The sequence below is a fragment of the Simochromis diagramma genome, unplaced genomic scaffold, assembly GCF_900408965.1.
Source record: "Simochromis diagramma unplaced genomic scaffold, fSimDia1.1 OVJJ01000216.1, whole genome shotgun sequence".
Taxonomy (NCBI): domain Eukaryota; kingdom Metazoa; phylum Chordata; class Actinopteri; order Cichliformes; family Cichlidae; genus Simochromis; species Simochromis diagramma.
Genome location: NW_024386883.1, coordinates 12,985,505 through 13,108,832, shown reverse-complemented (window position 1 = coordinate 13,108,832; position 123,328 = coordinate 12,985,505). Strand labels below are relative to the sequence as shown.

The following is a 123,328-nucleotide window of genomic DNA, read 5'->3' as shown; positions in this document are numbered from 1 at the left end:
TAGTTTTAGTGCTTTTTTTTAAATATAACTTTTTCTTAGGTTGTAGTATTCTTGCAGTATTTTTGGGAACAGTACTATGACTATGTTTCAATTTACAGAATTATTAATATATTTTGAGGAGAGCACGATGGCGTCGTCATTAGCACTCTGCACTCCGCACACAGCAAGAATGTCCTGGGGTTTGGATCCACCATCTGGCCGTGGCCTGTCTGTGTGGAGTTTCTGTGTGTGTGGGTTCTCTCCGGGTACTCCGCCTTTCTCCCACAGTCCAAAGACATGCAGTTAGTGAGGTTAGGTTAACTGGTGGTTCTAATAGGTGTGAATGTGAGTGTGACTGGTTGTCTGTCTTTCTGTGTTAGCCCTAGAGACTGAAACGATATACTGTATATATCCACTTGATAAAGAAAATAACAGGACTGATAAGAGCATGTATTTTACTAAACACTGATACCTCAAACAGGAGTTATGACTTAGTTTTTTTTTTATCTGGATTTGAACAAACTGTTTCAAAGTCTTAAATAACTAATACTTGTCTACTTACTTTATTTCCTTTCCCCATGAACACACATCTGGCTAAAGTCCGGAATTCCCAGATGATTTCCCTCTTAGGGATCATTTTGGATTAATTTACTTACAGAGTACATTTCCATGGAGAGAATAGCAGCTTACAGAGCTTAGGAGAAATGTTATAACGGTCAGAAGTGATGTACATGATCACAAGTTGCAGGTATAACCTCAATGTCACAGCACACCCAGCCATACACAGAACACAAACACACACATCTCTACACAGTATATTTTGCATTTTGCAGCCTACATTAGCTTCATTCATATTCATTAAGAATTAAGGCAGTTCTGAAGGCGAAAGGGGCGTTCAAATCAATACTTGCAGAGTGTGCTTAATAAAGTGGCCATGAGTGTATATCCAGATAATTACACAGCTGTCTATTTGTCTATATATATAAAATTGATCAATTCGAGTAGAATAAAAAACAGAACATTAATGAATATGTTATTTCATCTGAAAGTGTATTTTAGGTCAATCCACTCATCATTGATAACACTAAAAACACATTTTTCCAAAGTAAACAAAAAACATCAAAATTTCAGTACAAGAAAAAACCTCATTGCATTTATGTGACAGCTGCTGTCGCTTAAAGATATTAACAGTTAAATGCAAAACAAAAGCAGAGCTAAAACATGAGACTTACTAAAGAAAAAACTTAGAACAAAACTTTAATGATTGTTTATGTTAACTACTTAAAATGGGCAGTTTAATTTTTTAAATTTGTATTATTATTTTTTTTACAAATTAAAATTTCAGTCTCACATCATTCCTACGGTTTATATTTTGACAGTATGGTTTTGCTTTACTTTTATTTTTTTATTTTATTTTTTTACATCTGAATTAATATTTATGTCAATTAAGGTTATTATAATTAACTAAAACTAAAAAAATAACACTAAAACCACGTATGAAAATAAAAAACACACACAAAGAAAACTGTTTAGTTAATGGAAAATAGTAATTAATTTGAAAAAGAAATTAGAAAAAAGGAAACAAAAACAACTGAAAGCACATCTTGTTATTATCAAAATAACTCAAATTAAATTAAAAAAATACTTTTTTAATTTAGTCTTTGGTCACTAACAGCACTAGGAGAGTTTGCGGTGAATGTTTAATAAGACTGGGATGTCTATTTTCTATTTAACTTCTTAAGTCTTAGGATCCTACAAAGAGCATCCGTACGATGATAAAGAAAACCTAAACTATTGAAAAACTGTTGTGATGAATAAGTACGAATCAGGTGGGCTTAACATCTTAGACCTTTCTACTTTAAATAACACTTTCAAAATTAATTGGGCTAAACATTTTCTTAAAAACCCTACCTCTATCTGGAACTTTATACCATATCATATTTTCTCTCGTTTTGGTGGCTTTAATTTTATTTTAAATTGTAATTACAATGTTGAGAAACTCCCTGTAAAGCTTTCATCCTTCCATAAGCAAGTCCTCTTAGCGTGGACCCTCATTTATAAACACAACTTCTCACCTCACAAATACCTTATCTGGAACAACAGAGATATTTTATATAAAAATAAATCACTTTTCCTAGAAACTTGGGTGCAAAATGGGATCCTATTGGTGGCTCAGCTGGTTAACAAAGAGGGACAACTACTTACTTACAACGACTTTATTGCACTATATAATTTTCCAATCAGTGTTCAGGAATTCTCAATGGTGCTTGGTGCCATACCCTCAGGGACTTTAATGTTATATAAAAACACTGACAGCTCAATATCTACTTCAGTCACGCTCCCTGATCCAGCTGAGTCACCAATAGGAAAAATCTGCTTTTCACAGGAACTTGGTAACAGCAATAAGAGAATACGTAGTTTATTCCAAGAAGATATCGTCTCTCTCCCATATATAATATCTTATTGGAACCGATATGTTCCAGATATCAAGTGGAAGACAGTCTGGATGATCCCCCATAAATATTTGATTGTAAATAAGGTGAAAGAAGTCTCATTTAAAATTCTACATAAATGTTATCCAGCCAGTCACTACATGGTAAAATTTAAAAGGGACATAAATACTAATTGTACTTTCTGTGGGGATCATCCAGAAACTGTGACACATCTTTTTTGGTACTGTTCTCTTACACAGAGATTCTGGAAGGAATTTAGCAGGTTTGTTATTGTCCATATTTTAAGGAAGTTTTCTTTACGATGGGAAAATGTTTTATTCTGTTTCTTTAAGTTCCCCAAGAAGTATGATAAATGTGTTTTATGATAAATTTGTTAATACTTTTAGCTAAATTTTTTATCCATAAATGTAAGTTTACTAACAAAACACCATATTTCTGTCATTTTTTTAAGGATGTGGAAATGTACATACAATCATTATCAGACTCCACCAACAAAAAGGCTCTCAAAACAATATATGTATGTGAATTGTTGCGTGTATTCTTATAATTGTTACTTTTTTCTTTTACCCCTGGCTTTTTGTGTTCATGTTCTGTTGTTTTGTATACTTCATCTGTTCGTATGTTGTATACTCATTGTTTGTTAAATAAAGTTTAAAAAAAAAACTACTGTCTTCTTCTTTCTTTAGCAGCTCCTTTTTAGTGGATCGTCTTCCTCCTGGTATGCTCCCATCCTAGGACAATAGCTGAAACCGAACAAATAAAATAAAATAAAATAAAATAAAAACACAATTTAATAACTCTGTGACACAAACTGTGGTTTAAATTGGGAAGAGGAACGTTAAAGCTAATGCTGCACTGACTCGGACATTTTAGTACAAGGAACCGGAAATGATAGGGGAAAAGAGTCCGGGGTTGTTTTCATTCCCCTGGTTTTCAACATGAAGGAAGCAAACATGGCTCGTCCCGTCAGTGTGGGGGATCTACTACAAGCGGAGCTCTTAGAGGACGCTGCTTACCGGGAAGAGGGGCTGTGTGTGGTCGGTATTTTCGGTAAAAGCAACATGCAGCCCGGCGCGCTGAAGGAATCTCTGATCAACACACTGGCGGACAAACACCTTTTCTTGATGTTCGGCGGACCGGAGGACGGCGGCACGCCTAGCAGCCACATCCAGGCTTTTTACGACCAGGAGAACCGGGTGCTGTACCTCCTGCTCTCCTCCGTCTGCGACAGCCGACAGCTGCTGCGAGCCTGCCTGTCTCTGGACACCGGGAACGGACACTCGGACGCCCACGACTTCTGGAAGGGCCTGGAGCGGCAGCACTGCCTCCACCTGCTCTACATGTTCTCCGTGTGTCACGTCCTGTTGCTCGTCCACCCCAACCAGACCTTCGACGTGACCTACGACCGGCTCTTCCGAGCTCTGGACGCTCTGCGGCAGAAGGTTCTGCCTCTGATCCGGGCTGCCATCAAAGACTCCCCGGTATCTAAAGAGTGGAAGCTGAACTGCCGGCCCTGCCCTCCACGGCTCCTCTTCGTCTTCCAGATGAACGTCACTCTGAAGGTCTGCTCTCTAACAAGTCCTTATTCGCTCTCATTCATATATGCACTTTATATTAAAACTGAAATATTGATATATATTTTAATATAGTTACAGTGCTGTGAAAAAGTCTTTTCCCCTTTCCTGATTTCTTTGGGGGTGGTTTTGGCATATTTGTCACACTTACATGCTTCAGATCATTTAAAAAATGAACATTAGATAAAGATAACCCGAGTTGACACAAAATGCCGTTTTAAAGTTATGATTTCATTTATAAGGGGGAAAAAGTTATCCAAACCTACATAGGCCTTGTGTGATAAAGGAATTGCTCCCTAAACCTAATAACTAATGTGCAAACCTTTGCAGCAAGAACTGCAATCAAGCATTTATGATAACTGGCAATGAGTCTTTAATTGTTTTCATTGTTCAGCAGTGTTTTTCTCCTTTGAAGCCCTCCATGAATGCTATTTTTGCCCAGTCTCTTTCCTACTGTTGAATCATTAACTCTGACCTTAACTGAGGTAAGTGAGGCCTTCAGTTCTTTAGTTGTTGTTCTGGGTTCTTTTGGGACCTGCTGGAAAATTCATTGATGTGTTCTTGGATTCATTTTGGTAGATTCAACACGCCTGGGAAGTCCACCCAGGAGTCCCAAAGCCTTAACTCTTTTCAGACAGATAGCCGTCAATGACTTTGTTTCTCAGCTGTTTCTTTAGATTTTGGCATAACATGTTGCTTTTTGAGATCTTTTAGCCTGCTTATTTTTTTGTCAGACAGGTTCTGGTCTGGCAGTAATTCAGCCTGAGTGTGGCTGAAAATGTGGCTAATTGCAGTTAATTAATGAGTCAACAAGGGACAATTACTTTTCCCTTAATAACTGAAATCATGATTTAAGAACTGCATTTTGTCTTTACTTGAGTTATCTAATGACCAATTATAAAACCATTTGTTTGATCTGAAACATTTCAGTGTGACAAACATGCAAAAAACAGAAAATCAGGTCAATATGTTTTGATGGCACTGTTTTATTTTTTCTTTTAACACAGAATCTGGACTTTAAGTAAAATAATGACAGTTCAGTCCATAGGAAATTTTGTGAAAAATATTTCAGAAACTGTCAAATCTTTCTTTAATAAATGGTCACGCCATATAAGAACTCAGGGTAGCCATATGAATACAAATGATGTTGTCTTTGTTTGTTATTCTAAAGGTTTCTGCAAACGGCTTAGAGTCAAATCCTGACAAACCAAAGAAGCACTCCCCCAGGCGAAGGCTTCAACACGCCTTGGAAGACCAGATTTATCGCATCTTCCGTAAAAGCCGAGTTCTCACCAACCAGAGTAGCAACTGCTTGTTCACGGTGCCCGCCAACCAAGCATTTGTGTACGTGATCCCAGCACTAGATGAGGACCCCTTAGGTGCATTACTCGGTCAGCTGCGGTCCAACTGCATGTTGTCTGAGCAGGACTCCTCCGTGCCCGTGTCGGGGCCGAGGCGCTATCAGCAGATGCGGCATTCAGCTCGGCACCCCAGCAGCAGCAGAGACTCAGGCAGCATATCGATAGGCAGTCAGCTGGTGGACTGCAGCTTAAAGGAATTCCTCTGGCAGCATGTCGACCTGGTGCTCACCAAAAAAGGTTTCGATGACAGCGTCGGCCGCAACCCGCAGCCTTCGCACTTTGAGCTGCCGACCTACACCAAATGGGTCCAGGTCGCCTCCAGACTCCACCAAGTCCTCATCAAAAACACAGATGAAGAAATGGCTGAGCTAGCCACAAAAGTGCAAAGCCAGGTGAAGGTTTTGGAGGGTTTTCTTGACGCTGACACAAAGTTCTCTGAGAACAGGTGCCAAAAAGCGCTGCCTCTGGCTCACAGCGCCTACCAGTCCAACCTCCCCCATAACTACACCACCACGGTCCATAAAAACCAGTTGGCTCACGCTCTGCGGGTGTACAGCCAGCACGCTCGAGGAGTGGCTTTCCAACGCTACGCTTTGCAGCTTCACGAGGACTGCTACAACTTTTGGAGCAACGGACACCAGCTGTGTGAGGAGCGAAGTCTGACTGACCAGCACTGTGTTCACAAGTTCCACCTGCTGCCTCAGCCAGGTGAGCGCATCATCTTCCTCTGCACAAGTTTGAGGAGGGCCCCTTTAATGCAATTTTTTTCATTGACTATTTCACATAATTGTCGTAGCTCTAACACTGAAATAAAATAAAAGCCAAAAGTGTGAAATCTGACACTTAATTCCACAGGAGAGAAGCCTGACATGGATCACAACCCACCAATCATGAATCACAACAGTAGGGGGCGCTCCACCAGCTCCTGTAACTGTGGACGGAAGCAAGCTCCCCGTGAGGATCCTTTTGACATCCAGGCAGCAAATTACGACTTCTACCAGGTCAGGATTTACTCCACATGGGTCCTGCTGAGGACCACAGAGGGGCACAGGCTCTCTGCTCTGTCAGTGTTTCTACATACAGCTGTGAAAGACTCAGTCAGACACAAAATTTTGAGGGAAATGTCTCACTCTGTAGCTGATAACAGCTCCATTATCAGCTCAGGTAGTACACTGTGCGCTTTTAGAGATTTTCTTATTGAAAATTGTCAAAAATGCCTGTAAGAGCCACGAGAGTGAAGCAAAAACAGAAATGTCATCCGGTTGCAGATTTATGGTTCTTCGCTACGAGATTATCCCTCCACATTGTTCAGTTTTCTCGTGTCATTATAAAAACACTGTGTTTTTAAATTGTATATCTAAAACACAACATCTAATCACTCACAAGTATTTGCTTGTTAACTGTCTTTTTCCTGAGTAGATGCTGGAGGAGAAATGCTGTGGGAAGCTGGAGAGGATTGAGTTACCAGTGTTCCAGCCCAGCACTCCTGACCCGGCCCCGGCAAACCAGGCTCAGAGAAACCCTTGTGAGGCTTCAGGATCGGGTGATGCAGAGAGGTTGAAGGAGCCCAGCACTGCCCAGAGCCACACGCCTGGAGACACCAGCCTTAGCCTCGCTCTTAGTCTAGGCCAGTCTACAGACAGCCTGGGGCCCTACGGGGACGGAGACGGAGCCGAAACACAAGTCCAGCAAAAGAGGCCGAGCCTTGTTGACCGGCAGCCTTCCACTGTGGAGTACCTTCCTGGAATGATGCACTCTGGCTGCCCTAAAGGTCTCCTCCCTAAATTCTCCAGCTGGTCACTGGTGAAACTTGGTCCAGCAAAGTTGTATAACTGCCACACGGGCCTGGAGCAGCCAGGTTTCCTCCCTGGCTCCTCATTCCTCTTGCCGTGGGACTTGGTGATTCGCTCCCGATCGGAGGAAGATACAGGACTAACGGAGCCTTTGGACGGAGGCACGTCCTCGTGGCCAGTGCCCAACAAGACCCTTGTGGGAAAGCGAGGCAGCACCGGTGGGCTCGGTAGGAGTCGCAGGAGGGAAGACATGGCTCGCATCTTCGTGGGGTTCGAGTATGAAGACGGCAGGGGGAGACGCTTCATCAGCTGCGGGCCTGATAAAGTAGTGAAGGTGCTGGGGCCGGGGGGTGCTAAAGATCCTGCCACCAGGGTGCTAAACACCGACATGCCGCTGCACATCCCTTCTCCCTCCCAGGGCCGTGGCCTGAAGCCCCACTTCGCCCAGTTGACTCGCCTTTTTGTTGTAGTGCCTGACGCCCCGCTGGAGGTTACCCTCAACCCACAGGTAAGCAGCAGGAGGAGACTCCAAGTCATCTCCAAACAGGGGTGCACCTGATGATGATTTAATGGACTCTTATCTACTGTTTATTTTCTCAGATGCTTTTCAGCGATGTAAACAAAAACTCTTTTAAAAAGGGGGATTCATTTTCTGTCTGTTTTCAGTGAGTCAGCTAATTCTTTCAGCAATATGTCCATGATCACTATGTCTGGGACTCTGTAAAAGCTAAAGTTACAGTTCAACGCTAAACTTTTAATCTTTTTTTTCCCCGCCTGGAAAAGGTTGGAGTGTGCAATCTAAGTCGGGGACAAATTGCCACGAAAAGTGGAGGAGTTTAGGTGTCTCAGGGTCTTATTCCCAAATGAGTGAAGCATTAGATTGACAGACGGATTGGAGCTCTGCCGGTCCATTGTAGTCTAGAGAGAGCTGAGTGTAACCTATAGTTGCGAGCGCTGGGTAGAGACAGAAAAAATGAGGTCGCAGATACATACAAGGGGTGGAAATGAGTTTCCTTTGAAGGGTGACTGGGGTTTCCCTTAAAGACCCAAACCAAGCAAGAACCTATTGCACTGTTCAGTTCATTGTTCAACAACAGGAATGTATCACAAAATGTGCAAAGAAAAGGTTAAGATATCTGCAGAATGTCACTATTTAGGCAGGTATGAAAACTAAAATGAGCATGTCACAGTTTTAACAAAGACAAACCTTCAAACTTGGCTGTAGTTGCAGATTCTGTTGCCCTTTAACACATATATGGTGCATATATATAACAAAGAGGAGTGAAGTCTGCCAAATGATTAATAAAGGCAACTCAAGCTGCTCTGCATCATACACTAAATTGCCTCATCCATCCATCCTGCTCTTATCTGAGGTCAGGCTGCAGGTCATTCCAGGCGTCCTCAGCTGTACTTTCCACTTTTTCTTCTGGGTGATCCTAGGCTTTCCCAGCCAAGATCTTAGTAAGTTCTGGGTCTGCATCAGGGTTTCCTCCCAGTTAGGAGGCATCCTAAGCAGATGCCTAAACCACCTCAGCTGATTTCTTTTGACACAGCTCTACTCCAAGCCCAGACACTCAAGTGAATAAACAACTTTACTCTTTTGGTCACTACATGCCTCATTCTTGACCAAAAAAGCAGTAAAATTTCCCATCTCTCCATTGCTGCCTCCTGTTTGCTTCTCCACTACCCCAGTATCCACCTGTAACCTGTCAAAGTGACAATCTTGAAGCCTAGATTTTCAGTTGTGTGGCTAAATTATTAGGGTTCAGCACTGAATAACATCGTCCTTTGTCCTCTGCTGTGATTTCAGGTACAGCCAGGCCCTCCTCCCTGTCCGATCTTCCACCCAGAGCAGACTGAAATATCGTTGCCATCTGATGGCCTTTGGGTGCTGCGGTTTCCTTATTCCTACGCCACAGAACGTGGTCCCTGTTACCCCCCCAAAGAGAACCAGCCCCTCAACAACTACAAGGTGCTGCGAGGCATCCTGAAAGCCACCACCGCCACCTCTCCACAACAATAACCCTTAAGGTTTTATTCAAGACTCCACCTTCGCAAACCCTCCCAGTTTCTGTACATTCTGTATATTTGCAGACACTGCAAATATTTCCTTTTTTGTTGACATCTTTTACTCTGGATTTCAATGAAATGACATGTGGACGTGCATGGTCTCCACAGATAAGCATTTGCACACATGCTCTGGTGTATGTGAGACCGTATTAGCTACTCTCTAAACCATGTTTAGTGTCAAATCCATTCATGCAATACTGTGTTGCATTTACCTCTCCCAGTGCAGACGCAAATGCTGGTGTGGTCGAATGTTTCCTCACCAAAACCACAGAGAAAGTTTGTGTTGAAGTGGGCTATTTCCCAAGTGTGAAAAATAATTTGATCTGTCTGAGACCACTGGTTCTCAGACTGTGAGGCACATTTAAGCACAGAAAAAAAAGCCTTTAAATTAAGACTTGGATTATTTTATATTTTTATCAGTAAATAAAAATTGCAAAATGTGATTTAAAATAACTTATTTTCACTTTTTTTTTTGCTCCCCAGAAGACAGATCAATGTTGCAGTGACATTAATCTTCACATTTCAAGCTTGAGCACAATAATAGCACCAGGAAAAACTTCCTTCAAAGTTAACATGAGGGGGCGTGGATCCTGTGGTAGCTGTTTGCAGCTAAGCTAAGCTAAATTTCCAGTACCAGCACCCCTGCACATTCACGCTGGCAGGCTTTAATAATGATGTAAATTTTCCTGTCACTTGTCAAACAGTGAAGCTCTCATTAGAGCAGAGACTAGAGTCGACTGTGTACGTCTGAACTTGTGTTTCTTTTGTTTCAGTTTGTAAAGATATCACAACACACACTATTGCTCACAAAGATTTAATACACTCGAACTAAACCGAAAGACGTTTTTTGTTTTTTTCTGTGTAAATAAAAGCGACTCGGACATTCTGTTTCATGTTATTGGAGGTGATTTTTTTTCCTCAGTGTTGTAGATGTCAAGAAAGCAAGTGCAAAAAAAATACTCAGTTACACTTCGAGAAGTATTAATTTCCTCTTTTGATGTCAAAACAGAACTTCTTGAGTCACCTGTAACTTCTTTACAATTCACCAGGAAAAATAGGTGAAAACATTCTAAAGGAATTACATTAAATAAGGTAAAACAGAATCTGTCTAAATTCTAAGATTGAACGTCAGTGTTTGTAATGACCACATTTATTCTTCAACACAGCCTGAACTTTCTTAGGGAAGCTTTCCTGTAATTCCTTTAAGCAGTCTTCAGGAATAGTTCTCCAGGCTTCTTGAAGGACATTCAAAGCTCTTCTTTGAATTTTGGCTGCCTTTTGTTGGCTTCTCCAGCCCCCCTGGCGACCCTGAAAAGGATAAGCAGAAGAGAATAAATGGATGAACGGATTCATCACTCCATCAGAGCTGTTGCTGCTGATTTTCAGTCCAGCTCTTGTGTAAATTCGCATAGCTCAGACTGTCCGTGTTTCCCTTTCTTAAGAATGGCTTCTTGACAGCCACCCTTCCACTGAGACCATTTCTGATGAGGCTTCAGTGAACAGATGATGGATCAGCTAAAGGGCCAGGTGCATCTCTCAGGTCCTGTGTGAGGTCTTTGTTGGATTCTTTTCCCTGTTTCAAAAGAACACGACTTTCAGACACTGTTCATTTTAAGCTTGCCACTTCTTTTTTTGGTCCTCCACTTTTCCCATTTCTTCAAATTCTTTAAGGACACAGTGCACACATGCCGAGATATGGAGCATTTTAACACTTTCCCTCATAAAAATGACATTTGACAACCTCTCTGAACCCTTAATGAGTTTTGACATCTCAGTATTATGACAAAGGGAAGTGCATTAGATCACAACATTAGAATAGTTTCTGGGTTTTTACAAGGTTAGCTGCATAGGCAGAGACCACCCTCACTAACTTCTGATACTTCATTTTGTTTTATAAGCAGGTCTGAAATATAACAGAAACCTGACAGAAAGCTCAGAAAGGAGCTTCAAAGATGACTCCTAGCTGGCTTTCAAGGGGTAAAGAGTATTAAATTGATGAGAAAGGCTGTCTCCACGGAAGCAAAATATAAAGAAATTAGACTTTTGCACACTACTGATATGATAGATCATGTTAGGAATACCACTAAGACTAACATCTTTAGAAGAGAAGCTTAATTTTCCTGGTAGGTTGTGTTTGGTTTCATTAATAGCAGTACACTTTACGTCCACTAGGTGGAGCTGGATTCTTTGGGACATATTTTCACTTAACTGTAGGTTCCCACACTCATAAAAAAAAAAGCGACTTGGACAATTTATGTGCTTCATCTTACAGAAGAATTTAGGACGTCAAATCCATAATTTTCTTCGATATACGTTTCTTTATACTTTTAACTATGTTTTTTTTCACACAGTTCAAACTTTACAAAAAGAAAACACGATGTGCTTATAAAACAGAGAGAGCGCACTAGTATAATCAGACCACTCGGCTTCACAAAAATCAGTGCATAGTTTGTGTCCTTCAACACATTTTATATGTTTGTGAGTTGGTAGTTGTCAGAATACCTTTTAAATGTTTCAAGTGGTTTAATTTAAATCACTCCCAGACACTCGGACAAAAGTACAAAAACAGGTTTGTTAATTAGTAATTTTCTTTTTTCTTTTCCCAGTAATCATCACACAACCTCTGAAAATGATCTCATGGCCCTTTAGGGCATCATGCTGTAGTCTGGTGGACACAGAAGTAGCAGTAAAAAAAAAGCTTCTTAAAGACAGTTTTACATGTGTTTCTGACTGTTTCTGACAATATTTCTGAACTTAAACTTCACAGAAAGAATGCAGGTGCATGCAGATGACAGGTTAAAAACAGTAGTTTTCTTTGTGTGTGGGAATCTCATCTGCATTTGAACACACTCTGATTCTCAGATTTTCTCTTGGATAACAGAGAACCAGGAAGTTAATGGGCGATCTAGCTCACACACATAACCTTCAGGAATGTGCGCACTAACAGGGAGGTTAATAATAAAGCCAAAGACGCTGATTCAAGGTCATAAAGACTCAAGGGAACACTCAAATCTGACCACTTCAGTTCAGTTAAATTTTACATTCACTGACACATTAACAGATTTTTACATTTCAAGTGACTCTTAAATTTTTTTGCTACTTTTAAGAGTACCTTTTAAACTCATCTCACTGATAACACATCAATTGAAACTAAACACAATTTTACTTTTTCTCTCTTTAACCGACACCTAACAACCTTTCAGGACTTTCTCTGACCTTCTGCTGTCTCACTTTTTAACTCACACTTCACCTGCTTGAATTTTGATTGGCTATTAGGTCATAACAAAGTCAGTCACCTGAACTTTTCTTTTGATGCAGAGTCAGGCCTGTGAGTATTTTGCTTTTGATTCATGTCATGCCTAAACAGCAGAAGTCTGGTTTCCTTTAGCTCAGTTAACCAGACTAGTGATGTGGTCCCTCAATCCTAAAACTTAAAGAAGCATCCACAGTTTTTCTGATGTCTTCTCCTTTGAGAACAGTTGGTCGAATTTAGTGGAAGTGAAGAATATTTCCAAAACATTTTGATCCATCAAAACAAGACTTAGTACGTGGAGCACATAGACTGTATATAAAAGATAGAAGTGTACGTGGCAGTGCCTTGAAACTGCATTCTTTCTGATGGCCAGCAGGGGGCAACTCCTCTGCTGACAAAAGGGCATCAAGTTGTATCCAAGTCTATAGGTTCCTTTGACTCCCTCACTCTGTGACCTCATTAAACTCAAATGCGATGAGTTTATGATCTCAATCATTAGTTTCAGGTCCTTATTGAGTACAGTATGATGGTTTTTTAGTAAATTATTATGAAAACGTCATCATTTACTACAAAAACGCTCAGCTTGAATGCTTTACTGTGCTTTATCAGTGCGTGACGTGACAGATGCCATCTTTTGTATACAGTCTATGGCATGAAGTCTGGCTCCCATTTATTGAGAAATATAAAATAAATAGATAAATAACTGACCATGAGGATGTGCTACAATGAATAAAATTCCACTATGGCATACTAATTGAAGCTATCGCAGTATGTTTACCTTTAAAAGGATTTAAATTTCTTGAGGGTCAAAAACATTTTTTATACAGATTTTTTATAAATTGTATGAAAACGATTTTTGCATCCACATGTTGACATTTCAGATTATGGTTTCAATTTTGAGTCTTTTTTTTTCAGAACTTTAAGTTGAATATCAGTTGTATGTATGTCAGACATTTGATGAGGAATTGCAGCTAGATGCTGAGACATTCAACATTTACTTTCCATAACCACTGACAGTGTGAGGTGTTCTGCAGTAAACTGGACAAACCAACTTAACTGACTCCGAGGCATCAGCATTGCACTTTTTAAAAGTGTGTTTTCTAAAATGTCTTTCATGCTTGATTATAAATTAAAAGTCAGTGCTGTAGTGCAGACATTAGCTCTGCTGCTTTGAATGTACTGTTATTAAAATGTGCAGCAGACACCTGACGATGAGTCACTGAAATGACTTTTATGGAAAACACAAAAAAGCCATTGTATCTGCCAAATCATTAACTAACATTACTGTTGCTGTACTTTTATTATGAGTATTATACTGTAGGAGTAACAAGCTGGAGATCTTTTACAGTCTATAGAAATTCACTTACTATTTGATTCTGTCTCAAATGGCCACCAGTGGAACTGCAGTCTAAGTCTAAAATATATAAGTTTTTATATATTTATATATAAATTTGTGAAGGGAAAAAAGTTAAAACTCATTTTTTTAATGTTAGAAAATGTCCACAAGGGGGCACTGATCCATCCCAGGCTGACATGTTTAAAGGTTTACTGACTCAACAGGTGCAAACATTTGTAACAGTTGGATTTGTTTTTGTGTTGCACTACAAAGGATGCGGCATTGGGTTAATAAAGTGACAACAATGTACAACAGTTTTCGCTTTGACGACAGTATTACTTATTTGACAGCTACTTATTATTAATTGTTTGCAGTATTTTGACATGAAGCTTTCTGCACTGTTTTAACACAAGCTGATTTGGTGTCAAATTTCCTTAGCACTATTTATTTTCAGTTACAGCCTGAGGGCTGGATTTAGACAGACCACCTTTTATTCGTTTTAACTGAAAATGTCCTTCAGAGAAGTTCTGCGAGCAGTAAATCTGGGCATGTGTGTAAAGCAACAACATACATAAAAGCAGCAAAACAAACTTGAATGTTGTCCTTACCTGCGGACAGGTAGAGGAGGCGGACGAGGGGGAAAGGAAAAGCCAGCCCACATTCAGATCACAGTTAACAGCCAAGCTTTGTCTCCCATTTCTGTTCTACCACTGAAAACCACTGTGCCAAAGTTCAGATCTCACAGGTGGGCACAATAGGCGAAAGAAGACACTGAACTACACGTTCTCGGGCAGCTTCATCTTGCAGATTGTGTCAGAGACAAGTGAAAAGCAAATATCTGGGACTATTCAACAAGGCAAGACAAAAGGATGTGAGTAAAATACAGATTTATGAAGTAATTAATGATTATTTAAAGTTATGGCAGGTGCTCTCTGGCTTCTGTAATGGTTTACTACCAAGTTAACTTTCAACCTTGTCTAGCAGTACTCTGTAATAGCAGCATATTATTATGCATCATGTGGGGTTTTAAAAATATATGTGTATTCCATTCATTAAATGATTATTTTGTCACATTGTTGGCTTGTACTCTACTGTGAATACAAATTATGCTTAACTTTGAAAGAGCATACCAGGGTTTTTACATGCTTTGCCTTATGAGACTAACTGAGTCGTCCATTAATTAATGTAAAACTGTATATTTTTGAGGAACTGGAGTGTTTTTGTTATATTCTCCTATATTTCACAGCTACTCTTTCATTTTTACACTTGTCATGAGACTGTTTTAAATATCTAACACTTCCTTAATTATTAATTATGTAATTTTCCCATTGAGACTGACCTCTATTCAGACTAGCTTTCAGCTTTAAAGTAGTTAAATTAAAACCTGTCTTCACAATCTGTTTACCTTTGACTCTTAATACAACATCCATTGATAGATCTACTTCATTTATGACTTGATTAGGTTCGTCTGCTATTGTTACGTGACTTTTTCCACTTCAGTCGGCTATTCTTTTCCCTAATTTATACTTATATAGATAAAAAAAGATCTTTTAGGATAAGGGTTTCAAACAATAGGACCAATCTGGCCCATTTGATGGCATTAAAACTGTGAAGGAGGGAGTAGTCTTTTGACTTTTAACTATATTTTTATAGTTTTACAGCTTTCGCTTCTGATAAAGATCATCCCCATGGCCATCCATATTGCACCAAATAAATTATATAATAGATGAAATAACAGAACACTTCCTTTTTTCTTCTTTCTTGAATTACTACAGTAAAAAAAAAAAAAACAGCACTGTGAATTAACAAAAACGTTGTGTTATTATTACTACATTCTGGACAAAAACTATGATATACTACTGACATTGCACTTCTTTTCCTTACATTAATATACTATCTCAGGGATTAGTTGTGCAGTTAAACATCTTTACACTGATACAGAGTCGCCTGGTCCAGGCGACTCTGTATCAAAGTGGGCTGTATGTGGCTCACAATGAAAAAAGTTATCTTTACATTTTCTTCAGAATTAAAAAAAACTAGATGTGATCAATGATCCAAGTCAGTTCTTTGCCTGCAAATTATTTTTTAAGAATAAGCAAATGACTATAATTCTGTGCCTGATTCTTTTTGCCTAGAATTAGGGCTGATAACAGCTTCTTATTTGAATGCTAAATAGATAGTTAGCCTAGCGGAGAAACAGTTACCTATCTCTATCTAAACGTAAAAAAACAAACAAGAAAAACATATTAAAATCAACACATAAGATGCTTATACAATCTGGAACATGAACTATCTATGCTATATTTGCTTAGACTTGGGTAAAAAGCTGTGAGTTTCATATCTATATGCGACACATAGCCATAGCTTAGCTTAGCTGGGATTCAGGAAACTGAAAAAAGCTATCTGGTTACTATTTTACTGTTAAAAAAGTCATTTTGATTATTAAATTAAAAATAAAAAGATAAAAGGTGATGAATTACTTAAAAGTTACATATATCTAATTATCTTATTTCTGAGTAAGTTCAAATTTTAAGTTCATAAATAGAAATTTAAAGATGCGTAACTTGTATCTGAAATTTTTAATGTAATAAGTTTCTAATCCAAACTTTTTTGGATAAAAGCTTGAAATAAATGGCTTCACCTTTAGCGGTTAATTATTTACATTTCATATTTGTGTTATTTTACTATAACTCCAAACATAGGCTTGCAGATCAATTTTATTTTATCTGCAGTAAAGTTAGGGTGTTAAGTAGCATGAAATTAAAATTAAAGTACCTCAATTATACTTACAAGTACTTTACCAAATGCACTTTCTGGCTGTACCACAACTAGATAGTACTGAATGTGTTCCCTAACTATATCAACAGACCACAGTGAAGGGATAATTTCTTTTGGAGTTTTATGTTAGTTGATACTTAAAATATTAAATGTTTAAATCATAAATGGATATTTGTTCTTTAATCAGTTCCAGTCAAAACCTGGTGACCTGCACAGAAAGAACACTGTGTTATTTTTAGCGAAACTTAGAAGTACCGACAGAGGCCATAAACTCATTAAGAAAGTGTTTGCTAAGGCCATAAAACAACCAGAAGATAGAACCGTTCTATCATAGACTTCAATACAAGCAGACTTTACATTGGCCTCGCTTTTCAGACCTGGAAGCTATGTCAACCTTTTATATACTGTCAGTGATAACACAATTTGTAAAGTATAGCTCATAAAAAAGTATATACATAAAATCTCAAAAGCTTTACAGTTGCTTTGATAACAACTCTGTACACCTTATTATCAAGTTCTAACACGTAAGCGACCATCAGATCGCTATGATGCTCCCTCTAAATCTAAATAAAACTGAACTAAAAAATTATTTCAGTTGGGTTTTGCTCCGTTCGAATTTCCTTGCGCATACTGCTGCAGCCAGTGCATCTCACAAGGCACAACTTTTTACTTTGAAGGAAAACATTCTCTATTTCCAGTTTTACTACTGCTCAACATCTTTTTGCAGACAAGTCGGTGTCTTACGTGCTAATTATGGGTAACTGTGGCAATCTCCTCGCAAACAAAGGAGTATTGAATACCCCTTCAGGATTTTACAGCAACCACTCTCTAGCTTGTCAGAGAACACACTTTTGCCTAGCAACCAGGTTGCCAGAGCATCACTGAAAGGTCCAAAGGCTTGCCTGAATGGAGCACTAATGGTGACTACCAGAATACTCTAGCAACCACTTGCTAGCTGGTTAAGGAATACACATTTTTCCCTTGTGAATGGTAGATGTTAGATGGTTGCCAACTGGTCTTTAGGGTTTTGTAACTGGGGAGTAAGACTCACCTGTTAACTCAAAGCTGTTCTAGGTGCCACTTTCATGAGGCAGATTAGGGCAAGAGGTCAAGACAACCTGGCTACTTTAACAAACCTTCAGGGTTTTTTTTCCACATTACAGAAAATAGTATAAATAAGTAAAAGCCCTTGAATTGGTTGCCATCTCCACTGATTTGACTGGTGCTACAGCTCAAAGTGAGATATTAATTAATATCTTTTATCTCTTTTGCCAGACCTTCAATTGGCAATGCCAAACTAAAACCTCAGACGTGACCTTCAGTTTGAATTGACCCAGAGCATCATGGCTAAAGGGAATAAAGATTTCCAGCGAAGGATTGTGTCCAAGGATGGGCACAACATGGTAAGGATCGATAACGTGGAGGGCATGGTCAAGCTGTACCTGCACGACATTTGGACGACTGTGGTGGACATGAAATGGCGCTACAAACTCACCTTATTTGCCTCCACCTTTGTCATGACCTGGTTCATCTTTGGGGTCATCTTTTACTTCATTGGAATGGGCAACGGAGACTTTGAGCCAGATTTAAATTCTACCCACACTCCATGCCTGATGAACGTGGAAACGCTCACTGGAGCCTTCCTCTTCTCTCTAGAGTCTCAGACCACCATTGGTTATGGTTTTCGTTACATCTCTGAAGAATGCCCTCTGGCCATCTTTACTCTGGTGGCTCAGCTTGTCATCACTGGACTGGCTGAGATCTTCGTTACCGGTGCCTTTCTGGCCAAACTAGCTAGACCCAAGAAGCGAGCAGAGACCATCAAGTTCAGCCAGGTGGCGGTGATCTGCAAGCACCAAGGAAAGCTGTGTCTGATGGTGAGGGTGGCCAACATGAGGAAGAGCCTCCTGATCCAGTGCCAGCTAACAGGAAAGCTCCTTCAACCCTACGCGACTGAGGAGGGCGAGAAGACGCAAGTCCATCAGAGCTCTGTTGATTTCAACATGGACTCCGGTGGCGAGTGCCCCTTCCTTATCCTCCCTCTCACCTTCTATCACGTCCTAGACCAGCACAGCCCGCTGGCAGGGCTGACGGCAGAAAACCTGAAAACGCGTAGGTTTGAGTTGCTCATCACCCTCAATGCCACCATGGAGTCGACAGCAGCCACGTGTCAGAGACGTACCTCCTACATCCCTGACGAGATCCTGTGGGGTTATGAGTTCAAACCGGTGCTGTATAGCACCCCCAGTGGACGCTTTGTGGCAGACTTCAACTTTTTTGACAAGGTGCAAAAGAGCAGTGATCCAGCCTTCCACAGCGACAGTTCAGAAAAGCTGAAACTCGAGAGGGAATTCAGGGAGGAATAGAGGATCTTAATAATTACTGTTAATTGACCTGAGGCTCAGCCACTGTGTTAATGTCCCTTACAGCTATGACCTTTGATTTAAACACGTAAAACGTTTATTTTGAATCATATAAAAGTGATTTTTTTAACAGTGCTTCAAACTGTAAAGTACAGTTTTAAGAAGACTAGAAACCTGACATGTGTTCACTGTAAAATTCTGTTTATTCGTTTAATCATTACGATGGATTTTTGTATCAATATTCAAGTTAAATTAATTAAATGTACCAGAATGAAGGGCTAACAGCCCTGTATGATTCTTTCATTTGGGTTTTAATAATGGGAGCAGAGATGGGCAGTAACGCGTTACAAGTAACTGTAATCCGATTACTTTTTCAAGTAACGAGTAAAGTAAGGGATTACTATTGCAAAAAAGGTAATTAGATTACTGTTACTTTCCCGTAAGCACGCTGCGTTACTGCGTTACTAAAACCGTGATTCTTTTGTGAGTGTCTCATGACAATGACGTAAGCGAGTGCGACGTTCGTGGCAACAGCTGTGTGCAGATCAAGAATGGATAATATAACGAGTGCGGGAGAGAGTATGAGCGTGCAGCGTTTAAAGCGTGGAAGTACTGACCTTACTTTGAGTTTGATTCCGTAAAAAGTGACAAAAACATTAGTGTCCGCTGTTCACTGCGTGGGAATAAAACTTCTTTTTACAGCAAAAAAACCCCTTAACTTCCGAGCAAGCACCGAGTACGCTACCACGTAATGGGAAATTCACAGAGAAACTCGCGGATTCTTCCACTGACCTCTGCAGCACACCTGCACCAGGGCAAACCTCCGCCTACCCCTACTCCTGCTATACAGGTGAAAATAGAGCAACTGGACTGCTAGTCTTTGATTTTACTTATTTTCTGCTGTGTTTTACTTGCATCTATTTGAAAGACTGAGTGTAAACACAAAAACCTATTTTATTTTATGTGCAGGATATAGGTTTAAATGTTAAACAAATTTCTTCCAGTCAGAGAATGTTGCATATAATTTAATGTTTGCTTGATGCATAAAGTTAAAAGATTAAAACTAATAAAACAAATTTTAAAAAGAGAATTGCTTTCCATTTGATTACATTTCATATGATGGATTAGGCAGAAAGTAGAATTGGGCTGAAAGATCTATCACTTTATCACCTATTCAAGTTGTAAATCATGTTTTTAAAAAGTAACTAAGTAACTAATTACTTTTGAAAATAAGTAATCTGTAAAGTAATGGGATTACTTTTGGGCGAAGTAATAAGTAATTAGTAACTGATTACTTTTTTCAAGTAACTTGAACAACACTGAATGGGTCTCTTTATAAATGCTTTTGAAGACCTTTTTAGAATGAATAGAATGTTAAGTTATACACCGATAAAGTAAGAGTTTAGTATTTAAAGACATGTTTTGGAGAATTATTTTATTATTAAGATTTAGATGAAGTAACTGATATTTCTTTCTGAGCTGTACTTAAATATGAAGCTAGAATAAGCCACTGCTTAGCTTAGTTGAGATGGAAAAAACAGTGCTCAAGTAGTCCTGTCAAAATATTTCTCTAAACATCACTACTAACACTTTACAGCTTGCTTTCTAATCGCTCCCAAAAAGCGAGGTGTAAAGATGTAAAATATCCCAGATTGTTCACTTGTGATTAAAACATTTCCTGCAGAGCCCCCTAAAGATCATGGTAAGAGTTTTCACTTGCAGGACTAGTGATGACACACAAACAGCTCATAGTGTTTGCGCATTTCATCTGAACAACAGTAGATCCGAACAAATTTTTTAGTGGAAAACCACAAAGCCTCTCATATGATAAGCTTTTTACGTAACCATCAATCGATAATTGCTTGTTTCAAGTTTTATTTTTAAAATTGTTGTTACACATAACAGATGTTTTTAAAATTCAGAAGACATTTACAACTCTGTTTAGAAATTTTGCAAGCATTGAGAAATAGTTCCACAAAACAGTAGTTACTGAATATAACTCGTGTTCTATGAATGTAGGCCCTCCTAACAGGCTTTCAGCACTGGGCTGATCAGACCTTCCTGTGAGACCAGATACAATGAAAGTGACTGAGCTGGATATTAGTGCCACAATTTAGACTGATCCACTCATTCTAAGCATACCAGGCAAAGATACATAGAATAAAGCAGAGATTTTCAAAGTGTGGTCCTAGTGACCTGTGAAGGTACTACATGTAGCCGTGCAAGAAATTAAAAAAAATAATAAAAAATTAAACCAATATGATACCAAAGAAAAATTTACTTTTATATTCAGGGCAGGGTGACCCCCAGATTTTCTGATTTTCAAATGGCTCAAATAAAGGGATGTAAGTGAGTGTGAATCTGGCTTGTAGTATAAAAATGGGTTGAGTGGTGTATCAATACTAGTCCGTTTACCACAGTAAATGTGCCTGCTTTGGTACAAATCTTTGAATCCTACTGCTGTGCACCATCTCTCTCGCTGACACCTGCTGCAGAATTGTATTTATATCATTATGGTGACACATCAGTTTAAGTTATTATTGGCTCGAAAACATAAATATGGGCTCTACAGTGTATCTGGCACTATAGTGCCACATGTATTTAAACACAGCAGTAGGTGAAGAAGAATTAGTCCTAAATGCTTCATGTAACGTTGCAGTTTCCATAATATCTGCAGGGTTTCGATTTTGTGGCCGTCAATACATAACTGGATTAGACAAACACCACCAAAATAAATTTCAAAGAAAACTTGCTGTGATCTTTAGTCGGCGCTATGATTTCTTCTTTAAATAAGGAGTTCCTCTGCAGCTTGAGTAATATTTCACCTGCCAGAGGATATTTCTACATATGTTTGAATCATCAGAAAAATGTTAAAGCTTATTACGCATTTACAGTTGTTAGTGTATTCGTATGACTAATGTTGATTGTGTTATTCTTGGAAAAAAAAACAAATGTTACCTTTAGTTGTTGTGTTTTAGACATAAATATCATTATGGTATTATAATAATAAATCAGGGATTGTGATACAGGGGTATGTTATGTAAAAAGTAATAAAAAATAATCCCTTTTGTTAGTGTGTTTCTTTTTAGTTAAAAACAAAGTGTTGTGTTTAAATCATCCACTGCTTTCACCTCCCCCCAGCCCCTGTCCTCCCCCATGGTGGAATGGTGGAAAGTATATTTACTCATTCAGTATACACAACAGTTAATTTGACTAGTTGTTATATACAAGTAGTTATATATAATGAATGCAGAAAATGTTTGTTTTTTTGTTTTTTTAGCATCAGGGCATCTGTATAATAGTAAATGAATGTGGGTGTTCTCTATAAAAAAAATACTTGCAAGAAAATTTGCATAGCGACAACTTCTTCACTGTAAAGAAAGTAGCACTGTAACTGAAAGATGAAGGGCTAAAGCCTTTCAAAGGACGAATGAGGCTCAGCCTGCACACAGTTGTCTTTAGCTGTCAGCCTTGTGTTGTGGCAACACTGTGGAGCAGCCATTGAAGTTGAGATGGCTGGTGGCGTTTGTGTCTGGTCCAAACAATACGGTCCAAAGTAACTAATATTTACTGTAAGAGACAAAGCAGTAACACGTCAGCAGAATTTTTCTTTCAGCTTGAAAAGCATTAAAGCTGCACTCAAGATGTCAAATAATGTGAGAACCACCGGTGAGATATTCTGGAGGTAACTCACAACCCCTGATGCAACATCCCTTCACATGAAATAAATGTTGAAGCCTGTGTTTGCAATGCAGTATACACATACAGTGATGTGAGCTGATTTGAAATGAAAGTTGAAAATATAATGAGCCACACACTAAAAGACAAAAGCCCCTGTTAAAGGATTTTATTTGCTGTGACATCTTGTGTGATGTTTTCTGCCTAAAATCTGAGATGTTACAAGTATCCAGTTCCAGCTCCAGTAAGCAAAGAGGGACTTTATTTTCATTTTAATTAAAATTAAGGGTTTATTCACTTTTATTTTCTTAAAGAAAAGCAGTTTTTTGCCACGAGGTCTAGTTCCTGCCTTTTCTTCTTTTTCTTAACCTTTTTGCTTTTAGTTTTCCCAGGACTCACTTGAGAGATTATATCTTTCACCTTGCAGTGCTCCACAGGATAAGCCGGAGGAAGTGACTGGGTAGAGGAAAGTCTGTGCTTCTCTGCTTAGGCTGCTGCCCTTGCAACCTGGCCCCAGATAAGCGCAAGAAGATGGATGTTTGTGGTATAAAAGGGGATTTATATAAAACAAATAAAACGTGTAACCTCATTCAGAATTACATAACTTTGAGATTTGAGAGATATTAAATTTTCAATAACGGACTTTAATTGTTTGGTTTGTACAGCATATTGACAATATCCGCACAATAACACCTGTTACAAGTGCATCAAATCAAAAAACAAGGGACAACCTCATATATCTCATTCTGAACAATTGAACTCTAAACGTAAAGATAAGATTTTTATGTATTTGTTTTGTGTAAAGTAGCCCAATGTAGCCATCTAGTGGTAAAATCTAAAAGTGACTTTAAAATTTCCAAAATAAGAAGCAACAAAAAGGTAAACACTGGTAAACACCAATTTACATAAAAAAATACATAAATAAATGCACAAATTTAGCATATCTAGTGCAGTTTCTGCTGGATTAAAGCAAATGTGTCCAGGTCTACAAATATTCAACATATATGTTGGTGATTGGCTAACACACAAAACCATGAAAGTAATTTATCTCAATATTAGTCTGAAGTGATGTCACTTTAAGACATCCCGATATGCTCCAGTACCAGTTGGTGGGTCACCTCCACTGTACTGTTCTACGCAGTAAGCTGCAAAAACAGACCTGAGCACACAAAACCAAAATCTTTTTTTCTCTCCAGGCACCAGCAAAGCTATGAAGACAGTGTTTTTGTTTCATGGAGAGTGCTCCATAGAGTTTAACGTTGTTTTCAAGTTTGTTTGTTTTTTACCCTTTTGTAAATTATTTCTCTCCCTTTAGATTGTTTCGGTTTTTACTTTGAATCATTTGGACCGGAAATCCACATCGTCTTTCGCGTTGTCGCTTTATTGTGAAGGATCGGACCGACCGGATACGGTGTTGTTGTTAGTCCAAAACAGAACATGAACTCGGCTAACAGATGTGAAAATTAGCGCTTTTAGTGTGTTTGTTTTGATTAGTAAGGTGGAGGCCGGAGAGGAGGTAGCATTTTTTTAACTGACTGTGTGCCGTGTAATGATCAGAAATGAGCGTCACGTTGGATATAAGGCTGAAAAGAGCAAACAAAGTTTATCTAGAAGGGGTAAGTTGCCACAGCTAGCTAGCACCAGCAGCTTCTGCAACCTCGTCAGCTAACGTTAATAATACAGTATTTTTCTTTATTTATGAATAATGTAGCTATGTAACTGCTACTAAACCAATGTACTGTAACAACCCGAGCTAGTTATTTAGCTACCAGTCGCCGGGCGTCACATGATCGGGCACCTGACTGTCGGTGTGACGGCGAAATGTGTCTGTTGTGAGGTTCACCGCAGAAATCCTCACAGATTGATCAGATATATACACATAACATCGTAGTTTGTGATGGAAAATATAAGTGAAACCTCAAGTAGAGACTAATGCATGTACATTTTTAGAAGCCAAAAGTAACTGGACATTTGACTGCCAAGCAGTTCCAGCCATGATGGAGATAGAGTTATGGTATGGGTATGATCATGTGACTGCTGATAGAAGCAGGAGGATGAACTGTGAAGTGTTTATGGTTGTGTTCTCCATCAGATTCGGCAAAATGTTGCTAAACTGATCTTAGTTTGACCAATTGTTTTTGAGCCTTTGATAATGTGGGACTGTGTATATTAAAAAAACTGATAGACTGCAGCTCATCCGTGTTGCTTGGTGTGCAGGAAACAGTGGCTGGTGTCATCCTGCTGGTTTGTAAGGAGGCACTGCAGCATCATGGCATCTCTCTGAGCATGGAGGGAGTCGTGAATCTGCAGCTGAGTTCCAAGAGTGTCGGTGTCTTTGAGGCTTTCTACAACTCTGTCAAGGTGAACGTCTAAGATATTGTTTTAAAATCACTTTGAGTGGAGATAAAGACTAGTAAAAGGGTCATTTCCTTTACCATTTGACAAAGAAGTTTCACCAGCATAAATATGAGACAGAAGTATTAAAAAAAAAACAAGAAAAAAGTAAATAAAATCATCATAAATTAATCATCCAGAAGTTTTATTTACCTGAGCTGAACTTTCAAACAAAACAAGACTATTATAAGCATCAGTCAGGCCTTTTGTTTTGAAATATTGTATTAAGTAAACATTGAATTAATTCAAAATATGATTAACAGACTCTTAATAAGCGACATAAACTGTTTAACCCATTGTTTTACTGTTTGAGTCCTTACTTTTCATCAAACAGTGTTTATCTGTCATTGATTTTGTGTTATATTTTACCTACAGGATACAAGTTTCACTTTATACGTTTATAATCATTGAACTCCTGGTTTAAAATGTTTGACTGCTAGGTCAGACTAACTGCTAGTCAATTGTTCCTAATAATAATCACATTGAAACATGTTGCAGCCCATCCAGCTGATCAGCAGTAACATTGAAGTGGCCAAGGCTGGAAAAATCCCTGGAGGAAAGACTGAGATTCCCTTTGAGTTCCCTCTGCACACCAAAGGCAACAAAGTGCTGTACGAGACCTACCACGGAGTCTTTGTCAACATTCAAGTGAGTGTGAAGAACATGGTGTATGTCAGGGTTTTCTGTTGCTTTCAGGGCAGCAGTGCAGTTTGTTTGGTCCAGACAAAAGAAAGAAGAACATACGTTTTTATAGCTCTGGACCTTCGAAACAGACATTTAACTCAGTGACTGGACAGTTGGAGGGAAAATATCATGCATCATCGTCAGCTTTACAAAGATTCACATGGGTAAAAAAAGTTTTGTCCCTTTAATGAACCTCACCAGATTCAGTTCAAAGAATGGACAGACTCCTACATATCTTTAAGACATCACGCTGCCATGCTTCTTTTAAATAAACCTTGTAAAGAGTATAATGTCGTGGCATCCTGGCTTTAAACCTTTCTGTTCACTCCTCAGTACACCCTCCGCTGTGACATGAAGCGCTCCCTGCTGGCCAAAGATTTGAGCAGGAGCTGCGAATTCATCGTGCACTGCCAGGTGAGTGAAATACACCTGGTTATTGTTATCTGATCTGCTGTGTGTGAATAAGCTTACAGCAAACCTTTTCCATTTTACCCTGTTTCCATCACTGATAGGTAATAAAACATATCAGGTCAAATATGGTAAATAAATTATTTAATCACACTTTTATGGATCAGAATTACCTTTGAATATTTAATCATAAATATTTGATTGTCATTTCTAACTTTTTTTAATCATAATAAACTTTCATTGGCTCACCTGCAGCGCTCTCTCGGTGCACCAGGGGGCAGTAGTCCATGCTTTGGGAATCACTGTATTAACGGGACTTTTTTTTAGGACTATACTGAGTCATTTAAAAGCAGCTGGATGATGATATTTTGTTTCTATAAAATTGACATATTGGTAGCCACAAAAGAAACGACATTTATACCAACAATTAGTTTCTCTCATTTTTGTGCCACTCACTTGTTGTTACAGACTTATTTACTTTAGAAAAAGCTAATTTAACCTTTTTAATGCTCACCAATGCTCTGTAGCTCCTGTAAAATCTGTGCTCAGGTTGTCTTTTTTTTTGTTTTGTTTGTTTTGTTTGTTTTAAGGAAGAAAGTATCTGCATCTAAAAAAAAGACTTCTCTGTTTCCTCACCTCCTGATTTTGTTGAAAAGTTATCTTTTCTTCAGCTTTGTTAAACTGTGTCACATCATTTTCTGTTTGACTTCCAGCCTCAGAAATCTAAAGTCATCCCCACACCGGTGAACTTCACCATCACTCCGGACACTCTGCAGAGCCGCGAGGTCAGAAAACGTGTTAAATCTCTTCATTTTTATTTATTTATTTATTTTTTGCTTGATTTCTTAAAGTTTAAAGCTCTTCTCGATGGATGAACTTGCTTTGTGTTTTCAGAAAAATTCACTTCCCAAGTTTCTCATCCGAGGACATTTAGATGCCACCAACTGCGTGATCAGCCTGCCGCTTACTGGAGAGGTGGTGGTGGAAAACTCGGACGTCCCCATAAAGAGTATCGAACTGCAGCTGGTACGGGTGGAGACCTGCGGTAAGTGCACGCTGTGAGGCAATCAGTCTAACTTTCATTGGGCAAGGCCCAAGGTTTTATGAGCATCTGCTGTGATCAGGCTGCGCTGAGGGTTACGCCAGAGACGCCACAGAGATCCAGAACATCCAGATAGCTGAAGGTGACGTCTGCCACAGCCTCGCCATCCCCATCTATATGATCTTCCCCAGACTGTTCACCTGCCCCACGCTGGAGACAACAAACTTCAAAGTCGGTCAGTAAAATCCATTCCTGTGATTCTCACACAATTTACTCCAAGGCTCATTTTAGTTTTTTATTTACTAGACTTACTGGTTAACAAGCCTGTGGCTCTTATTTTGAAAGTTCAGCAGACTAATTTTATTATAGTTTAGCATTTTTAACCACAAGTTCTTACTTTGAACGTTTAAATCTTTTCAGATCTAGAGAGTGTTTGCTCATGTTATTTACAATGATGACATTAAAACAATATAAAACACTCATCACAAAGAGACACACTATATTGCCAAAGTTATTCATTTGTCTGCCTTCACATTAATATGAACTTGAGTGATGTCCCATTCTTCATTTAGGGGGTTTAATATGATGATCATTAAGAGGTCCTTTCACTTGAACTAAAGGGGCCGAACTCCTGAAAAACAGCCCTGCATAATAATCCCCCCTCCACCGAACTTTACACTTGGCACAGTGCAGTGATACCAGTTTTCATGGCAACTGCCAAATTCAGTCTGATCCATCAGATTGCCAGATAGAGAAGCGCTATTCATTTCTCCAGAGAGCTGGTCTCCACCTCTTTACACCGCCCCTCAGTCCAGCGGTGCAAATCCCTCCACTTTGTTATAATCCCACTAACAGTTGAACCTCACTGTGGGGTGTTTTATGTTCTTGTTTTTGCTGTTTTATTGTATACACTGATAACCAGTTTCCACAGCGTTCTGATTTTGTATACTATCTTTTTCTGCCACTGGAAAAACATTTTTTCCCCCATCTAGAAGTCTCTTGATAAAACAGAATTTCAGGGCATTTTGACTTCTGCTTCCATGTTCAGACAGGATCACGACCATGTCAGTCTCCATCTGCAGCAGGTGGAGCTAAACAAGGACTATGGCCTGCATTCTAAAATCATAGTTAATCTGCAGGATGAGATTTATTGGACTGGACTGGCATTTGTACAGTGCTTTAGACTACAAGTCACACTTTATTCATGTCCACAACCAATTTGGAATCACCAGTTAACCCAGGTAGCACTGAGGGATTCAAACTCCAGACTGAAAGGCTCTAGCTGGGTTTCAAACAGTCAACCACCTTTCTGTGTGTTGACAGTGCTACCCACTGTTCTACTGTGGCATCTGTGTTCAGGTAGTTGGCATATAAAATGAACAGGAGGCTTCTTTTTCAGTGAACATTGGGGTGAATATTATACAGAGGCCTCTGTCATTAAGTGTTTCTGCCCCTCAAATGATGATCAGGTAGGTGAGACATTAGTGTTATTGTTGGCTGTTCTGCAGGACGCAGTTGTAAACAAATATCAGATCTAAAGGAAAAAGTCCTCACTGCTGCCAGGAGTTAGGACGTTATGTGCTACTGTGGAGAACTCAATGAAACCCCAACTTAAATTTGACTTGCTCTTGATAAAACAAAAACTTCTCTGTGCAGTGCGATCATGAGTGTTTCTTTCCTTCAGAGTTTGAAGTCAACGTTGTCGTCGTGCTCCATGATGATCACCTGATCACAGAGAACTTTCCTCTGAAGCTGTGCAGACTCTGAACTTATCATTTCTGAGAGAAGCTCAGAGACCTTCACACTTCTCATCCTGCAACAAACTCGTCTGCCTGAACAGCTGAACAGATTCTTCAACATGCAACTGAAGCTGGAGCAATTATTCAAACCTTCAGAGACCTCCTTAATAATACATCATGTTAATGTGACCAAACTCTTTTCTTTTTAAAGTTTTATTTCAGTTTAATAAATTTCTCTTTTGAAACTATTTCATATTTCCTAGTTGTTTTTTTTAAGAATGTGCAGCATCACAGGGACTGTTCTTTCAGGACCTGGTGGTTTAGAAGTCCAGCTGACATCCAGTCAGCTGCAGCTCTGTGGGTCTAGTCCTGAAAACCTCAGAGCTGCAGCAGAAGTCATCTGAGAGTACAGCTTGATTAAATGAGTCAGTCAGAATGCAAGTGGGTTTTATAACTTTAATTGTTTTTTTTCCAGTACAGCTAGTGTTTCAGCTCTGATGTCAGAGCATCTCTGAGTCCAAACCAACACTTTCCTCTTATTTTATTTCCAGAAGTCACATAAGAAAGACATAACCAGCATTTGGTTAGCACAGCTTTGCACGAAGATAAAAATAAAGAAATTTAAAAAAGAAAAATCCCAAACATTCACCCTGGTAGCTGCTCTGAAGCTCACAGATGAAGACTTATTTAATCAAGTCTGAAAGCGGCACATTGTGGATTTACCGGGACTTCCTCATTCACCAGCTGCAGGAGTCTCAGCAGCTGTCCACAAAATCTAAAATAACCCTTCTTGTTTTATGGCAAATTTAGCCACCATAAAATAATCCCAAGCAAAAAACACAGAACAGTTATTTCTTTCAATTACATGAAACCTTTCATTTAAAAAAAAGAAAAGTCAAAAGCCTTTTTAGATTTTAATGCAATAAGAAAAGCAAAAAGATAAAAGCGTACACATGAGTAGTGAGAGGAAGCGAGGTTAAGACTTCATGGAGCTGGACGTCTCCGGCCAGTCAGCATGGGGAAATCTTCTGGCAGCAGGGCGTGAGTCCTGCAGGTTGGACAGGTGCTCTGCTCCTTCAGCCACGATCTGATGCACTGAACACAGAAAACAGCGCTTTAAAGCCTGAAACTAGACCAGACGCCACACCTGGATGCTTTTCACTAAAAATCCAGTGTGTAGTGTTAACGCTTTCTTCCATTTCCTAGGCCTTTTTATAAAAACAAAACCAAGCTTAGCTCGTATTACACTGTGCAGCCACAATATTACAACCAATTGATGAAGTGAAAATCATGCAGTTCACATGATTTAGCAGCAGCCCTCTTTCTTTGTGGGTTAATATCCCAGCGCCTGTGCAGAACATGGTTACACCATCCTCTAGTTGCCTTCTTTTCCTTGACCGCAGTGGAAAATGATGTGGAGGAAAATTCCTCAGGGCTAGGAAAAGAAGCACAGTGCTTCTCCACTCAAGACACAAGACTCCTCAATACTTCAGAAGTTGTTGACAACAACTTTCATAGGCCACATGAGAGAGAAAATATTAGTTAATAACCAACGTCTGGATTTTAAATAAACAAGAATAAACAGACTATAAAGAAAAAGGACATGTTGCTTATCCAGCTTGTAACCCTGCCTCTATTCAAGCTTAATTAATGATAACACCAATGTTGGCAGTACTACAAAGGATGTAACTAATGCCGACTAACTCATGACAGAAATTCACTTTAACAGGTTTTTATATGTAAATAAGCTTTTAACACAAGGAAATAACTTGATAAGAAGATGCATTATGCTCATAGTTAACCTTTGGGTTTGACGTCCTGTAGCCAGCAGTGTGTCCTCTGCTAAAGGAGGCAATAAAGGAAGCACTGAGGTACCCTACCTTTTTCTAAACACCAAGGAAAATAGCTCCTGTTGTGGCTGCCACACAGATACTGTGCTACAAATCTCTCCAAGCAAAACTCAACTATTTATCTGCTGCCATATTTTGCACCTTGCTTGTTCCACACCTTAGACCCAACATTTTACCGTGAGTCTCTGGTATCGCTGCTCACCTCATTATGGAAGCTGTGTCTGCACTCCAGCACGCAGGTGTCATCCGGGCTCATTTCGTCATGACAGATGATGCAGGGATCCTCCATGTTCAGCTGCAATCGACATGCACAGTCAGGCCCTGCTAAACGCTCACCCAACCCTATCAGTGCTGCACATACCAGGCTGTATTAATTAGCAAATGAAACTAGTTCTCAATAAATGCACTCCTTTTGTTTGATGTTTGCTCAAAGGAATCGATTTTTTTAAAGTAAATTCAAAGATTTACTGGTCACTAGAAATGAGTTAACAACTCTGATCAAGGCTTACAACAGCACTGCAAGTCGACAGCAGGAAAACAACACTAACAGTGAAATGATGAAAATGTGCAGCTTCAAACTTGAGTCAAACTTGAACACCAGTACTAAATGATGATTTTTGGACTCACAGCGTTGGAACTTCTGACTCTCTGTTGTCCGATTGGCTGCCACACCGGTGCTGGGTTTATCAACGGAGGGGTAGCACACTGAGCTGGACTCCCACGACCCAGAACGCTGGATCTGGTCGAGTTAAACCTCTCCTGAGAGGAAGAAATGAAGTCAAATAGTCAAGAAAATACTTTCTGCAAGCCTCCGCAAATCCTGGTATCAGTCACCTGAGACGGGACCTGTGTGATAAAGTAGACTGCAATATGCTTTTTACTGGTTAGTTTTAAAAAGCGTGAACAGGCCACCCTCTTCTGGCTGAGAACCATGACCTCAGAGCTGAAGGTGGTAATTCTCATTCCTGATGCATCACACTCGATTATGTAACCATAATGACTGAACTTATTCTATTATTCAGCTCTCCTTCTCTTGTGTTGTTCCTTCATTTGCCAGAAGCCGTTATCCTTACTCACATTGGTCAGAACAGTCCAACAATTTTGAGATGCTAGTCTTTCTATCAGGGCATCATGATGGTCCAAATATACCATTGGTTTAGACAACAGATCAGTCCATAATTGGACAGATATGGTGTAGTCTGAACCCAGTATTTGCATCATCTCCCAATTTGAGCTTCGACCAGGAACCTCACTGCAAACCCTTAAAACCACTTTAAGAATGTGTCTACCTGATGGTCCAGGATCAGTTGGGTCACACCTCCGACTACATCCTGTAAAGACATGCTGCTAAAACTTCCACCGCTGGATGAACGCAGCTCCTGAACAAACTTCATCAACTCCGACCTGAGCACACAAACACAGTTAATACATTTTATTAAGTGGGTTTGAACACTATGGTCTAAATGTGAGTCTGCAGCAGGAGGATGACACTTTTCTTTTTAAACAGCTGCTCCAGTGTTACCTTGTATAGTCAGGGAACATGGTGGACAACGTCTCCATGGCTTTGCCGAACACTGTGTTTGGCTGCTGTCCTGGCTCCGATGTCCTGATTGGATGTTTGTGCTGAGAGGGCGGGGCCGGTGCCTCAGCCGCAGGGGGAGCAGAGTGGTGGATGGGTGGAGGAGTGCCGCGTGAGGCCTGAGCTGAAGACTGAAGAGTAAACTCTTTGGCTGTTGCAGAAAGCTGCAACATCCACACAGAAGAGTAGGAAGAGTTAGAAATGTAATGTTACAAGTGAGCTAACAGAGAGATCCTGATCAGGACGTTCAGCCCTTTATCCAGTTCACCATCTGACTGTTAGCTGAATGTGTAATAAATATGAAGTAAATAAATGCCGTCTCATTCAGTGCAAAGGAAGCAAACTATTTTTGACTTCTATTTGATGCACAAAAGCTAAAGAGAATTTATAATAAATGAAGAATAAATCAACATAATACACATACAGCTGCAAAGCTGCTCATGTGATCAGCCCAAGTTATTGATATAAATAAAGCTCAGCTGAGTGTGTAATTTTATTTTTAAAATATATATCCTAGAGAGAAAGCTCTGAGTGCTGTGAGTAAACTAACTTTTTGTACTGGTTTTACTGGAGCAGCTGCAGGTTCAGGATGGCTGTCGACCGCATGCATCTCAGTGACTCGCCTGCCGGTGTTCACCTGATCCATCTGATCCTGGTACTGCCGCTGTGGACCGCGTGGAGACAAAATGTCACAACATCCATGCAGAGCCTCTCATAAACATGCAGACGGTCAAATGATATCAGATTATGTATATCTTAAAGGCAGACTGACTGTGCGTGGTTTTATTTTATCAGGCTGTTCTGGAGTGTGATAAGGTGTGGGATGTCATACAGTGATCTCTCCACACAGGTAAAATATAAGCTGCTGCGTTAAATTCAGTCCACCCATAGAGGTGATGGGCAGGACTGAAGACCTCTCAAGCAATGACAGCTAAACATTTGATGGAGACATTTTTCTAAATGACTGTATGAGGCCTGAGTTTACTATCGCAGTTATATGCAAAATCTTTGTCGAGTCCTGCTGCTTATGAAGCTGCCCGATCTCACACCTGCGCCACAAACATACGTCTGATCTGAAGGGTTCTTGTACCTCAGCAGTGGAGATTCTCTTTTCCACTTCTTTGATCTGGTCTCTGCAGCTGTTTCTCGCTGCTTCCAGGTCTTGATTTGGGAATCTGCAAAAAAGTCAGATATCACACATAAGCCTGAAAACATCTGAGCTATATCCGGTCCATTCCAACATCAACACCGGCCACTGGGAATATTCACATTCCCAAAGCACCAAGACCTTAATAAGATTCAGCTCACCGAGGCAGAGCCAACCGCTCTCCACTGGCTCAGTAAAATGACAGTGTAGGAGTGCATACCAGGCCGGCATGCAGTCTGGTCTTATGGCACCAGACATAGCCCTACCTCACTCCAGTGCTTTAAAGACAATCCATTTAGTTTGAACAGGAACAAATTCCCATCCTTTTTAACTCACATCACTGCTGCGAAAAGCTTCATAAAGAAATTTTAAAAAGTAATTTTCATCTGGTGCATGCAAAAAATAAAAGAGTGCTGCAGACTTAATTTATTTTTGCAAACACTGGACCTTTAAACACAATATAGTATAGTCCCTTTAGTCCCTATAGTATAGTCCCTATACAGACATATAGTCCCTTTTGTTACTTTACTTAATTACATGCATTGTTTGACTGAGCAGATTTTACTCAGTGTCTTGCTACAGATTACTTTTGGTACTTTAAAAACAGCAAAAGCACTTCAACGTTTCGAGGCCAACTCAGGCTGTTGTGAGGCATTAGTTCCGTTTCTTAAATGACTTGGCTGACGTGTACTCTTTCCTGCTCTTACCTGTGTAGTGCTTCATCCAGTTTGTTCAGCAAAGCCTTGGCGTCTGCCAGCTCTTTGTAGAGGCCGTGCAAGCTCTGATCCCGACTGCTCTCCATTAGCGAAAGCTGGTGAAGTAACACAAGCGGAGGATGGGTCGTCATTATTTCAAGTCAGTTTTTGAGTCAACAACGTGCCCCCAAAAAAACCTCTACCAGCAATAAATAATACATTAAAATAAACATTTCTTGTTGCTAAAAGAGAGCTGTGAGGGACTTGAAAAACATCAACATATGTAGTCAGAAATAAGATGTATCAAATAGGGGTGCAACGATATTCGTATCGATATTGAACCGTTCGATACAGTGCTTTCGGTTCGGTACGCATATGTATCGAACAATACAACATTTGTAATTTATTTTATCAATTTTCCTTCTGACGATGCTGTCTGTGTTGAGCGCTCAGTGAATCTGTGTTCGACTACTCCGCCTAGGCTGCACTGTCGAGCGCAGATCCACTGAGCGCTCAACACAGACAGCATAGTCAGAAGGAAGAGCGCAGGGCAAGCTAGCGAGACAGAAGTTAAGCTCTACTTGCAACAGGCAAATTGAACCTCATTCAGATCTGGCGTTTGGAATTATTTTGGTTTTCATGTGACGTATGACCCTGAAGGTAAGCGAGTCATGGACTAAAGTAAAACAGTATGTTGGATGTGCCATGCAATGCTCAATTACATTGGTGTGAACTAGTGTGTTAGCGCAGTTAGCTCGTTAACGTGTTTGCCGTCTAGCCCCATGCACGGAGCTATCGGCGGTAGCTCGTTAATCCTAGTGCAAAGACAAGTGGAAGCAGACAAAAAAAAGCAAGCATGCTACTAACTTTAGCCGAGTCATTTAGACAGCTGTTAGCACATGATTCTCCTTATGCTGCTGAGAATATAGCTCAGAAGAAGCGGATAGTATAGCTTTTATTTTGGAAAGAGCCATTTCTCTGTAATAAACTCTCTTTTTCCAAAGATGAGTGATTCCTCAATCAGATACAGGGCTTGCAATATCGCTAGCCCGACGTCCCGGAGCTAGCGATTTTTTTCAGTCGGGCTACCAAAATCTATCTCTTCCCTGCCCGTCGGGCTATTGTAGGAAAAATATATGTCAATGCTTTTGCATTCTTTCAGAAATGTAGCTGGGTAATTATGTCATTGGCATCGGTGAGCCACTGTCAATATGTGACATATTGAAGTCGCGTTTGAATTTGCGCTTGTTTTTTTGCTTTCACTTTGCAATCGTGCGAACTGTGTATAGAGAGCGACAGCACTGATCTGTGAGTGATGATAATTTGTGCACCAATTCCTCTGACATCGTCTTATTAATCGTTAGCTTACTATGCAAACATGACAAGTGAAATCTCCCGCAGCAAGCTTAAACATGTGAGAGGTTGATCGCGCAGAGAATCGCTGAGCTTATGTGAGTGAGCGTGTAAAAGCATTTCAGTTCTGCTGAGCCAAATAAGACAGGTCAGGATGAAGAAGTGACAGCCAAAGAAAAGCTTACCACAAAACGGAGAAGTTATGACAAATCAGACTATAAGGCAAAAAGAAAGTGCAGCTTTATGGTTTCATGGACAAAAGAATTTCTGTGGCTGCAATATGACGAGCTAAATAACCAGGGCTGCACATAAGTGGTCCGCAGGTGCGCATTCGCTGTCAAAATAAAAAACACGCACAAGGGTTAGGGTTAAATTTAAAAACTGTACTTTTGAGTTAAAATATATATTTATAATTTTAATAAATGACAAATTAAAAATGCATGAACATTTTTTTGTATCGAAAAAATATCGAACCGTGACACCAAAGTATCGAACCGAACCGAACCGTGAATTTTGTGTATCGTTGCACCCCTAGTATCAAAGTGTAGGCAATACCAGAGCTGTGTGAGACCTCCTGGTGGCCGAGCTAATCAAGGCTTTACATCGTTTGATCTCATCCTCCAGACTCATCTTTTCAGCTGCTAACTGATTACTGGAGGGAAAAAAAGGTGAGAGAGAATCTTAAAAAAAAGAAGAAAAAGAAACTTTCACTTTAAGTTTCATTGTCCTGTCTTACCTCAGCTCTAAGAAATCATTCAGCTTGGCTTCATAGCTGGTTTTCTTCTCCTGGATGCTTTGGGCAAGTCTACAAATAAAAAGACCACAAAATTGAGGAAATTTAGAGATTAATGTAAGAGCAGCCACGACACAGAGAATGATTTAAGATAAGATTTAAAGTCTTACCTCCCTTGTTGCTCCAACAGCTCTTCTATCTCCTGCTTTAGGGACCTCAGTGCTTCCTGATTGGCTTTCTTCTCCTTCTGGTCCTTCTTCACCTCATCCTCTAGCTTCTGCTGGAACAGCGTCAGCTCCTTATTGGTTACCTTGATGAGAGAGAAATTATTAATTAAAATACAGACACGTTAAGTTTCAGCTAATGGCATTTGTAAATGTCAAATGTATTGAAATTACTTGAATATTGGCTGTGATCTTCTGCACTTCCTCCTGTAGTAAAACGACGTCTTCTCTCTCGCCTACATTTACTTTGTCATTTGTCATTTTCTTGATCTGCTGCTCCAGCGACCTGTTGCTCTTCTCTTGCTTGTTGATGTCACCCTGGAGAAAATATGAACAGTAAACGACAACTTACTGTAAATACTGAAGTAACACTGGTAAATCTTCATATTTTACATTGAATCCATGCAAGTACAGTGACTTAGTCTCTCTCAGTGCGAGACTGGAACAGATGTTAAGCACTTATAATTTGTGCAGTAGATAAGACTACTACTACTATTATTATTAATTACATTTACTCACAGTATAATTATTTCTTTGTTTTCTGTAACAACTGTCTTGTTTTCTAGTGTACTTACCTTTAAATATTTGTATATTATTATTTATAAATATACCTCAAAATTACATTTAATTACAAGGGATTTACGCTCTTAGTCGCAGGCCATATTGTAAAGTGTTACTGAATATTTTAAGCTTCAGTAAATAAAACTCCACTAACAAAATACTTGCTATGAATCACATTGTTGGAGGCTTTCCTTTTATGGGAAAAACTGTGACTGACCTGGGATTTCTCAAAGCCCTCATGAAGCTCCGTATTCACCGCTACACTCCTCATGGCCTCCTGGCATGTCTGAGGCCACAGCAAACACAGCATTTCAGACAGACACATAGCAGTGTGTATTTATGTACATATTCCACTTAGTTAATTAAAAGAAACAAATGTGTTGGTGTTGACCTGCACTGCTGCATGGCTTGCATGGCTCAAAAAGATCTCATTGGTTGTCACCGATGTCCCCAAAGTTGCATTAGTTTCCCAAAATCCACGGTTAAACTCAGAGGGATCAAGATACAGATCCTCGTACCCATTGGGTGAAAAGTTATTGTCTGGCTCCTGATCATCACCGTTACTCCAAGGAAAGTAGGACCCAATCACTGGCTGGTATATGGGCTGAAAACCAGATGCATAAGGATTTGGGAGCACTGTATAGCCTTCAGTCTGTGCAGATGAATAGTCATGCATATAGCTTGTGAAACTAGTTTCATCGCCTGTATACAAAACAGGAGATTCAGAGTTATCGTCCAGATCAGCTATTTCGTCCAGATCGTCCAGGCTGGCTCCACGTTCAGCCTGCTGCAGGGACACGGCATGCTTCGCCAGGCCAATACACCTCCCGATCTTTATGAAGCGAAGGGAGTCCAGGAGAAACGGCTCGAAGCCCCCAGCTGCTTCGATCTTTCGCTTAGCCTCAGAAGGGAAATTTTCAAGTTCACCCACCAGCAGAGGGTCTTCAGCTACCAGGGGACCATGTTCGTCCAAGATCTGAGCAAAGTAGCTGCAGGGGGACAGACAGTCCAAATATTACTCGCACTTACATATGCTCACATAAGAAAGCATAAATGTAACCTCTTTAATGTGTTTGCACTTACTCATACAAACTCTCTTTTGTTGAGTCAGGGTTGTTGTCCAAAATATGTTTATAGTGACTTCTGTGTCTCCTGCTGTCATACTGATCCTCGAATTCCGCCACTTGGTCTCGAAGGTGGCTCGGAACAGTGAACGAATCGAGCGTGTCAAGGAATGATCTGTAGACAGAAAGCTTGATTGTTACCAACAAGTTTCAGCTAAAACATAGTCTCTGCATGTCCATGAAGACAAAGGAACTTACAAAGAATCATCTTCAAAAAACTCTTGGTCCCACTCATCCCTTGGATTAACACTTCTCATCCCAGACAAAACAATAACACCCTGAGAGGAAAACAAGGAAGAAACATTTTAGTGTGACGCCGCATAAATTAATTCCTCTTACATGCAACAACTAATATTGCAACCTCTGACCTTTGGCTCTTTCTGTTTCTTTTTCCGGCCTCGACTCTTAGCTTTGATAGGAGAATTCTGAAGGAAGAACAAGTGTGATGAGCATAAAACTAAAGCTCCAGTTTGGTGTTGTCTACTCCATGTTTGTTACTGAGAAAAATCAGTTCACTTTAAAAGGAATAGTTTGACATTTGAGGAAATTACTTGTGTGGACAAACCAAGTTGAAGGTTTCAGCCAAGACTTCCAATAAAGTGCTGTATTTACCTCTTTAAATGCAGCATTTACCTATGACCAGGTAAATACTTAATTGTACTACTACAAATGTGCTCCCAATTCAATTCAATTTTATTTATACAAAGCCGAATGATAACAACAGCCGCCTCGAGGCACTTTATATTGTAAGATAAAGACCCTACAATAACAGTGAGAAAACCCCAAAAATGAGCAACCACTTGGCAATAGAGAAAAGGAAAAACTCCCTTTTAATAGGAAGAAACCTCTGGCAGAATCACGCTCAGGGAGGGGCAGCCATCTGCCATGTACAACTGGAGGTAAGGGAAAGGAGACGGGACAAAAGGAACGTTGTGGCAGCCATTACTCAACCGTGCCTCCAATTGAGTGTGTGTGATAGTTAGAAAGTACTCAAAGGTTTATAAAAGAAAAAGTTTATATTAATGTGTGCATGAATGGGTAGATGAGGCTTATGGCGAAAAGTCCTTGTGTGCTCATTTTGAGAATCCACAACTAATCCCTGCTCTAAATCATCTATGGTGATAGTACTAAGTAAAGACCTCCTTAATATCGGTCACACACACACACACACACACACACACACACACACACACACACACGCTATAAGCACGGGAGTCCCATCTGCTGTTTAAACCTTCAGTTTGGGAGGGGTAGCCAATCAGAATAAATCTGGTTCAAAGGGGAGGAGCTCAAATGTACTGTTTTAGGCAGAGGATAAACAGGCCTTTTGTCCCATTTACCCTCCCCTCAACTCCAACCGGTCATGGCAAATGTTTGCCCCTCCCTGAGCCTGGTACTGCCAGAGGTTTCTTCCTGCTAAAAAGGAGCTTTTCCTTCCCACTCTCACCAAGTGCTTGTTCAAAACACCCTAAAATATAGTTTTAGTACTTTCCTCACCACCAGTGTATTTCTGAAAACGTCAAACTAATCCTTTAACTTTATAGACCTCCAGCCAGATATATTTTAGATTTCCAAAAACCTTACATTTTGACTTTCATCTGACTTTTTTAAGACCGAACAATGCCCATCTGAAAAACAAACAAAATAAAATCATGAGGTAAAATGAAGGCTCTCCCAATCAAAAGTTAGTCGAGCTCAAAATACTCACCCAACATATCAAAATATTCATCCAGAATAGTGTGGCAGGAGACATACTCATCCCTATGCTCGTCCATAGTCCAGATAAAGAGCCTCATGTCATGTGGCGGGGCCTGTTTAAGGTATTCAGTCACAGTTAAGCCAATGCTTGAAAATAACTCCGGGCTCGTGCCCAACTTCTCTATAATCATATCCTGCAAAGGTCCAAATTTTAGCAGAAGAGACAAGTCCAGTTGCTCCAAGCGTCCTGCGTAGCGTTCAATGAAGCTCTGGGCAGCATTCAGACCTGCAGAAGAAACAGTAATCCATTTAACAGTATGAATACCTTAAAAAGCCACTTGTAATGCAACAGAAACTCTTCTGACACGTATTTCAGAGTATCAGATTAAGTGGATAAACACCAACCTCCATCATTGAGCCGGTGCGCCCAATTGCTGAGTTTGGGATTTATGTTCACACAGCTACTGAGCTCCTGGATAAATACACGAGCCCAAACCCGGTTGTTCCTCTCCAGCAGCAGCTCAGCAACTTGTCCTAAAGTCTCTAGCTGCTCCTGCTGCCAGTTCAGCATCCTTCCAGCTAGCTGGTTCCCCCTAGCAAAGTCCAGCTCCAACCAGGGTTTCAGACTGCTGAAGAGAACAGAAATATGGAGGCCTTTCTCCCCCCTCAGAAGCTCCACATTCTGGTTGATCTGCAGAAGAACTCGATCTCTGTACACTAACCAGACTGAAACAAGGGAAACAGACAAAAGGTGAATCAACAAGTGTTTGGGTTGAGAAAAGTCAAAATGTTAAATTCTAACTAAAGGAAACCTTTTTAACAAAATTTTAACAAAGCTACAGGAGGCACCTTTCTGCTGACTCGGAGCTGCCGAGTCTTGCTGCTGTTGCAGAATCTGCTTATCCTCCTTATCCTGAAAAGACACTTTATGCTGCTTCCTCCTTAGCTTGTGCTCCTCCTTTGATTTTAACTTCTTCAGACTGAAAAACAGCAAAAAGTAGTACAGATTTTCAGAAAGCAGCTGCATGTGAATGTGAATCATAAAACTACGGTCATGGTTCGATCCCCACGTTCTGCTTGTTGAAGTATTCTAGGAGAGAGAATCAACTCTGAATAGTCCCTGATGCATTCACTGGAATTTCATTGTGTGTGTGAGAACATCAGGCCAAGTGTTAAACACAAAATAATAAAAATACTGGCGACGGCCAGTGTTCACTGAGACTCAAACCTGTCCAAGATTTTTTTAGTAGACACACCTAACTTGTAACTCCTACAACTGAATCACACTTTGTAGCTGAGCCGTTTGAAATAGAAGAGCTCTGCAGATACTGTGACGCAAATTTTAAGAATGTCAGAAAAAAAAAATCAGCACACCGGTCTCACACGTGACTGAACGAGCATCTTTGGCAGTCATTGCAATTTGGGTGTTTAAAAGCCCTTACTGGTCAGGGAAATCTTTGAGCTTGGCTTTAAGTGAACTGCCTGTACACACAGGACAGGCATGCAGATGAGTCAGCTGCTTGTAGGTGTGAGACGGACACACTGTCACTTTATAAATTCAAGAGGGAGTTACCGGGTCCCTGCTACAGCCAAAACAGCTGCTGACACTAAAGTATAAGCAAGAGTGTGAAATAACCAGAACATCTAGCTGGTAATTATTAGCTAGTAGCTACATAGTTGTTAATTTTTTCTTAAGTTCACAAACATCCAGAATGAACTCTGTAACTTCAGCCTCACCTTGTACATTTCTGATTCACCTTTGGCTTCTTCACAGTCTGCGGTTTGGGGACTGCAGCTTCAAACTGAAAAGACAGAAGAACTCAAGTCAACAACAACTCTGTGACTCATGACCAGAGTTTCTACGCCACCCCCTCAAAGAGCTTTCGCCTCTCACCTTACACTTCACCACGCCCGTCGGACAAAAGATTGTTATACTACAGATCTGACCGATGCAGTCTGGAGTCAAACAAGCTTCTTGCAGCAAATCCTGCAACACAAAAACAAGTAGGTTTGTTCACAGCTGGAAATTGTAGCTTCATGATAACAAGAAAGCAACAGAATACACAGAAGGATGATGTAACAAGGTCTAAATTCACCTTTTCACTCTTTTCTGAGAAGGCTGACGCTTTCAGGGTCTTCCAACATGTGACGTGATATTCAACTGTGCAGTCCTCACAGCAGCATATCCGAATGAAGCCCTTCATAAAGTAGAAAAAAACATTATGGTTTCTATCTTTTCTATCTTTCTTTCTTTCTTTTTTTAAACTGTGAAAAATTGACTGGATGCTGTTTACTTTAAAATCTGGGTCAGTAAAGTAGATTTCAGCTTTCACTGGGCAAAGACATTTGTCAAGGCGACAAATGGCATCAGGAAGGGGAGGAAACTTGCACAACTCTATAGCATCTTCCAGAATTTCCTAAAACGAAAGAAAACATGAGCAATGCTTGATTCACATCACACATTTGTTAAAATATAAAGCACCTGAGACTCACCTTGAAACAGTCTGGCTGTGTTTCTTTGACAATCTCTTTTGTTAAAGGCCAGGTGAGTTTACCAGGTGTTATTTGATTCTTGACCATCTGCAGGGAATCTAAAAACTGCTCCAGAGCTACTGCAAACCTGCCAGAAGCAGAAGAATCCACACATTGTACAGTTTGAAAATCCAAAAGTCAGAATCAGTGGCAAAACTGCTGTTAACTGATGTTAGTTGTGTACCTGTTCTCCCTGAGATATAACTTGCCAAAGGCGTAGTAAACTAGACACTGAAACGTCCTCTCGTCGTATGATTTGATCTTCTCCAGCAGTTTTTCTGCTCCTGTCAGTTCCTACATATGAACGACAACCACATATGAAGTGAATGCAACAAAGTCCACCTTGTTCCACTTTGCTACTGAAAATATTTCCTGCCTTAACTGCTTTATCTATCAATCAGAACTTCTTTTTGCAACAAGGATGTACGGTGACTTAGCTGTAGTCCCTGGTGCAGAGTGGTGCTTCTGCCAAAAAATAAAATTTGACCACTTTGCTTAAAACTTACCTCCGGCCGGCCGATCTGTATCAGGGCTGACGCATGGCCAAACAGTAACAACAGCTCATCTATTGTTGAAAGTCCAAGTTCCTGAGAAGAAGAAGAAGAAGAAGAAGAAGAAGAAAGGACATTAATCATTCTGTTGAAACTGTAAATCATCTAAAAGGATTAAGATTAAAACCTTTACTTAGTGCTTCAAAAGTAATTGTTTGTACAGCTTAGGGGAGCAGAAACTTAGTTTCTTCCTCACAAGAAGAGTTGAATAATCTCACAGGTTCCTATTGGGTTTTTCCTTCTTCTTAAATTGTTTATAATGAAAAGTGAGAGGAAGCATGGTAGAAGAGGAAGGAAGTGACTCGCCAGAATAGGCTCCCTGCTCTAAATCAGCAATTAACCACAGTGAACAACTCACTGGGGCAAGATCTAAGAACCTCGACCTTATTTCAAACAGAAACTTTTCATTTTTAATCCCAATTTTAAATAAAAAAAATAAATAAAATAAGATAAACATTTATTATCCTCAATTTACATCTTAGGACAGATCTTTTAATTTTTCTGACTTTTACAAAGACAAAAATATTTCTCAAAGTTTTCTGCAAGATTTTATTTACTGCCATCCTTTTTTTCTTTTTTAAAATCTTGCACTTTGACGGACTTTGGTCTGTATGTGCGTATGAAGAGTGCTATGTACATAAAGACAAATAATCCAGTTAAGTTTTGTTTCAGTGTTATGTCATCATCTCTAGAAAGGATCAGTGTAGTGTGAGAAATGTGGAAAAAACGAAAATTTGTACGCAACACTGCAAATCTGCAGACAAACTAAAACTATTGACACATTTTTTTTGTATTTGGAGTTCATTGGGATTCATACTTTAGCCTTTAGCATACTTTAGTTTAGCCACAGTAAGAACTAATATTACCTTGGTTGTTACAGTTTCCAGTAAGGTCAGCGCCCTGCTGAAGGCCTGCTCTGCGTTGCGGGTACGGAGGTCAGCCATTGCAGTGTGAGCATCTTCCACCAGAGATCTGAACTCTTTCAATCTGTCGGCTTTACCGTCAACCACTACCTGGCTCTGAACAGAGGACGGCCACTTTATGTAACGGTACTGCTGATGACTTTGAAGCAGTGCTAAATGTGAGAAACTTACCTGTTTTCCAGGATGACTAGTTTTGCTCTTTGATTTCTTCTTTGCTGTGGCGTTGGACTCTCCCTTTTCACTCTTTGAAAGCGGCTCACTTCAGAACACAAAAGTTTTAAATTATGCTTAAACATTTCCCCTGCTGAAGTTGTTTTTCTGTGCTTGACAGTACTGTCCAATGGAGCCAAAGGTTGTGGTAGAAAAGTGAGACAGTTTTTATGGGTTATTAATAGTAGTGTTTTCACCAACCTTTTAGATGGTTTAAGGTCTTTACTGTTGCTGTTCTTCTGTGGAGTCCTTTCAGTTTTTCCTTGGGAGAGAATATCAGACTTTAAAGTGGACCTTTTCTGCTTTTTCCAAATTTCCTATCTTACACACACAAACTCTTACAAAGTTCATATTAAACATACAAAATTCTAACTAAGGCCATCAGTGTTTATACAGGTAATCTCTGTGAGTCCCAGAGCTCAGTGCCTCAGACTGCTTTAAACTGACAGGGACAGAAAGGGAGTCAACAAGTTTGTTTCAGCCAGAATATGGACCGAGTGGCTGCAGCAAGGCCCAGTTTATGTTAAATAAGGAATATATTCAATTGTTACTCAAGTAAAGCCTAATCTGATTTCTGATCCTCCTAAGAGGAAGCAAAGTTTCACCTTGATTTACTCATGTGAATGCAGTTATGTTTGAGCAGCTGAGTAACAGCAACAAGAAGAGATATAACTATATTCCAGATATCAAAACATTTATAAAAGTGACCAAACGGTCCTGTAACTTTCTTCACTTTTCTCCAAGTTTTTTTTTTAAGCCAAGTTGAGCCAGCTGCCCTCGAACACCATCAAAAAGGCCTCAATTTCTGATTGTGAGTGCTGTCAGGAGTTAATCAACAGTCTGTCAGAATCACAGCTGATGGGTTTCACTGATTTGAACAACAAATATCTGAATTCACAGCAACTCAAATTTGATTCTATTCATGTCATCAACTGCAAATAAGCCTAAATTTGTATCACTTCATGGTCATCATACATATTCATGTCATGTGGCAATTTAGCAATAAACTTCAAAATAAGCCTCAGAGCCTCAAAGGGTTAGTTTTCCATACTGGAAAGTGCAACTATATGATGAAAGATAAAAACCAAACGGATGAAAACACACTCACTTGTCTGCTTGTCCATGTTTACTACCTGTTAACACACAAATAAAATATCAACTCTAAAATTAAGCAACAAAACATGAGTCATACTTTTAAAATGTGATAAAACTAAAGCTGCAAATTTTCATCATCTGAATGTTCTTTTAAAACCACCACAATTAAAATTTAAATCGATACCAAAGAACATCTATAGCTGAAGATCATGAGACCATAGTTATCAATACATATACATTTACAAATATGCATAAAAAGGAATTAATAATCAATCGCAGAATTAAAAAAAAAAAAAGAAAGAAACAGAACACTGAAATAAGAAACTGAAACAAAAACCGAAATCAAAGTCAACTTAAATGTAAACGCTTAAAACAAAAACTTAATTGAAAGAAAAAAAACAAACAAACATTACAAATACTGTTACTCATTTTCTTTCTTGCCACTTCCATTTTTCTTTCACATATAAAGCTCTTCTGTATTAAAAATATCAATATTTTGACATTTCCCCTTTTATCTTAGACAAACAGACTGAAAACTAAAGTTTATGATTACAAAATACAAAAAAGAACCTGAATTAAGGTTTTGTTCAGCATTTTTGATTGAAAACTGGATTATCAGAATTACTATTAATCGTTTATCAATTAAACCACTCTATTAAAGATTTAATTCACTTAATATTTCGACAAAAATACTTAAAAATCTTATCCTTACCTAACAAACTAATTTATTATTCTGCTTTACTGACAACCTCAAATGATGCGTTACAAACCTTTGGGGACGTGCTGGCAGCTGGATGACTCTTATGAGATGGTGTCACGAGGCCGAGTCTTAAACTGTGAAGAAAAAATAAAACTGCATGAAATAAGAATTTTACTAGCAGTTATTACCAAATGCACAAAGCACATACATACCTTTGACCTTGCTCTAGTGGTCCAGCTGAAATCAGAGAACAGAAATATCAGTTTGAATTTGGAGGGATATGACAGATCATTTTTTCACTAAAACCAATAACAGGATCTTAATTGGAAGGTAAAAAGTGGAAACATTCAACAACAAAACAAAAAAAGAAATAACCCTTTACCATTAGCCACTGTAAGAAGACAGGGTTTTTAAGTTTACCTGAGACATATCCTCGAGGTGGGCCTGGATGAGCCATTGGATGTGTCGTTGTGTATTTGCAGAACTGCATTTCCAGATCTTTGACTCCCTCGTGGTCATCTTTACAGAGCATCTGGGCCAACTTATTTGCTTTGATTGCCATTTCATAGTGTCCCAAGGAGAACAAGGCCTCACAGTAACGGTAGTGACCCTGTACAAAAACAAGAAAGATGATTTCTTCATCACAGCAGCTGTTTGCTCACACAGTTCACATAATAATGCTCAGTGTTGCTGTTCAGATAAGGTACTGTACACTAAAGCCAAACACAAAGCATGGTGGGTGGCAGTATAATGCTCTAGGGCTGTTTTGCTGGTACATTGCACAAAGTGGATGGAATAATGAAGACGGATGACTACTTCTAAATTCTTCCACTTCACCTCAAATCAGCAGCTAGATGTTTGAAACTTGGACACAGCTGGGTGTTCCAGCAGGACAGTGTTTTGGAATGGATAAAGCAGGCTAACATTAAGCTTCTGGGAATGGCCTTCCCAAAGCCTCAACCTCATCTCCATTGAAAATGTTTGGACTATTCTTAAAAGCTGGTACTGTGCCAGGAAACCAACCAATCTAAATGAACTCTACCAAGAGAGGTGGTCAAATACCCAGCCAGAATTATACTATGCACTTGTTGATGGCTACTAAAGGCATCTGGTCACGGTGCAACTTGCAAAAACAAAACTAATCCAAAGAAAAGTAATCAAAATCTGTTGTGACACAGACTTCAGTCTACTCTAATAACAGAAACTCAACAGAAATGAAAGCAACAGTGGAGCAGAAATTCATTTTACCGAATATGAACTTAGAACATTACAAACAAAGATTATAATTAAGACAAATACCTTTGCCCACACAGGTTTAATCAGAGTGGCACGTTTTCCATCGCCGACCGCTTTTCTGAAAAGTAAAAATAAAAAGTTTGGATCGAAAGATCCACGAGCTTGTGACTTGCTCTGCTTCGCAAAAACAATCTGCAGTAAAACACGCCTCAGAATGGGTGTGGCGTAGTTTTACAACAATCACAGGTGCAAAGTGAAAGCATTTATGACAAGTTATTTTCAGTAAGTTTCGGGCACAACTTCAACTTATCCAGGTACACAGAGAAGAGGATCAAATGTGGAGAGGTTAAAGCTCCAGCAACGCTGGTTTTACATACAACAACTTGTTTTTAAAAAATCTGATGAATGTGTTTCTGCGTGTGGTTGTTATGCGTAAGTGCTTCCAATACTTTTTGCAGTATCAGATAAGGGTAATAATGTCCTCATGTGTATTTGAACTAGACGGATGGCAAAGCTTTTAGAACATGTCTGTTTTTTTATTCGCTGAGAATAAATAGAAAGTCCACTTATTCTTTGGTTTAGGTCACTTCTGTCTTGGTTGAAGACAAAAGTGACTTCCTACACAAAGAAAGCTGGTATTAAAACATCTGTCAGCCTAACAGCTTTTTAAAAAGGCCAGTTTCAGTTAAATATTGACTTTAGATCAAGATTAATTAAATCAATAGGTTAACAGCACTGTGTTGACATATTTGGTGTTAAATTCACTATTTTATTCCATAGACAGACACTAGGGGTTGGCGATAGAGCCTCACAACCATGAGATGATATTTAAAAAAAAAAAAAAAAATTGTAATTATATTTATGGCAACATAGAGAGAAAAAAAAACAAAAACCCTGAACAACATTTTGATCCATTACTGCACACAGAAAAAAACAATATTTATTAATGAAGAAGCATTGAAAGGCATTTCCATCCTTTTTCAATGAGCTAACGTCTCTGATGACACACCCTAATTCAAATTGTGTACAAGAAACAATGGTAGTGACTTTGAGCACAACTCAAATATAAACACCGAAGTAACCTAGGTCGTGTTTCCATGGGACATTTTAATTTAAAGCGTTTACTACCTTAACAACAACAATTAAATTAACTTTACCTTGTAACTCCTCTGAAGCCTCCACAGTAGGGTTACATAAGAGAATTGAAACTGATGAATATTGTCTACCTAGGATGTTGTGGTTGCGTAAACAGTTTCCTGTCATGTGGAACGATGACACCAGCCAATGCTCCAGCCAATGCTCAACCCAGTCATTTGTTTACTTTGGTCTTACATCATCAGCTGCTAGCATCTCCTCCTCACCTGCCATCACAGCCTAGTTCTGCCTCAAGTGGTGAAACACTCGAGGCATTGCTAAATCATTCTATCCTAAAATTACAGTTTGATATCACTTAAAACTATAACGCTGTTATGGGAGATGACAGAGGCCTGATCTAAACCAGACATTTATGTGTTTATATCTATGATAGCCACTAATATGGTTCAGAGAATTTAAAAGAATAGGGTGCCAAGTAGGCTAGAAAGTACACAAAGACACAAAGATCAGCAGGAAACGTACAATGCTTAACAAACCTATTAGGCCACTCACCATAAAAATAAGAGCACAAAATATATTAGAAATGAACCAAATTCATATTTTTATACCCAAATTTGAGCCGGAGTGCTGGATATCTCTGAGAAGTCAGAAATTAATCAAGCAAAACATTCAACCACTGAAATTATTTTTCTGTTAAGAAAAAGGCAAAAAAAAAAGGCAAAAAAAAAAAAAAAAAGGTGTTTTAATATCCTCTCAGCTGTTTTGTAAAACAGAAAATTAAAAAAAACGATTAACAAAAATTATGTTTTAGCATTAATAATAAGATTTTGACTAACGAGACTGCGCACACTTGTTGATTAACTACTACAGAAATATAAAAATTCCCAATGCTGTTAATTTAGGGCAGCTGTGAGTTAAAATTTACAACCTTACATTGGGTGGTGGTATAATCAATTTATTAAGCATTGCTTTTTCTGCTTTTTATCAAACAGAACGGTGGCAAGTGCTCCAGAATGAGTGGTACTTACAGATATTTCTTACACCTGATAAAGGATAGGGCTCGGTTTCCATAAAGTTTGTGATTGTCAGGGCTGGGAAGAGAAATAAATTCATTTCAACTACAAAAAGGCACAACTTTACTTTTTAGTGGACAGATATGTAGAACATGTTTTTTGACATATTTCCATGGATTAAATACACTCAGTGACAAGCAACATATTTAGGCTGTATTAAGAAATGTACAGCCACAGTCACATGGGCTTAATGGCCGGCCAACAACACCCTGGCAACCAGTGGTTGCCGGGGGGGGGGGGGGGGGCATTCCCAAACTGGTTGGACAGTGGCTACTGGAGGTCAGAAGGTAAAAATTAGTGTCAACAGCCAGCATTCAGTAACCATTCACCAACCAGTCAAGGTGAATATACATTTTTCCCTAGAAGTCGGTGGTTACTGAACAGTCTCTTGGCATATGTGACCGACACCTTATCCATCTCACTATGATGGTGCTGCAGTGTATCACAGTTGTCATAAGGTAAAGGCATGGCACTAAAATGTAATGTCAGAGAAGTATTACTTACTAATATTCGATGGCTTTAGAATAATACTTCACCGCTTCTTCATAGTGCTGTTTCTCAAAGTGCTCGTTTCCTTTCTTCTTCATCTCTTCACTTTTCTGGGGGAGGAATATATTTATTTCCACTGGCAGTAGAGAAATGCATTCAAACACAGGAAGGAAATTTTTTTTTTTTTTTTTAAACAGCATTAAATCCATTGAGGAAGCACTTTAAAGTTATTGAGCGTCTGAGGTTGTTTTCAAGCATGTTACAGCAAGTAGACTGCCTGCTGGCTCTACTATGAAGCAAGATTTGTGGCTGAGCAAGGTCACATGAGGACACGCATGCAGCACATTGGTATCCTGTATGAAATAAGTTCGACATAACCAGGCTTCTTTTCTGTTAGCTGACTGTTAGCTTGACATAAGTTTAAATCCCAGTCAGAGGTAATGGATATCCATTTCTATATTAACCAAGTTTCAGTTTCAGATTACCTTTAATTCAGTGTCAGCTTATTTTTAAGCTTTTTGATTTTTGTCCCCAATCTAAATTACTTGATGTTTTACTTGCTATGCCACAATATGATCAACATTCATTGTGTTTAAAGTTATAAACTTGGAATAATTATGTGCCTTTATGTCCATGTTCGAACATGGATACGTATCTTTAATGTGTAGCTTTTATTCAAACTGTGAAGCACTCTGATACTTTTCAAAACACCATAAAGATGGAGTTAGAAACCTTGTTAAACTATTACTACTACCACTAAATTTTTTAAACAGTAACTCACTGATGACTGTAAAAATTTAACAACGTCAGAAATCTGCTCAGTAGCAGCAGCTAAACAGGCCCAAAAGAAGTGGGGCAGGGAGAGAGGGTAGAAGTGACCTGGGAATTTATAGTCTGACCATCAATAGGTTTTAATCTGGGTTTCAAGTCATTTTTCGCATTGTGGTCTTTGGTTCTCCTTTTGTTGGTTTGCAAAAAAATATCCTTGATATTCCAAACCTGTCACCTCTCCTGGTAAACACTGTCAAAGTATCAGAAGCCCCTTTATCATTACTACCTAATCAGCTCAACTCTACTCGTTCTTGGTCATTATAGCAACGCAACCGAAAATCCCACGACGTCATCTGTATGAGATACAAGTAGCAATGGAGGATGTCGAATCGATGGTATAAATACTGCTCACTTTCTGGCTTTTTGTCACACTCTGGGTCCAAGGTGTTGGTTTTTGTGCAGCCATGTCTCTCATGGCCGGGTTTCAAAAGCTCTCATGACTCATTTAGTGACGTTATTGATTGCCCAGACAGTGGCTTGCAGACTGTTGACATCACATTTCCAGATTGAGCCATCTTCCTTGGAACTTCGGCGCAAGAAGGTACTTAAAGTATTTGGTACCAAGTACTACCACTTAATGGAAAACCCTAAAAAGCGAGTCCAGTTGAGCTGAGCAGGCACCAGTGGGGAAAAAAAAAAAAAAAGACTATGAGAAACAGTGTGGTGGCTCTTACCTCAACATGAAAGTCCAACGGTGGAGCCATCAGCTCCTTCATCCTCCTATCTTGGCTGCTTCCCAGATCCTGAATAAGCCTGGCATCTGAACAAAAGACAAGTCTCAGCTTTTAAAACACCACCACCGAAGTCAAAGAAAATTATCAACAAACCAGTTCACTGTTTAGAAAAGGGGAAAAAAAAAAAACTATGAATATCACAGACTCAACACATAAAGATACCCACAGGAATTACTAGAGCTGAGCACTCAAAAGCAGATACTGTGTCTTACACTCTGTGAAGATGAAGTGGAGAGCTGTGAAGCAGGTGTGCCCAGAGTTGAGCTCAGTCATTTGCTTTTGTATATCAGGTTCTCCTGTTCGCAGCAACCAGCGAAACGCATCATCCAAGACCTCCGCACTGCGCTGGTTTCAAACAAAGTCAACACACCATCACACATAAGCACTGTTTGTACAGCTGCATTACATTTGTACCCATTTTGGACAAAATAACAGAAAACACACTGCACATGCACACAGGTAATCAGGTGAGACCCTGCTACCAAAAATAAATTTTTGGTGAATAACTCTGACTTTTGACATTCACGTGTCAGAAATCAAATGAAAAACTGGTCACTTTTTAGAGCTCTTTCATTTATATATTTTTAAAATCACCTGACAAACTTCCAAAATCAATAATTACAATAATTTTTTCCAAACTTACCAAGTTAAGCCTGTTGCTAAGTAGAACAATATGTTTTGAATCATTCCTTTTTACCTGGGAGAGAGAACAAACAAGCACCTGTTAGAAAGAAAATGAGACTTACAGACTTATCTTATCTGTGTCTGACTGACATATTTAACTTACAAATCCTCTCTCCAAGGCCCTGAAGATCGTTTCTACTATTTCTATTCTTCTTATGTGCTTTAGATTTATATCGTTGTTTTCACTGAAAAGAGACCATTACACATTCTATTAACAGTTTAAACACTGATGATGAAGAGGTATTAACTGCAGGTAATTATAACTGTGCTTACTTTGCACTGATTAGACCTATTTCAATAGCCCAGCGAACAGTACCGCACTCATCACGCTGCAGCAGAATGGGAAGCCAGAAGGAACAAATTTTCATCCTCTGCACTGCTTCTCTTTTTTTGTCAACAGGGATATCATACCATCGATTAAAAATGTCCTCTGGAAAAAAAAAAAAAAAAAACACATGGAGAAAACAATGCAAGGTGTTAAGCGACAGCAAACAGAAGATGGCACATTAGAGGATGATTATTCTATTATTCTTAAAAGAGGGAAATAAAACATTAAAAAAATGTTTTTAGTGATTATTACTATTTTTGAACAACTAAACTCAACAAAAATAATTACTTCACTGTTAAATCCAGTCACAACTAATGCATATATAAGAGGAGTTTGTAACCAAACTAAAACTCACTCTACAAAAGAAGTGAGAAAAAAAAAGAACTCAGAAAAGTACATGTAACAAAATATATCTACAGTAATTGTCTAGGTCACAACATAGGACTACAGTGATTGAACTTAATATATTATTAAAGCTTCCTCTATCATTCTCATTGTTACATCTGTACTGGAGACACTGCTTTATACAGTCAGATCCACAAATCTTTGGACAAAAACTTTGTCATTTTGCCTCTGAGCACCATCGCTGTGGATCAAGCAATTAAGATGTGACAAAAGTATTGCATTACTTTTTTATATACAGGACCTGATTATCACAGGCTCAAAATTACTTGAACAAACTTCTGAATATGTGTTGTTTTCAATACTTCTGTAAAATTCCTTTGCAGTCTGTGACTGCCTGAAGAAGATTGTTTTCTGGCACTCTGTGGCTTCGGAAACTGAAAAGCTCCTCTGTTGAGCTGAGATCAGGTGACTGACTTGGCCAGTATAGAATATCCAATTTATTTTCCTTGAGAGGCTCTTGGGTTGCTTTTGCACTATGTTCTCGGTCATTAGCCATTTGCACTGTGAAGCACTTCCAATAAATTTTACAACATTTCTCTGAATCTGACCTAAAAGTACAGCCCTGTACTGCTACTTCTATCAGCTATCACATCATCGCACACACTAGTGACTCATTTCCACTGGCAGTCACATGTGGTCATAGCATAACATTGTGTCCATAATGTTTGATAGACAATGTGGTATGCTTCAGATCAAAAGCTGTTTCTCTTCTTTTGTGTACTCTCCAATTTTCCCATCGTTTTGGTACAGGCTCATCCTGCTTTCTACTATCTAAAGACAGAATTGAAGACTACGACACCAGCAGTGTTTTAAACATGCAGGGCGAGGACTCAATGGGGCGCTACATGATGCAAAGTTGAGGCATCTCGCCCTCAGTTTGAGTCATCCACCCACATCAGTCAGACAGCTGTCCTGATAGCATCTCCTATCTTATCCTAGATAAATAAACTGGTGCAAATTGTAACAGCTGCATTGGGGTATATAATTTCCGGGTATATCACATCACTCCTCTATCTGAGAAAACATTATTTCTATAGGCCTCCAAATCTTTCTATGAAAAACTGAGGTGGTCAGGTGGGATGAATTTGCTTTATTCTACAGTAATTCATCAAAGGAAGATTCCTACAAATGCATATAAGGGTCAGTGTCAAATCACCTGTGTTCATTCTTTTCAGTGACAAAACTAACCGTCTCTCTTTAGTAAACAGCACCCTTTTAACACCAAAGAGGCTATGTGCAGCTGCAGACCAAAGATGTGACCCTTGCTCTAAGATTAGTGCAATATGCAAGTGAGTCTAAAAATGTAAGTGCATGTTTTTACTTACGCAAGTAAAAACATGAACTTTATTCATTAGCAATGCTATTATACATTTGAGTTATTGCATAAGGTGTCATTTAAAAGGGTTGCTCAACATTAAATGTAATAAATTACTGATTGTATATGACAGCGGTCCCCAACCCCCGGGCCTCGGACCGGTACCGGTCCGTGAGTCGTTTGGTACCGGGCCGCGAGAGTTGAGGCTCAGTTGTGAAATGTGTGGTTTTCAGGGTTTTTATCGGTTTTCAGCGTTATTTTGTAAATGGTAAATGGCCTGTATTTGTATAGCGCTTTTACTAGTCCCCACTAAGGACCCCAAAGCGCTTTACACACCCAGTCATCCACCCAGTCACACACACATTCACACACTGGTGGAGGCAAGCTACAGTTGTAGCCACAGCTGCCCTGGGGCAGACTGACAGAAGCGAGGCTGCCATATCGCGCCATCGGTCCTTCTGGCCAACACCAGTAGGCGGTAGGTGAAGTGTCTTGCCCAAGGACACAACGACCGAGACTGTCCGAGCCGGGGCTCGAACCAGCAACCTTCCAATTACAAGGCGAACTCCCAACTCTTGAGCCACGATTTTGTTATCGTTTTTATCGTTAACTCTGTTTTCCTGGGTCTTTTCACGTGTGTTATGAATAAATCTTCTTTTTTTTCGGTACTGGTACTAGTTTTATTTTGTTGTATTTATCCGCGACACCTTAAAGGCCGGTCCGTGAAAATATTGTCAGGCATAAACCGGTCTGTGGCGCAAAAAAGGTTGGGGACCGCTGGTATATGACATGAAAGAACACAGTCATTATCAGATTATTATGATGACCCAGTATGTAACGTTAATTCTAGAACACCAATTTGCAGTTCTGAAACATTACCACTAACGTCACGTATAATTTACTTGATAAAACACACTTCCCATAAAAGTATATTAAATTACAACAATACATGACAAAAAAAGTACTCATTTCCCCATGTACATTGTCATAAAAAGAAAAAAAACAATGAAAATCATGTGGGTGAAAAAAATAAATCACCCAACATTAGTATTATAGGGTTAATTCCTTATAACTGTTTGGGCAGCTTCTTACCTGATGGACGAAAGGTGATGACCATATCTTCCATTTTCTGAGTGACCAAAAGGGGGAAAATGTTAATCAGTGACATAAAGGAAAGAAAAATAAAATAAGTAAATCATTTTATTAAAAGATTTTTAACTCACCAAAGGTGCTCTGGTGCTGCCCAAGACACCATTATCAGAATCAGAGTCTGAATCTGACATTTTGTTCAGCTCTGTAAAAACATTCACATCAACCACCAAAGCCAATTTTACAGTTCATGCTAAAAAGATGTAAATACATTTCTGCCGATGATTTGAATTTACTTCAGTGAATGCAAATCAACAAGCAGAAGCTTCTGTCTATATTACAGTGAAACTACAACACAACTGACCATACAAGAGAAAATTTAGTTCAATTTAATGAAGCTTGGCTCCACCTCTCTGCAATAAAATGTTCAAACTATTTAGATATTATGTGAAAAAAAAAAGCTCTTAAAAAAAAAAATCAAAAAAAATCTATCACACCATAACCTGCAATCTCACTGAATGTCAGCTGCCTTTTGTTCTGTTCTCTGTTAAGATAATCCCACGCTGTCTCAATGTGGTTCGGGCTCTGGGAAGGCCAAACTGGCAGACTGATAGAAAACCACAAAGTGAAAAACTATCCAGGTATATTTTTACAGCACTGGCAGTGTGTTTGGGATCATTGTCATACTGAAAAATAAAGCCGTTGCCAATCAGATGTTTTCCAAGACTTTCAGATATTCTTCATCCGCTATAGATATTTTTTTTTAGGCTTGCCACTTCTTATTCCACTACTTAAGTTGTCTCAAATTTTTGGTGGTTGGTTTTTGGTGGTTCCATCATGCTGCGGGGCTGTGTGGCCAGTGCAGGGACTGGGAATCTTGTCAAAGTTGAGGGACACATGGATTCCCCTCAGTATCAGCAGATTCTGGAGACCAATGTCCAGGAATCAGTGACAAAGCTAAAGCTGCGCCGGGGCTGGATCTTTCAACAAGACAACAACCCGAAACACTGCTTAAAATCCACTTAGGCATTCATGCAGAACAAGTACAACGTTCTGGAGTGCCCATCTCAGTCCCCAGACCTGAATATTATTGAAAATCTGTGGTGTGAGTTAAAGAGAGCTGTCCATGCTGGGAAGCAAACCTGAATGAACTAGAGATGTTTTGTAAAGAGGAATGGTCCAAAATACCTTCAACCACAAGACTCTCACCTACAGGAAGCGTTTAGAGGCTGTAATTTCTGCAAAAGGCGGCTCTACTAAATATTGATTTCATAAATTTTTTTGTGGTGCCCAAATTTATGCACCTGCCTGATTGTTTAAACAATCATTGCGCACTTTCTGTAAATCCAATAAACTTCATTTCACTTCTCAAATATCACTGTGGTCAGGTACAAGAACTGGACTGAATATGAGTGAAAAAATAATCCAAAGGAAAACCTGGAAAACTACTACTCAAGACAACTCGAAAAAATAAAAAAGTCTGGTTACCTGCAAAATATAAATGAATGAGCGGACTTTTTGACAATATTGTACTGTCTCTGTCGCCATCCCTGGCTGAGTTTGCCCTTTTGTTTGCTCAATAAGGTTTTAAACACCACACCCACACATACAATTGACAGTGTTATCTTGGGCCCAGCCCAGATACGCCCAGACTTCCTCGTGCAGTCTCCTCTCAAGGATTCATTTTTTTACACAAATTGGGAATATACTGAGCACCAAAATGCAGTTTCCACAACATCCAGTGACCGGGTGTGGTGAACCAGTCTTCCAACATAGTAAGGCCATTACGCAGAGAGCGGGCATGTAAGACACCTGAAAATCATGAGGTGATGCCCAATATATATGCAGGCAACCCCAGGTACAGTCTGAGTTATTACTAGAAATGCTTGAAGCTCATGGTCCCCCGACCTAAAACAAAAAAGATGGAGGACTGTCCTACTAGTTGAAACCTAATCTCACAGGAATTTGCCCCAATAACAATGTTAGCACTGTAGCATATGAGCTAACCTACGTAGTGGCTTACAGAGCCATGTTAAACGGCTGGTAGCGGAAATATAACACAATGCAGTAAGTGTAAGCAACATTAGCTTTAGCTTACACATACTTTCTAACAACGTGGCATACGTTAATGACTGTACAACAACGTTTCGACACTTTTTCTCCTACTTTGTTTTAGCGCGACGCCTCACAGCCTCAGCCAGCCTCGTAGTGTAGCTGGGTGTTGTTTTTTTACTGGGGGGGGGGGATAAAATATTATGGACAAATAACAAACAGCAGAAATTCAAACACGTACCTTATGATAACTGCTGTATGGATGCTTCACAGTAACCCTCGTTGCTCCTGTTCATGCTAGTGTACGGAAATGAAGGCGCGGTTAACACACGCATGCGTCAAAGTAGGCGGATCCCGCGAATGAATTGCATAAATTTCCTGCAACAAACATTTTTGTTATTTCAGGGTTTGTTTGGTTTTTTTTCCTGATTTGGTGAAAGAGCTTACGAAATTAAATATAATTATTTTAAAAATATTTTTTTGCAATAAAATACCTGTTAGGGAAATTAGCATTAGCTGAATCATAGCGTCTTACAAGCAAAACCGGTCATGATATTATAATAATATTATGAATACTATTCTTACATAAACTAAACTAAAATGTGCACTTTTTTTTGTCTAGAAGGAGAGAAAAATCATTTTACCCGTTTAGCTGCGTTAACTACTATTCACTGTTGAATAGCGCCTCCTGCTGCATCCGGAGCTGAACTACAACTGTACAATTGGAGTGGTGATGCCCCTCCACAGATGTACGCGCTGTTATTAATTTATATTTTTAGGTAAACAAATTACGTTAAAAATAAAGTAACTCAGTAAATGATAATGAAATTTCACACTATCTTTTTCAGTTTTATTTGCGTTTATTATTCTTAATTGTTAAGTTTTGTTTTTAGTTCAGTTTCATTTCAGGTAGTCTCCAGTGGGAAACTGCTCATTGAAGTTCAGTTTTAATTCTAATTAAATGTTAAGTTTCAGTTTAATTTTCTCGTATACAATGTTACGTTTTGTTTAGGTTAGTCTCAGTTTCATTTATTACAATGTGTGCTATATTTTTTATTGTCTTCTCTTTGGATTACACTATCTACTAGTATCTAATAGTTTTGCTTTTGTGGTACAACTTGTCATGTTTACTCAATCCAGCAATAGAGCTGAATTAAAATTGCATTTCCATAGTTTTTATGATTAAGAATTTTATGAATTTTATGTTCAAAGTATTTTACATAGTTTGTGTTTGCATTATTGTGAAAAATAATCAATACCATTTAAGAACTGTCACTAGTTCTTTTTTGCAAATGTGAGGTTTTTTATTAGGGTCTGTTCAAATTTGAAATGACATTTGACATTTGATGACGGTTTGAAGAAAACACTTTCATTTGTTTCCTAAATTATGTGAAAAATTTCATACTGTTCATGCGAAATTTGTATTGAAAGGGTCTTATATATGTGGTAACTGACCCAGTTTAATACACTGGTAGAAAATAGGAAACACAATTGTGCTTTTCTGGCTGTAACAATGTTGTGTTAGTTTTTGTGGCTGACTAATCAGATATTTGTTTTTGTATAATTTGTCCTCAGTTCGAAGTCATCTCTCTGCCTTAGCAGGCTCTGAAAAACTCCGTCAGCATACAGGAAAAAATTTCCGTTGCTCTCCAGGTCCTGCACGTTGATTATTCGAGTCACCAGAGCTTCTTGTATGGCTGGAGACTCACAGGGGTGATGCTGCACACTGTGACTCACGTTTCTCGAGGGCTCGATGACTAACAGTCCAAGCATGCTGCCTTCCTCCGTCCTGCTGTATCTGGATGAAGTGTAGAGGGTGTCTCCTGTCATCGTGGTGTCATTGCTTCCATTTAGGACATTAAATCCAAAGTCTCCACCTGATTCATCAGTTTTACAGCCTCTGTTAATTCCTGCAGTTGAACTGGGTGTGGCAGATTTATTACTTGGACCAACCTGGCTACCATTAACAAGGAAGCTGTTGGAGCATGTCATATTGGTTATAGTAGATGTGTTAGCATGTTTAGGTCTGTTGGCAGCACTGGTTCTTGGTTTTTGTGGACCAGGAGCTGGAGTCTCCTGGATGTTTGCGCGTAGGTAGGCTGTATAGCCCCGAACCAGGTGACCTAACCCCGTCTTATAAGAAATGCGCATTGATTCAACTGATCCTAATGGCACAGACTGCAGACGGGCCTGTGGGAAGAGGAAAGTGCTTTAAAATCAACTCAATACCTCCCACTCAAAGCTCTCTGTAGCTTTGGTTTTGTGCCATCATCTAAAGGGAGAGAAAGAACCTGCAATATGGGATGTAAACACTTACCTACATACGAAGCAGATTTTACAATGTAGAGGCGTACCGATGCACTACAGTAAACACATACTATCATAACCTGAGCCGGACGTGTTTTCATCTATCTGTTCTGACCTGGTGGATTCTCATGTGCAGGTGAATTGCAGCTCCTGTCAGCCACTGCTGCATCGACGCTGAACTCATTCTCTTCCTTGTGGTCATCCTCTCATAATGGTCGAGAAGCTCAAATTTCAGCCAGTTATCGTAGAGCTCTGTGGTCTCAGCCATCTGATCCTGGTTGTTGGCGATGCCTGGGATAAGGGTGAGGAAGCTGTGGATAATCCAGCCGATTCTCGATGAGCTGCTGATGCCAAAAATCCTCTTAAGCCGGGACGGTTGAGTTAACGAGGGACCCTCTGTTGATCCTTGTGCTCGGACCTGTTTGGAATATGAAGCACAGTTTATAACACAAACTGTCACGCTGGCCCAAACACGGACAGAAAATGAGGTAGTATTTGTGTCAATAGAGTACTTCAGACATTAAAGAAAGACACCTCATAACTCCAAACACAGAGAGCCAGAAAGAGGGAAAATGGGAAAAAACACAAGGCTTTTTTATTTCATGAATTTGTGACTCCTTGGGTACGTTCCAGTAGTCCATTTTGCTTAGAGAGGTTTCTAACAGAGTGAAATGACACCAAAGTATCTGCATGGCAGTCATCATTTGAGCAAAGAGTGATACACATTCTCCAAATGCTTAGGAAAGGAGCTTCCATAGAGGATACAACTCTATCCACAATCACTCTCTTCATTTTTATTACTGACACGGGATTGCCTGATCAAATCTCTTAAAACAACTGGCGCTTCCCCTTTTCCCCTGTGTGCTCAGGGTAAGAGGTAAGAAACTAGATGTAGGGACAGTTTTTAGGAAGGAAGAAATTCAAGTAAAATGAATAGCTACTTTGATCATGAGCCATTTCTAAAGTGTAGCCTGCAATGGTCACATATTGCACTACTGTCCAACTAAGATGTCCTAACCCAAAATAAAATGTTTTTCATTTTATGTATTTATTTATTTATGGTGGGCAAAACAAAACTGAAAATGTTAAACTATAATCCTAAAAACAAAACCTAAAATTTTGACTTAATAACTCAAAATTTCATTTCACTTTCTTGTTTTCGAGTCAGAAGTTCCATTTAGGAAGTCAACATTTGTAATTATGTATGACATAAAAAAATATATGAATAAAATAAAGTTTTGTGGTGGAAACAGGCTTCTATAATTGTACAAACAGTGAAATGAGAAAGGATGATATACCAAAGAGACAGAAGGATGTAAAAGGTATAATATTGGGGGTAGTGTAGGAAGTAAAAAGGCAACAAAACCACATGAAGATTGGACCTTCAAACTAAAACAGGATGTAAAGTGAAAGTGGGAACACAGATACAGCAAAGAGGGGGGAAAGTGATGATAATAAAAAATAATCTCACACTAACATTAGACAAAATGCAACAGTTTTACATACCTGTTGAGCAACCTGATCAAAAAACATGGACAGAGCCAGAGCAACAACCCCCACTCCTCCACAGGTTACCCTGCTGCCCCCCAGCTTCGCCGTCAGGTTGAGGTTGAACGTGCTCTGCTGCTCCATGCTCATGCTCCGCTGTAAGAAGTTGTACTGATGCTGCAACGCTGCTGACGAATCCAGCGACAGGAAGGTGGTGAGAACAGGATCCAAGGAGATATCAGGGATGATACTGGCATCTTGAGCCACCGAGAAGAGCTCCTGGACGGTGGCTCGAGAAGGAAGACACAAACTGCGGCCCGTCAGGATCATGGCTGAATCTGTCTGTGTGTGCTCAGTGTTATCAGTGTTTCTAACCCACTGTGTGTTTATCTGACCCAGTCCGAAGGATGTTATCAGCACGGCCAGTCCTATAAAAGAACTCATGAGCAAAAACACTAATGAGCGAACCATTTGCTCAAATAAAACAAGGTTTTTACACACATAGCTGCACAAAAAGCTTGTTTTTTATGTTGGTGCAAAGCTGTTTGAGTCAAACAGTGACTCTCTTGTGTGCTTTTTAATTTCCTGTCTCTAAATGTGCAGAAGTAGGAGTGGAACAGCAGAAGCAGGTGGTTTGGTGCTCATTTTAGCATCAAACTATTTATATTTCTAAAAAGAAAGCAGTTTCTGTGCCCTTAAAGAGAAGCGTAACAGTGGGTTGGTTTCACTTCCCTTCATCCTTGAAGATTTTGAGTCTGGTTCCTTTTATCTACATACACACAGTATACTGTATCTCATTTCTTAACATTTTGCTTCCTTCAAAAAAAAAACAACAACTTTGTTCACATTTCTTTAGTTGAATCTACAAGAAATTCCAAAGATTTGACATTTGACAGGGATAAATTGTATTTTTGGACTAGCAAGATGATTCCACAAGATCTGTTAGCTCATATCCTACCATGGTGTGCACTGTGTCCATAAAAACACTTGTGGAACCTGGACAAATGAGGAACAGAAGAAGACATGGCAGCAGTAGAGGAGTAGAGTAATATTTTTTAAATGCCTGTCAGGGCATCCCCACCGAAAGTGGGGGCCTAGGTAACCCTCTACCATCCTTTCATGTGTCAATCAATCATACCCTTCACTCTCATTGGTAGTCTCTTCAGTCACTTGCCTCAAGGCAGAGGAAAATTTATCTTTTTCTGTAGACAAAGAATAGTTGATTGTTTTTATGTTGGAATCAATGTGGTTAAAGCATATAAGCCAATAATTTCATTTTGTTATGACATCATCCTGCTGTTCTTTATACCAATATCTCATTAATATTCTTTAATAGATTAGATTACTTAAGTGGATGCCATGCCATGTTTATCTCACTGTTGGAGTCTGATAAAGCTTTATTTTTCTGTCCATCTGGTCTTGTTTTAGCTTCAGATTGGGTCTCTTTTTCCTCTTTTTCAAGACAAATATTTTTAAATTCCTTGTACCTGACTGCTTTGTTTGAAAGTGCTGAAAATGATAAAATGCCTGAGAGCTTTGATAAACTTAAATCTAGCCTTCCAGAAGTCAGAAGTGCCAGGTTTATTTAAAGGTCAATAAATAAACGTAATCAAAATCTGAGCTCTTTTGTAATTAGATCGACATTTAGACACAAACACTGATCATTAACCTCGATGTCAATAAACAAGGTTCACTGGGATGAATTTACTGTGCTGCCCTTCGGCAAAGTCTGAGGCTCAAATAAAAGACCATACCAAAGACCACCAAGCTCATTTTTCAGTCCTAGGTTGGTTAATATTTAGCTAACAGCACTTCTTGGCTGGGCCTAGGAAAGTGACATCAGACTCTTGCCCATTTGTTTAAGCTCCTCAAGCTTCTGTTTATATTTTTCATATACAGAATGAACAGCATACTTTCTCTATACAGTCCGTACATTAAATTTCTCTTCAGTCTTTCCGTTTATAATATTCAAAGTCTTGAGTTTAAAGTTTTTATGGTACTCTGTGCAGTCCAGGACCCAAATGCAGGACTCCAAAGTAAACAAGATAAACAAAAAAACAAACCTTTATTAAAGATCAAAGGTAAAAGTCCCAAATACACTTCTCCAGGGCAAAAGCATGACTGTTGAGTAGTGACACACAGGAACAACAAGCAGGGTAAAGTAAGACACTGGCAAGGGGGAATTGAGGGCTATTAATAATCACAGAAAACACTTAAGGTTAATCCAGACGGAAGATGAAGCACAGCTGGAGAACAACGAACAGGTGAAACTAATCAAAGACAATGAGACATTAGAAATAAAATTGAGGACAAAGTGGAAGAGAGATCGTCTGTTATCTCACTTCCCATACCAAAATAAAATGGGAAGTGAGATAACAGAGGAACAGTATAAGAGCTTTGCATTGAAATGCTGTGGTTTTCTCCAAATATGGTGCTGTACATTATGGCCAAACATCTTCACTTGTTTGGCCAAGAAACCCCACGACGTCCAAGAAGTCGTGCGGTTTGCTCAGATGTTATGATGTACTTTTTCGAGAGAAGAAGCTTTCTTCCAGACAAATTATACATAACAGTTCCACAAACATGCAGGTGTAAATTACAATGAACATGTAAGGACGAGAGAGTCAATGGGTGCGCGAAAAGTGAGAGAGTCGAAACTGCATATTGTGTATGATCTCAGCCTGTTCATCAATATGACAACAATAACCCATCCTTTAAAATAAGTCCTCCATCTGAAACGGAAGGCACTCTAACCACAATCCTTGGTTAGGAGAGTCTTGTACGTTTCTACTTCCGGTCTGGGTAGTTAAAATGCTTGCGAATAAATGAGATCGCGTAGCTGCCGGACTTCCGTGTTGTCTGCGTGATGACGTAGTCGTCCGGACCCTCACGGTCTGGTCAGCATACCGGGCACAAACGCATCGGAGGCGGAGGTCTGTTTCCAGCTCCTGGACGGTGAAATCACAAACAGGTGAGTACCTGATCGGCACAGCGGGCACACGGCGTGTTCAAAAAGTAACAAAACAAGTAATATTTTTATTTAGCTGCCTTCTTTTCCTGCGACGGCCGTTAAAACACAGCTGGACTGGCTGCTCGATGACCTCCAGACTCCAGAAAAATTGAAAGGGAAACCTGATTGAAAGCTTTAAGGACTTGAAGGAGGGCTGAAACTTGTTTTGTGTGTATTTGCGACGGTCTGATCTTGGCTAAATCGACCACCCGTGAGAGATTTGGGTGATACAAAAATACAGGGTAGCGAAACATTTTCATAAGGAGGGTCATTCTTCACTGTTTGAACTGCTCGGGAGCTTTAAGTCTGCCCTGAAGCTGTAGCTGGAACGTAATAACGGTTTAACAAACCGTCTTTTGGAAGCTGGAACAAAGAAGCAGCTGGGGGGTGTCGGGAGTTGCAAGAGCGTTCATGGCCCTCTTATGGTTGTAATGGACAGGGCAGCGCCCAGGATCAGGGCAGTGGGGGGCCCACAGCAAATCAAAATGCTTGATCAGGAGAAAAACAGATGCGGAAACCGCTGCAGCCCTGTGTCCTGCAGAAGAGTTTAAACATTGTTTTGTCTTGAATAAGAAGTGGATGATCTGATATCGTCGCGTTGGTGTTGATCCTGGAACAACATAGTAAATGTTGTTCCAGGATCAACATTGCAAGTGACTAATCACATTGTTGTGACGTTATTCTTTGGCGCGCCAAGCCATTCGTGCATTTATGAAATTCCAGTGTTGCAAGGACAATATCAATTCTGCTTAGCGTTTATTAAAGGGTTAGGGTCAGGGTCCGTTGATCAGCGGACAGAGGCGGTTTCTCGCAGCTTAAGTAATTTATTAAGAATAAATTAGAGTTTTTAGAGACTCTCGGGTCTCAGCATCAGATAAAGATTGGAGGAGCTGTAGGTTCATTGGGGATCATGTCTTCTGGGCCTGTCCAATAATCCGGGGATATTGGCAGTTGTTACTATGTTCCTATGGTGTTTGTACTTCCTCAGAGCGCTATAGGATAACTGTGAACTGGAGGAAAACATCACCACCAACAATAATCCAGTGGCTGCTTAGACTAATATAGATAATTGAGTACATGACATCATAGGTAACAGTAATTCTGATGTATTTGAATGCTTGCTCAGAGGCCTCGAACACTGCATTTTTCATTAGTTTTAATTTTTATTATTAAAATGTTTGCTTTTACATCTTCTTAGTTTCAGCTAGGTTCTGTGTGAGTTCACGTGTTTCACTTTAGTTTTAATTTAGTTTGTAGTAGTTTCTGTATTTGCATCATCTGCTAAAAGAAAAAACAAACAAACCAAAGAATGATTTCTTATGCAGAAATAATTCAGGAAACACAGCGATCCCATTATCATTTATTACTGCTGTTCATGCAACATTTATAGAATAATTATGAAGTAAATTGAACAAAGTGAGAACTGAAACAAATAAAATTGCTGTAATATGTGCAATATTCTCATTCTCATGTTTTCAGACTGATGTAATTCAATCAGATGTAATAATACTGGTTAAATTATTAAATTCCACTTCCACTTAGTGCTGTTTGGCCTGCTGTGCCATTTGACTTAACTGACAGTAATGAAGAAAAGCTAACCTATGAAGACGAGTTTTTAGCAAGTTTAAGATTCCTGATAGAACCTGATAGGCTGAGAAAGGCTGTTCCAAAGTTTATGTGCTACAACCTTAAAAGTGTGATTGCCTTGCGTGAGCACCGCCTAGTTTAGTAGATAATGTCAAAAAAGCAACAGAACAAAAGGCAGTTGGTTTAAAAAAAAAAAAGAATGAATAGATATTCCACTACAATAGATTCCTACATAGCAAACAAAACAGCCTGCTTTGATGAGTGTTTTTCCACTTTGCTGCATATTGTCATTTGCAGCCATCTTTTGCCTGCAGTGTCGTGTTCCCTGCATTTTGGGAGCTCATGATTCTTACTGATTCTGAGAACCTCTCATTAGAGCCTTGCATTTTAGGTTCACCTTTGGAGTGGGTCGTCTGTATATCTATGCTTTAGGTCAGTGTTTCCCAACCTTTTGGAGCCACAGAACATATTTCACATTAGAAAATACACACGGCACACCACCAAACAATAATATCACAAAAAGCATATTGATCATTCCCCCCCCTGCACATCAGGTATAGCGGAATTGACTCGGTTTGTCCCCAGTATACCTTTTTGTTTTCGTTTGACCGCTACTCATGCAAGGGCCTTCATCTGGGTCGGAATTTCTCCAGGACCCAGGTCAGATTGACTACTTTTTCTTTTCAAATATTTATCTATTGCTATTACACGCTGTGCTGTCTCACTCACAGCATGACTATTATGTAATTTCTTCTTCATCTTCTTCAGTTGTGCTTCTCTCTAGTCGAAGACAGTGTAATTGTTCTGCCCATTACTCACGCCGGTCGCTTAGAGCACTAATCAGGTGGAAACAGCACACCTGATCATTTCTCATGGCACACCTATGTGCTGCAGCACAGTGGTTGGGAAGCACTGCTCCAGGTAGTACTTAATTCACTGCTTGTAGAGTTGTTGCTTTAATTTAGTTACTTGTATCTAGAAGTTTAAATGTGTTTTTTTTTTTTTTTTTTTCTGATCTGCTCTTTGGGCTGTTTATGGTTTGAGCTACGCTGTATTCTTACATCTGTTTAGACTCTGTTAGCTTTAGTTACCTGTGACTGAGGGTCGTATTCAGCTAGTTCCCATTTTGTGTTTTCATTCACTTCCTCCTTCTCTCGTCTGTTTGTCTTTTGACTTTAGGCGTTCCCCTGCCTTCCTCTTTCTTCGTTCAAGTCAAGTTAATCTTATTTCAGTTTTATTCTCAGTTTTCCTTTGTTGTGTCGTCTGTGTAGCTTTTTGTATTTCTAGTGATTTCTGGCTTTCCTCCTTGTGTATTCTCACATTTTGTTCTTTATAATTCTCTATTCTTTCGCTGCATTAGATGCTGACTAAGTTTGTTTTTCACCTGCTGCTCTTGGAGCTGTAAAACTATGAATAGGACATGCAAATCTTCATACTGGGGAGCAGGTAACTCTTAGATCATAGTTAGAGGTAATAAACAAGTGAAACTGGCTTTGTGTTCTACAGCGTCACAGACCAAAGTTTCTTTTGAACAATGCCATGAATTAAAGGCAGGTTAGGGTTTATCTGCTGTCAGGATCGCAGGTCCTAAAAGTGAAACTCAATTTTAGACTGATTCCCATCAAGGTGACATGCAGAATATTTACTTTAATTATTCTGATACATTCTGAACGTTTTACTATACAAACTCAGGCACCAACGCCAACCCCATTATGGTTGCCTGCTGCTTAGTGCGAATATACATTGACTATCTAAACAACAAGCAGAAATGTGTACATGCTGACATTTGACACATTGATAGTCACTCAGATCCATCATGGAAGTTGTTACAGTGGTAAATGTGGTATGTGTCCCTTTAGTCACACCTCTTGAGTAGCTAATCCCCACTTAAAGTCTCGGTTATAGAAAATCTTTTCAAAGCACGGTCTGAAACCACACTGCAGTGAAAAAATAATTAGCATTCATCCAAGTCAAGGCTTTTATTCTCTGTATCATGAATAATAATACTGTTAGATAGACGAGTTTGAGACACAGATTGCAGGTCATGCTGGCTGTTAGAAGAGCTGCAGGTTTAAGGCACTCTGCCATAGGGTTCAGGTCCATCTTTTATATACAGTCTATGGTTAATTGCATAAGCAAATACTAATCAAACAGAAAATAAAAAATAATGCTTAGAAGTTATTGTATATGGGTAAAAATAGAAACTGTAAACTATCAAAAATTCACCAGAGGGTGCTAAAATAACTTTTCATCCTTTGATTTCTCTCAACTTTCCTGTGATGGACTAAGATACAGGAAAAGGTGGAAGAAATCATGGATGCTGGGAAGTAAGGAGAGGAGAAAGACAAAGTGAAACTGAGTTACGAAGAGTCTGTATTAAGACTGTTTTTATTTTAGTCTGTGTCTGAGTGTTACGGAAGAACTCGATAATTAGAGCGTTGCATTTTTATTGCAGAGTTTTATTAGTGTAGCGCTGCTGGACTGGCATGTTATTCCTGCCTTAACTGTGTGTGTAAACTGTTTAATAATCTGAGCTGCATAAGCAGGCAGCAGCGGGGAGATGGGTCTGACCAGCAGCGCATACAAACACACTAATAAATCAGATGATGAATTTTTCATCCCGTGTCGTCCAGCATTATGAGTCAGCGGACGGAGCGACGGGGGATACACGTGGACCAATCAGACCTGCTGTGCAAAAAAGGATGCGGTTACTATGGCAACGCAGCCTGGCAGGGCCTGTGCTCAAAGTGCTGGAGGGAGGAGTACCAGCGGGTACGGCAGAAACAGATCCAGGATGACTGGGCACTGGCAGAAAAGTAAGACCTTTAGCAGTCCTCAAACATCTCCAGAGGAAAGCAAAGTGTGAGAGAGGCTAAAAGCAAAAACACAGAACATTGTGCTAAATAGCTCCATTAATGAATGAACCACTTTATAAATCACCAGGTGCATTCATTTGAAAAGAAACAGACATGCTCATTGCAAGCTTATTGTTTCCCCTCTAATCAACTTTGCTTGGTTCCAGGCTGCAACGAGAGGAGGAGGCAGCGTATGCCAGCAGTCACAGCGTGCAGACTCAGTCCACAATGCCCCCGCAGCCCGGACATGCCTCGCTGGGTCCCTTCTCCAAGTTTGAGGAGAAGAAAACCAATGAAAAGACTCGGAAAGTGACCACCGTCAAGAAGTTCTTCAGCCCTTCGTCACGAACTGCTTCTAAAAAAGGTATCACATTCATTAACATCAATGTGTGTGCACTTGGGGTGCTTTGTGAGTGTTTTGTTGATCAACTCGCAGCTGCATGCTTTAGCCTGAAATAGTCAGGGGTTGGGATTAGGTGTATATTGGTGTTAGTGTCTTACCACGTCCATGCCAATAATAAGCAACTGCAGGAGGTTGTAAAAAATTTTTAAGGTGCAAGGTTGTGGTGATCACAGCTCTGCAAATGAGGATGGTTACTGATGATAAGTCATCAGTGGTGGTTTAATATACAGCTGGAGGTCCCAAGAGAAATGAAGACTTCGGGAAGCACATGCTGACTTTAGAAAGTGGTTTCTGTCCTAAGAACAACATCTATATTCTTCCCCTGTCATCAGAGCACCCAGCTGCTTGCCACATTAAAAAATGGCTTAGTTTGCATAAAGCTTAGTTTGCTTTGGCTGCCAAAGCTGAGGAGAATTGCTGTTTTTCTCAGTCCATTCAGTTAAAAGAACCTGAAAGTAATATTTAAATGTTTATAGCTTTCCTTTGTTTTTAAATCTTAAGGTAGAAACAGATGTTGTTGTTCTAGGGGTATCATGCAGTTGTTGGTCAGAGGATAACAACAACTGAAGTTCAAACCAGGCATCAGAAGGATGAAGAAAGGTGATTTAAAAGATTTTAAACGTGGGATGGTTGTTGGTACTAGATGAGCCAGTTTTTCAGACCCTGCTGATCTGCTGGAAGCATCTCTAGGGTTTAACAAATATAGTTTGAAAAGGAGAAAATCCTGCAGGAAGTCAGAGGAGAATGGCCAGAGTGCTTTGAGCTGATAAGAAGGCAACAGTCACTCAAATAGTTATTGTAGAAGAGAATCTCTGAGCTCACAGCATGTGGAGCCTTGAAGCAGATAGGCAGCAGCAGCAGAAGACCACCCTGACTGCCATTTCTCTCAGCTAAGAACGGGAAGCTGAGGCTACAAATCACATAGGTTAACCAAAATTTTAAAAAATAGTAGATTGGAAAAATGTTATCTGGTCTGTGAGTCTTGATTTCTGCTGTAGCGTGTGGTAAGCTCAGAATTTAGTGTAAACAACATGAAAGCATGAACCAGCCAGCCCTGTATCAGTGGTTCAGGATGTGTCCGGTGTCCGGGATATGTTCTTGGCACACATTTGGACTCCTTAGTACCAACTGTGCATCATCTAAAGCCCACAGCCTAGCTGAGTATTGTTGCCAATTACTTCCATCCATTCACAGTCTAATCTGTTTAAGTTAAGTTGTACTTAATACAGTGTTCAGTGAATGGACATTACAAGTGTCCTGAGTTCCTCTGATGGTGTAAGGGGGGGCACTCCTTCATCCACACTTGATGTTGCACAGCATTTATAATAACTTGTGACAAATGACAAAAACATTTTTTGGTGTTTTGCTGTGAAATTTAAAAATTTTGCTCTGAAGAGGTAATTCTTGCAATTATTTAGTGGCATGACAGCTGTGTAGGGAGTTATGTGTCCTATGATGAGAGTAAGTAATACATGTTTATCTGAAGTACCTACACATATACACCTATTGGGGGGAGAATTATTTTTTTTATTTTAAACGTGATTTTTTTTTTTTCCTAACTAGAAACCCAAGAAGGTAAAACCAGTCCGTCCATCAGCCGCCACGCAAGCTTCGATACGGACCAAGTGTCCAAAGACTTTGTGGACTTCCTGAAAAACCTCCAGAAGCCCGGCCGGGAGATCCACAAGCAGTGCCGAGTCTTCCTCGTGAACATGTCAAGCAAGAAGGTGCGACGTACTCTGACGCTCAGTGACTTAATGACACCAGTCGTTTACTTTTGAATGTTTCCATGACTTTCCACGCGAAGAACCTTCTAAGGTCTTTTGTCAACAGGACCTGGGTGCCGATGAGCTGTCAGAGTGCGTTCAAGATTTCTACCAGAATTTGGCCGACCGCCTGATGACTCACTTTAAAGGTAGGATTGCAGAAGTTGCAACTTTACCTCAAGTATTTATAACAATCATTAAGACGTTCTCAACGCAAATAGTCTGAGAAGCCACTAGATGGCAGCACAAGCAGTATTTTATATGCTCTATTGTGCCTTTGTTCACCAGGCTCCTCTGAGTCTGTGGAGCAGGTGATGGACCAAGTGGAAAAGTACATCATGACTCGTCTGTACAAGAGCGTTTTCTGTCCAGAAACCACTGATGACGAGAGGAAGGACTTGGCCACACAGAACAGGATAAGGTGGTTCTTCCTGGACTGAACAACTCAGCACAGCCTGATGTTTTTAGAATATAATATTTTATGTCACATTGTCATTTTTGTGGATTTTCCTGGCTTTGGCATTAGATTTTGTGCAAACATGGGGTTTTTATGTGTAAGCTGTGTGTGTGCCTGGTGAATAGAAAGCCTCAGTGCACAGCGCTCGCCTTTAATCTTCATCCGCCTGTGAAAACTTCAGTCTGAATGCTTTCTGAGTCTGTGCAGTTGATTACACAATAGCCATTTTTAGCTGTGTTTTTCTTACATTTGGAAGCACAGTGGCAGCTGCTGGCTGCACGTGTCTGATGTGTTTGTCACCCTGGAGCGAAGTGACTGTAACAAATGTGTATGGTTACATCATATGCAGACACACAAAATACAAAAAATAAGGGTGTCAGGCTTACGTGAATGAACACAATCTTTGTATGCCTTTTTTTCCCCTCTGATTCTGATTCTCTGTGTTGCAGGGCTTTGCACTGGGTGACCATCCAGATGCTGTGTGTGTCCATGGATGAAGAAATCCCGGAAGTCTCTGAGAATGTGGTGAAAGCGATAACAGGTCAGCGAGCGCTCAGACGCGCTGTTTGATTGCGCTTGATCCTAGCGGTGCTGTCGTTTTGCAGTTTTGTCGTGAACTTCACAGAGACCAAAATCTGAGTTAAAAAAAGAGTGAATGTTTTACCCCATCAGATAAATGATTGCTCATGAGTATCACTGCCGTCCTCACTTGTTTCTGCCACACACAATGTGTCCACATTAAAACAGTTTCGGGGAGTTAAAAATCCAAGTAAAATTGTACAAAAAATGGTTACAAACCACAGAGTCACTGGGTGCTGGAAGTCAAGTGGGCATCTGTCACCCGCCTGGTACATGCTGTTGGAAACCTAGAAATGACTCCCAACCCTTTAAAGACAGTGGCCTACCCCAGAAAGATAATATACCCCGCCATTCTGCAGAAAAATATTGAGGAACAGCTCGAGAAACACAATGAAGAGCTTCCAAGCTCCCAGAATTGCAATCCATCCATCTCCAGAAGCGAAATGTATAAATCCACCTGAATATGGGCCATCTCTCCTGTAGGGATCCGTTGCAGTCAAAGGCAAAGGCCTTGGCAGTCTGAAACCCTGCTACTGAAAGTGATTGAAAATGTGAATTAGAACCCCAAACTAAAAACTGCAGTTCTTCTGATGGCCACTTGAGGCTGGCTCCAAAAGTGGCTCTGTCCTCATAGACTCCCATGTTAAAATCTTAAAAGTTAACAGCATTAAAAACCATATTTACAGCCACCTACAAAACATGGCTTTGACCTCTGTGAATTATGCCTTTTTATAACATGTTTATAACTTCACACACAGATGTGCCAGCAGTCCATGAGGGTTCACCTTCACTGCTTAGACTCACTTAAATTTAGTTTGACTCATTTACTCCATTTATGAGTCTTTTATTAAAATTGTAGGTGATGCAGCATGGGAAAAGGTGCAGACTGAGAAATCCTGACTGTGCACATCTTTACATCAATGTCTGCAAATATTTATCAAAATTAGGGGCAGGGATAGCTGAGTAGGTAGAGTGGTTTGAAGGTCGGGGGTTAAAATCCACTGAATGGCTATCCTGAGGTACCCCTGAGCAAGGTACCGTCCCTACACACTGCTCCCTCGGTGCTGGATTGGCTGCCCACTGCTTCACTAGAGTGAATGGGTTAAATGCAGAGAGTAATTTCTATACAGGGATAAATAAAGTATACATTATATTACAGAATTATGTCAGAAAATGTAGTTTATTGAACATTTTAACCATTTCTGTTGTTTAAACTCCAAATAAACAACATTTTGTCCCGCTCAGTGCATCCACACACACCTAAAAAGGCGATGGGGTCAGTGAAACTTGCCCCCTTTAATGACGCTGGCAACCTTTCCATCTTGGGCCTGAGGCAATAATGCTGTGTGCATTGCAGTTGATTGGCTGTTCTTGTAAACCTAGTGAGTTTTTATCTGAAGTTTAATCATTTACTAAAGTTCAATAATCCAAAGAACAGAGACAGTTTCACACAGTTAAGTTAAGCCTATCAGCCACTGCCTATCTACGGGGTCCTATCCCAACGGATATGAGCCACAGGACACCTCCTGATGGTTTTTGTAGCCCAGAGGGGACATAGGCTGTTTCAGGCAGGTGTTCTTAATATTGTGGAAAAAGAGTGTATATCTGCTCTTTGTTCTATGTTCTCCTTTGAGAAATAAGCAGCCTTTTGTCTGCCTTTGAAGAGGTTTTTCTTGTCTTTGTAGTCTTTAAAACTGAGCTGTATGGCTTTCAAACAGTCGCTCCATCCATCCTTCATGTGTAGAAATGAGCTAAACTTGCTAATGGATTCGATCTGGCAGCGCCGTGCGACGTCTGGTGCTGCAGATGGTGAAGACAGACGCTCTGCTGTGAATATATAATGTTCTTTAAGTGCCAGGATGGAAATAAGTCATTTGTAAATCATCCTTATATATATTTTACCTCCAGAGCAGAACAAATAAGTTTTACTTAATAAACGTATGACCTGATTAGCTCTTTGTTTCAGCCTTCATGAGCGAATCTTGGTCTGTTCCAGATATCATTGAGATGGATTCGAAGAGGGTTCCTCGGGACAAACTGGCCTGCATCACACACTGCAGTAAACACATCTTCAGCGCTATTAGGATCACCAAGAACGAGCCGGCGTCCGCCGACGACTTTCTCCCCGCGCTCATTTACATCGTGTTGAAGGCTAATCCTCCACGACTTCAGTCCAACATCCAGTACATCACCCGATTCTGCAACCCCAGCAGGCTGATGACCGGAGAGGATGGATACTACTTCACCAACCTGGTCTGTTTTTCTTTCTTCTTGTCCTACTTCAAAGGCTGTTCGAGCTGGTGACCTGGGGTCCAATGAGGGTAGTTTAACATGTCTGTAATAGTGTTTCTCCTGCCTCACCAACAGATTTTGAGGGGTGATTGTTCATGAGAGCACAATGACATCATGCACGAGAAAGGCAATGAGTCTGAGCTGCTTTACTTGAAAGAATTCAGTGCATCGAGTAAATAAACCCAAACTAACAAAAAATGCACAGAGAAAAAAAAAGTGTAGTTGTAGTGTCGGTAATTTCCTTCCAGGATTCATTATAAGGAATCGATTTGTGTTGTTTTACCTAAGAAGTGTGTTTGCTTCAGGTGGCAGAAAAGCCGATTTAATGTGTTTTTGTATACTTAAGCTAAATTGGCAAACATTATGCAGGAACATTTTTTGGTCAAAGCTTCTAAACTGTGACAAATTTCTGCTTCTTCCTGTTGGATTTTATTGTGAACAGATTAATTATTTATTTGTAGTTTTTACTTGAGTCTCTGAAAGTTAAATTTGGAGGATTCTGAGAGATTTTACAGTAAAAATTGATAAATCCAGATAATGAAAAGTGAAATAAGTTTTGTGTTATAACTGTAAAATCAGAGTAAAGATTTCAGTGGTTATTTAGCAGCCAACACATGTTAACAAACATCAATACACCAAACCTGCTAATTTACATAACATAAGACCACTGTTCAAGATGTGCCTTAAATGCTGGGAATGTGGAGCGCCTCTTTATTGTCTTTGCTGAGCTATTCGTGCACTTAGTTCCCTTTACTGACGGCACAGTTTGTCCAAATGTAATTAAACCCCTTAATGAATAATATCCAAATATATGTGGGAGTATGGAGTATTTAATGAGTGTTATGTCATAGACAAATACATTTTTCAGATTTGAAGGGCTTAAACGTCTCTGTCTGCTTTTTTTTCTTTTAAAGAAACAAGCATTATATAAGGTTATTTCTTATCTGCCAGTTTTAGAGGCACTGATTGGTGCAATCGCATGGCCTTCAGACAGAGCCACACAAGGTCTTCCTCACTAAGCTAAGCAGAACAAGATACACACTCAAAGGCCACTTTATTAGTTATACTTTGCTAGGATCCCATTCTTGCATCTTCACGGCATAGTAGGAACAATCCAAGTGTTACAGCAGAAACCGAGATTCATCAGACCAGGCAACATTTTTCCAATCTTCTGTTGTCCAATTTTGGTGATCCTGTGTGAATTGTAGCCTCAGTTTTCTATTCTTAGCCGATAGGAGCGACACCCGGTGTGGTCTTCTGCTGCAGTAGCCCATCTGCTTCAAGGTGTGATGTGCTGTAAATTTAAAGATGCTCTTCTGCACATCTTGGTTGTAATGAGTAGTTATTTATGTTATTGTTGCCTTCCTAACAGCTCAAAGGAGTTTGGTCATTCTCCTCTGACCTCTGGCTTCCTCATTTTCTCCCAGAGAACTGACCGCTTCCTTTGGCTGTGTGGGGAAAATCCCAGCAGATAATCTGTTACTGAAATATTCGGGCAAACGACCATGCCACGTTCAGTTTCTCTTATGTCATGTTTTGTCCTTATTATGATGCTTGGCAGGTCGACTACATGCCTAAATGCACTGAGTTGATACCATGTGATTGGCCGATTAGATATTTGCATTAACGAGTGGTTGAACAGGTGTATCTGATATAGTAGCCGGTGAGTATATTTCCGAGTTGGTTTAATTGTCACGTGTGCTTATACCTGCATCCTAACAGGCTTTAAATGAGGCCTGCAGAGACGTTTATGTGACTCTTTAGAGAAGCATAATTGTCACGTCATGCACTCTTGTTTCCCAAAATGTTGGACTAACCCTTGTAACATAAGGCCATCTGGCTCTCTGTGACTCAGTTTGACGTGCTGTCAGAAAATCATCCATGATTTCAGTTGGTTTTCTTTCTTTTTTTAAATTAATTAATTAATTTTTATTTTTTAGTGCTGTGCAGCTGCCTTCATCGAGAAGTTGGACGCTCAGTCTCTCAATCTTTCCCCGGAGGAGTTTGAGCGTTACATGTCGGGCCAAGCCTCGCCAAGATGCAGCAGCGCAGAGGGCGAGTGGCCCCACACCGGTCCAGGAGCTGGCGTGGCTGCCACCAACCCTGTCCTGGCCCAGCTCAACCACAATCTGGAGCAGCTGTCGACCATCAGCAGCCGGCAGGAGAAGGTGATGGAGGCCGCTCAGAGCCTCCAGGCTGACCTGCTCTCCTGGACCGAGAGCGTCCAGCGGGAGGTGAACGACATCCTGGAAAAATATCCGCTGACCTGCACAGTTTCTGCCATTGATGCCAACAACATAGACAACGACAACCTGCCGCCGCCGCTGACCCCCCAGGTGTTCGCAGGGTAGTAAAGTCAGTAAAGGGAGAAGAAGCATTTCGCATGCCATGAAGGTACTTTACTTTGAAAATGGGAGTTTCCCAGTAGCCTCTGCACCTTAAATTTAAAGTGAAGTCATTTCAGTCAGAAAAAGGAAGAGAGAGGGGTGAGCTACAGGGAGAAGCTGCTTTTATTTGATTATTATTATTATTATTATAACTGTAACTATAAAAACACACTCCACGTACAATTGTTAACAAGGGATGCACGAGCTATGGAACATTTCTTTTTGTATAAGTTTGTTGTATTTTGGGGCATTTTACATGGAAGTTTATGCTGACAGTCTCCATTTATGAGACTGCCTCATGTGGCTATTTATGGAACTGCAGGAACTGTATTTGGCAGCTCAGTTTTGGCTTTTAGCCGTAGAGGTTTCTGCAGTTATGTTGCACAGTTCACTTTTATTCAACACCAAATGGACAAAACAAAAAAAAACAAAACAAAGAAAAATCAAATAAATTTGAAACAAAACTTAGTAGGTTCAACAAAAAAGGTGTGGTCAATGGTCATTTTAGAAGAAAATAGGAACTTTATTAGGAAAAAAACCTTGTAAAGTGGTGAGAAAAAACAGGCAAGTTTGCATTAAAAAGTTATGAGGAAAAAAATGGCTAATTTCTCAGAAATAAATGGTCAAATTACAAGGAAAAAATAGCAAATTTGCTGTAAAAATGTTTATGAAAAATAACAGGTAATTATGTAACCAAAAACAAACAAATTTATGAGAAAGAAATGGCAAAAATATAGCACGTGTTAAACTCACCAGCTGCTGTTACAGGCAGATGATGCTAACAGGCTGGAGAAGAGAATACTCGTGTTAGTACTAAATGATGATATGAAATAAACGTACCTAAATTTACGTAACAATTAAAATAGATTTTAAGTCCGCAAATACAACAACCAGCTTCAGATGACAATCACTTATTGTCAGCTGTGATTTCGATTTTGCTCTTATTAATGACAAAATAAGCTCCTAAATGATAAGCTTGTTTGCCCACATTTCTTTACATGTTCACTCTTTATTTCACTAAAAAGCGATCCCGCAAAAGAAATAAATTAAAAAGCAGACTACTGCAGTTAAACCTGTGTGTGTGCGTGTGCGTGCAATTACGGTTTCCCTGTAACACCTTCAGCTGCCATTGTTATCTGCCACAGTCTTGAATTTTTGTTGCCGTGGAAGTTTAAACATCTGCAGGCCTGCAGATCGATGTTTTAGTCTGAGGACAGTTTCACGTTTGTCATTTTGTAGAGAAAAGAAATTCAGGTCTTACACATTTCTAACACAGAACCGCTTACAATTATCCTGCAAGCATGAATTTACCCTGAATACACACTTCAGGTTTTGTGTAATTTATGTTTCAATATTGTACTGTGTGGGGTTTTTTTTTATTTGTTTTTAAAGATTTACAGTGTTTGTCTGGCTTTCTGCACCACATACCGGCCTCAGTAACAAACCATTGCAAAAATACGCATGTTACATGTTAAAAATACTATTACTAATGTATTTTAGATATAAATTTTTTTTAAATCTCATTTTGTGTACTGTATATTGTTAAAACAGTCCAGTGTCTGCCACTTTAAACCACTCCTGGTCCTGTTTCTGTGTTTATTTATTGACCAAGGATCTTTTAAGTACTGTCAAATCCAATAACATTGCTAGTCGCTGAAATAAAAGCAAAGGGATCGTATAAAAGCCTATAAAATGTGTGATTACTGTAAATTTACTCCGCTGCAAAAAGCATCTCCATTTGCCACGTGTGGCTTGTTTAATCCTCAGTAGCAACTGCTTGATCTTGAAAAGGTTTTTGCTGTACATTTCTTTTTCTCTGTGCCACAGAGCTCTAATATCAGAGCGACATGTTCAGGCAGTAGCAGCAGCGCCAAATGTGTATTAATCCACAGCTGAAACTAGTCCCATGCGATTTCACTATTCACTCTAAGCTACAGTTCCCAGCTATTTCATATAAATTTTATATGTTTGTGATTTAAAAAAAAAAAAAAGATTTATGCCTTAAGATGTAACTGAAATATTTTGAGTGTGTATGAAAAATAATGAAATCTGTTGAATTGAAATTGAAAAACAATGTGTGATGAGCCAGACTTGTGAAGTAAATCTGCTACTTTAACTTTAACTAATACTTAACTAAAGTTTTAAGTAAATTAAAGTGAAATCTTCAGATGAATCACATATGAAAAAATTAACAGTTAATAAATATTGGAGTGATGGATGATGTTATTTTGTTGTTTTTATTTTTTGTTTTGTTTTTCTGAGTGGAATAAAGAAAACAAAAACAAATGTTTTGGTCTTGTTCCTTATTCCAGGGTTGTCTAACATATGAGGAAATTTTGACTTTTAATGTTATTTGTTGTAAATAATAGGACATAAAAACAGTGCTGAAATTGTTAATGAATTCTGAGCCAGAGCTTTAAATCATTGTTAGTTTTACAGCCACCATACTGACAAAGACCTCACCGATGGCGTGTACACAAAAATGTTAAAAGCATTAACCCTGTCAAGACTGAACCATTAAGTGATTACAAAAAGTAATCATTTAATGGTTAAATCTGGAGTGTTTATTGAACAATTTGGCAATTTAAAAACAAAAGAAACATCAATTTAAAATTGTATCATTTTGGCCAAATCCAGCTATTTTTGTGCAGTTTCAGATTTATCAGCAATTTCCTTTACAGAGGTCTCATGTATCAGAGATCAGGGTTTAAGTTTTTGTTCCTAGTATTAGCAATGCATAAAATAACAATGCTGGTTATTTAGTTTTTCCAGTGGAGCTGAACACAGTTCTGCTCAATAGTAATTTTATCTCTTCATATTTCTTCATGGGTGCAGCCCTCCACAACAGTCTCTGTTTCTGTGGCCTCTGCTAGATGAACCGTTAAACGCCAGAAAATTCACACAGTAAAAAAACAAATAAAATTCTCTTTTAATTATGGGTCATACTGCAGGTAACGAGCTGCCAGTGTCAGTATGTGTGGTTAAAAAAACAGGCTGTCCATCATCAGGTAAAGGGAAAAACTTTACACACTAAAAAGGTTATTAGGAAAAAAAACAACAATGATTTTAACACACTTCACCAGACTTCATCTGGTCTGTGAACAGGAGCAGAAATACACTGTACACCTCCTTATCTGCTCCTTAATGCAAATATCTAATCAGCCAATCACACGGCAGCAACTCAGTGCTTTTTTGTAGTCGTGGTGAGAATTAGACCTGCAGTAAACAGAAACTAAACGGTTAATTTAACCATGAAATATGAACCTAAAATCTGAATTCAAAGTAAAATTACATTTCTCATTATTTTTACTTTAATATTCCAAAATCAAAAGCATTTACCTAAATTACCTAAATGTACATCTACAAATTATTTCACCGTCTCGGGACAGTCGAATCTTATGTTTTGTTGCCAGTTTGTGGTCAAAGTCAGCTTTTCCACATGTGCAAGTGAACAGATGTATGTCAAAAGAGGGAAAAGTTTTAGAACACCTTCCAGTGATGTTTACCTTCTCTCTCCTTCGCTGCAGAGAAAATGTTCAGTAGGGTTTAAATCTGGAGCCTGAAGTGGACACTTTATTTAAGACTGAGGCTGATAAAAGCTTTGGTTGCACCTCGGTGTGGCTGGGGGGTGGGTGTCACTGTCTTGTTGCAGGATGAAGGTCCTGCCAAAATAATCTTTACACTTCTAAACAACACCTGCTGCTCCCCCCTGCTGTCATCTGTTCCTCTGTCAGTGAGAATGAATTATCCGAGTCTGTCGAGGATGACGGTTTTTGCTGCTGTGTGCTTCGCTGAGGAGCGGGAATGATTTGAGTCAAGGGCACTTTGTGGTTTTCTTCACACTGTTGGCTTTCCCCGACTTTGGCAAAGGTTGCATTTATGCTCTGATCTGTCTCATAACTTTGCTTCAAGGCCAATTTTGGGTGCACAACACAAACTTTTTCATTATAAAATCTCCACGTCAATGTCACACTTGTTTTGTGGTTATTCTTCAAAGCTTGGAGGATACAGTTTATTTTGAAGTCCATCACTAGTTTCTTTTCTGTTTTCTGAGCTTGATGTCAATCCTTTACTTTTTGTTTCCTCTTCTTACAGATAAGTTGTTTTTCTTTCATGTTCAGCTCTTTGGTCTTCGTGCAGCCTTCTGGCTCCAACTGATGCAAGATGAAAAGATGTGAAATAATGAAATGAAGGCTGGACGCCCACTGCTCTCACCTGCTGTGAAGAACTGATTCAAAAGGAAACACCTGGGCAGCGAGTTACACCTGCCACTGTGTTGCTTGCTAACTTTTGCACAAAAGACTCCAGCCTCTACTTTTGCCAGTTTGATCTCAGATTTAAAAGCCTGAAAGTACTAAAATCAACTAATTTTGATGTACTGTTTACACACTTTTGAAGTGCTGTGACGGGGACATTCATATTTCATCTTCTGTCAAGTTACAAACTAACAAAGATTAACCAAGTAAATAAATGAAGATAATCGTTACTTATGTTGATACCTCACTTTTGTTTGTGCTAAGCATTAGATTATCATAGTAAATTAATAAGAGCTTTATTTTTTGGAAACATATTTATGAGATAAAAAGGACACATGTTACAATGATGCAGGCTTTGGTTGTGGGTTAACAAACTCACACCGAAACTTGTCCACCTATGTGGGTGTGCAAAAAAAGCAGTCTGTGGACTGATGCGCTACATTGATGGACATTGGCTACTTGCGATGTCAACCAGTGGTTTGTGGAAGACTTCACCATTTTGTTTGTAACCATCTGCGTTTTGGGAGGACAGAGTCACAAATGTGACGTGGATCTGATTGGCGAGGACCCATGTTTGCTTTTTATATGGTAGTCTATAAAGTTGCTGCTTGATTTTAATTCATAAGAAACAAAAACATTTTATGAGTTACAGTGGTCCCTGTTATTGGAGTTACGTTCTAAAAATAACCCGCGATAGGTGAAATTTGTAGCCAGCTTTATTTTTTACAATTATTATAGATGTTTTAAGGCTGTAAAAACCCCCCACTGCACACTTTATACACTTTTCTCAGACAGGCATGAATATTTTCATACTTTTCTCTCTTGTTTAAACACTCTCAAAGTTCAACCCTTCGTAGAAAAGTAAGTCCAGTATTATAGAATTAAACCAAAGATCAAACCCTGTTTTCAGGTCCAGAACATGCGAATAGAGCAACATTAATGAATCAATGGTACGGAAGTAGAGGAAGCAAGAAGAATGAGTTGAGTAAAGTTTGACTTATCCTTATGGTCCGAAAAATACGGTAACTTCTACCTTCCTTTAGCATATCCAGAAGTCCAACTTTTTTGTGCGATGGGTAGCATCTTCCTCTGCCTTTTGGGTGCCACCGGAAGTGCCTTTAACGGTGCAAAACGTTTCATCGACATTGTTGTGTTTGTTGAGGGGGGGACTTACAAACATACAGTACAGCACTTCAGAGTCACACTGCTAGCGATCGAAGATTTATATAAATTTGACAAGCTGAACGCATTCTGTACCGTACAGGAGACACTGCATGGAGGAGATTGGACAATGGGCTACAGCCATTCAGGACGCAGAACACGATGCGCTGTGGAAAAAAAAAAGAAATCAAGCAAAATTGCACAATAAAAATCAGCAAGGCGCGTTATCCGGTCGTTAAGTCTGACGTCACTAGCCGTGTCTGGACCTAAACTCCGCTGCACGTCCATATATCAAACGATCACTATGGCATTACTGAGAGTTGAAAAACTGTCTAAAGTCTTTCATCTTTAATAAAATGATCAGCGTTCTGCTCTACCAGGTGTAACAATTGAGTTTAACATCCAGGCATCCATGAAAACGGAATTTATGACATTTAACGGAGTTAGAAGTTAGCAGGGAGTTAGCTCGCTAGCTTCTATCTAAATACAATATAGCATGTCCTGACTGCGGGGTTTTGGAAACAAATTAAAACGTACAGCTCTGTTATCACTTCCAGCATAAATGAAGACAGAAAACTAAACAGCAGTGACGTTTGTACAGTAGGGTTACTGAACTTGGGCTAGCTGGTATATAATGATGTGCTACGTGACCGCTAGCGACACAGCTATGTTAGCATAATATAAACAAGCTAACTTTTTTTTCCACTCGATAAAAGTTAACGTGAGTGTTCTCGGTGGTCAGGAACAAATATAATCACATGGCAGGATGCTGTAAAAGGACCAAACTTCAGCCAGGAGAACAACTGAGATAATCCATCCACAATACGAGGTTAGTCATTCATATACTGCTGCATGGGCTGGGCTGTAGTTACATCCTAAGGTTTTAAAAACTGAGCTTAAATAAATAATTAGTGGTAATAAAAGCCGAGGGAGGTCAACAGTGATCACTGACTGTTTTAGGAGCTTTTTGAGATCAAATAGAAGAAAATACATAACATTAAACATGTTATCAACACAAAAGCCATATTAAACGCAGACTACTTTAGGCCCGGAAGTAGGATTCGTGGCGTCATCACTGAACAACCGGATAGCGAGGGACCACTGTATGCAATTTTAAGTGCAAATTTCAGAATTCGTAAACTAATAGGAAAAGCAGACAAAAAACAAAAAGGTGTCCTGAAAGTACGTCAGTAGATTCTGGATTTGAGTAAAAGTGTTACAAAAACCACATCTCACCAAGTTCATAATAAGCAACTTACTGTTTATTTATTGATACTTTTAGGTGACAGGTGAGTTATTTCTGGAGACTCAAACAGTCACTAACCTTCATCAGAAGACTCCAGTGTGCAAAAGTGACAAAATGCAGTTTTTAAAGGGCCATTGTCTGAAGTCAGTTAGCTGTAAACAGCAAGTCATGGCTTCGTGTCGTACTACTTTAAACAAACACTTATCATTGGGGAAGAATCTTTCATTGGTTTAAACTAGAGTTTGCATCCATTGAACTGTATGTGTTCCTTATAACAATAATAATAATAATAATAATAATAATAATAATAATATCATCATACAGTATATACAGAATACAAGATAAATCAACTGCAGTTAATGTTTATACATGCTTATATATTCCTGAAAAACAAATAATGAAAGCTTTATACATACAGTAAGGCAGAGAATATATACAGAACTAACCTAAAGGAAGTAGTATCAAACATGTGTCAAATACTGCAACAAAACAAAGAATTTAAAACATTTTGTAATATATACAAAAATACTTAGCAAATGCCCCTAGGAATATCTTAATAGAAAAAATAATAGGAATCTTGTCAGGAGGACATCACATTATATTTGAAACATGCACTTGCCGCAGGGGTTTTTCACTCCAGCGGTGGGCCACATGTCTACGTGTTTTCTCGTTTTTGGGGTAAATGTAAATCACTGAGAAAAAAGCAGTTTGTGGTGCAGGGGTACTTGGTCTACTGTGCTCATTGGTCCTCAATGGGTGGCCTTCCTCGGCGGGAGACCAACAGTACAGTCCATTAATCTCGTTTCGACTTCACGCTTGCCTCTTGCCACGCTCGCTACACTTTGGACTCACTCTCTAAATTGGCAATGTCCCCGTTCCTCTCGGTCTTCTCACTCTTCCCCTGCTCGTCCAGGTTGGTTTTGGTCTCCTGACCCTCCTGTTCAGACTCTGGCAGCCCCTGCTGGCTCAGCTTGCTAGCCAGCGACCAAGTTAGGGGCAAGCGGGCGCGGTTGGCCATATCAGCGAGCTCTTTGGCACTGCAGGTGGGTGTGTCAGTTTCGTAGATGTCGTGGAAGCTGTTGTAGTCCACCTCGTAGAAGCCATCCTCCAGCGTCAGGACGGGCGTGAAGCGGTAGCCCCACTTGATCTCACTGCTGACGTAGGAGCTCCTTGCCTGGCAGGTCATACCTGGAGAGACAAAACAAAGAAAACCATTAGAAACTGTGGGACTCGTGTAGTCTTAGCAATCTTTAGCCAAAATGGGAGTCCTAGTCTATTGCAGTAATTTATCTTTGGCTGTAAGGCTCCAAAGAGCAGCAACAGACACAGAAAATCTAGCATTAAACGCATGGGTGGAGGTGGGTTGCAAAGCAGCTTGCAGAGGCAGCATCAACTTTATGTACGCTAAAGCAGCTTAAATAGCACACCCCATCAGAGAACTTTCAGTACGAGGTATAGAGCGTATGGACTGGTGTCATTGTCCTTTTGTACGACCCAATTTCTGCCAATTTTTAGCTGTTGGACAGGTTGTTCTAGAATATTTAGAATACAGACGCAGTGACCTTAATCATCCCTCCACCACCATGCTTCATATTTGGTTTGAGTGTTTGTGCTGACATGTGGTGTCATCTGTCCAAAGGGCTGTTCAGTTGCGGTTTTGCAAACCTAAGCTGTACTGCCATGTTCTTTTAGAGAGAAGAGGGTTCCTCCTGGTAACCCATCCAAACCAGCTATTTGTTGTTCAGTTTTTCCCAGTCGTACTGTCACGAACTTTAACACTGAACGTGCTGACTGAGACCTGTAGAGTCCAAGATGGAGCTCTTGGGATTTTTGCAGTTTCTCTGAGCACTGCATCGTCTGACCTTGGGTGAATCTGCTGGTATGGTCACTCCTGAAAAGATCTGGATGTTCCACACCAGTAAACTGCCAGAACACTTGGTCTTATAGAGGTTAACCAAGTAGATTTATATATATATGTTTTTTTTGTTGTTGTTTTGTTTTACAGTTTTACAAATTGGCACCATTTAGTTTGCTGTAACAGCAACTATCACAAATAACTGGATTATTTAGACAGATTTAAAAAATGTGACAGTTCTCAGGCAACGTCGGCAGCTATAAGGGGCATCTTTTTTCTATAAACACTCAGCAGATTTATGGCAGGTTATTTGCGATAAACAGCAGGAATAATGATATCCTCGGAAAGTGTAAATTACTCAGGGAAAAGGTGTGATTTTTTTCCCTTCCCTCCCTCTGTCCTCTGTCATCACTCCCAGGGTCCCGTGGGGGTCTTCACAGCTCAGAAGCAATAGTAGATTTATCCTGAAGCCTCCCTGAGGCTCCTGTCATCACCCTGCGTCACCATCCCCATCTGCCAGATGCTGCTCACACATTTTATCTTCCACAAACAACCCATTTGCTTCCCTTTGAATTGCTGCGATCAAGTGCATTTTAAGTGCTATAATTCCCTCTGCATTACAACTACAGTAACTAACTTTCTGTTATTTTCAAAGCTCCTGTCCCTTTCACCTTACTTTTGCACCTATCTTTGAAAAATCGAAGCAAGAAGTGACAGCATATTCCAGTTTCCCGCTTTGTTGGGCAGAAGAATGATTTCTGAAAAATGGGCATTGGTGGCGTTTATTTTCTCCTGCTTGAGCTGTGCTAACGATGGTACTAGCAGGTAGAGTTGGATTTAAATGAGGCTTATCCCTCAACGTTCCCCTGGATGTACAGGCGTGTTGTTGTAATCTTTACAGCATCGTTACTGCAGGTGATTTAAACACACTTCCTCCATGGTTAGTTAACTGTAACCAGGAGTGGGTCCTAATCACTTTCCAGCAGCGTTTACTTGTGTTTTCATATTCATCAGTGAGCTCTTTGGCTCAGCTGTCTGCAGGAAACAGAGTCCTCAGTGTGCCTCCAGCAGCTGTTTCAAAACACGTCACGCAACGATTATGTAATTGGTTCTTTTTGTTTCATTGAGTCTGAGTGAGACAAATGATCGAACACCAGTTCAGAATTCAGGCATTTCAGCAACCATCTCATCTAACATGATGATGTGAAAATCGAGTGATTTTTGGGATGGTGACGCAAATCGTTGGTATCTCCCTCACGTCTCCTGCTGCCCATCCAGATGTTTTGGTCATCCTGCTCTCGGCTGTGCAGCTGTGCTCTGCACAGGCCCTCATCTTTTTAAATCTAACTCTAACGCTTTACATCTGTCTTTATATACATCTCTGTTAGCGTTTCCTCATCCCGGGGACCTTCTTTAAGATAGACGATGATGATGTGTGTCTGAATTGAAAACATAGCGTAATTAAAAAGAGCTACATCAATTGTGTTGACTGCTGCGGCATGACTGAAAGGAAACTTAATTGGGACACATTTTAAAGTAGAGATGGCATGATACCACTTTTTAATGTCCGATACCGATTCCGATATCATAAATTTGGATATCTGCCGATACCGAGATGAATCCGATATTTTGTAATCAATAAAACTGTTTTTTTTTTTATAAATATCTTGCTGCATTTTGTAAAAGTTCATAATCAAGTTTTAAAAAACAAGAGACTGAAGCTATTCTGTCATACCTGTATGCAAAAAATACACTGCACCCAAAACATTTTATAGTTCAGCAACACTGAACTATAAAATAATAAATTTAAACCTACACCATCCCCCCTATTCTGGTATTTTAAAGAGTACTTAGTGGAAATATTAAGCAACCTATCTAATAGGGTTGCCAACTCCCAGCAAAAATATTAGGGAACCACCCCCCGCCCTCCACCTCATGATGCTTAATCGATGTAATCAACTTTAATTTAATGCAAGTGTAAAACAAATGCACAGAAATCAATTCTTTTTCTACAATAATTAAATAGATTCAACATCTTTCTTCAACAGAATTGCAGACTGCACAGATGGTACCTTCCCAAAGGAAAAAGTACTATAGCTTACTAGGGTATATATTAGACTTATTACTTACTATATACAATAATGGATTTCTATACATTTAATCAGATGACCACTTTTGTTGTAAGGTTCAGATAATTATTTATTCAAAGTTTTTAAATGACATAACAAAGAAAAGTATTTCTTTGTGCCCCCCTTTCTCTGTTAATGCCCAACCTGGCCCCTCTGGCAAAACTTTGCTAGACCCGCCCCTGCACAGTTACCAGCCGTCAGCTACGTAAAAAAGGATCCTGGTGTTATTTGTCTCTCGGAAACAGTTCATAACTTCCCTTTAACTCACCCGTTCAGTAAGGACATCTCCTGGTTTCATCTTCATGTTTCATTCTCACTACATATCCAAACGGATATCATGACCAGCAGCTTTTACAGCTGTGGCTCCAGCAAACCTCAGCTTATACTAGAAAGTAATATTAAATACATTCTAACAACAGCTTATCACACTTAAACGTGCTGGTGTTGTTTATCCGCTGGTTTCCTCTTTCTAGCGCAAAGTGGGCGATAAACAATCAAGACAGACGGGACTTGCGGCAGAAAAACCGATCAGCTGATCATTGATCAGTTTCATGTTTGAAGTAATAACAGGACAGGAAGGGGGAGTGAATGAGAGAAGTAGATGCAACTGCGCAGCAAAGACAGAATAACTCCAGCTTTGTGTCTATTTTTTAATTCTAGCTGAAGTACGGGACAAATCGCTTCCTTTTCACCTCAATATGGAACTCGATGGCCAGTCCAGCTGTGGCTTAATATATCAGTTGTTAAGCTTAACGTGGAAATACTATGCAAACATTCAGGGATGAACTTACACACTTGCTTTATCACGTGACACTTACTGCTCTGATATAATATGAGAAAAAACACTAATGCTGGACATATACAAAATTGTGTTGCACCTCCTGTTTGCATATGTGGTGTGATGAGGTTAATTAAACCTTAAACAATGTTGCAAAAACTAATTTTTGTGCACCACATAAAAGCAGACCACATGGAGACCAAAAGATGGATAAATACCTCTGAAAAGCGATCTTGAAACCACTGACTATCCCCTGTCTACTCTTTAGCATTTTACTGGCTTTATAAAAGAGTTATCCGCATTAGTAAATGACGAGTGGCATGTGGAACAGGAAGTCTTGTCCCAGTTATCTCCTGCCACCCTAAAATTATCTGAGGCTGTCGTCAGGCTTACTGATGGGTTCCCAGATTGACCCTGTGGGAGACGTGTGCACCAACTTTCAGTGGAAATCCCTTCAAAATAAGATTCCTTACGGTTGTGCCAGAAGAAGAGTCAGTGAAACTTAAAAATGTTACAGTGACTTAAAAATGAATGTATTTCAAAGGACATTGTAGTACATTAAAGCTGCAGAGTGCAAAGCAGTATTTGATTCCCCTCCAGTGTCTTAAGGTAAGATGTGGTTCATTGTAGGTCAGCAAGCTCTGACTACAGGTGAGCTTTTGTACTGAAGTCCACTGCGTTCTATGTATTACAAATCCAGCAACAATACAGTAAATCCAAATAAACTTGAAGAGATGTTTTTTTGATAACCTTCTGAGATATATGAGAAGTTGTGTCCAGATACACTGGTGTTTTCTCAAGATGTGCCTTTAATGGCAGATCCAGCGTAATGGCAGCCAGTTCACTATTATCAGAAAAAAGCTGAAATTCTAACGGCAGATTTAAGTATTTTAACAATTAGTATTCAAACATACATACTGAAATCCAGCACAGCTGGTGGCATTGGTCAGGCTGAGCACTGAAAACATGTTTGTAATCATTTTGTTAAAATTACAAAATTAACTGAGCACTACTCCAGAGATATGGTGAAGCAGTTCTCTGCAATAAATAAAGCATTAGAAAGTCATTGTGTGACATTAGATCCAATAAACAGCAATTACTGTACACCTTAACCTCTGAGATTTTGAATCTGATGACTCACCTGTGGCCTCCACCATCCCCTCGAGGATCACAACAATTTCCAGCTCCTCCTTGGACAGGTGGGCCTGTGAGATATCCCAGAAGGGGCTGTTTTGATTGATCTCATGGCAGATGATGAGTGGCGATACCAGGAAGAGCCTGTCATCTCCTGTGTTGTAACCCACGTTTATATCTGTCTGGTTCAAAGGGATGAACTCCCCCTCCTTGGTCTGCTTAGACTTGATAAGCTTGGCCCTGATTGAAGCCTCGACGATGTGCGAGTTTCGGAGGTCTCCAACTCTGAACATCAGGCACAGCCGACCATCTCTCATGGAGATGACCGCATTGGTGGAAAACACTAGTGTCTCAGCCCGTTTCTTGGGCTGTGAGATCTTAACAAACATGCAACCCACCATGAAGGCATTCACGATAGATCCCAGCACTGACTGAACTAAAAGCAGCACTATTCCCTCGGGGCATTTGTCCGTGATCACTCTGTATCCATAACCAATGGTGGTCTCTGTTTCAATGGAGAACAGAAACGCTGATACAAACCCGTTGAGGTTATTGACACACGGAGTCCACTGGTTGTCTGCTATATGGTCCAGATCACCCCGGAGGTAGGCAATAAGCCACCACATGAAGCCAAAGAAGAGCCATGTCACCGTGTACACCAACACAAAGATGAAGAGGTTAAACCTCCACTTGAGATCTACCAGTGTGGTAAAAATGTCTGTCAGATACCGGTATGTCTCTCGGACGTTTCCGTGATGGACGTTGCACTTCCCATCTTTCTGGACATACCGCTGAATCTTTTTCACCCGGTCGATTTCTGCCAGGTGTTTAGGCAGGTCCTCTCTGGCCTGCTTTGGCAACTTGGGCTTTCTGATTATTGGGCTCTCCACATCCTGCTCCATGGGGTTTCTCGGTGGATTCAAGCCTGCAAGAGGAAGAACACAGCAGTGATTATGAGTTAGCAAGTGCAGGAACTCTAAGATGATGGTGACACATCTAGACGGTTGTTCAGGATCTAACTTATTAATATTTCAATACAATCAATACAACGGGTACCTCATTTGGCGTTATTTTACTTTAGATGCAGTGTGGTGTTTTAGAGAATAATATTTGACAGACAAGGAAGTATAAAAACAAATCCACATTTGGAGCATTAAAGAGCATACCACCTTGGTGTTTTGTAACCACATGTGATAAGTGAACTGCAACTATGACTATCAAACCACATGCTCAGACTGGATGGTCTAGATGGTCTGGATGGCTAACAACTTGTCAATCACATGTCATTAGTCTACAGCTACATAAACTAAAATATATCAAATCGAATGGTTTTTTTTTTTCAAACAATCATTAATTAAGGAAAATATGCTGGTTATAAACTGAATGCATTCCAATCAAGAAATTTAATTTGACCAGGTTGCATTAACTTTAGTGTTTCACAGTGTAAGTGTAACAAAATCACGCAGGAAATTTACATGTAAACAAATTACTTAAAGTCAGCATTTTGAGCATAAATAATTTGAGATGTATTTGTTTTTTCTTTTCAGAAAACACACATATAAAATAACAAATATTTTACAGTTGTTTACATTTGTAATTGGAACTTAAAATTTAAATATATTAGATCTGTCTAATTACGGTGAAAACAAGATAATATGAGCCTGCACAAGTCATTTTTTCACACTGGGTTTTTCACCAATCAGCCATCTCCAGTTGTTCAACCCTTCCCCCCTTCAGTTTCCCAATAAACTGGAGCTGCTACGACTCGCCCAAAACAACATCATCACCATAACAAATTGTACTTGACGTGTAGCAGTGGTGGGCTATTTTCACGGAGATGTCTGAATTAGTTTGAAAGCATAAACAATCAAAGAATTATGGTAAGAAGAAGAAAGCTCCTCTGGCTTGGTTGGCACAGAGGGTTAATTATTTTTTTCATTTGGACATGAATTATCCACACTGTCAAGAGTGGGGCTTTTAATGAAAATGCCACCCGAATAATACGATTCAGAAGTAGCTTTGGAAAACACGTCACTCAGCTCAGATTCATTACGGAAAACAATTACAACTAAGCAATAGTATATTGTTATTCCCAACGTTAAATGGCTTTCACTGCTGTGCGTACATCAGTGCTGAATTCATACTTTTTACTGCATTGGTTAGATTAGCAATTTAAATTTAATTCCACGGCGCCATCTGCAATAACAATGAAACCATTTGTGTGTGGAAATTAGCGTTCCTGATCGTATTTCCGTTGACCTCTGCCCACAAAGAAACTAACAACAAATTAAATTAATGCAAATCGACATTTTTGTAATGCATATTTTCTTCCGTCTCACTTCCCAGACTACTACAGATTGTACTAAACAACACATTAATCAACACTTGTTCTTGAGCTGCTATGCTGCCCCGATTAAAACCCACAAACTGAATTTAAATGTACAGCTTCTGTCATAAATCTTACCCTTAAATGGACATCCCAACTGCATGTTTTCTTTATTGGCCTCTACTATAGTAGCTTTGCATGATTCATGGTTTAAAATAATCTTTATTTCTATTACTGGGCTTTGGGGCTTTAGCTCTTCTCCCTTTAATCACACGTTGCTCGCAAATAGAGGCAGCAAGTGCATTTGTGCATTGATGTGACCATATTAGGGATATCCCCAGAAAACATCATATAGAGCCAATAGAAGAAAGCAGTCTGATGTCTGAGCTTGTCTCACAGTTTGTTGAATGCAAGACCCAAAGAGCAGGCAGAAGTAACAAAAATGCACCTTTTATTAGGTTAAGTCCACAAGGGAAATAAACAGAAAAATCCAGAGTAGGAAGGTAACACAGATGCTTTGATAAACACTGAAGTGAAGGACTGGACTATTTAACCACATGGTAATGATCAAAGTGGAGGGAGCTGGGGAAATGAGTCACAGGTGGAGACATTGAGGACACTCAATGTCCTCATTGTCAAATCAGTCACAAAACACCTGACAAAATGAAACAGGTAATAAGAAGAGAACTAAACTAAGGAAACTCACTGAACATGGGAAACTGTGGCAGGTATAATAATAAACCAAATACAAAGACCTAACTCAAATATCAGACTCCAAAACGCTAAACTAGAACTTACACACTACAGAGGACTAACAAAAAAAGACAAATGTCTCAGTCACACTACAGTGAAAATAGGACAGAGTCATCCTTCAGACTAAATCGGTGGTTGCACTGAATTTTTCACGCTCAGAGACAGACTGAAAGTAGCTATGGTGATCTAACTGGACACCCAAAGGTCAAGCGTGCACCAACGCTCAACCTCAACCTGTGCAATCACATTCAGGGTGATTGCGCACATCACTGGGTGGAAGACAACCTGTCTCTGAACAACTCGGGTTTGACTTCTGCTGACAGTAAAAAAGTTTAGCTTTGCAAATAATTGTTGTTGAATTTATAAATGCAGACAGATTGCCAACACGAGGCCAGAGAGGTTCAGTAAGTAACAGCCATACTCGATGAGTCAGTAAACACTGAGGCTGTTCTATAAATTCTCAACTGCAACTCTACCAAATTAGATGCGGCAGAAATGAAACACAACAAAACGCTACATCCAGTTTAGTCACAGTAATACAAGGCAGGCTCTTTATCGAGCCTCTCAAAGATCACGTCGAAGTCTACAGGTTGTCCGCTCTTTACATTCTCTCAGTTGAAGCTGCTTTTGTGAAAAAGGAAAATGTCTGGAAGGAGTGCTTACAGATGCATTTACAAATTAAACCAACTTAGTGTGGACAGTGTGAGTGGCAGCTACACAAACAAGGCACGCATGCAAATAATATCATAAACAATAGACCTCCTACTCTGCCATTGTTTAAAGCCTAGTGCGCAGATTCACCACCGCTAATAAACAGGCTCAGCGTGAATCTGTGCAGCTTCGGGTGCAGCTGAGGGAAAACGTGTCACCGCCTACGCTGCCAACAGCAAACTACGCTTTGTCACAGTAACTCATCCAGTGCAGAGCAAGTGTGTAACACCGAATTCAGGTTGTAATTCAGCTCCGTGGGTGCTGAGGAGCTCCCCGGCAGCCACGAGGAAGCCATACTGCGAAGGGAGATTGAGAGCCATCACCCAAACTCACTTCGTATCCTGACAGCCCTTTTAAGACGTCACTTTTAGCTCAGGTTGGAGATTTAACTTAGTTTCCCAACAAAGCATTGTGTACAGTGGAGTATTCTGTGTGTGCTGTACTGTTGTGGCAAAGAGGCTTGGACAGGAAAACTCATGCATGTACAAAATACTCATACATAAGTTTTTAAGCAACACTTTTAAAGTTGGGCACTTGTTGGGATTTTCAGTCATTGCAACAGGATAGTACAGAGAAGACAGGCATTAAATAGCCTCTGCATTAGTCTTATGGCAGTGGGTCACCTAGTCAACCCAGTGAGCTACACCAGAGACCATCCAGTCTCTTTTTTAACTAAAAGCTTGGAAAACTGTGTGTATGTGACATGTGAGTTGTCAAATGACATCAGAAAAACTGAAACACTCTTTTTAGAAACTGAGGAATTTGTGCAGCTGCTGCAATATTGCTATTATAAAATAGTTACACCATTTGGATCATGACATTTCCGGCTTTCAAGCAATGTAAAAATAAGGTGATGCTATTTAACCTCCGCTATTCATAGCTTTTTAGCCCTGCCACTTCTTCTTTTGTCTTCCACTTGTCCAGTTTCTTCAAAAGTTTTAAGAACAAACCGCACACCATGCTGAGATATGCCACCGTTTGGAAATCATCTTCTTGGTGCAAAAATTGAATTTTATGTCTGTCAAACTGTTACTTTTGGCATTTTTCAGAGATTCAACTAAAGAAACACTAAGTAACAAAACACCTAAAGATACCATAAACTCAACACTGGTTCATCCCTTAAGTTAGTTGTCTTTTTTATGCTTGAATGATTCATAGGTCAGCATTAAATGGCTTACGAAACAATAACACAAAAAAATATTCTTCTGAGTGAAAAAGGAGCCAATGTCCAAAGACAAACTTTGGACCTTCAGGAAGCCTGGAGAAATAAGGAGTGGCTCAAGACTGAAGCATGAAGAATAGATTCAACAAAATCTAACTGAGACTTTGGAGTATATTTTTAAATAAAGCATCAATATGGAAATTCAGATAACATAGGGTCACATAGGGAGACCTCACAAGGTTAAATTAGAGCAGAAGAATTATCACTCGGTTCATGTCAGGACCTCTGAGGATTAGGAGAAAAAAGGGGGTCTATCGCCTGAGTCATTTTGTTTGACAGACATTATTAAGATATTAATGTCATTATTCACTCTATCCGTGGGTCATGCTCTCTATATCGAATCTCTTAATGATCCCTGATCTGCTTCCTGCAGCCTACACATGTTGTATGATCTCTGAGTATGAACGCTAAAAAAAGAGCAGAATAAAAGGCTCGCATGAGACTCAGGTGTCCAAAAAGCTCCGCTGGCTCGAGTTTGACGTCATTGTTATGAAATGCACAACTGTCAGAAAAACATGCCCACATTGACAAAAATAAAAAAAATTGAGCTCTGAGGACAATTTGGAACCAGTTCTCAACTGAACTGGTTCTTTAATCCACACTGTGGTTGCACAAAATTAACTCGGGGAGTTATAAAGTTGGTCCTGCAAGGTTAAACTTCGCATAAAAATAGAACTTTTAAAGACACAGAAATGAAAGAGTTGCTTTGTTATTTAATTTGCTCGCTCTGAAGGTGGAGTTTAGTTAGGAGGAGTGATTCTGTCAATGTTATTGAACTGCCCTCATCTAGCCTATAATTTAAGGCCCAATCATTTAATTATTTTACACTAGTTTGAAATGCTTTTCTGGTGGTTTATGGTAAATATTGTGATATAAAATCCATCCATCCAGTTTCAGGTCATGGGAGAGCTCGAGCTTATGCCAGGCAGGGCAGATCCTGGAAAGCTCGCCATCCTATCACAGGGCCCTTGAAATAGCCATGGCAATTAAAATTATATCATCCCAATTTTTTGTACTTCCTTGAGGCTGTGCATATTGTGTTTTTATAGATGTAAAACAAATTGTGTGAAAAAAGGTTGACTGCTTGGCCAGAGAGTGGTCTATAATACGATATCCAGGACAAATGTTGAAATCGGGCCTCATCATCATCCTTTCGGACAGAGCTGCAGATAAGAACCGACACTAATTGCATTTGGTAAAAAAAAAAAAAAAGAAAAGAAAAAGAAAATAGGAAAAAAATAACCTTGAGTCAGATTTAAGGAAGGCTGCACTCTGTAAACCCCTCAGCCTCTTAAACTTCCTGAACCTGACCTCTCCTCCTTAAAGGTCCCTGCTGCGCCGTCCTGTCCGTTTTTGTTCTGCGTGTGGTGCTGAAAACTGAACACAGCAGGGGCTTGTTGTGTGATCCCTCTGATAAGTCTGTCACATTAGGAGTTTCTCCCCCCGACCTCCCACACCTCCCACCCCTCCGCCCGAGCACGAGCCTGCGCCTCGGACTGTCCTGAGATCAGCATTGATTTCCTTTACTCCGCGCATACGATCCTAAGCCACCACCATCAGCGTTCCTACCACTGGAACAAATGGCTGTGCTGAAGCCGTTCTGCTCTCCATTCACGGGGGAATATTATGAGCTTGAGCAGCACTGGTTTCCATGGCAACGCACAGCTCAGTCTACCAAAGTGCTCACAATATAGCAGGAATGTACTGGATGAGGCCACGGCGTTGGATAACATTTGTCTGTTTCATCTCGTTTCAGCGGGGCCCGAAGGAAGAACAATGTGCTGCATGTGCTTTGTGCACAGAGCTCCCATTCATGTGACATCTGTTTTTTTATTCTAATGCTGAATATCTGTGAATAAATATCTGATAACACCGGCTTATTAAGAGGATGTTTGGCACAGAAAACAATAAAACCCAAGATAATGAAATAAAAGTTTAGTGCTGCCAAGTCTCACGGGATGAATTTTATCTCATTTGTGTAATCAATAAGTAAATATTGATAACAAATTACAGCAGCTGTTATCACTATACTGCTACTCGGCCCCTCAGCTCAGTGGAGCTTTTCAGCATCTTTGAGCTTTTGGTTTCATAACCCACCACTTTACCACTTTTGATTCTCATGGCTCTTATAGTCTCCAAGTAGCTGCTTTAAATACCTCTAGACAAATGATGACTTAAATAGCTATTACATACATATCAAATATACATATTACATAATATACATATTAAAAACTGAGTGGTGATGGTGCAGGAAACTCTGACAAAGGAATGCTTTTTTGGTGAAGCTCACTGGTTCCAGAAAGGCTTTGTGGTTATTATCTGTATAACAGCTGAGAGAGAGAGAGAGAGCTGGCACACACGAAGCAATCTCTGTAAACAAATATCTGCTTATGAACATTCAGAATCTGTGATTACGGGAAGCGGTTTTTAGTAACAGAAACTTTCTGGTTCTCAGGCGTAGTGTCTGGATGCTGCTGACCAATCATGCTTGAGCGGGCTTTTGCAGCATGCAGGTAAACAGACGGCGTGGAGAACAAAACAGGGGTTAAATTTTCCAAAAAGGAAAAAGCTGCTGCTTTTAGGGATCACCATAGCGGGTCATCGACCTCCATCTCACCCCAGCATCCTCCCCTGTCACACCAACCCTCTTCACTACAACCATTAACCTCCTCACAGGTTTTCCTCTTTTCCTTCTTTCTTCTTCAAGGCCTCCTCTGCACATATCCAAAACACCTCAGCCTCTCCTGTCTATTTTTTATATTCCTTCTGTCACAAATCACCCTGAGACTCATCTCCGCCTGCTCCACCCTGCCTGCACTCTCCTCATCTTTACCTATCTAGTGCACCGTCCCTTGCTTTAAACCGTCACTACCTCTTCTCCTTGCAGCTTCCCTGTTACACCTGCCTGCCTCTCCTTCACACACGTGTGCTCTCTTGCTTCTACTTTCATCTCTCTTCACTACAGAGCATACCTCCACCTCTGCAGCCTTTCTTCCACCTGCTCCCTGCTCTGACTAGAGTATCATCTGCAAACATCATAGTCCACTGTGACCTCATTGGTCATCCCGTCCATCAGGACTGCAAAGAAGAAGGAGATCTGACAGCAAATACATTTTCTACAGTTATTTATAAATGAATGGATGACTGGTGCATGAACCAATAAGCTGCTATGTAGATATTAAGACTGAAAGCCTCCAAATACTGTCTGTTGCCCCTAAAGGCTAAGTCAAGACAAGCTGATGGGCTCACAGCTGGAAAAGGAAGCAAACTACGTGCCAAAAACTGCAGTTCCTCAAGTGGCCACTTGAGTGTTCAGTGTGCTTCAAATATGTTCCCGTGTTAAAATGTTAAAACTTCACAACATTAAAAAGCATGTTTACAGCCTCTGTGGATAGTTCCATCCAACATAAATACACTGACGGGGGAACATTTATGTGTGCGCCCTCATCAGCCTGCAGATTTGAGCTGATTATTAATGAATTATTTGTGTTTTATTGAACTCTAGGATTTTAAGCTTCAAAGCAGGAAGTCTGTTCCTCTCGTCAGAGTTATTATAGCTTTGAATTTTCTAATTAGTTTTTATTTTTATTTAATTTTGACTTCTTGTTCTCAATTCATTTTAGTTTTGGTAAGTTTTTTTTATTTTAAAATGTTTCGTTTTTATTAGTTTCAGTGTTAGTTTTAGTCTTTATTTTATTAATATCTAAAATATTATCTTCTATGTCATCAGTAATATTTAGGAAAATCAACACAGGTATTACACACGCAGTCTTGTAGACAAAGTCTCAGTAAACATGTAACAATTTTTACCAAACTGACACATACTTAACGTTTGTCAATATTTAATATTTCGTCTCTATTTTTATTTTATTTTACTTCATTTTCAGTTAGTGTTAGTTGTAATTTTTATTTTATTTTATTTATAATATACTAAAATTTTTTGGGGGGAGGGGTTTAATTTAGTTTTAGTTAACTATAATAACATTACCCCTCGTATACACTGTGCCACCCCTCCCTCGAGGAAAGTTCATCCAAATAAGGCTTCAGTCAATACAGACTGGTTGGTGACCCCCAGATGACCTCCGGTTGCCAGGAAAAATGTGTTCTTTGGTTGGTTGGAGACTGGTTACTGACATTTGCTACATGGCATCACTCACAAAGACTGTGCTGCACCAAAGACCTCATCCTGATCGCTTTCATTACTGGCAGATTTCGGTCGTGGTCGTTGGTTTGGATGGTTTATGTCTCAGTTTTCACAGTCTCACCATCTCTTCATGAGTAGTTTGCAGACAATGCAAACTATGGGCAACCACTCACAAACTGGTTGGAGAACCCTTATTTTGAAGACTGCTGTTTTTACAGGTGGTTTCAAACTGGTCTCTGGGCCCCTGTCCTATTTGAACCTTAATATGGTGAACCTTTGGTTGTAGGCCGTCTATCTGTACACCCACAGATTTTCAGTTAAACATTAGGCTACACGTGAAATTAACAAGCCCATCTATAAACCGTATATGGCCTCATGAGGCCTAAAGGTAGATAAAGATGACTTTTACAGGAAAGCATCCCCCAAAACAGCTCATCCCACCATATCCTACTCATGAAGCTACAAACGGTGCTAAACTGAAACACTGGAGGATATTACACACAAGATGGTCCGTTTCACAGATGGTTACACAAGTGCAACGATGCTGAACATCGTTTGTTGGCCTGCAGCAGGATGCATGTAGACGTGCTGTGTAGGATGAACATCGACTGATGACATGCGTGAACACAACAGCAGGAGCAGACAATCGTGTCATTGGTGCTTCAGCTTCTTTCTGTGTCTTTGCCGTTTGGGGGTGATTGTTGACCAGGTAGCAACATCCAGATGTGGCTAAAATCCGGCAGAAGCCGCATGGGGACTCCAGCTATTTTTAGCCACACAAACAGCTGAGGACAGGCACTATAGACGTCACATGCAAATAATTTTCACATCCTAGCACAGATTTGATCTGGATCTAACCTTGTGTGTTTTAAGTGAGCTGACTCTTTCACAGGAAATGTGTGGGCCTGGTCAGTAAGAATGTTCAGGTATATCAATTTAAGGTTATTCATCAAGTCTGCATTAATCACCAGAAGTCATTTGTAAAGGCTAATGGGTTTGTTCATTATTGATAAATTGACTTTTGTGAGGGCATCACCACGTGGGCTGAACTCTGGGTGTCAGTCACAGTTTTTTTAAGGATCTTTATTAATGGGTTATGAAATCCGCAAAGCCTTTAGTAATCTTAAAGTAAGCAAGTTTTGAAACACATTTTAAAAAATGTGTAAATGTCAAAAGCTCCCTCAGGCTTTGAAGCTCATCTGTGCAAATATTCATGTGCACATTTTGATCATCGTTGATATGCAGCCACCCAGAAGTCTAGGCTTGGTGTCTGTGTGTGTTTTTCTGGGTATTACGTCGCTTTGATGTTCAGTTTTAATAGTAGACTGTGCGTAGTATTTTTTTTCCGGCCCTCGGTTGTGATTTTATGTATTAATTTTGGGTTACACACCACACATGCATGTATTCATTAAAACCTGACATCCTTTAAAGATGGGCCAAAAAACACCTTTCATGTTTGAGCAAACTTGTTCATGCTCACATCATCTTTGTTCTCATAAAGAATGTAAGACTGGTTTTCTGCAGGGTTTCTGCACACAACAACAGAACTAGATTTTGTTTTAGATTTTTTAAATGTTTCAAGCATTAATTTTTCACCTTTCTGAGCTATTTCGTTTCATCTATGTTGTTTTTTTTAATAGAAATTTCCAAATTGTTAGGGTTAACAAAACATATTTCAATTGCATTTTATGCTTTATTAATCAGTTTTACATTTGTTCAGCATCCACGACTGTACAAGTTCCATGTTGGCAGCATGTTACCACAGTTCCCAGAAGGAAGCAGCCTTTTGGGAACTGTGGTAAGAAGATATTAAGCAATCTGGCCATCGCTTAATATCTTCATTTAACCTGTGCAGCTTGAGAAAAGAATTTTAGTGCAAGAGTAATTCTTAAACCTGTATTTTACTGTTAAATCAACTTCTCTAAGTAATGACTTTTGTTAAAGTGCAATAATTTTAAAAACAGTAATCGCATTAAAATTGCTAACTGAGTTTCTAGAGGCAGGACACGACAGCTACTGGGCAACAAAAAGCTAAATGAGAGAGTTTTACTGTAAGCAGCTTTTGTTATTGTCAGTATTTTCAGTGTTTCTCCATCAAAAATGAAAAAACGAAAAAACAAAACACAGACACCCATCGTAAACTTTACGCCAGCAGCAAAATGCTTTCAGCCTCCGATGGCAGCAAAGCAGCAAAAATGTGAAGCTATGCTGAAAAACATTGATAATATAACATTATTACTTTATGAACCTCTAGTCATTTCTTCTTCTCTTCCTCTGTCAACCAGCTGAGGCAGTATGCTACGACTCTCTGAGCCTGGCTCTGCTGGAGGTCTCTTCTTGTTAAAGAGGGAGTTCTTCCTCCCCACTCTCACAGCAGAGGTCATTGATCGCTGGGGTTCTCCCTCTAATATTATACAGGCTGTTGTTGTAAACAAAAAACAACATATTACCTTCTTTAACATGTTACCTAAGGCCACTTATAACTGGGTTTATAGTGCAACCTTTGGATGCTTGTTCCACCTACACACTGCTGCAGACCTGCACTCTCCAACAGCAGCAGCCTCCTCCACCACAACAGCATCTTCTTCTATAGCACTTAGAAAAAAACTGCTCAGGAAAGATAAGCCAAGCTTATGGCCTGGTCTCCAAACTCCCGAATTCCTCCTCCAGGCCTCAGCGCAGGACATGAAATAGTCAGGAAAAAACAGTCATGGGCAGGAAGTATATGTCCATGTCTGCAGCATATGTTGTGTCCAGGCTCTTCAAAGGCAACGCATCACCCTAGCAACCAAGAAACAACTTGGCAACTATATTTTAACCCAAATTGCGACATATATAAGTAGCCAAGTAGCTTCTTATGATTGGAAATGCTTTTAAAAAAACACAACTGAAGTGAGGAAATCTAAATGACTTCCATCAGTTTCAGAATGTGGACTTTTTCACCCTTTAAAAGGAGAAAATACTGATTTTGAGCACATTGACAGAAAAGCAGCACACGTGCCAAGAGAAACTAAATAATAGAATAACAGTTGTGACTGTTTTAGAAACTGCTGTGAGACTGAGGTGGATTCTAATATGATGTTACTTTGGATCAAGCTCTGAGGCCTCAGCCATCAGGACCCACAGGATCTGCTGCCAACGTCCTGATGCCAGCCACCACAGGACAGAGGGTCAGAGCTGCTTTGGCAGCAACAAGGGGAGAAGGGGTCTGCATGTTATTAGTCCGGTGGATTGGTCTACGCCACAAGAACAAGAATATTGTTACTAATGACCTGATTTCTGATATTTTGACATGTCTAGCCAGGGTGGTAGTCCAGGGAAGGAAAATGAGCCTCAAACAAAAAACATACATTTTATGCAGACAAATGCAAAGTGACTATCAACAGAACAGGATTGAGTTAATATCAACTGAGACACAGTATCAGCAGGAAAACAAGCACAGAGTGAATTCTGCTGAATCGTGTTACCAGCACAAAAACGGCGTTACTCCAGAGGAGGACCACAGAGCGGAGACTGGCAGGAGCCTCAGGTAACCGACTTAAATGAGCAACACAGAAGAAAATGTTTTTTTAAAGGAGGCTGGGATCCAATGTACTCACTGTCTATTGGATCAAACTATTTATACTATGCTATTTCATAAGGAAAAATCACTGCAGTTGGAAACTGTGAGTCAGATTTACACCTGAACAGATTTTAATGGCAAATATCTTCATAAAAAGAAAGAAAGAAGAAAGAAATCTTCATAAATTCTACATTTTAAGGCTTTAAAACGAAAGTGGTCAAGGAATTACCGGTTTCATTAACTGCTTGAGATTACAGCCGTCAGATTTATAACCCTAAAGGACTTCAGTGGACACTAAATTCCCATTCACATTATATTTTATAACAGAAAAAGAAAACAGGTTGTAGAAGTTGCCAAATCATGTCTCTCTTCTCTTTTACATTGTGCAGGGTACAATCCAATAACTAAAGTGCAGACTGCCCTAAAAAGCTTTATTATGTGGTGTCGCCTAATGGTTTTTGTCCGTTGTGGTTGTGTTGCTGCATATTTGTTTGCTGCTTGTGCAGAATTATTAATGTTTCTCGGACCACCCGATTAAATGACTTATAAATAATTAATTACGCCACTCCATTTCAGTTAATTATACCCCAGCAGAGCCTGCTTTTCACTGCATTTCTTTTGCATTTCAGCGCCTTTCTGGAAAAACCTCCAGCACATCCCAGTTTGCCCAGTTTATAACCCCTACAGCACATTTCTAAAGCACGACTGAAAGGAAATGAACCATTTCTGGACTTCGTGCTTGCTTTTGCACCATCTCAGATTTATAAATGTTTCTGGACACACATCTTAACCTGGCTGCCTTATGAAATTAAGTTAATGAATGAATGAATGAATGAATTAGAAGGGGCTGTGTCACGACCTGAGGTTATTCAAGTGTGAGGAGCTGTTAGTTTATAATTTATTTTTATCATCATTACAGTTCATTTCAGTTTTATATGCGAGTATAATTTCTGTTTAGGGGAAGTTTCAACCTTTATTTAAAAACTTTTATATGTATTAAAGAAAAACACGAGTGGGCTGGTTAAGGGGAGGAGGTGGTTTAGCTTCACCTGTAATCCAGGGAAAAGTGAAGTGAATATAACAGCAGGGGGTTTTATTACGACCCGGCTAAATGATTTCGAGAGCAAACCAAGCAGGAGATATTTCCCCCGCTGTCACGGGTGTGGGGGGGTGTAGGTGATCGCGATTATAACAGCAATAATAATGATAATAATGATGATGACGATGGCCTCCTGTCGTTGCTTCATTTGCTGCCTTTATGTGCTGCAGTGTGGCTCGTTTATTAGCCTTATCTGTGTCCTGTGGTGACGTGAGGCCTGCAGGCGCTCACAGCCTGCAACATTTTCTTCAACACCTTCCAGTTTCTTCCATCCGAGCGGCTGCTTTCCTCTCTTTATCATGTCAGCGCACAAAACCAGCCGCCGGGAGCTTCCTCAGTCAGCTTCCACCATCTGAGATGCGCCTTTCCCCCTTATCTCTCTCTCCCTCTGTGTGTCTGTCTTTCTCTTATGCTGATTATTATTGTCTTAATTAATCTCTGATATGCACTGTTATGTAACTATCCACCCCCACTGCCCTCCTCCCCCCCTTCCATATAAAACACATGATTACATTTAACAAGCCGATCATCAGCGTCGCCGCAAGGAGCCGCGCAGGAAGGAGAGGCTCTTACCTTGTGCAGCAGATCAGCGATCACTCCCCGGCTCATTTTAAGCCGTTTCGTTCCCATGAAAAATCTCCGCTGAGGCTGCTGGTCTCTGATTACCGGGACGCTGTTGCGAAGACCGAGTGAAGAGGAGCCACTAATTCCCCCTTTCCTCCATCCCCTATCCGTTTAAAAACCATCGGCCGTCAGCCTCCACCCCTCTCAGCTGGGAGAGAGACATAGGTGGGCAGTGAGGGAGAGAGAGGGAGAGAGCGAGAGAGGAAGAGGAAGGTTGAGCAAAAAGAGAGAAAGAGTAAGCAGAGAGAGAGAGAGAGGGAGGAGAAGGAGGGGGACTGGAAATATGGGAGGTGATACAACACAGTGCGGATACACAGTGCATGGAAACATCAGGAGAAATAAGCAATATATCAGTAAAACAATGCAAAATAAATGCAGAAGCCTTTCTGACATCATTGTTAGACTCGTGAACGAGGTCGCTTTAAATTTCTCAGCAGTTCGTTTGCCAATAATTCAATAAACTTGAAAAAATAAAAGAGGCATCATTACAGGAGCTGCAGTATTTTGGTCAAATAAAAAGGACGTCATTATAGGACATAAGCTATACCATACATACACTTGACCACTTTATTAGCTGGACCTTGCTGGTACCGGGTTGGATTCCCTTTTGTCTCCAGAATTGCTTAAATTCTTCTCAGCTTACATTCAACGAGACGCTGGAAGAAGAGAGATTTTGGTCCATGTTGACATGATAGCATCACGCAGTTACTGCACAACAATGATATCAATCTTATGTTCCACCACATCCCAAAGACGGTCTATTGGACTGAGACCTGATGACTGTGGAGGTCGTTTGAGTGCAGCGAATTCACTGTCATGTTGAAGGAACCAGTTTAAGGTGACATGGCACGTTATCCTGCTGAAAGCAGCAATCAGAAGATGCTACACTGAAGCCACAAAGGGATGAACAGGGTCAGCAACAATATTTAGGTGGGGCAAGGAGCGCCAGTAAAATATCCCAACACCATTATATCGCCAACAGCCTGAAACACTGATACAAGGCCAGATGGATCCATGTTCTCATGTTGGTTATGCCAAATTCTGGCATTTCATACTAGCTGCTTACATAGATACTTACCCTACATGTGAATATCACAGCAGAAATCAAGACTCATCAGACCAGGCAACTTTTTTCCAGTCTTCTATCGTCGAATGCTGGAAACTCGTGTGAATTGCTGGGCTATATCATAAATAAATGCTCAGTTTGAAGCAACAAGGACTAACAATCCTCTATATATTAAATGAACATATAGTAAGAGGAAAAATGTAAATATATTTTGCTAGCATGTTGATTTTGTTATTTTTACACTCAGGATGTATGCCTCGGTGCTCTCCATGGTGCTGAACCTGGATCCTCCGGGTCTCCACCCGAATTGCTGGAAAAATCCAGGCAATAACTCACCATTGCTGGCAGGATTGAGCTGACTTGCTGAAGTAGCATCCAGTGGTTTAAGGCGCTTGCCCTCATTCCACTCATCCTGGACATCAATGTTGTGGTAATTTTGGGCTGTTATTGATTTCTGCAGCATAAAAAGGATTTGTTTGACATCACTGGACTGACAAATACTCAGATTAATGAGAAAGTCCAAGGAACTCTGAAGATCTAAGAAGCATATTTGAAGTTATAATTATATAAATATACCTGTATATACCTATATATTTGACATGTCACCATATTGCCAAGGTCTGGAAAAAGACCAAAACTGTCACCGTCCACTGTGATGGACTGAGAGGCCAAGCCAAATGCCTTCTGCAGAAAAGTTTTATGGTCAGATGAGACAAAGACTGAGCTATTTGGTCACAGTGACAAGAGGTATGTTTGGAGGAGAGGTGAGGCTTTCAAACATAAGAACCCTGTACAAAATGTTATTCGCTCTTTTATAAATACAATATTGTATTTAACTTTATTCCTATGAATCTTCACCACAGAATGGTCAATAAAACAGGAACAAAGCTGTGGATGCACTTAACAGTTTTAATTTTTACCATAAATAATAAAAATGACACATTAGTCTTTCACACTACAAACAAACTGAAGTCGACAATATATAACCAGAGCTTCCTGGAAGCTAACGGAAACAGATAAGAAACCATATAAAAACACTATAAACAAACACAATGTTGTAAAAACAAAGTTACAAGTAGTGCTCCAGGAAATAATGTAGCATCGCTCCTGCATAATCAATAAAATAAGCATGTTTGCATTTCTTAGTAAGGATAACTGAAGTGAGGCGACACTGAGGTGAAACTTGGAGATGTCTTTGTTAAACTTTCAAGGTGCTCTGACTTTATAAAGTACAGCAGTGTTAAAAGAGGTGGAAAAATAACAACTGAGGTTGTTAACAAATATTTCTGAATTCTAGACAGCTTCACATCTGCTGCATTAACTACAAATATTCATTAGTGTGCAATAAAACAAACTCCTTCAACCCGCACTGTGAATGGCAATATGGATACAGCCCCAGCTTCCTTATAGCTTTAAAAACTTGCAGCTTAATGAAAATATACTCTGTCTAGATTACACCTGTAGCAAGTTAGTCTTAAAATATACACATCTGACTTCAGTTTAATCACAATATACAATATCCACTATAAGGGCATGTGTTCAAATGATGGCTCTGGAAATGTGGTGGGTCGTGAACCCTGACACAGGTCAGACCAAAGCTACAGTCAGACTGATAAATCAGGAAATGAATTAATGCATAAACATACATAATGGTACAGTTAGAGCTGGCCTTTAAAGTCGATCTGTGGTTACATCACAGACGTCTTACTGACTTCTTACAGCTTGTCTGCTTAACCACAGCACTGCTGGTGGCTCGGACACAAAGTCATCATAGATATACACCAACAACCTTCAAACTTAAATCACACACTTAGAGTTGAGATTATCAGATTTAAAATGGGGCTGATTTTCTATAACACCATGGCATTCCTGACCTTCTTTAACTCCTCTGTACATGGTGGATAAAGTCAGCTAATGATTCAAGAAATCTCTGCATGTCCTCAACTGTTTTTAAACTTGGCGGGTAAATTTCTGTGGACCTGAGTAAGTACAGTGCTGAGTTTCAGCTGAGCTAAAAATCACGCAGCAACCTTTAGAGCTGAAAAATGAACCAAAAACATTAAGTGGAAAAAAACTGTAGTTCCTCAAGTGGCCACTTGAGGCTGCCTCCAAAAGGCAAAAAGTCCCCATAGACTCCCATTATAAAATACCCACTTTCACAGCATTAATATGTTTACAGGTTGGCACTAACTGTGGATATTTCCCTCCTTCATATCAACTGTACAGGGCGTGGCTTGACCTTCACTAAGTGTATTCACTGAACTCGACCTCTTAAAGGTCTTTGTGTTGTTCTAGAGGCTTTTGGAGCATTTTTAATAGAATTAAATAATCTCTGCTAATCCAAGACCGCGTCTGGGTTTTAGATTTGGTGAGTGAAATTCTGCTATCTTTTAGGTCATCCACACAGGAAACAGTTTCCTCACTGTCTATCGCTTTGTAGCTGATGGGTGATAACAAGGCTTCAGATGCTCCCTGTCACAACTAAATCAATGTTATCCCTCGCTCTCATTGAATGTCAGTGACTTTCTACATTCTTATCCTGTGGGGACGCACCTTAATCGAGTGATATATGTGTCCTAGAAATATAACTACAGGTCGCACAGATGCAGTCACTGATTGCAGACTACTGTAATTGGCGCCTTAACTACCAGCATTTCATCCTACGTTTTTTCCCCAACGTCTTCTTCTGTTGTAAGAGAGAAACTTCATCCCCATACAGTGTTTGCAAGCAAGGCTGCAGAGAACGCGAGGGGCACCGTGCACAAGTAAAACTGTTGGTGGCATAATTGGGAAAGTGGTGACAGGCTGTCCTCACATGGATGCAGCTGTCGGTGAGGAAGCACTGACAGGTCTGTGCTGGAGTGCAGATAGGTGATCACACTATATGCATAATGTGCCCGAGTGCAATGATGGCTCACTTACTCGCACCTTGGCACAGCACGCAGCAAACAAACTGGACTCACCCTCACCTGGTGTGAGTACAACAGGTGTACTTGTGACTTCATTGGCTGATGTTTCCTAAAACTGTAAGTCTAACAGACAATGCTGCAAGCCATGTGGATTAAATATGAAGCGATCAGCGGTTTACATCAGAAGCAGCCGTACTTTCAAATTGATCCATGTTAGGAAACAATGCTTTTTTTCCTTCGGAATCCACCTGCTCGCATGCTACATGTGCACAGCTGATCGTGAAGCACTACTGTTTCTATTTTTCTATGTTTAATACATAATTGTACATATTGGTCTCAGAGTTCCTGCATGACTTAAATGTGCTCCTTTTTAAAGGTAGGTTGATTACTTTAGTCATTTAAAGTGAAGTGAATCTTTCCATCAGGAAATTTATATCCATCCATCCGCATGTGTCTAACAGAGTAGATATGCTTCAGCTACACAGGTTGCCTTTCACCCATGCCATTCGTGCATGATGCATAGCATTTCCTTCATCATTTGTTAATAACTCTGAGTATACATGCAATAAACAATAGGTATGATGTATGCCAAAACATTTCCTGCTTTGACATTTAATTAAATACATTAACTCCAAAAATGACCAAAGTGCAGGTTGGTGCTACGATGGTCAGTGCTGCCACCTGAGAGCAACCTCACGGGGCCTTTTGTGTGACATCTTCATAGGTGTTCCAGTTTCCTGCCACAGTTCAAACACAAGCTTGTTAACTTAGCTGGTGATTCTAAATTTGCTGTAAGTGTAAATGTGAGCATAAGTCTCTGTTTTATCCCTCTGATCCACTGACTGCCTGTCCAAGGGTACCCCGTCTCTCACTCAATGTTAATGATGAGATCCTCGGGTGGGTTTCTCAGAGTAAAGCTACTACTCTACATCAAAAGGAGCCAGCTGAGATGGTTCAAGCATTTCACTAGCGCCTCCCAGGTGAGGTGTTTGGGCACGTCCAACAGGCTGGAGGCCCCAGGTCAGACCCAGGACAAATGGAAGAGATTATGTCTCTCAGGTAGCTTGGAAAAATCTGTGCCCCCCCAGGAAGCGCTGGAGGAGGTGGCTGGGAGAGAGGTAGGTCTGGGGATGTCTGCTTAGACTGCTAGAAACAGCCTAATTTAATTTGTGGATAGTAACCTATTAATAGGCTGAACAGCAATCTAACTGATCTAACTGAAAGCATCACTTCGTCTTGAAGGCTAATGAGTGTCTCACACGTGCGCACCTGTGGTGATCTATTGCAGCACACCTGCACACCACTGAATCAAGGTAAGAGGTTAAACTAGAGGCCACCAGAGTTAGGGGTGTTATGGTACTCTCTACAGTACTTTTAAGACGCTATAGAAGGTTTTTACCTTGAACAAGAAGGAAAATATAAAACATCTTGGGGAAACTGAATACTTACAGCATGATTTAAAGGGTCACATTTTTAAGACATCAGCACAAAATACTGGCAAAGTCAATACAAAAACCAGTATCGGCTGAGTTAAAAGTGAAACATCCATCCCATTGCTCTTTGGTCCTATCAGCCATGGAGCTTCACCACCATGTGATCTTGAACTCGTAGATGGGCCTCTTGCAGTAGTAATGGTTGATGAGGTGTTTATCACAGACGCCGATGCACTGCTGCTCGGCAGAGATGCCGCGCTCTGCCAGGTCACTGACGATGCAGTGCAACAGGTCATAAACGTCCGCCACCGCCTCCCACGGCCCGAAGGAAACGTCCACCTCGCAGTGATGCTCAAAGAGCTTGGCCTCACTGTCCGAGCGCTCGAAGCGCAGAGAGTTAAAAAGAGGGCGTTCGTACGGCGTGATGGGCATCTCCTCCTTGTAGACGCAGATCTTCAGCTTTGCAAACCGCGCCTTTTTCTGCATGGCTCTCAGTTTAGCGATTTCCACGATACGCTCCAGATTGTCTGAAATGAGAACAGAAGCATTTATCTATACAAGGGATGGAGCTAGATAATTAGCTACAGTTTTTTAGAAATAGAATGTATTGTTGGGATGATAAACATGTATCATACATGTTCTCATCTGCTGTACGGCTGCATCTGATGTTTCTATAACAGCGACTGCTGAGCTGGCTGAACTGAGAGACTGTTGCTTCCTCTGTGATCGGGGTCGTGACCACTGCTTCGCGTCAGAGGCAGCAAACGCCACAGCAGATGATTTACTCCACAGCAGGAGAGTCTTTAATTTTTTGCCATCTTTCATCTTTCTTAAAGTGATTTTAACTCTCTAAGTGAGAGCATTTAGACTCCTCAAGGAGGAAAACTGTCAGCACGTCATTTGGTTTTAGTCGTCACTTGGCAACAGCATCTGTGAGCTCTGTTAAGTCGACTAAGGCGAGAACACGAGCATTTTCTCACTCCCTAACCTCTTCTTATCGACAAGAAAAAGCTATGAACACCAAAATCACTGTCCGTGTTTGTTTTTCCCATGAAACTGTGCCTTTTTTGATGCTTTTCAATCGAAATAATAATAATTATAATACCAATAATAACAGCTGAATGACTATGAATGACTCGCACTTGCACAAAGTAATCTGCAGCCTTTGTGGGTCAGTATGTGCAAAAACTGGCACAAACTGGATGAACTCGTCAAGATGTGCTATAATATTAGCCACCCTTAACGACCTTTAGCATCCTTTATATGATGAGCTTCAGACAATTGCATCAGTGCAAAGGTTTGACTTTCATCAAATTAGCACCACCAGGTTCAGATTCTGAATTCTCTCCCTCGTGATTCATGGTAACAGCTTTGTACATTGTACCATATGTACTGTAAGTGTGTATGTATTGTGTTGGACTATTGCCTACAAAGCAATGCCTTAAGGGGACATTAAAGTTTTACTCTATTCCCTAACAGTGTAAATATTTCATGTGTTTTTAACAGCGGGCTTTTGTAGGACAGAACATTTATGACGTATTAAGACTCAAGAGTTACCATGACTTCCCCATGGTACACGGTAACTTCAAAATGAATATAGTCTTTAGTCTGTAGAGTTTATGGATTTTTATTTTTATATGTATTATTCTAGACACTTCATTTGCTTTTTGTGTGCGCCACAGATAAATAGCTCACTTTATGTGTTTATGAAAGCATGTGTTTTATTAAGTACACAACCAGTCTTGACTCAAATCACTGTCTAATCTAGTTGCTTTCTTCCATTTTTAAATAAATCTGCCCGAGTACAGCCTCTCCGCTTCCTTTTCTCTTCCTGTCATATTTTGTATTTATTTTACATCAACCTTAATTCACATCTTATAAATAAACCATTTCCTTGGTATGAGGCCATTCTCGCTTCCATTAATCGAACAACACTTTACACTTCACACAGGATATGCCAAACTCATTATCAGGAGCTGCATCTCGTCAAGTAGTTTCAGCCTTCAGCAAATAAAAATTTCATATTAGACTTGATTCATTTACTTGTTTGTTTTTTTTACACCCCTATCAGCTTACTTATAACAACCTGAGGGTTTAAATGCTAACGACAGCCAGGTTAATCCAAAGAGCATGGGGTGACTTCAACACAATGAAATAAAACACAACAACACTTTAAATATTGAGGCTCTAAAATGTAATTATTTGGTTCAGAAGTCGCAGAGACCCAAGAATGTGCTTCCACTGCATATAATTTACACTGTGTGCACATCACACACATTGAAAAGTTAAGTGTGTAGCTGTCACAGCATTATTACAGTCTGCAACATCTTTGAAAAGTTTTCTTTCACAAAGGTTGCATGTGTGAAGGACAGACTTCCCCAGATACCTTTGTAGTAGGGCAGCAGATCGAGGAAAGCTTGTCGAACTTTCTCCCCTGTGAGTGGCTGGATGTCCTCCAGGCTGTCCAGCAGCGGGCCGATGGCATAGTACTGAGCCTCTCTGTATACCGCTCTCACTCTGTCACGGTGAGGAAGCTCGCCTTCTCTGAGGAAGTTCAGGATGTCCCTTTGGATGGAAAGGCCATTGATAAACTGATAAAAAGTCTTAGTACTAAATCCCAGCAGTCACTGGTTATGTTTGAGCTTTTTCAATATGCAGAGTGTTCTTCCACAGGAAGAAACACTTGATTGAAATAGATTATTGATCACCTTCTGTGCTTTGACACAACTTAAATGGTGTACACAGCCGGCTGTAATTATTCTGTTGTCACTGTTGCCTCTTTTGAAAGCTGAAACTATTGTTTTTTTTAAATATTGATTAGCCCTGCTGGGTAAAATCTGTTAAACGATGAATGTACAAAATGGCAAATATTATGCAGAAAAATATTCAATAATCCTTTTCCAATAGCTTGTTGTGCCTGGAGCACTGTGCACAAAGCAGACAATATTAAGGTTACCATGCCTGAAACAGCAAATGAGCATCCTGCTCACATAAACAGCTGTGAAAGCAATGTGTAACCCTCAGCTGAGTCTGGCACATCCTGATGCCATTTTTATTATTTTAAGATCAGTTTTTACTAATCAGAGACAAAACATAAAACTCATTTTGTCTGAACACAGTCCTGGCAACTATTTCCTTGCATCCAGGTGACCAGTTCCTGAATATGAGGTCTTCAGGTGTTGGAATAATGTAAAAGGCAGAAAAAAAAAAAGAAACACAAAATGTTCTTGAATGCCCTTCAGTCAGGACAACACATATCAGAAGAAGATTATTATTGTTATTTGACAGATGTGACACTGACTAATATCATAAACAATGTAAAAGAAGGAGCAGAGGTGGAGGTGGGTTTCAAAGAAGCTTGCAGCACCTCAAGCTAGGCTAATGTAGCTTAAATAGTGTCCCTGTATGAGATTTACCAATAGGTATCCAGTCTAGGAACACGTCAACCTTAATGTCTAATGATGACCTGCTCTGTGCAACTGGTCATTGCTTACAAATGCAGATACATTTAAAAGCTAATACTCTAAATGGTAAACATGATAGCTGAGGGTTGTGAGATTGAATGCAAACACTGAATGCAAACACAGGCTTTGTGTAACCAAGGCCTGCTCAAACACAAGTGGCAAATACAAATAGTAAGAGTGGACTGCAAAGGAAATCAGAAATCTTCCAGTAGCAACACTTTTTCCAGAGGACCATACAAAGCAAAAGGGTCACATACTCGACAACTGAAGAAAAATTTGGTTACACTTAAAATAATTGTATACATGTTTAAATTAATCTGCCCTGATCAAACACACTGCATTGAAACATAGTTAAAAAGCATTAAAGACTCATGTAGTCACTTATCTTGACTGTCATGGGTCAGTCCCAGCCCCCAGGCCATACTTTGCCCATGTGTGATCTAAGTGGTGATTATCAAACTAAAATAAACCCACTTGGTGTTACTGAGTGATCCTAAAAACCACTGACACCTGACCCAAATCAGACAGATCGTAGCACACCTCTCATCATCACCTGGAGAAGTGCTGGAGCATGTCCTAGTAATCACACACCAGGTGTCAGGCCATTGAGACATACATGTTTGTATGCCTTCTTCATATAGCTGTATGTCTTTTCCTTTACTCATCCTGCATATTTTATGTAGATTCACTAAGAGACACTGACTCAGAAAAGTTGGTTTCCTTCTGTTTCTCTGCAGCAGAGCCTGGAGGGCTTGTGAACTTAAGAGGATAAACTGAATGCAGAAAAATACTGGACGACAAGCTGCTGCAGTGCACAAGATAACAGCAGCCTGTAAGAAGATTTATTTTCCAGCGAGACAATAGGAACCAGAGCACAGGATTGGCTAAAAACATCCCAAATGAAAAGGCTCCTTCTGAGCGTGTGCAGCCTGCAGTGCCAGCACCCTCTGAAGTTTTCATTTTATTACTTTATGCAGTTACTGTATGTTCTACCTTTCAAGCTGATCGAGTTGTGTTTTTAAATCTTTAATTACACCTCTTCACACATTTCAGCACTGAGCTCAGGTCAACCCACTTCTTACATAAGTCATCTACTCCATTTGCTCTTGTATTCATATTTAAAGCTTTTCCATTGTAGCAATGGACGGCTCTGGGGATGATAGTGCTGGTGCGCCTTCTTTTACACTGAAATACCTTTTGTACATTCAGGATGAAGCCTATTGGTTTCAACGATTCCTGCTTTATTTTACTACTACTGTAAATATGCAAAATAGCTGTAGCTTTAGTATCACGGCAAATTTAAAGTTTGTGCAATCCTTTAAATTCTTGTTCATTATTTGAGGGTTTTATTTTGGTCCTTAGGTTGTTTATTGTTATATTTAGAAATAACAGAAGTACTTTTATGGTCATACGTGCATGTAAATAAAAACATGGGGTTTATACTGTATGATTAAATTCTTATTTTGCCAAATTCTTTTCACACAGCAGTCATAAAAAGTCATTATAAATAACATAAATTAAAAAATAAGAACTCAAACATTGGAAAGAGAAAGTACAAGTAATGACTATACAAAAAATAAAATGAGTTAAAGAGAAATGTGTTTAAAAAAAAAAACCCGAGTTGTATTTATGCTTGTGCAAGTTTGCAAAACAGGTCTGTCCAGATTTTTGTGACACTAGATAATAATAACAATAATAGTACAGTCAGTCGTGATGAGGTGAAGGAGGGGGAGTACTGACTGTTTTACTCATGAGTCTAATGCTCTTTTTGACTTCGGTTTCAGACTCCTGTAGAAGTGTGAACAGCTGAGGTTGTGGGTGTGTACTGGGTCTAATGATGTTCTCGCCCTCCTGGTGGTATAAATTAGATTTTAGATTGGATTTTCATATCTCTTGAGCCTTTAGTTCTCCGTTTCGGTTTCTCTCCACTTGAATTCTTGTTGGGTTTTATTTGGTATAATTACTCATGTTAGTTTTCCTAGCTTTTTCCGACCCATCTTCTTCTATATATATATATATATGTCTTCTCTAAGTGTTAGTCACCGACTTCCTGTTTTATTTTGGCAGTCATGTGTCCTTTGTGCTTTGTGTTTAATTTTACTTCATTTGTCTCATTATCCCTGATTAGTCTCACCTGTGGACCCAGCTGTTCCCTATTCCCCTTTTTAAGTGTCAGTAAAAATTATTTCAGTTATCCTTTGCTCTTTGTCACAGTGTCAGTTGCCCTTCCCTGTGTGGTTTTTTTCTGGATAATGCTCGTTGCATTCTTGCTGGGCTTTCCAACTGTAGAATTAAAAATGTGTTTTCTGTTTACTCAGTTTGTCTTGAGATTTAAACTCAAGACAAACAGGTAAACTTGTCGATCAGGTGGTTTTATTAAGGACTCTCCTGGCCACAGCTCTGCCTCTTTACTGCTCACTGTGTGTCAGAGAAGACAGGCTCCAGCTCCACTTAAAACTAGGACAGAGTTACATTCCCAGCTACTGTGTCACTGAGCTTTTTATTACTGCCTGTTTTTCTTTTTTTCCCAAAAAACAGGTTACTTGGACTGAATCTGGGAATGATTCCTTTCCCACATGTGCTTCTGCATACATTCACAGTCTGCGTGCACTTACTGAAAATGCCAATAACATGCTTGTGCTGTCCTGTACAAAGAGCATCGCCTTCCTGCTTTTCTCCACAACACACAAAAAAACCCTAGTTATCACGTCAAACTCTTCTTTAATGCAAAAACAGATTACTGACAGCCAGATAAAATACTTACTAACAGCTATCACTAGTCCAAAAATGCAGGCAGCTAGCTAACCAATAGGCACCAAAATACTCACCAATCAGGTAGTCTAGTTAAGACTCCAGTCGCCACAGGCCTAGAGACCAGTTGGTGACCCCAGCCCCTGTGGCAACTATTGATTGCTAAGGAAAATTATGTCTTTCCTGGCCAGCTGGTCCATGGTTGTTAGCGGGTGCTACTGCCTGTAAATTCAATTGTTAAAGCCCCACTCAGGCAGGCTTATAGACCAGTGACTGACCGCCTGGAAACCTCTGGTCACTAGGGAAAATATGTATTCCTTAATTGATTGGAAAATGGTTGCCTGGGCTTGAGGCCAGTCGGTGGGGAAACTGGCCAAACCAAAAACTTCTTCTGCAGAGACTGTTCACCTTCAAAGTAAAAGCTAAGCCTCACTGCTTTAGCAAAAATATTTCAAAAGGGGCAACTTTTACTTTGGCAGGCAAACCTTCAAGTTTTCACTTTGCAATGCACGTTTTCAAGTTTCTCTAACGGTCCACCAGTAGTTGGGAAGTGCTTGCAGAGAAGTTGGCATCTTTAAGGCAAACTTTGGGAGACTGCAGCAATCTGCTTCCAACCATAGCAATCGCAAAATTTTTACTGCTTTGCAACAGCTAGCAACCATTCACCAACTAGCTGAAAAATACTAATTTTTCCTTAGCAAACAGAAGCAGCTATCCCCTCAGACATGTTTTATTTTATCTGGAGAATGATTGACCTATGTGTGAAACACAGAGTTTACAGATCTCAGTAAAGTCTTGTTAAACTCTGCTGAGGTTGTTTTTTATCAGAGATGTCTAAACAGTAAACTCTCTTTTTTTCTTTTTAATTTGCCACACCTTTTCTGTCATGGATTTTTAGTACCTGTGACATTGAGTTTTGGTACTTTTCATCTTCTTATTGTGGCCTTTCTAATCTTCACAGTGGTTTCACTGTGTAATCAGTGTGACTCTGTCGGTCTGTTTATGCCCCCATTGCCGTTTCCTGTTTATTGAAAGTGTCACCCTTCATGCTCACTTTGGATTCCAGTTTGTTTCTTCGGATAAATAAAGGTTTTCTTTCTGTTTAATGCATCTTGGTTCCCTCTGCACCACTCATCCATGACATTTTCAGTCCTTTTCTGCTGACTTTGTTCGCAACTTGTCTGCCCTCCATAATCTAAAATGACAGCAATCTAACTAAAGGCCACAGTGTTATGTTGTGACAGAGGCTGCAATTTTCATCCTATCACAAATACAATCTCAGTATGGACATTATATCTTCGGAAATAAGCAACAAATAAGAAAAAGCAGAGGCACAGAAATAGATATGTAAATCAACTTTGAGTGCTAGCAGAAGACACCAATTTATTTCACAGAATACCTGATTCACCGAGACCAGTCAGAATATAATGAGCTGTCTGCAGCAGCTTGAAAATCTTCAGATCACAGAGCGTGAACCTTTCAAAAACTAAAAGTTTGTCCTCCACTAAGCTGCCTTTTAAAAACTTTGTACTCCCACATATAACCCTCCTCTCCCTCAAACTCATAAGGAGATATCACTGCAGGCAGCAGCACCGATAATGATGGTAATATCTTTGCTTGAATCTCACCCAAAGTAGGCTCCATCCCGATCGATGAAGTAGCGCCCCTCTGCATCGCGTGGGATGTAATGACGGCCGCTAAACATGGCAGCCAGCATGGTGTCCTCATATCGCCGCAGTGTGGACAGGCGAGTGGTGAAGTATGTGCCCCCGACGTTTAGAGAGATGACCTCTGGAAACTTAAAAGGAGAAATACGACAGGTTTAAAATGAAATGCATATTTTACGGTGGATAAAAAGCAAATCATAAGTAGGTTTTAAGATATTTCCAGTGAAATTCACCATGTGCATTTTAAGAGGCTTTAAGAGGCCAAGGTAAATGTGATATTACACCAAAAAATGTACTGGAACCGATCTGAGAGTCCAGTTAAATTTGTTTAGATCTTCTGATAATTTACTGGTCAGGTTCAGTCTCCATCAACAGCTTTACTTTCTAAATCACGTTCTTTCCAGCTGATGAAGATTTATTTTTAAAATGTATGGTGCAGTAAAAATGTCTTTTTAATATGATGATTTCCCTTATGAAGGAAATACAGTTATCCAAACTTGCCTGCCCTGTCTTAAAAAGTAAACCTAATAAGTGGTTGTGCAAGCCTTAGCAGCAAGAACTACAATTAAGTGTTTGTGATAACTGACAGTGAGTCTTTCTGTGGAGGAGTTTTAACCCACTTTTCTTTGGGGTCTCTTCTTCCAGTGTGGCTGTTTTAAATTCAGCCACACTGGAAGGTTTTCCAGCATGAACAGGCTGATTAAGCTCATGCAAAAGCATCTCAATCTGTTTTAAGTCCACAGTTGGCCACTCCAAAACCTTCATTTTGCCCTTTTTCAGCCATTCAGAGGTGCACTTTCTGGTGTTTCAGACCATTGTCCTGCTGTAAGTCAGAGTGCTTTTAACCTTCAGGGCATGAACTGATGGCTGGACATTCTCCCTCAGGATTTAATGGGAGAGAGCAAAATTCATGGTTCCATCAACTACTGACCCTTACTGAGCCAAGTGAGGCCCACGGTTCTTCAGATGTTGTTCTGGGTTCTTTTGTGACCTGCTGGATGAGTAGTTTTTGAAATTTGTGGATAATGGCTCTCACTGTGGTTAGTCCCAAAGCCTTAGAATAGGCTTTGTAACCCTTCCCAGAATGATAGATGTCAGTGACTTTGTTTCTCGGATGTTCTTGACTTTGACATCTTTGACTATTATAGTTAATTTATGATTTTTGGGAGGAAGTCAATTTCTTTTTCACATAAGACCAGGTTGGTTTGGATAGTTTGAAGTAAATTTAAAAACTGTATTTTGTATTTACTTGGGTTATCTTTATTTAACATGCAATTTGTTTGATGATCTGAAACTAAAATATTTCTCAGCCGCTTTAAATGACATAAAAGGCAAAGTTAGAGAGGCAAGGCTAAGATGGCTTGGGTATGTGCAGCTGAGGGATAGTGGATATACTGGAAAACAGATACAGCATGTTTAGCTGCCAGGTGAGAGCAAAGGAGGAAGGCACGGAGAACATTTATTGATGTAATGAAAGACAAACTGCAGAGGGCTGGTGTGATGAAAGCAAGAACACTCTTTTCACTGCAATAAGAAAATGAATATTACTTTATTTTCTATTGCAGATCAAGAAAATCTTGCTGTGTGAGCAGGTCTCAGCAGCCTGTGGTTAAAATGATTAACCTGCCGTGCCTGTGTTTAGCTCCATCAGTCATGTGACACAACTGCTAGCCAATCATCACAGGATTCAGCAGCTCAACCAGCCTCTGACCTCTGCATAAATATGTATACCCATCAGCACGATGTTGTTATTTGGTAGTAATAAGGTGGTTATAATTAACGGGATGTTTATGAGAGTGTACCTGCAGTTGGTGTTTAATGAGTATGAGTTTTATATGAATATGAGTATTTCTTTATGTTAGAAGCTGTGTTGTTTGGTGGCTTGTGCCACTGATTTTTTTCCATGGAAAAGAGGCCTACCTCCTGTTCCTGGGTGTTCAGCGAGGAGCGGAGTGGCGTGCTCAGAGTCAGGCTCGGCGAAGGGGAGGCCGGCTTTCGGAACTCGTCCTCCACAGAGTCCGAGCTAGACATGGCATCGCCCGGTTTCTCGGTGTCCCCAGCGGCCGAGAATACCACCATCACTCTGGGTAGAGGCAGCGTCCGTCTCTCCTGAATGAAGCGTCTCACCCGCGTAGCGGCGGGCAGCGGGCTGAAGGACAGAGACTGGCGCTCTCTGCTGCTGCAGCCGTCAGAGCCGTTGGAACCGCTCGAGCCATTCTGCTGCATGCGCGCGGCGGGCCAGCTCTCAGCCAGGCAGGTACGACACAAAGCAGAACTCGCGACTTTTGGTACAGAAAACAACAAGAAGAAGGTAAGGGCAGGAGCGGAGGGTGTGGCCCGAGCAGCTGCCAGTCCGGCTTTCACCGGAGCGAAAGCGGAAGAAGCGGTACCCCGCCTCCGGCGACAGCAACGTGTAGGTAGGAAAAAGATGAAAATTTAATCCCGACGTTAGCAAGCAGCACGGAGACCGTGAGGTTTTTGGAGCGTGCGTACTCTGACGTTCCACGTCGTCATCACGCCAAGAGAGTGAAGTACGCTGAGATTGGAAATTAGCACTTTTTCAGTAAACCTATAATGTTGATTGCAGTTTTATTTTTATAAATGTAACTGAAACTATATGTCAAACATTTCTTCAGGAAAAAAATCTATTAAAATATTTCACATTTTTCTTTAAATATTGTTTTTGAACCTTGGATTTTTTTGCCAATTTTATTTTACAAATTTTACTATTTTTTTAATTTTAATATTATATTTTATTTATTTATGTTTAATTTTTTTTATTTTATTTTTAAAAGTTGGAAGCCAATTGAAGTTCATCTTTACATGTTGTTTTTGAAGTTTTTTCTTTGAATATTTTATTTATTTTTAGCTAGTTAGTTTTCAAAAAAGAAATGGGATTTAACGTACTTTCTTTAAAATGTTTTTGTTTTTGTTGTTGTTATTGTTGTTGTTTTTTTTCACTGACTGACCAGTCAGTATTTAGAAGTAGAATGTGAGGCAGAGCCTTCAGCTTTCAGGGCCCTCTTCTGTGGAACCAGCTTTCAGTTTGGACTCAGGAGACAGAAACAATCTCATCTTTTAAGATCAAGCTTAAAACCTTCCTTTTTTATAAAGCGTATAATTAGGGTTGGATCAGGTGACCCTGTATCCTCCCTTAGTTATGCTGCAATAGGTCTAGGGTGCTAGGGGATACCCATGATGCGTTGCATGTTTCTTCTTCAGTTACCTTTTTCACTCACTATGTGTTTATACACCTCTCTGCATTCATTATTTGTTAATATTAATCTCTGGAAGAAAAAAAAATCAATAGAGTCCCCAAGAGTTTTTCAAAGGAAAATGTTTAATCTGGTCAAAACAGCAGGAAGGATAACAACACCCCTCACTCCCTGAGACATGGTCGAACAGGCCACAGTTCTACAGCACCTTCATGTTCCAGCTCCTGTTTTAGCTAATTTCTTCCATATTTCTTCAGTGTAGATTTTTTTGTCTGTGCATATTCTTCTTTTACTTTCTTCCTTTAGATGAAGGTAAGAGCTTCTGGTTTCTTATCTCTGGTGCCCCAGATAAGGACTGCCACTGCTTGGCTTTGCTTTTTGTTTTTTATCTTTAGCTTTCTGTCCAGTTCTTGGTTTATTGGTTACAATTTAATTTCTTGAGTTGTAGTTTATTTTAGCTTTTCATCTCCTGTGTCATGCATTCAGTCTTGCTTCTCTTGTGTCCTTATCCCTATTGGTTTCAGCTGCATCCAGTTACCCTCTTGTGTCCAATCCCCTCGATTACCTCAGTGTGAGTATTCAAGCCCTGACTTTTACTTTCTGCTTATCCTTTTGTGTCATTCCCCACATGTGACATGTCAAATATCAATGTCAATCACTGTTTTGCAATATGATATAGAAGCAACGATTCCAGATTCTTTTTTTGCTTTCTCACCCATTCTCTCCTTTGTTATAAGGTGTTTAACTTCGTCGCGTGACGCTATCTTGTTTCCAGCATGTATTTGAAGTTGTAACAGCACAAAATGTCCAAGGAGATGGGGGCGATCGTGGCAGTTCGTCTTGTAATCGGAAGGTTGCCGGTTCGAGCCTCGGCTCCGACAGTCTCGGTCGTTGTGTCCTTGGGCAAGACACTTCACCCATTGCCTACTGGTGGTAGAGGGCCCGGTGGCGCCAGTGTCCAGCAGCCTTGCCTTTGTCAGTGCACCCCAACCCATCTATGGCTACACTGTAGCTTGCCATCACCAGTGTGTGAATGGGTGGATGACTGAATGTAGTGTAAAGCACTTTGGGGTCCTTAGGGACTAAGTAAAGCACTATCCAAATACAGGCCATTTGCCAAGGAGATGCATCTTTATAGATAATGCAACTTAATTGGATTGATGATTAACATGATTAACTGGTCTGTCTGGAGATTTTGTTTGCTTTTACTGACAACTTGGTGGAATCTGAAAGTAACCCACACGTGTGACGCAACCACTGAATGATAAATCATAGACTGGGAATTGTCACAAAGCAAATATAGCAACATATTATAGTGGCACTGGAATCATTATTCATGGTAAATAAAATAAGGACCTCCAAATGAAAGATGAAACTATAAAACATTTTTGAGTCTTGGTGTAATGTCTGGATAACTGTGATAATTGTGAGTCAATGAGAAGACGTTTTAAAAGGAAAATGCAAAATGCAGTTTAATTTATTTTATTTTTATAAAAGTTGAAAGCTAATTGAAGTTTATCTTTATATATTGTTTTCGAAGGTGATATTAATAATAACTAATGATTAATATATAATTCATAGTTCAGCATATTAAGAGAGAGTACGACCATGCAGGCTATGTTATTCACCATATTACCATGGTGTCATTCCACTATTTTTACCAGTGATTACCACCCCCGCTAGAAAGTTATGAGTAGAGATGCTCAGTAACGTGTTACAAGTAATGTGCTACTGAAATCCGATTACGTTTTTCAAGTAAAGGATTACTATTACTGCATTACTAAACCGTGATTTGTTTGTGAGAGTCTCATGAGAATGACATACGAGCCTGCGACATCCGTGGCAGCAACAGACGTGTGTTAGATCAACAATGGATAATATGGAGTGCGGGAGAAAGTACGACCATGCAGCTTTTAAAGTTTGGACATTACTTTGAGTTTGATTCCCCTAAAAAGTGCCAAAAACAGCGAAAAATCTGAGCAAGCACCTAGCAAGCCCCCAGATCCCCCCCACTGACATGACCCGCTGAGGCACCGGGCAAACCTCCACCGACCCCACTCCCGCTAAACAGGTGAAAATAGATTTAAGAGCAACAGGACTTAGTGGCACTGAATCTTTTATTTTATTTATTTTTTGCTCTGTTTTACTTGCATTTATTTGAAAGAGTGAGTGTAAACACAAAAAATTATTTTATTTTATATGCTTGAATATGCAGAAGATAGGTTAAATGTTAAACAAATTTCTTCAAGTCAAAGACTGTTATATCATTCATATCACATCATTTATTTTTTGCTTGATGCAATGTGCATAAAGTTAAAAGATTAAAACTAATAAAACAAGTTTTAAAAAGAGACTGTTGATTGAATTTTATATGATAGATTATGAGGAAAAAGTAGAATTGGGCTGAAAGGTCTGTTGCTTTAGAATGTATGCAGGTTGTGTATCATGTTTTTAAAAAGTAACTAAGTATTAAGCAACTAATTACTTTTGAAAATAAGTAACCAGTAAAGTAATTGGATTACTTTCTTGGAGAAGTAATTACTATTTTCAAATAACTTGACCAACACTGGTTATGTGACTGCTTCAACCAGCTCACACTGTGTCGTCAGGTTAGAAATAGGCTCAGAGCAACACTCCCCAGTAACAAGCAAGTCACTCCTCCAATCAGGAACTCACAAAGACCCTCACCAAACAATAAAAGAGGATCTGTTGATTTTCTGACTTGTTAAAGACTTGTGACAGCCCTGGCAGAGCTACCATGGTCTTGTGGTGTGGTGTTACTCTCTCTCTTTATCCCCACCTCCTCTCATCTGCTGTTGTGTTTGTTACTGAGGCAGCATTTTCCTATTCTGACCTGTGCTTTTTCCTGTCCCGATGCTAAAGCTAGGGTCTGTTTTGTCACTGGTCTTTTATACTTTGTAGCATAACTCTGTTGAACAAATATAGGTATGATATACGTGTCACTTTCTTTATTTTAAGTCATTTTAAAGTTAGTTTAAAGAAACGGTTTTGCCCTGATTCTGCCTCCCTGTCGCCTTTCTGGGAAATGTGGCACATGATTAACACGTGTTGACTCAGTGTGTGTGGCTGCTGCATGATGTCATGGATGGCAAGGTGGTGACGGCTGCATTAAGCTATTAAAACAAGCTGAACAAGTTGTTAAAACCACACAGAAGTTCCGTTCCAACGTTTTTAGTTGTTTAAGTCTTTTTTTTTGTTTACTAATAAAACAACAAATATATTTTAATACTATGAGAAACTCATGGCAAACAAACAAGCAAAAAAATCCAAAATAACTCGCACCAGGACTCACATTACTACTTTAATATATACATAAAAGGTCGATAAATGCTATTATTTGAAATATTACTACATAAATAAATACATTACTGTAAAACTGTTAATATTTTCTAAATGGGTTTTTGGGCACAACAAGCGAGAAGCAATTAGTGAAAATGACTCCGAAGAAGATAAAGTCAGA

At 39.8% G+C, this 123,328-nt stretch overlaps 8 protein-coding genes across 10 annotated transcripts; 4 read left to right on the top strand and 4 right to left on the bottom strand.

The window, feature by feature from the left end:
• The first annotated feature begins 3,307 nt into the window (after positions 1-3,307).
• smg8 (SMG8 nonsense mediated mRNA decay factor) lies at positions 3,308-10,128 on the top strand. Its single transcript, XM_040032377.1, has 5 exons — positions 3,308-3,994; positions 5,178-6,075; positions 6,223-6,368; positions 6,787-7,668; positions 8,971-10,128. Exons 1-5 carry the CDS (start codon positions 3,371-3,373, stop codon positions 9,181-9,183), a joined length of 2,763 nt encoding a protein of 920 aa, XP_039888311.1. The 5' UTR covers positions 3,308-3,370; the 3' UTR covers positions 9,184-10,128.
• A 4,206-nt stretch (positions 10,129-14,334) lies between these two features.
• kcnj15 (potassium inwardly rectifying channel subfamily J member 15) lies at positions 14,335-19,376 on the top strand. Its single transcript, XM_040032376.1, has 2 exons — positions 14,335-14,690; positions 17,873-19,376. The coding sequence occupies exon 2, from the start codon at positions 17,941-17,943 to the stop codon at positions 18,961-18,963; it is 1,023 nt and encodes a 340-aa protein (XP_039888310.1). The 5' UTR covers positions 14,335-14,690; positions 17,873-17,940; the 3' UTR covers positions 18,964-19,376.
• Positions 19,377-24,025: 4,649 nt separating this feature from the next.
• vps26c (VPS26 endosomal protein sorting factor C) lies at positions 24,026-29,153 on the top strand. Its single transcript, XM_040032375.1, has 8 exons — positions 24,026-24,254; positions 24,856-24,999; positions 25,531-25,680; positions 26,050-26,130; positions 26,838-26,909; positions 27,019-27,169; positions 27,249-27,401; positions 28,851-29,153. Exons 1-8 carry the CDS (start codon positions 24,198-24,200, stop codon positions 28,931-28,933), a joined length of 891 nt encoding a protein of 296 aa, XP_039888309.1. The 5' UTR covers positions 24,026-24,197; the 3' UTR covers positions 28,934-29,153.
• A 194-nt stretch (positions 29,154-29,347) lies between these two features.
• On the bottom strand, positions 29,348-57,574 carry ttc3 (tetratricopeptide repeat domain 3). Of its 2 annotated transcripts, XM_040032371.1 has the most exons (46): positions 57,453-57,574; positions 55,294-55,364; positions 55,163-55,199; positions 52,296-52,452; positions 52,126-52,207; positions 51,982-52,035; positions 51,551-51,683; positions 51,279-51,364; positions 49,789-49,883; positions 49,240-49,302; positions 47,180-47,234; positions 46,301-46,490; positions 46,093-46,117; positions 45,951-46,014; positions 45,194-45,218; positions 44,287-44,347; positions 44,047-44,134; positions 43,819-43,971; positions 42,908-42,988; positions 42,586-42,695; positions 42,363-42,489; positions 42,164-42,286; positions 41,966-42,067; positions 41,764-41,856; positions 41,607-41,671; positions 40,719-40,849; positions 40,275-40,595; positions 39,880-40,155; positions 39,756-39,799; positions 38,540-38,596; positions 38,370-38,449; positions 38,131-38,286; positions 37,439-38,036; positions 37,265-37,333; positions 36,661-36,804; positions 36,433-36,572; positions 36,266-36,334; positions 36,085-36,181; positions 34,189-34,292; positions 33,425-33,509; positions 32,885-32,998; positions 32,278-32,498; positions 32,045-32,159; positions 31,383-31,514; positions 30,958-31,050; positions 29,348-30,000 (listed from the first exon to the last, which is right to left on the bottom strand). In XM_040032371.1, exons 2-46 carry the CDS (start codon positions 55,351-55,353, stop codon positions 29,890-29,892), a joined length of 5,286 nt encoding a protein of 1,761 aa, XP_039888305.1. In that variant the 5' UTR covers positions 55,354-55,364; positions 57,453-57,574; the 3' UTR covers positions 29,348-29,889. The 2 variants fall into 2 exon arrangements, with proteins under 2 accessions (XP_039888305.1, XP_039888306.1); XM_040032372.1 differs by lacking the exons at positions 49,240-49,302; positions 49,789-49,883; positions 51,279-51,364; ... (5 more) ...; positions 55,294-55,364; positions 57,453-57,574 and adding an exon at positions 48,274-48,863.
• A 254-nt stretch (positions 57,575-57,828) lies between these two features.
• On the bottom strand, positions 57,829-61,449 carry LOC120733875. The gene is made up of 3 exons (XM_040032373.1): positions 61,025-61,449; positions 59,634-59,936; positions 57,829-59,401 (listed from the first exon to the last, which is right to left on the bottom strand). The coding sequence occupies exons 1-3, from the start codon at positions 61,334-61,336 to the stop codon at positions 58,754-58,756; spliced, it is 1,263 nt and encodes a 420-aa protein (XP_039888307.1). The 5' UTR covers positions 61,337-61,449; the 3' UTR covers positions 57,829-58,753.
• A 2,395-nt stretch (positions 61,450-63,844) lies between these two features.
• Positions 63,845-78,558, top strand: rabgef1 (RAB guanine nucleotide exchange factor (GEF) 1). Of its 2 annotated transcripts, none has more exons than XM_040032370.1 (9): positions 63,845-63,977; positions 68,237-68,419; positions 68,626-68,822; positions 70,425-70,588; positions 70,695-70,776; positions 70,916-71,048; positions 71,534-71,625; positions 73,660-73,916; positions 75,896-78,558. In XM_040032370.1, exons 2-9 carry the CDS (start codon positions 68,241-68,243, stop codon positions 76,304-76,306), a joined length of 1,515 nt encoding a protein of 504 aa, XP_039888304.1. In that variant the 5' UTR covers positions 63,845-63,977; positions 68,237-68,240; the 3' UTR covers positions 76,307-78,558. The 2 variants fall into 2 exon arrangements, with proteins under 2 accessions (XP_039888304.1, XP_039888303.1); XM_040032369.1 differs by lacking the exon at positions 63,845-63,977 and adding an exon at positions 64,842-66,524.
• A 4,228-nt stretch (positions 78,559-82,786) lies between these two features.
• On the bottom strand, positions 82,787-105,189 carry kcnj6 (potassium inwardly rectifying channel subfamily J member 6). Its single transcript, XM_040032366.1, has 3 exons — positions 103,292-105,189; positions 88,909-89,826; positions 82,787-84,193 (listed from the first exon to the last, which is right to left on the bottom strand). The coding sequence occupies exons 2-3, from the start codon at positions 89,801-89,803 to the stop codon at positions 83,841-83,843; spliced, it is 1,248 nt and encodes a 415-aa protein (XP_039888300.1). The 5' UTR covers positions 89,804-89,826; positions 103,292-105,189; the 3' UTR covers positions 82,787-83,840.
• Positions 105,190-105,303: 114 nt separating this feature from the next.
• On the bottom strand, positions 105,304-118,887 carry kctd7 (potassium channel tetramerization domain containing 7). The gene is made up of 4 exons (XM_040032367.1): positions 118,553-118,887; positions 116,594-116,763; positions 111,137-111,315; positions 105,304-109,277 (listed from the first exon to the last, which is right to left on the bottom strand). The coding sequence occupies exons 1-4, from the start codon at positions 118,856-118,858 to the stop codon at positions 108,901-108,903; spliced, it is 1,032 nt and encodes a 343-aa protein (XP_039888301.1). The 5' UTR covers positions 118,859-118,887; the 3' UTR covers positions 105,304-108,900.
• Positions 118,888-123,328: the final 4,441 nt, after the last annotated feature.

Coding starts and splice junctions, on each gene's coding strand:
- rabgef1 (XM_040032369.1), top strand. CDS start 66,487: ATGTGCTGCAGCACAGTGGTTGGGAAGCACTGCTCCAG. Junction 68,823..70,424: donor ACGAACTGCTTCTAAAAAAG/GTATCACATTCA, acceptor TTTCCTAACTAG/AAACCCAAGAAGGTAAAACC. Junction 73,917..75,895: donor GATACTACTTCACCAACCTG/GTCTGTTTTTCT, acceptor TTTATTTTTTAG/TGCTGTGCAGCTGCCTTCAT.
- ttc3 (XM_040032371.1), bottom strand. CDS start 55,353: ATGTCAGATTCAGACTCTGATTCTGATAATGGTGTCTTGGGCAGCACC. Junction 47,235..49,239: donor ATCAGGTGTAAGAAATATCT/GTAAGTACCACT, acceptor TTTACTTTTCAG/AAAAGCGGTCGGCGATGGAA. Junction 44,135..44,286: donor GACCTTAAACCATCTAAAAG/GTTGGTGAAAAC, acceptor TGTGTTCTGAAG/TGAGCCGCTTTCAAAGAGTG.
- kcnj6 (XM_040032366.1), bottom strand. CDS start 89,803: ATGGAGCAGGATGTGGAGAGCCCAATAATCAGAAAGCCCAAGTTGCCA. Junction 84,194..88,908: donor GGGGATGGTGGAGGCCACAG/GTGAGTCATCAG, acceptor TTGTCTCTCCAG/GTATGACCTGCCAGGCAAGG.
- smg8 (XM_040032377.1), top strand. CDS start 3,371: ATGAAGGAAGCAAACATGGCTCGTCCCGTCAGTGTGGGGGATCTACTA. Junction 6,369..6,786: donor CAAATTACGACTTCTACCAG/GTCAGGATTTAC, acceptor TTTCCTGAGTAG/ATGCTGGAGGAGAAATGCTG. Junction 7,669..8,970: donor AGGTTACCCTCAACCCACAG/GTAAGCAGCAGG, acceptor CTGTGATTTCAG/GTACAGCCAGGCCCTCCTCC.
- vps26c (XM_040032375.1), top strand. CDS start 24,198: ATGAGCGTCACGTTGGATATAAGGCTGAAAAGAGCAAACAAAGTTTAT. Junction 25,000..25,530: donor CTTTCTACAACTCTGTCAAG/GTGAACGTCTAA, acceptor AACATGTTGCAG/CCCATCCAGCTGATCAGCAG. Junction 26,910..27,018: donor ACACTCTGCAGAGCCGCGAG/GTCAGAAAACGT, acceptor TTGTGTTTTCAG/AAAAATTCACTTCCCAAGTT.
- kcnj15 (XM_040032376.1), top strand. CDS start 17,941: ATGGCTAAAGGGAATAAAGATTTCCAGCGAAGGATTGTGTCCAAGGAT.
- kctd7 (XM_040032367.1), bottom strand. CDS start 118,858: ATGCAGCAGAATGGCTCGAGCGGTTCCAACGGCTCTGACGGCTGCAGC. Junction 111,316..116,593: donor CGGGATGGAGCCTACTTTGG/GTGAGATTCAAG, acceptor TTCCATCCAAAG/GGACATCCTGAACTTCCTCA. Junction 109,278..111,136: donor TCTGCTGCCCTACTACAAAG/GTATCTGGGGAA, acceptor TTCTCATTTCAG/ACAATCTGGAGCGTATCGTG.
- LOC120733875 (XM_040032373.1), bottom strand. CDS start 61,336: ATGATCCTGACGGGCCGCAGTTTGTGTCTTCCTTCTCGAGCCACCGTC. Junction 59,937..61,024: donor TTGATCAGGTTGCTCAACAG/GTATGTAAAACT, acceptor TATTCCAAACAG/GTCCGAGCACAAGGATCAAC. Junction 59,402..59,633: donor TGCACATGAGAATCCACCAG/GTCAGAACAGAT, acceptor CTCTTCCCACAG/GCCCGTCTGCAGTCTGTGCC.